We start from the raw sequence: 133,759 nt of genomic DNA on the forward strand, positions 1-133,759 counted from the left end.
AGTCCTTCAAGCAACAAAACCATCAATCCCAAGTGAGCAAACTCAGCATGCTACACACAAGTAAATAAACAAGACCACCTCAATCATTGTGGTCGAATCCAACCAAAGCAAAGCCAAATACTTTGCCCTTCTTGGTCACTCACCACCACCCTTTTGCATGTTTAAAGGAGAAGGATTCTCATCTTTAGAAAGAAAAAAAAAAAGACAACAAAAAAGTTGAAAGAGTTTATAAAGAGATGGAGATTGAGTCAGTGAAGTGCGAGTGTTGTGGATTGAAGGAGGATTGCACCCAAGACTACATCAGCGAAGTGAAGTCCAAGTTTGATGGGAAATGGTTGTGTGGGTTGTGCTCAGAAGCAGTGAGAGATGAAGTGAGCCATGGAGGAAAAAAGGCATCAGCTATGGATGAAGCTGTGAAGGCTCACATGTCATTTTGCCGTAAGTTCAAATCAAACCCTGCAGTTAGAGTTGCAGAAGGGATGAGGCAGATGCTACGGAGAAGGTCTGACTTGTCATCTTCTCCATCTTCATCAAAGAAGTACACAAGGTCAAGCAGCACTTCTCAAGTGGGAGATTCTTCAAGTTTCCATTTGTAGTAATGAGAGAAACAGAGGATGGGAACCGGGCAGAGGCAGAGGAGACTCTGCTTTGGTTGGAATAAAAAGTTGATAGGTTTAGTTTTTTTTTCTTCTTCTTGTCATGTACAGGAAGTGCCATTTCAGTCTTTTCTTCTGTTTTATTTTTTATTTTTTCAAGTAATCTCTAGTTTGGTATCTCTAATCCTCTTTGTCGTCTCTTTGTTTACTTTCTTGGCTAACTAGAGACCTAGTTTTCAAGAAGAAAAAAATGAAAAGATGATCTCAATCAACTTTGTCTCCTTCAAAACTTTGAGAGTATTTCGACTCATTTCTGCTCAAAATGGACAGGACAAAAACCGTTAATAATGTTTCTGAGTAGAATGAGTATCTCCTTTCCTTTCATTTGTATTGAAATGGTATTTTGGGTATTAACGAACTTATTTGTTTGTTTAACACAAGTACTTTTAGAACTTTGAGTGGTAAGATAAAGTGGAAGGTTGGATTTTTCTTGGAACATTATTTTAACTTTTGCATATATAATCATGTAATAAATTATGTAATCATCAATCAATTAAGTTTTTTTTTTTTGCAATTTAAATATGAAGACCTAATAACAAATTTTGTATTTTTTTACATTTTGATTTTTAATTTAATATTTTATTAAAAGATCACTTTATCTCTAATCTTCCTAATTTAATTTCCTAAAAATGAATGTCTTCCTACACTTTCATCTTCCCCACGCAACAACCACAACCAAGCTTTTCTGATGACTCAATTGGGAGGATCAGGTCAAAGTCAACCATGCGGAGGAGGAGTTAACAAAGTTATTGTTTTTCTTACCATTCTCCCTCCAGAAAGTGGAGGAGAATTACTTGTGAATGAACAAGTAAACAATAGCAGCAGCAACGCGATTCGAAACCTGAAGAAAAGGTCTTGCTTCTAGGCATGCACTCACCATTATTTTCACTACCAACACCACAAATTTCCAAGCTATGGTTTAGGAATTCCCTTGACATCCCAATACCGAGGACGCATTCATATTTAGGAAATTAAGAGTTGAATTAGAAAGATTTAGTATAAAGTGATTTTTTTAATAAAATATTAAATTAAAAAGAAAAATATAAAATTTATTATTAAATCCTCATATTTTAATTAAAAAAAACATAAATTTGATTGACGAATGTAATTATATAATTCAAATAATATTACATAATTAAACTATGCAATATACATACTTACTGATGTAACTTATTTTAAAGTCGCATCATAGCAATGAATTTTTTTCTTAAGCCTCCTATCTTCTTCTAACATTAGTTTTTGCACTTCTAATGTGTATCTTTTGTGTGAACTCTGATGTTTTGGAATTATTTTAAATTTTAGCTAAATTAAAGTTGAGCTGGATGGAGCATTCAAGGATTAAATTTCATGAGAACATGAATAAGAGAAACTAAAATGAAAATAAAATGATTTTCTATAGCAATTATTAATTAAAAAGAAGTAGAAGGAAAAATATTTCTATAAACTTAACATCTCCATATTTTTTTCACACATTTTTGTTAGAAAGAATAATAACAATACACAAATAAATGTATATAATATATACATTGATTAATACTTTTTATTTTTATCACATTATATCACTTATAAATACATAGACATAGACATGTGTATATAATATATATATATATATATATATATATATATATATATATATATATAAAATTAACACACTTTTATCTCTTTTATCTGGATGTCTAATAACACATTAATTTCCATGCATCATTTTTTCCTCAAACTTAACATCTTCGTATATTTTTGCGCACATTTTTCTTGTTAGAAGATACTACTACATACGAAGCTAACGTACTTTGCAAGACAAGCGATATGGTGCATTGCCCGGAAGTAAATTGTTAGGTTTAAGTCGCAGTTTCTTAGCACTGCATCCCCCTCCCTAAGCCTAGATATTCGTCACACTTGACGTAGTCTTAAACGGTTTATAATACCCTAACCCCAAGGAAAAACTAAAATAGAATCAACAAACATATTCACGAAGCAACATTGATTGTCAACTTCCCTCAATTTCCAAATATAAAATTAGAATTTGTCACTATCGTAATATGGAGGGATCGTGCCATCGTGAGATGATCGTAGCCGTAAAAATTGTTTTAATAAAGAAAAACACAACTGCAGGAGATCTTGTGCAATAGTGGATAATGATTTCATCACACATTAGCAGCTGATGATAGTTTTAAACTTTATCTTTTTCATTTTTCAACTTTGTTACGTGGTTGATGATAGTAGTTTTCTTGAGGTTGAGGTAATCAAGCTATAAAAGTTTCGTTAAATGAAGGACCATCGAGTGGTTAAGACTCTCACACTTGGTTGTTGTTAAATATGATGTATGAATATGTTCATTAAGGCACTTGATTACAATTATAACAACTGAGATACGTATCACTTGATTACAATTATAACAACTGAGATACGTATCACTTGATTACAATTATAACAACTGAGATACGTATGCTGAATTATGAAATCATCATTAACTTGTTGCCAGTTTGGCAGTGCCAAGTTGAATCTTGGCTGTCACTAGCGTACAGCACAGCCTTTGGAATACGATCCTTCAATCTTTCATGCAACAAAGAAATTATTGATTTTTCCATTTTTCCGTAAGAAACACGAGTTATAATGTCAACCACAACTCTTACTATACCCGTTCTTTTGAGGAAATCCAAACATTAATTTATGGTAACAGAACAAGCATGCTACCGCAAATGGGATTCCCTTTTAGCATGGCTATCTCTTTTCTTTGAAAATTATTTATCTAATCATCATTTAGAAGTGACGAAATTTTCTCAATTCTTTTTTAAAAGATAAACAATAAAATATAATAATTCAACCTTTTTTTGAAGTTTCACACAGTAAAAATAGGGATAGGATAAAAAAAAAAGCATGTTAAATGGTAGCTATTATCTAAATTAGTTTTGAAGTTATTCAACTATAGCAACAAAAAATAATTAAATTTACAGACAAAAAATAATTAAATAGCTATTATCTAAATTATATTCCAAGTGGTCTCATCTTTTATTTCTTTTTCTTTTTTACCCTTGAGTGGTTTAGTCGACTTATTCTATAAAAAAAAAACAGAATTACAATCTATCATTCAATAGAAAATTAATAATTAAATTTTATTAAAACATACACATATTTAATAATTATATTTATACATTTCTTACTTTAAAAGGGTAAATAATTTTTATTTATTTATTTATTTATATCATAATCAATTGTTATATTGGTTGTCATAACTTGCTAAGTCCTTCCAGTAATGAGAGTTTTAGATAGTTTGTATAAGATTCTAAGTTTAAACCTTATTGCAGTCATTATACAGACAAAAATAGATATTGGTTGTCACACTAGCTATGAGATTTATTTTTAGGTTCCGCTGTAAGATTTATAAGGAGGAGGAGAAACCCACTTGCTTATATACGATAAATTTAAAATATCAGAGTTTTATTTACTTAAATAGATAATTAAAAAAGAAATCAATTATTTAATCCTTTTAAAATATAGGAGGCGCGCAATAAATTAAAATTGTCTGAAACTTCACAAAATCTTCGCATTTAGAATACAAAAGAAAGAACAAAGAGAGGAAGTAATATAAAAGGATGGATCTATACAAATTCGCTATTATGTGTGTGTGCGTGTTAGGAAAGAATCCGAGAATTTGGCATGTCCCAGTGGAAGACAATAGTTGAGAAGGTAGAACAACGATTGCATTAGCCTTGTCACCAAGAACGGTTAACTTTTTGATAAGTGTATGAATTTGTCAAAGTAATATTTAAATGATAAGATTAAGTATCGAGTTTACAATAACTTTGATTGTATCCAGAGTTTATATATACTGAGTTTTAAACAAATAAATAATGAATAAACTAAAATATTTTTTAAAGTGATAGTGTTGAAATATAAACTTCAACCATAACAAACAACCCATGGAAAAATGAAGCAAGATACAAGAGACAAGAAAACAAACACTTGAAGGTGGAAAATGATAATTGGTGTAGATATTTGGAGAAATATTGAGTGTTTGATCTACCAAAATTACTCTTAATGCAATGTTAAAGATTTTTCCCGTTTAAAGTAATTCTAACTGTTACTTTTATCAACTACACTATTCTAACCATGATTTGTCATGTGAAAGAACCTAAATTACCTAATTTCACTCTTAATTCCTTAAGAGCTAAACTAAGTAACTTGCTTAAGATTAACGATGCATAAATAAGGCTAAATAATACCATTCTCTCTCTAGACATGGATTATCTAGAAACTTCTTCAAGTTTTTAGGGTAAAAACATTTTCCAATGATTAAAACCTTATAGCATACATGTGAATGGTAATCAAATCATAAACAAGACAATACACTTAGAAAGAAAACAATAATATTAAATAGATAATAAAGATCATTACATCAAAGAGTGTTTGATATTCATATCCCAAAAATGAGTAATTAAGCCTCTCATAGTCATGAGAAGTTCAAAAATAAAAGATGAAACAAGAAAAATTGAAGAAGAGGAGCTCCCAAAGTGAATGTTTTTGCTTCAAAGCATGCCATAAACGAACTCCCTCCAAAATGCACAATACCTCTTTTTATATCCTTCAAAACGTTGCACTGTTATGCTTTTTGAGAAATCACTATGTGATAAGTCTGGATATGTGTGTTGAGCACACATGTATAGTATAGTTGGCTTAAGTGACCACGCGCAAAGCCTCTAAATGCATGATTAACGCACATGTATGATACAACGTTGAGCGTGCATTGGAGCATTGAGCGTGCTACTCCAATTTTTCATACATCTTTCATTATTCTGTTGATGTATCAAAAACATTCTACAAAATAGAACAAAACACTATAAAATAACTAACTTTAACATTCTTAAGATAAAAATTCAAAAGAATCTAAATTTCTATCTTTTTAAGTCAAAAGAAGTGTCAAAAGAGAAAAAATTATATCATTGTCATGTAATTTAAGTGTACAAACTAAATATGTATAACAATTATAAAAAAACCCTTTAGAACTCATTCATTGGAAGAGTGAGCATTTTCCATTGCGGTTTCTTACTTTCCTTGCTTTGGCCCTACATTCATATAAAGCATTATTCTTTCGGATAAAAACAAAAACAAGTGTACAAATAAAAAAAATCAACTTAAAAAAAAATGTAAAATATCACTAAATTAAAAGAATATCCTATCAAGGCCAACGTCTCCTATCATAACATTTTTTTTCAGCATGCATATATATATAAATATATTTAGATATTTATTAGCATATTTACCAACTTAGATTTATTAAAATTTAAACTAAATAATTAACAACATATTAAAAATTCAAAATATGAATTTAATATCCGTATAAGATACAAAATATTAATTTAGTATATATATATATATATATATATATATATATATATATATAGAATTCTAAAACTAATTAGAATTTAAAAGGCTAATATATATAAAGTATGTACATTCAAATAAATAATTTAAAGAGTGCGACTAGATACATACATTAATTAATTAATTAATTTTGAATTTAATATTGAACCTACATCACATATAAATAAGTGTTTTAATTTTTACATAAGAAAATAATTTATTTAATAATTAAATTATATAATTTAATTTAATCAAATAAATATTTTATTGAAATATTATTATATTTTTTTCTAGCACCAACAATATAATTAATATAAATAAAGAGTATTATTTTTCATAAATGTGAAAAATATATCATAATAAAAATAATATTCTATTGCTATATGTCAAGATCAAATAATGTGATTAAGTATCTTAATTAGTCTTGTGACGATCTAAAAAGAATCTTTATCTTAAATTAGGAAACTTTTTGAAATAAAGAGATACCCAATTATTTTAAATTAAATATTTCGTATAAAAAAAACTTAAATCCACACATCTTTTTAAACCTGAAGACTAAAAAGAAGAAGAATATTATTCTTAGAGTTTCACTCACTCATCAAACATTTGATAAGAGATTAATTTTGACGTGAATATATGTAAAGTCTTCATGTAATAAAAAAATTATTATTTTAGCAACGCACATCCAAGTATATAATTTTAACTTATTATTATTTATTACTACTGTAGTATAATTTAAATTCAAAAATTGATCTTTGTTGCAAGTGTTAAAGAACTCTCTTAGAACTACTATCAGCATAAACACATGTATACAAAATCAATAACTTCTATCATGGCTCTCAAATTTCACAATTATGTCCCATTGATGAATAAAGTTCATATCTATGATAAATGTTTTCAATTGAATTTTTCCCAAGTCCATCGCCCACCCTAAGGAGGAGGTAGAGAACATGCAAAAATATTGTTTTCTTTTTCTTTTTCATTATGATGCACACAACAAACAAGTGCATTCACCTGAGCCACATGAAGATACAGATGCACTCCAGAATGAGAAGCTTTCAAACCCAAGAAAAGTAACTTCCAATTTAAGTTTATTGCTAACAACATATGCTATGATATCACGATTTTAATGTTTATGATTTAATATCACAACTATAATTTTTTGAAAGAAACATATTTAAAAAAATGAATAAAATTTAGGATAATAAATATATAATCTGCATATTAAAAAATTATAATCCAAAATATAAATAAAGTTTACATGTTTCCTAGGATAAATTTATTTAATAGAGAATAAACAAGAATTTAAATAAGTAGGTATTCTTTATAAATAAGGACAAATAAACTTATTTGATAGAGAATAAATAAGAATTTAACATAAATAGATAGATATTATTTATAAGTAAAGATACACATATTGCCCGAAATAGGATACAAATATTTTGTTTGAAATAAATTTTTTAATAAAGAGTAATTGAAAATATTTATATATGTTTTTAAATATTCATATATATATATATATATATATATATATATATATATATATATATATTTCCAAAATAGGGAGCACATATTCAAATTAAGAAGAAATTAAATCTTAAGCATTTATTTTAATCTATGAATTATTTAAGTCTCTCATCTCTTACAATATTCATCTCCTCCCAACAAAATCAATATTTTTACTATAATTTTTAGGAATTGGTTTAACCTCAAAACTAATGGCTATAAAAACTAGTTTTAAAATTTTAATAATAAATATACAATTTATATTATATTTTAAAAAAAATGACCACATTCATCTTATAAATTCAGTCTTAAAAAATTATTTTATATTTATTTTTTAATTTTTTTATCTTCACCTTCTGATTCATTAAAAGAAGGAAGACTCTAACTAATCGAATGATAAAAAAAATTATTTTTGCCAAGATCCCAACAATTAAATTTATGCCAAATCAGTTGGTTATTTAATTTTTGAAGTTTGAAAACACCTTAACGACTAAAATAAAAATAAAATCCTAAAGTATCGGGGCCATGTATGTCATTTCAGTACTACAAAACCGAGTCCGTGTAGAAAACATGACCGTTGGGATTCAAATTCAAAGGTTGTGCTAAACCGGCTACTAGAAGAGAAAAATCAAAACCAAAAAAGCAAAACTAAAATCTGGGAAGCGAGAAGGAAGAAGCCATGAGAACCGTTTTTCTGCAATCGAAGTCAAAATCCAGCACACCATCATCGGATGAAGATAACAACAGCTGCTACTTCCCCGGTTGCAAGAAAGATGCAAATTGCAACTGCGAAATGTGTTTGGCCAGCATCAATGCCACCCTCGATCTCATGCCCAACAGCGTCCACAAAAGCACCCTCACCAAGCTCTCTGCTTCCAAACCCAACGTTGAGCGCACCCCAATTTCTTTTGATGCTTCTATTCTGTCCACACCCAGATCCAGTGAGTTTCAGCTATCTTCATCCACTCCTCTCTCCAACTCAAGAGCCAGATCAGACTTGAGCCAGAAAATGGAGAAGCACAAGAAGGGACAACAAGCCTCTGGTTTCAGTTTCTTGAGGTTGATGCTCTTTTTTGGATTCTTCTTGTCTGCGGACCTTGTTTTTCCCTTGGTGGTTTCTGGGGTTCTTCAGCCTGCTTTGTCACCGGATGCGGTAAAAAGGGTCGGTGAGAAATGTAGCCTTGTGCGTGATTTGAATGGAAAGTTGAGGCTTTTGCAGAAAGAGTTGGCAACTGTTGTCGGGGAAGTTTCAAATTGCAGCTTCACTGATACCTTGTGGGAAATCAGCCAGGTATTGTATTACTCTTTAAGAAAAGTTAGTTTCTTTATGCATGCTTTTATTGATACTTGGGCAAAATGTACTTCAGCTTGGTTAAAATTGGTTTTAATCTCTGTACTATAGAATGGTGGTGGTTTTAGTCATCATATTTCTAAAATGTGGTGAGTTTCATTCTTGACCTAACACTTCATTTTGACTTTACTAGGGACTAAATCTATCACATTTCATAAAATCTATGGACTAAAACTATTTTTGTCTAAATTTTAAGGGACTTAAAATAGATTTTACCTTTGATTTTTTCAACAGTCAATAAGAATGTGGTGCTGACAAAAAACAGCCAAAATTTTGTATAGGATGGTTTGCTATTGAATTCAAGGTGCACACTGTACAAATCAGCAATAGAAGAGGTAACAATCTGGGGATGGCCTTTGCAAACAGCAGGATTGCTCACAAATGGGTTCTCTTCTCGAACATTCACTCTCTTATCAGGAAGAGTCACTCAGGTGAATTCTCTTCAATGTCTTGTTTTTTTCCTCAGTCATCGATTGTTGTTGTTGTTGACTAACTCTTAGTCATTGTCTATCTGTTTATAAAGTGGAATGGTGGACAAGTTGGCTATTTGATTCGGAGGGCTAATGCTTCATGGGTGCAACCAAAATGGGGTGCTTCCGCAGTGCAATTAGACCCCAACACTTGGGTTCTTGAATATCAGAGGAGTTATATTTTTGATGGTACGAGGTTGTATTCTGCAGCATTGGAGTTCCTCAAATATAGGATTTCAAGAATTGTTGCCAGGCTGAAGAAAGATTTCTGGCTGTTTGTCGCATTTGAAGATAAACAGTACAATGGATTCACAGTAAACAATGGACCTCAAATCCCAACTTGAACGAATGGTAGATTTTGGAGTTAATCTTGCTCAATCAGCATATTCCTGCCCTCATCTCTTGTGAGGAGCTCCATTTTCTTTTGTTTAGGTTCTCTAGTTGGATTTATCCTTTAATTTTGGATATTTATTTGTATAGGATTTGACTATCCGAATTTGACCTGCCATGCTATAATACATTTGAATATACAAGTAAATGTGATTGACTTTTCCATTATGAAACAAATAGAAAGGTTGGACCTTTGAGAACAAGCAACAAGAAACATCAAAGTTGTTTCTTGGTGCACCTCCTTAAGATTTTAGTCGTTGAATATGTTAGATAATAAATTAATGACAGGACTTGATGAAGTTAATGTTTGACTTGTATTATAACTCCACCTTTCCAGCGCTGATCTTGTTTAAAAGTTTTCATTTTGTTTCCCTTTTTATGCTCTACTGTAAATGGCATATTTAATCTACTGAAATGTAGTGCCTAGCATTTCTCTTCCGCTTAAGTCTTAATATCTTTTCTACAACAAAACTTGGTGGAACCAGAAAATTTGTGAACACTATTTCGAAGAGCAAAAGCATTTGATCGTACTGGACCAATATATCAAATTTTGTCTTGGTATCAAAACCTGTTTTTATCTGCATATATTTGATTCCATTTAGCTGAGACAAGCACACCAAGGCACCAACATGAGCCAAGCATAAATGACACTCAGCATTCTGCTCTTATTAGGCATCACTATTTCGTGCAGTTACTTTTCATTGAACTTCTTAAACTGTTTGGTCGCTTATAAAGCGAGTTTCTTAAACCATTCCTAGTTTAGCATACCCTGTAAGCATTGCACTGGATGAACTTTTTTAATGGTCCACAATTAAGCATTCACTACAATTAGCATACACGTTAACTAGAGCACTCAGAAAATTACCACAGGCAGAAAGTACATCACAAACTAATACTCCTGTATCGCTAATTACAACTTGATAATTACAGATCAAGGTAGAAGAAACACCAAAATACCAAAGCTAAATTTTGCATAAATAGTAGATAAATTTAAATAGATTTTCAAATTTCCTATATATAAATAATTATCAAACTATCAACATATTTTATTTATTGCCAAATAAAACAACTCTGCTACTAGTATCAGGTCAATATTTTTTTTTATTTACATATAAAAAATATTGATATATTTAGTAATTTATAAACTTTATAATACTCTTAGTTATAAATATGTGTATATAAAATGTAGGTGCAAAACTAATTTACGCTAAAATAATATGTATAGGATCTTTAATAAATATGTTAATTTTTTCTTTGCTTTCTAATCATTTACTATTTTGTTTTTGCTCCTGATAAAATAAAAATATCATTTTTTATCTTTAGTCCTTAATAAATTAACAAATTTTTTATTTTATCTCTGATAGTCCATTTGGAAAAGGCTACTAACAAATTAAAAAAATTATAAGGAAACAAATACAATTTTTTTAAAATTTATTATGGACTAAAAAAAGTGTTAAAATTTTTTAAAAATTATTTATTACAAACTCAATGTAAAAACAATTATCAAGAAAACAAATAATATAAGTATTTATTAGGGATAAAAATATACTTTACTCATTAATAAATATCGTGAGCATTTAAATAAATTTGTTAAGCTAATATAAAACATTAGCAATGTATAGTACTTTAGAGCATCAAAGATCTTGTGCTCAAGATTTGGTCTTGTAGAGATCTTACAATAAAGGTAGCGCATATATCTTCCTGATGAAGAATGGATTCTTGTATAAGAATGAGAACCCTGAAGATCTCTGCACAATGTTAAAAAAAATAAACAATTATAAATAAAACCAACAATGAACCCGTAGGAAAAAAAACAATAAAAAAAAATAAAAAAAACAAGAATGAAAATACAAAAACAAAAGAAGAAGTAAAGAAAACACCTTCCTTACTTGGACGTTGGGCGTCGCGGTGGCAAAAGGAGAAAGAAGGGGGAGGGAGAGGGAGAAAGTGGAACATGGGAAGGAGACAGTGGAGTGTGGGAGATGAAGAGACAGGGAGGAGGAGGAGGAAGTGAAAAAAAAAAAAATAAGTAGGGAGGGAGGAGGAAAAAGTGAAAAAAGATCTAAGTAGGGAAAGGAGATACTAGAGCATGACAAATACAATAAATACCTGATCAAAATACTAAAATTTTAATCTTTTTAAATTTTTTTTATCAAAATATCTTATTTAATTGAAAAGTAATTAAAATACTTAAAAAAATTAAATTATCCTATTAAATTTCTCCATCCACACATACTCTTACTTTTAAAGTAAACATGAGGGAAATGCTGAATGAAGTGACTATGGTAAACGGAGTCTATTTATAAGCTTATCATTTAGATTAAGATAAACTTACGCTTATCGCCTTAACCCATTTAAACATCTACCTCAAATAAAAGAGGATTCAGAAGCACGGCCAGCAGTTATTTATTGCAAATGCGTGAATCAAGTGTTTTACCTATAGACAAGGAAATCAAGGCTAATAGATGAGGCGTATTTCTTGTAACATCAACGAGTAGTCCGCTCCAAAAATGTAGCTTTTTTTTGTTCTACCCACTTCCCCTACATGTTTTTTAGCTTTCATTCCTCCATAAAGCCCATTTCTCTTTACTACTTTCACTGCATATTCGTTTTTGTGAATTTAGTGTCAATGAGTGCCCATGCTCTTGTTGTATCAAAATTTTTATATATACCCCTTATGATTGCTAACATAGTTTTTCATATTGTGACCGGCATTTCATGATTATGACTTCCAAGAGCACGAATAAGTCGTTTCTTGACTCGGTTTCAGTTGGTGTTTATAACTTTGACATAAACTCTTTTACACTTTGGGCGAATGTTGAGTTATTTTTTTCCCGTCTTTCAATTGTAGTGTTGGTACTCTTAAAATGATTTGAAAGGGTACTGGAAAAAAAGATCTTAGTATTCCTTTAAAATGCTGCTGTTTAGAAACATATATGGAAAGTTCGTTGAAACTATTTTTGGGCGTGCTTACCTGCATTGTCACCAAATATCCGTCTTTTTTCTTAGAAAAGGTTGACTACTCAAGAAAAAAATACTCTTCTATTTTGCGTATTTAAGTTGCCAAGTAATTTGCCAAGCCAGACCTTTCTCTTCCCTAAGAGGCACATGGAGTGTTGCCAAAAATTCTGTTCCACACCATGGTGCATCACAACTTGGACTCCAAGCCATCTGTAACATAGTTTCCAGTGCTTATCAGAAACCCAGCAAGTAAAGAAAAAGATGCTGGGCTGATTCGTCCACCAGTCCACATAGTGGGCAACTATAATCATTAGGGCCATCAAGGCACATCCTTAGATTCATGTGTGCATTCAAATTGTACTTGCATTAGGGCCATCAAAAGAACTACCCTCAGATTTGTTGTATTTGTCATCGTTAAAGACTCAAGCACAGGTTGCATTTAGAATCACTAAGGCACAATGCATTTCGTCCCAGTTTAAAAATATGACAGACCTTCAAGGCACATGCGTAGATTCATGTTTCCATTCACATTGTAATAAATTTTGGCATAATCAAGGCTTGAACCAACCATCCTCATTCAACACAATGAATCAAAAACTGCATTTAGGATCATAAAGGGCCGAACATCCCATCAGGATTATAAAACTGCAATTGAATTCAGGGTCATCAAGGCTTCATCCTGCTTTAAAATTATTGCCATTAAGTTGTCATCGAGGGTCATTCCCGCTTTAAAATTATGAATAAAAAAAAATCATATTGTAGTTGCCATCAGGCTAGGGTCACCGAGGATCGGTCTGAATCCATAACGAATTTAAGATTACGCAATAAAGAATTCATATTATAGAGGCCGGGCTTTTTTTTTTTTTTTTTTTTTTCCAAAACAGTGTCATTTAAGTTTTTCTTTTTACTGAATGAATTTCATTTTAGTTGCAATATTTTTTATTTTTTTTTTGCATTTGGCATATATGTATTATATATGTGTATGTTTACTTATTTTGATTTGCCAAATATTTTTGCCTCATACTTCTTTATTTACCAAGTTATTCAACAAATAAATTTATTTAAAATAAATATATTACTATGAATAGATTGTTTGACAACTTACTCAACTATTAAAATCTATTAAATTATTTAATTTAAAAAATTAAAATAAAATATGTATAATAATATTTAAGTATTACTTATCTGTTTTATTCTATTTCACGATAAAATATTTTATTCTCTTACGAAGCCGACGGCTACATTGGCCAACCTAATATCAAATTAGTACCAATAGATTAATTGATTTTAATAGAAATTATTTTAATATTTGATGGTTAATTAAATTAGAGAATTTAATATGATCAAATGATTAATTGATTTCAAAAGGTAGAATATTATTATATTTTTGCTAACACTCAAAGTATAAATAATATGAAAGATTTGATGAAAGAAGAAACAAACATGTATGATTTTGTATTTAGAATTTGGGTTGAAAAGACGATTAGATACAAGTTTGAATTGACAATTGTTATTTTAATTTTAATTGTTAAATGGTTAGCAATAAAAGGTAACAAGAAATTGTTAATTGTTAAAAAGAATACTATCAATAATGATTTGATGAATCGGTCTCAATCTCACTTCTTTATTCTTATTTTTTCATCAAAGCTATTGACGAATAGAGGTTACTCTCGGTGGCGTGAATACACGTAGAGTCTGAAAAAAATTTCTTGCTTCTAAGAGTTCATAATCACGTACACTTTTTATATGTCAACTGTTCATCATCACTTTTTATATGCCAATTCCTTTAAAATGTTGCAATGCCCCATCATCATTCCAGGCGACTATGAATTTGATATTCCAACCTTACTTGTGGCACTTCATCATCGTCTTCTTCGACGATATCCTCATTTACAGCGCCTCCATGGATGAACACTTGCAACATCTGGAAACCGCCTTCCAGGTATTATTGGCCCATCAATTTGCTTTAAAGCTCTCTAAGTGTTTCTTTGCGCAGTAGCAGGTGGAATACTGAGGCCATTTGGTCTCCACTAAGGGTGTCGAACCATTAGCAGAGAAGGTGGAAGTCGTGCGTCAATGGCCACCTCCACGCACGACCAAGACCTTACATAGCTTCCTTGGGCTCGCCGAATTCTATAGACGCTTCATTAAGGGGTACGCCACCATTGCTGCCCCCCTCGTGAAGGCCACCACTATAGACCCGTTCCAATGGATTGATGAAACACAAGTTGCCTTTGATCAATTGAAGCTTGCTCTGTCCTCGGCCCCTGTCTTGGCTCTTCCAGACTTTTAGAGCCATTCACAATTGAGATGGACGCGTCTGGAGTAGGCATGGGTGTCGTGCTCTCGCAGAAGGGTCACCCAATTGCGTATTTCAGCAAGCCTTTTAGTCCCAAGCTACTCAGATCATCAACTTACGTCAGAGAATTGTTTGCTATCACGGCGGCCATTAGGCGGTGGAGACAATATTTACTGGGCCACCGTTTTATCATCATTACTGATCATCGAAGCTTGAAGGAGCTCCTGACTCAAGTGGTGCAGACACCAGAACAGCATATGTATCTCGTGAGGTTGATGGGGTATGATTATGAGATACACTATCGCTCCGGTGCCGCCAATCAGGCAACAGATTCCCTCTCCCGCATTCCAAAATTTGAATCTTCTATCGCTCTGATGCTTTCAGTACCCAGCCTTTCCTTCATGGACGAGCTTCGCACTCAGCTCCACCGACACCCTGATTACATTCGCCGCCACCGTGACATTGTCAACAACCCCGCCAACCACCCAGGGTTCTTCGTTGTCAACAACCTCATTCTCTACCGCCACCGCATATGGCTGCCCCGCGATGTCCCAATCATTTCTACCCTCCTAACTGAATATCATACTACTCCCACTGGGGGTCACTCTGGCGTAGCAAAGACAATTGCTCGAGTTTCTGAAAATTTTTATTGGCTCGGCCTTCGTGATGATGTGGTCACCTTCGTGTCCAATTGTTTTGATTGTCAATCCACCAAATACGAAGCGAAGAAGTTTGCAGGTCTCCTATGTCCACTTCCAGTTCCCCATCGTCCCTGGGAGGACCTATCCTTGGATTTTATCCTTGGGTTGCCTGAGTATAAAGGCCACACGGTTATACTGGTCGTCGTTGACTGATTTTCTATAGGAGTCCATCTGGGCATGCTTCCCATTACGCATACGGCCTTCATGGTGGCCACCTTGTTCTTAGAAATGGTCGTCAAGATTCATGGAGTTCCCCAGAGCTTGGTCTCCGACAGGGACCCCTTATTCCTCAGCAAGTTCTGGCAGGAGCTCTTCCGGCGTAGTGGCACTCACCTTCGCATGAGCTCTGCCTATCACCCCCAGAGTGATGGGCAGACTGAGGTCATCAATCACGTCATTGAGCAATACTTGTGCTCGTTCGTTCACCGTCATCCTCGAGCTTGGGGCAAACTTCTTCCTTGGGCTGAATGGTCTCATAACACCTCTTGGAACTCTGCTACCGGCGCCACTCCTTACGAAATCACATTTGGTCGCAAGCCATTTAATTTCCCGGATTATCTTGCTGGCACTTCTAGTAATGACGCCATTGACACCATGTTCAATGAACGCGAGGAAACCTTTCTGATGATTCGCAAGAAGTTGCTCAAGGCCCAGGAAACTATGAAGAGAAAAGCTGATGCCCACCGACGGGAAGTAACCTTCTTACCGGGACAATGGGTTCTGCTCCGACTTCGCCCTCATCATCAGGTCTCTGCCCGAGAACATCCTCATATTTTTGGGAAATTAGCAAAGCGCTTCTATGGACCATTTCAGTTCACGGAAGCCATTGGTAAGGTCGCTTATCGGTTGCAATTGCCTCCCGGAGCCAAAATACACCCTATCTTCCACTGCTCGATGCTGAAACCATTTAATGGTGATCCTGGTGGCCCTGACATACCTCCTCTGCCCTCTCACTTCTACAATGACCAACCTATCATTCAACCCGCGACAATTTTGGATTCCTGACAAACATTTGCTGCCACCTGGGAGGTTCTCGTCCAATGGCAGGGGCTTTCTCCTGATGAAACCTCTTGGGAGGACTGGTCAACCTTGCGCCAAGACTATCACCTTGAGGACAGGGTGCTTTCCCAAGGGCCCAAGGGTGATACAGGGAAGAAGATAACAGAGACAAGTAGCAACACAGGGCAACCTATAATAGAGGCAAGCAATGAACACGAGGAGGTGCAACAAGCAAAGTAGTCCAAAGAGCAAAAGCCCAAAAGGAAAGTAGCAAAGCCAGCATACCTTAGAGATTATGTCTGAAGGAGTGGGATAAGCCCATAGGATGTTCGTTAGAGCCATTCATGCACGTGGGAGACAATGTTAACAAACTTTATCCTGAATATTCCAAAGGGATAGCAATTCTATTAGCTGAATTAGTATAAATAAGTGTAATTGAATATACAAAAACATGAATGAAATGATCTTTTTCTTATCTTAATTCTTCTCTCGGAGGTCCTGGTCCTCGAAACCAGAACTTCTTCTTCTTGCTTGTATCAACTATATAGTGACAATGGTAGCAACTAGCAAGTTCATTAAACTTAGACCTTTCCTTCAAAAACAAGGAATTCCATACACTCCCCAACATAATGGCCTTTCCCGAACACAAGCATCGCCACCTTGTTGAAACCGCACGTACCCTCTTTCATCATGTATCACTACCGATAACCTTTTGGTCATATGCCTTGTAAATTGCTGCTTACTTAATAAATCATATGCCCACACCGGTCCTCAAAATGAAGTCACCCTTTGAAATTCTATTTACTCAAAATTACGTGTTTTTTTTTTTCTTTGTTTTCATAGCTTGCCCCGTATAACACAAATAAACTTTTGTTCAAATCTCAACCTTGTGTCTTTATTAGATATATAGCCGCACACATAGTGCCTATTTTTGTTTCCATCCACCCTCTCAAAAGATTTACACGTCCCGTCATGTTTATTTTGTGGAAACCATCTTTCCGTATTCCACCGAAACCACCGCTTCAAATTCTGTCACCCCAAACTCTCGTGCAACAGTTTCCGTAACCAACCCCCTCAATATTCGGCAATCACCCTCAATTATCCATAACCATGCGGATCAATAATTTCTTCCATTTTCTATATAATGGACAGGTCTGAGACTTCAGTTTTCTAATGATTCTGGTACTTATTTATGATGAATATTACTCTTGTACATTGAATTTCAAGTCGCAGTCACTTTATATCTTTTGTGTATAAGTAAATTAAATATTGCTCGTGAATCGACCAAGGCACCGAGCTACATGTTTTCTAGAGTTCTGTCTTTATATTCTTATTTAGTATCCTCTCTAATTAATGCGTGTTGTGTTCTAACATTTTGTAGTATGAGTCCCTCTTATGCTATTCAATAGATATCAAAGCTGATTTCTTTTAGCTTATGGAAGATAATCATTATTGCTGACAAAATAGTGTGTATTTAGATTAAAGTTGGGAGAACTTAAAAGTATTTTTACTCTCAAAGCAACACTTTTTTTCTTCTTCAATTAGTGCATTAAAATTCATTATAGTGTATTGGAATTTGCAAAAGTAATTTTCAAACATTAATCCAAACATATCAGTTGGTTGAAAATTGTTTTTTTTTTAAAGAAGGAAAAAAAAACAATTTTTGTTTTTGTTACTCTCTCAATATATAATCGCAATTTCTTTATGGAAGCAAGTTGGGAATTCAGTAAAGTATTTTGAATCAACCTTTCAGCTGGTAAAATAAATCATCCATTGATTTTATGTATTGTGGAGAGAGGGTGTACATCCATTGATTCTTGTGAAGTTCACATTCTAACACTGGAAGGGAGGAGATTACAGGAAGAGTTAGCAAATAAGTGCAATAAGCTCCAATTAGTATCCCTCGTTGGTCTGATATTTAATGAATTTTTGTTGTTTGTGCAATAAGCTCCGGTTAGCATCCCTCAATAGGCACTTAAGGTAAACCAAATGCTTTATTTATTTATTTATCTATCTTTCCGTCATTTGTTAGTTTTCATTAGTGGGTGAGTGGGAGAGATTCTAATCTACGATCTCTTCTTTCCCTTCTTTCTTCAATTACCAAACTAACCTTGTAACTTCTTAAACCAAATGCTTTCTGTTGGGAGGGATATCTGGCACACAAGTCAGCCCAGGTTTTCTGTCTAAACGGAAGTAGCACCAATTATGTATGAAAAATAGTTGCTTGTTTAAGTGAGTGTGACCCTGTTGCAATTAATATCAACAAATGAAAGTTAGTAATCTATAACTTAAGGTTTCTTTAAACATTTCTATGATTTTTTTTTAATTTTATAATGCTAAAGATAAATTACTCATACATATTCCTTGTAAAACACTCATAAAGCCAATGAGGATTAGATAAATCAAAGGTGTACGTGTGAGAGGAAGAAGGAGCAGAAGACGCAAGGAAAGGAGTGGAAGAGGATATGCAGTAGTAAGAACTTAGAAAAGAGGATAAAAGCAAGCATTAGAGAGGTCGTTTAGGAAGGCAATACTAATGAGGTAGTGCGTGGTGAATATGAGAGTAGGGGAGAGGCATAAAAGGTGGGTAAGGAAAATAGTGAAGAAAAAGATGAGGCAACAAGAAAAAAGAAAAAAAAAACAGAGAGGAAGAAAATGTTAGCCAATTTAGCATTTAATAATTGTGTTAAAATCATTCACTTTCGAAAGAATAAGACTCAAACTAAATAAAAATATTTAAAGACTAGAACTAAATTTCAATATATTTACGGCAATAAGAAAACATAGGTAGAAAATAAGATAATACTAAAGGACCAAATGCTTAAATAAAGAGTTTTATTGTTCGTATTAATTCTACTCAACTTGAACAAATTGCTTATACAAGATACATTTCATTATGTTAAAAAAAAGACATACGGATTAAGATACATATGACAACAATGAATTAAATTATTGTTAGTTACTTCAATGTTGATGATGATCTTATTTAATTTGATTAAGATTATTTTTATTAGAATATATTTGTGATCTATTAAAACAAATATATGTTCTTACCATGTTCACTAGTTAAGTAGTTCAATTTTCATCTTCTTCTAGTGTTGGTATGATCTCTTATCTTTCTTTTTTATGCAAGGTAACAATACCTACAAAAACGACTTTGACGATCAAATTAACTAAGTTCGAGGTACTCGTGTGTTTGAGGATGAGTAAAATGTATCTTTCGTCTAAAATTCTCTTGTGTATGTATATGTATCAAGTGAAAAGAAAGATACATTTCATTAACTACTTTATCCTAGTTCGCGTGTGTTTTCGTCATGTAGATAGTGTCTAGATGTGTCTGACTATGAGACACGTGAATATAGGATATGTCCAACTAGGTATTGAGCTTATGGTTTATTGAGTATACATCAAATTTATTATTTTTAAGATACAAAAGTAGTCCTCCAAACTCTATAATTAATATGAACTAGAGAAATTAATATATCTATTAAATATACACCAAACTTATGACCTATAGGATGCAGTATATATTATTACGGCAGATATCATCGTTGAGCATAATGCCTTCATGTTTAGTTAAGCATTTTTTTCCAAGAATAAAAGTAAAATGTATTTTAGTAGTTATCATCTCATATTGCATTCATTAACTTGAGTTCAATACCTTGGCTTTAATTAATTGTTGTGAAGTTTTCGATCCTCTTCTTGCTGCTCGTGGGAAGGAGTCCAAAGTCGATCAGATCGAAGCTCTCCATGTCCCAAGGTTGGCTTGTACAATGATCCCATAGTGTTAACTAAAATGTGGTGCTAACTTCATTGTGATAGATTAAACAAAATACATTTTTATGCATTTACGCAACAATTTAAACTTTTGCAATATAACGTGATATTATAAACTTTTTACATGATATTTTTATAAAAAAAACTATATTATTTATATCATTTTTTTATCACTCGTTATTTCTGTAACTTTTTTTTCTTTATACATGCAGCTAAAACTTCTTAATGAAAGTGAAAAAAATATTTTTAAAAGTCAATTTTCATTTCTTTTTTCTTCTATACGCCATTATCTATATATTTTTTTTATCCCTCCTGCTATTGCTAAAGACTAAACATACATACCGTAAAGAAAAGAAAAATGGGTTCCTCTTGTTCCTACCCAACAGGCATTGCGGCCCCTGTAATGGATTCTCTACATAGATTTCAGTGTGAGAAGGCTAGCTAGTCCACCGAGTTTCTCCAGCAATGATGGCAATGCATTGAACTGATGCAAGAATACTGGCAATGACGACTATGTGGAATTGACGTCAAAAGTTCAGTTCATTGAGACGTTTGATGTTACATTACATTACGTGCTCAACTTTTGTAATGAGAAGAATTGATTCCAATGCCCTAGATCATGTGTTGTCAAATGGACTTCTCAGTTACGCGAGTAGGTCCCATTAACTCTATGTATAAAATGAGATGCGTCAATAATTAATTTCCTTTTTCTTTTTCTTTTTATTTGAGATCACTTTGCTTAATCAGAAACCTAATTTAATCTAAACTCTTCAATCTAATTCCACTAATAGTATATATAATTAAACTCATTAATAAAATATACTTAATGTTGTTTACCTAATGAACTCATTCACATAATAATCTTTATTTAATTGCGGGTATTTTGACAGACTTTTTTTATATATCAAAATTTAATGAATGATAAAAAAAATTTAAGAAAAGTTTTTTTAATTGAAAAGTATATAATTAAATGATGTCAATTAAATTTTTTAATTAGGGTGGATTAATTTTTTATGGACATTAATTATTAACTAGTATCTTTAAGAGATTAATTAAAAATAATAAATAATTCTTTATCAAAAATAACAATGTAATTTCAGGTTGGCAACATTTTTTTATAAAAAAAATATTTTTAATTTCTTAAGAAGAGTTATTTTTATAAAATCAAATGATAATTCACAAAGAGTCGAAAACAAGAAGAAGAAAAAAAGATGAAGGATTAAAAGATGCAATAACAAAAACTTTGTTCGGAGTTTTCTTAGAATTATACAAGCTTTGAAATGAGAATCAAATCATCACCATATGGAGAAGATTTGAGAACCGGTCTCCGTTCAAGATCAATAATTTCTTGGAAATTTTGAGAACATCCTCTTTTTCTTCTCATTATGACTTTATATTACCTTTTAACGATCACCCCCACTATAACCCACGTTCCCTTATATATTCACACAACTATACAAGTCTATAAGATTATGACCCACGTGGTCTTATATTCACCCAAAACCCCTATCTTGTAATAATAATTTAATTGCTTAATTTTTAATTTAAATTTTACTAACTTTTTAGTGGTGTAAATTTTAAGCACTAATGTCATTCCAATAATTTTAAGTAGTGAATTTCCAAATGATTACGTTCACTTTTTTCGGAAATGACACGTGTCTACAATCATTTTAAAATTAAAGAAAGATGAATCACGAATTGACAAAAGAAAATATCAAACAAAACTAATGATCTTTTATCCTTTGTACTTTTTATAAAGAAATATTGCACAGTTATGCTTACATTGCATAATGGATAGCTTTTGTCCATCTCTCAAAGACTATGAAAATACCCATCCACGTATCATGAACATACTAAAAATGTCTTCTTTACTCTCTTTTTTTCTAGGAAGGTTCGTGGCAACTTCATTCATTCTTTATCTTTACACATGACACAAGAAACAAAAAATCTAAATACTTTATCCCCCTAATTTTCTGAAAGTGAAGAAAGAAAATTCAACAATAACATATTTTATGTATTGAAAAGGACTGGAAAATAAATTTTAACTCTGAAAGAAAGAAACGAGGAAGGTAATTAAGTGATACACGCTAAGTGATTAATGTATTAAAGTTAATATTTAAATATTATCTGATTTGATTTTTTTTTAAAAAAAATTAATCATATTTTATTTATTTTTTAATCGAACTCTAGATTAATTAGAGTTTATTTTCATGATAAACAGAAAGATTAAGAAAAAAAAATTAGGAAATAAAATAGTGAGAAATATGGTAAATAATCAATTAATTATATTATTATAAAAATTATCATGTAAGTATATCATATGATTTAATACATCTATTTTTTGGTTAAATTTTTTAAAATAATTTTGTTTTATTTTTTGATTTATAAAATACAGCAGAAGCTAATCAAGGTGTTGCTCCAGCCTCCGTAAGCCATCTGCTCTTAGTTGAAGCCTTCCGCACTATGTTTTTGCGTGATTAGTTTTCCCTTCTGTTTTGTTTTTTTTATCTTATGTAACAAAAAGAAAATACTAAAGCAAGAAAATGTTCTATAAAATGGTAAAAAAATGCCTTTATTAAAAAAATTTCCCGGTAATAATGTTCTATAAAAGGTTGGCTTTTTGTAAGTAGCGATTGAACATCTCAATGAGTAAGAGGGAATGCTCCTTCATGGAAACACTCAAATGCCCAAGTCAAGAGATAGTTTAACAAAATAACAATAAATAATTTTTTAAGTTCATATCAATGGTGGTGAATTTTAAGTTTTTTTCAATCACAATTTCATAAACTAGTGGGATCAAATATATTTTAATAACAAAATAACATAATATTAAAAGAAATAATTTTGTAATCACTTATACATATACATAATTCATAATGAATATTGAAAACAATATAATATGTCAATCAAAATATGTAACTTATCCTAAAAAAATGTAATTTTATTTACAATATTATAGAATATATTTAATTTTTTATGACAGAAATAACTAATTAATCAAAATCAATAAAAAATTAAATCATTTAATTTTAATTAATATTTTTTTCGTTCTTATATAGGAAACAAATATATAATTCATTAAAACTAATAAAATTAATTTATTTTAATTAATATTGTCATAGGTTTAAATTATATTCCAAAAATACTAATAAATTATTTGGTTTAGGTAATGATTATATATAATAACACTGCTCATAATCCAAGAAATAAGTTTTTAATAAATTAGTATGAGTTAGTTAATAGTTCAATAGATGTATTCACTTCATGTGAAATGAATGATATTTTATTAATAGACTTTACAATAACTTCAAATGATATTTTATTAATAGACTTTACAATAACTTAGGGATATAAAAAAGTTAACAATTAATACATTTATTTCTTTTTCTTTTGAGAAAAAAATTTAGATAAATTAGACTTGGGACTCACAATGACTTATATAAACGAACATAAACAATAAACAATAATATCATAAAATTTATTTTTATTGCAAAAGTATCAATAAAATTAAATAATTTAAGTAACAACGTATTTAATGACATTAACTTAATTATTTCTAATTCCAATCAACAAATTTTCTCACCAGTGTCTCTCATAAAAAAAAAATTGATCTAATATCTAGTCATTCAAAATAGATTTCACAATAAAATTATATAAATATAGTATTTTTTATATATATAGACCCCATTTAACGCAATTACATACTATTAAGTAGTAATACATCTTAAAATAAATCAATATTTCTTATAATCAAAATTAAAAATACTCCTAGTTTTTTTTGGGTACAAGATACTCCTAGTTTATAACACTCCACCATTTATTTGGACAAAAAACTCCCCATTTATTAAATCATAACAATTGAACAATTTGAGATTTTGCACCCACAGCATCTTGAATTTCAGAACAGTATTGCATTATTGTGTTGTGGGCATGTGTGTATGAGGAGCTCTAGAATTTTCAGTGTTGTTCCAATAGTTTCTTTTTGTTTTTGGCAAGGAGTTTTGTTTCTTAGCTCCTTTTTAATGTTAATAATTGAGGGGAGACAAATTTAGTAAATTAAAAGAAGCACAAGGGCAACACAGTAACATCAAATCCAAAGCATCCTCTCTTCTTTTATCCGCTCACACATTTCAATTCATCAATCAATTTGCAGCATCCTAATCTCGCTCAGATTTTCTCCAGAAAAGGGAAAATAAATAAAAAAGAGAATAATAATAATATCTTTTGTAATTCGCAAAACGTGATCGACGCTGGCGCAAATTGAAATTAGGAATTAGGGTTAGGGTTTTCATTATCTTCGCCCGGAAAAGAAAGGGGGGAAGAAGAAAGAACCGTTCCTTTATGATCGAAAAGGTGCCTTTGGTCATCATCGCGGTGTTAATCTTGGTGGTGCAATCCTCTGCAGCGTTCCACGGTATAAACAGAATCATGAAGGTCCACCCTGTTCCTCGAAAACGCAACATCTCAATCCAATTTGGCGGCGACGGGGGCAACCCGATGTCGGAGGCTCAGGCGCTGTTGGGGATCGCCGGGAAGAAGCTCCGGCGACTACCGCACGTGTTCAGCTGCGTGCTGGAGCTGCCCTTCCGCTCCGACGCCGACGTTGCGGTGGAGGAAGCCCCCGACTGCTTCCGCTTTGTGGCGGAGACCGATGGAATCGGCGACGTGAGGGCGCACACGGTGGAAATCCACCCTGGCGTGACGAAGATCGTGGTGAGGGACGGCGGCTCGGTGGAGCTCTCGCTCGACCAGCTGGAGCTCGATATGTGGAGGTTCCGGTTGCCGGAATCGACTCGGCCGGAGCTCGCCAGCGCGGTGTTCGTCGACGGCGAGCTCATCGTCACGGTGCCGAAGGGGCACGAAGAGGAGAATGATGGGGATGGTGATAGAGGTATGGGTGGAGGTAGACTTGTGCTTGTACAGTAGTGATGAATGAATGAATGAGTGGGTGAGGTAATGAATGATTCTTTTGTTAACGCCTTGTGGCCTTTCCAAACGTGGCCTTGTTAGTATGTCGGTTAGATTTCAGGTTGTTGTTGGAACTAGTTTCTCTGTGAATTTTATTGTTGCTATTGTTCAGTCAGGAACAAAAATGTTTTATCTGGATTCTGGAGAATGGTTTATTCATCATGGCAATGGCAATGGCAATTATCCAAAATAGGTGTAACTGAGGCGTGTTTCGATTTTCATTTCTTCTCATTTTGTGTGTTTGCTCTTTTTTATTACACAACGTAGGTAACTCTGGATATGAAATTGATAAACATGTGGCAGTTGTGTGCCTTGTTGGCTTAAGGTGGCACATATCTTAGGGAGGAATCTTTTGTCTTGGGTCTGAAAGATTGTCTTGATGTTATATTAGTTTGGATTGTGGATGATTAGTGACATCAATTTAGTCCTAAAAGATGGAATGATATTAGTTCACACAATAAGAGAAAAAAATGACATCAATTAAGTCTCTTGATCACGTGGCTACTAAGGATGATTTTGGGGTTACTTTATTTGATTATGGGATCACATTATATCTCTCAAGGATCAAAGTAATGTCAACCCAGTCTTTTAGGAACTAAAATTAATGTTTACTCAGAACGTTGAAAATTGATATTTGAAGGGGGTAACCGTCTAACCGAGGCATTTAAAGTGTGACCTTTAAATGGGGGAAGAAATACAGAAAGAAGAGGAGGGAGGAATGGAGGAGGATATTCTGATATTTTTCTTCCTTCCAAATTGTTTGCTAAATCAACATATTCCTTTCAAATCTGTACTCTAAATTGTTTATTATCTTGAAAAGTATGTGGACCTACTCAAAGGGATCGGACTTTGCAAATTTGAGATTATCTGGGGGTGGGGGGCTCAAAGAAAAGCTTGGCTGATGTAACAAGTGATTGAGAGAAACAAAGGGAGATTTTTAAGTAGGAGGAAGGGAGTTTAGGGAATTTTTACACAAGAAAAAAGATTCCAGAAGAGAAGAGGCTAGCTGAAGTTGACAGAAAGCTAAAAGAGAGAGGGATAGAGAGAAAATCCTGGAATCCTTGTAGCTGGTATTCATTGACATTTGACACTGGTAGAAGGTTTTGTTAGGTAAAATTTCTATTTCATTTTTGTAAGAGAACTGAGCAGTTGGGATAATGTATTCATTGTTCAACTTCTACTTGCTACTTTTATGATTTTCCATGATTAGTTTATTTTTATTTTGGTCCTTTGAATTGGAAGTGGTTATTGAGGTTGTTTAATGGAGTTATATGCCTCTTTATTTACTTCATCTTCTTTTCATTGCACATGATGAGCCTTGTGATAAAATGCTTGAAATCCAAAGTTTCATATTTTCCTGTGACGGGATTGTAGGATGTTTGACAGGACTTTTCTTTTCTCATTTGTTCTCATGGAAGGATTGTAATGTATAGTGGTTTTATGAATCGTAATCATTTGATGAAAGACTTGGGTGGGGGGTATTTGCTCGGTGACGTCTCTTTTTTGCTGATGTTGCTCCTAAATATTCTTCTAATGACCTGTTTGGTTTTTCACTTGATCTGCTAAAATGATTTGCACTCTGTTGTTAAAAAGGAATGAACTTCTAATTCTTGATTTTATGTTATCTTGGTTGATAATGGTTGCCTGGTTGATACGAAGTATGGGCACTTTTAAATGGTAACTGTTCCTTGTTGGACACTTCCTAAGTTTAAATACTTTTGGTTAATTTTTATAATTTTTTACTTATTCTTTTTAATTTTCATATCAATATTGATTGGAATATCACAATCATTTGATAAATTTAGAATTTTAATATTTTTATAAGGACTTATACTCATTTTTAAAACATGAACTTTGTCTTGTAATTTAAATTTTTTATGTTACGTGAATGTTAAATTAATTGTATATGTTGTATCATAGCCGTGTTGTGTCCTATGATTGGTGTTGTGTTGTACTTGTGTTACGTGTGGTAACCATGCTTCCTTATATGGTTGTCTTTGTTCTGGCTTGTCCTATGTAAATTTCAAAGGATAATCATGTCTTTGGGGTTTATATCCAGACTGTGTGACTTGTTTTATTTAAAATTCAGTAATGGCATGTTACTTGGGAATAGTTGCAGATTTGTATAATACACAGGTTATTAGGACATAGGTGCGATTTTCTGCAAGTCGAGGGGTTGGGTTCAAATATGTTACTTTGGATACTGATAGTTGTGCAGTTTACCTATGTGAGGTGACAAAGATAACTTTTTGTTAATATATCTAAGATAGTTTATTGGCATTTGAACAAAGCAATCCAAGTCCCTATTAACTTGCATTTGAATCCCATCTCTTCTGCTAAAGTATATTATTTTATTCGCCCACTTTGTACTATTGAAACTACGTGAGAATCATGTTCTCTACTTACGTCTCGCCTTTTCCTATTTATCTCATTTTCTGGTTACTGGTAGATAGATGTTCTCGCCTTCTCGGTTGATTTTATTTTTTAAAAATAAAAAAAACTTCCCATCCAAGTTCTCGTCCCTTATATAGTGAGCTTGGCCGAATACTCCCTTTTATACTTTAATATGTAATTTAGGTATCTCATGCTGCAATACCAACATTCTGTTCCATGGTTAAGTACTTAAATACTCCACTGAGGTACCCCATATTATCCAAATACATATCATAGCACTGCTCCATGGTGGAAAGCCCTTGTGCTGATTGGTAAGCGTCCAAACACTAGGAGGATCCTCCTTTAAAAGTTAGCTGTTATAAAGGAAAACCAAGCTCTTAAATACTCTATCAAACATCTCATAACGTGAGACTTAGGAAATCCATAATATCCAAGTCCCTATCAGTATCTCACATTCTCACTTCAATTATTAATGACTATGAAATTAATATTTTTCTTAGAATATTTGTATTAGCATTTTCTTAACATATAAATAACTTGAATCATGGTAAAAGATATTCCAACTCTTTTAATAATTTTTTATCCTTTAGAGGGCGAGATTATTAACCAAGCTCATGTCTTCAATGCTGAAATACACTTACTGAAAATAAAGAATGATTTATTATTATTATTATTATTGAAGCTACTGGATGTGCGGGATGCGGTTGAAAACAAGAACTTTTATATCCATTCATACCAAAATGGTGGACAAAAGGAAAAGCCTAAAAGTAATTGGACTGATGATGATAAGAAAAGGCCCAATACAAATTGTAAGCTATAAAAACATTATAACTTTATGCATTAATTTTTTAGAATTTCAAATTATTAGACTGCTAAAAAAGAAGGATGCTTCACAAGTCGCCCATGAGAGTGCTAGTGAAGTCAAAAGAGCTAGATTGAATAATCTTATGATTACGAACTCTTTTATGAAATCTAATGGGAGTAAACGAGATATGCAAAAACACTTTACTCACATAATTAATCATCTTGCTTCATCGAGAAAGAACCTTACTAATGAGAAAATTATTTACAAAGTTTTAAGATGTCACCTTTGGTGATTGCAGTTGCAGAATTGGTAGCCTTAGGTGACTGCGGTTGGCAGAATCAAAGAATCTCACCACAATTACCTTGGCCACATCTTATTTGGAAAGCTTTGGAGTAAATGCGTTGCTTGGTTGGACATGGATATGGACTCCTTAGATGATTTAGGAGCTGAAGAAGAAATAAATCTGTCTAATGGATAATCCTGAGGAAAATGAGAGGCAAGTAGTTCAGAACTCGACCTTTTACCCTCATATAATGAATTACAATGGCATTAAAGAACTTCATAGTGAGTCCTTAAGATTAACAAAATTTGTTTCTTCTCAAGAAGAAACCATTTATGTTTTAGAAAATCAAATTTCAAAATTTCTGGAAGAAATAGAAAAAATTAAAAATCATCAGTGCTTATCCTTGAATGTTCTTCATGTAGTATCTGCTTACAAAAAAAGTGCTTGCAAAGATTTAGCAAGGAAATTGATGATTCAAAAACGACCTTGCTAAGTTTATAATGAGAAGGAACAATCTAAATACTCTCCTAAGTAAAATAATAATAATAATAATAAAGATGCATGTTTGACAAAGTAAGGTTGGGTTGCGATCCTGATAAATAAGAAAAATCTTATAAAAAACTAATTTGTTCCACTAGCTAGCATTTCTAGTAGTTCGTTTATAATGGTAGAAAAAAATTCATATCTCTCACTAGGTGTCTAATGACATATAGGATTTGCATGAACACTTTTCCAAGGATAAAAAACCTTGAGAATCGTAAGAAAATTTGAATTTTTAAGGGATTGATGTAAGGACCAATTAAGTAAGAAGAGTAATATATAATTGGAGGGAATATATTTAAAATTTCTAATTCATGTTTAACTTTTTTTTCTTAATTTTTTTATTTATTAAAAGAAATCAACTTTTGACTAATTTAAAGTTCGATTAATCAAACTCAAATAATACTTAAAGATTTAACTTTAAGTTGAATATACCTAATCATTTAGTTAATTTATTCTTAATTTGAAAAGAAGTCACACGAATCAGAATATATAATTGTCATTAATAATATGTAAAGAGTGCATTTATTTTTCTAAAACCAAATACTAGTACATTACTTTGCAAAAAGACGCAAGATGGTAGTGAAATGAGCATGACACGTCCCAATGCTACCACTGATCTTGTTGCCAAGTGTAACAAGAATACAAAGCCAAAACACTGAAGATATCGACACCTTTCAAAACGCAATTCAGCAACAGAATACGAAGATGAGTCAGGAGCAGCTAAGGCGTCCCCATTGAGTATGGCGAGTGCTGAGGTGAGTAACAAGCCGGATGTCACTGCCACTCCCGATGGCGTAGCCGCTTCTGTGGCGGCAGCTGCTAGGCTCAACGAAAATGTTAAGTAACATGTGATGTACTATATATGCTCATAAATTAGTGATACTTGTCTTTTTGTTTTGTGTTTCTTGTGTCAGGAGTATATGTAAGGAGTGTTGTAGTCTATTGGGTTCAAGTGGTTCAGGATCATACGTTTCTTTATGGAATATTTGTGAGATATATTACTTGGTCTGGTTTTAACTTTTAAGGTCTCTAAGATGATGTATAATATGTTATGGATTTATGTGGTTATCAGTTAATTTTGTGTTCCGATCATGAATAATTTATTCTTTGCATTCTTTCGAGATCCCAAAATGCATGCTTGTGTTGTGCTGAGAATTTATTCCTTTAATCACAATATTTTATTCTTTGAAAAAGAGAAATTATTTTTGTACGTTCAATCTTTTTTAAACACTTAACTAGCATTTTATTGTGTTTCTTTAGACATCACAATGGAGTCAAAGTTTATTTTTCTTGATTCAGCAAAGAGATTAGTATATGTAACATTGAGGGTAATGGAAGTTCATTTAGCCGTTTGAAATAAATTCGTGATAGTAACTTTCATTTGGCCATTTGAAATACGTGATAGTAATTAACTTTATTTTTGTGATACAAGATCCATGAAAAAATACAAGTAATTAAGAATAAAAATTTATTAAGAAATACAAGTAATTAAGAATAAAAGTTTATTAATTCTGTTAGTACGTACTAAAATAAATTTTAATTTTAGTCATTTCCTATATATATACAATGAGAAAAGGTGTTACACGATGTATTAATATAATGAGAAGTTAAGCTTATAATTTAGCTCGTAAAGATTTTTACATTTTTTATTGGAGTAGTGTATGATTTATAATATACACTTTATAATATAAAATAATCTACATGTAATGTAGGTTTTATGAAGTTATGGTGAGATCTTGAAAGCACTCGTTAATACGGAGCATATACATGGTCTAGTTGTGCACAATGATTATAACGAGGACTCGGGAAGGTGTAGAGTAAACTACATTACATGTACCAAGTATCTTAAAATAAAAATTTAGGAAACTTTTTTGAGATAAAAGGAAAATTGTCATAATCATTCAAAACTGGTGATAATATATTTGTATTTAACAAATATATTGTTGTATTTGAGAATTCAAAAACTTAACTACAAACCAAAATTAAAAATATATATGAAATATAAACTAAATTTAAATAATAAAAATATAAATATTTTCAAGTACCAAACTTTTATTTAAATATACTATTTACGTATTTTAGTAATGTTATTTTATTTCACATAATGAAGTTTTAAAAAATTAAAAGTAGTTAAGATTTTTATTTTTAAAGTAAATCATATAAAAAAATTAAGACCTCGCAATAAATAATTATAATTTAAAATAAATTTAAATATATTTTTAATTCTTCTAATTAAGTCTGTCTTTTTTATTCTATCGATTCTTGAAATATTATTTTAGTCTCTTACATTTAAAAGTTATTACAAATTACACATGAAAATCATCAAAAATCAATTATCATAGACTAAATATAATATTTTATAAATTTTAAGAACTAAAAATATAAATTTAAGTTGAGGGATAAAAAAGACACCTTTAAATTTGAGTAACTATAAATATAATTAAGCCTTTAAAATAAACTAAAACTTGGGAGCATTATTTAATGGAAAAATCGGTGAAGTTGTAAAATTGGAAAACCTTGAAAAATAAAAATAAAAAGGCATTTACGGCCGCGGCGAGATTCAATAATAGAATCGCGTAAATAAACTCCGCGTGAACTATAAAAGAAGTTCTCCCTACTAAATCATTTAATCTTTGGTAAAAAAAATCATTTAAAATCTACTTTTTTATTTTTTTATTCAATGAAAATCGGTTACTTGTTTTTTTTTAAAAAGTATTTGATCCAACTTCCCCTTTTAAGGAAAAAAAAAGTTGGATAAACACACTTTTAATTTGTTTATGTGTAGTTATAGTTATTTAAAAAAATATGTAAAATTAAGTGATCAATTAGAACCGTACAAGAGCTCAAAAATCGTTTAATTTAAACCTGCATACTTTACTTTCTTTCACTCTTGTTTTGGTAGACTGTGCCAAAATGATATAAGTGAATGTAATATATATATATATATATATATATATATATATATATATATATATATATATATATATATATATATATATATAATGTAAGAATTTCATTGCCCTAATCAATTTAAAACCGATTGTAAGACCTTTCGTCTAGCTTGTATAAATCTAAATGCAAACATACATGCATTGGTTAGAAAGTATTTTGCGCTTAATTTAATATATTTTGGTGATACATATGATTCTGATGTGAACCTCAGTGCAGAACCGAAAATGTTGGAATATGCTACAGTAAAGGAAAATGGGACAGCAATTTGGTTTCTTCTTATAATTTCTATGAAGGTATAGAAATATCTCGAATACCCAAATTATATTGCAATTGCCACCATCCACCGCCAATTATATACGAGACAAAAATTTGTGATTTTATATTTTTAATTAATAAATATATATTTATTAATAGTTTTATATAAAATAATTTACGTTTTTTCCCAAGATCAGTGGATCTTAACGGAAGATAATTCTCTTGGAATCGAATAGGAAAACTAATTTACGTTTAATATATTAATTTGAAAACAAGTCACACAATTAAAAAAAAAAATTGGCATCGTAATAATATGTTCATACTGCATCTACTTTTCTAAAATAAAATGCAAAAAGAAGCAAAAGAAGCTAGATGGTTTTCAAATGAGCATGACACGTTCCCATTCTACCACTGATATTGTTGCCAAGTGTAACGTTTGGCCACGTATTCTCTCTTCCCACCTCCATTACAAGTTATTTATACCAGCTTTTCAGCAAGCTACACCCAACTTCAATACAAAACCAAAACAGTAAAGCTAACTTCAACACCTTTAATTTTCTAAAAGTAATTCAGCGGCTGAATACCAAGCGGAGAAGATGAGTCAGGAGCAGCCACGGCGTCCCAAAGGCCAAAACCCCATCAAATACGGCGACGTTTTTGTCGTCTCCGGCGACCTTGCACAGAAGCCCGTCGCACCGGAAGATGCTGCCATGATGCAAAGCGCGGAAGCTCGAGTGCTCGGACAAACCCAACCCGGCGGAGCAGCTTCCGTCATGCAATCTGCCGCCACCAGGAATGAACAGGCTGGCCTTGTCGGTCACCGGGACGTCACCGACGTTACCGGCGACCGTGGCGTCACAGTCACAGAAACTAAAGTCCCTGGAAGACGCATTATAACCGAGGCTGTTGGTGGCCAGGTTCTTTTTTTTTTCTTTTATAATTTTGTAAGATGATTGATTACTTCACTTCTTTAAAACATTAAGACTCAGTTTTACGTGACTTTTTTTTTCACTTCCATATTATTCGACTCTTTCATTTCTACCTGTAGGCTTTTACTCCAATAGATATATTTTATAAAATAATAAAAAGTTATATGAAGATAAATTCTAAAAGGGTTTATGATTGAATCAAATTGTGTTTAAGTAATGTTAGACCTTGTTTTATATTTGAAGGTTGTGGAGCAGTATGTGGAGGCAACTCCGGTTGAGGCAGGGCGAAGCAGTGCAATTAAGGAGAATGCCATAACAATAGGAGAGGCATTGGAGGCGACGGCACAGACTGTGGGTCAGAAAGCGGTGGATCAGAGTGACGCCTCCGCGATTCAGGCGGCGGAGGTGAGAGCAACGGGAAGTAACGTTATAACGCCGGGTGGACTTGCGGCTATGGCTCAATCAGCTGCTGCTTATAATGCTGACTGCAAGCTTGACCAGGACAAGGTCAAGCTCGCCGACGTTTTGGCCGGAGCCACCGCCAAGTTGCCCGCGGACAAGGCCGCCACACTGCAAGATGCTGAAGGTGTAGCGTGTGCTGAGGTGAGGAACAACCCTGATGCCACCGCCACTCCCGGTGGCGTAGCCGCTTCTGTTGCGGCTGCTGCTAGGCTCAATGAAAATGTTAAGTAACGAGTCATGTTATGTGTCTTGATAATCATACTTTTGTTTCATGATGTGTGGTGTTGATGTGTTATAGTCTATAGTGTATTAATAAGTGTAAGTGGTGCAACATCTTGTTTTTCTTTCTTGTACTCTTTGTGAGTTATATTAATTACTGGTTTTAAGGACTCTACTTAAGGTGATGTATGTATACTATGCGCTATATGCATTTCTGTGGTTATCAGTTAATAATATGTGCTCCAATCTTGTAATTTCTTGTTTGCAACCATTCTAGATCCCAAAATGCTTGTCAAGAGGATTTATTACGTACCCTTTTCCTTTAGTCATAATATTTTTAGAAAACTGTATTTGTAGTTGTATGTATTGTTTGGGGATAATATATACTGCAATTGTTATAGGATAGCCAAAAAAACAGCATTCTATAAGATATTATAGTTGTGTTTGTTTATGATAGGATAGAGATTGTAAAAATTCTTAAGGGGTTTCCTAGACTATCAATGATAGGAAACAACAGGATCTTGAAACCTATGGTTCTCACAAACAATCAATAAACAACAATAGATAATGATGTGTACCTTTCTCCATAGGAAGACTTGTACCTTTCTCCATAGGAACTTCTCTCCAGTGCACTTTGATTTCCTTGAAAGAGGAGAGAAATAAGATTTCACTTCCTTTGGCCTTTCTTTTCTGCCTCTCTCCGTTAGTGATGGCTATCAGTGAGAGAGAACACTTTTCTGGTCAGGAAGGGGACCTTATTTCACGTTAGTGGGTATTAAGCCCCTTTTATAACCACTACTCCCATCAAGTAGCAGTCAACCCTAGAAACTTCTCCTATTAAGCCCAATTACAATTTAGTCCTTAATCGTTAATTATTTACTTATTAGTCCCTACATAAGTCACATGCCTCTCACATGAGACATAAATTCTAACATTCTCCCACTTGGCTCATGTGACATTAATAAACATTATGGACTAAATAAATAAATAGATTAACTAACATAATGCGCATTAAAATTGACTAAATTGTTCTATACATTGGGTACATCATAATTTCATGATTAAGAATAGGAACCAATTTGAGTCATGGCGGTTGTACATCATCTAATCGACATAGTCCCTTCCATGTACTACAAATTAGTCTTCTCCTTAATGTGACCATTAGTTAGGAGTACATAATTGGTCCAACATAATGTCTTCATTCAAGACAAAACCTGTTAACATTACTCTAACACAAACATGCATGCAAACATAGGGAACAGGTAATCAGAAACATATCATAATTGAGCTCAGAGTGTCAGCAAAATTACATAAGGTAAATTACACTTAATGATCATCAATAACAATAATGCCCATACTTTTAACATGTTCTATAATGTCTTGGGCAATAATCCCTTATTCAAAGGGTCAACTATCATAAGGTTTGTGCTAATATGTTCTATTGACACTCTTTGTTTCTGAATTTCTTCCTTCACGACAAAGTACTTCAATTTTATATGCTTAGCACCCTTAGAGTACTTGTCGTTCTTACAAAAAATATTGCTGCGAAGTTATCACAATACATTTTCAGCGGCCTAGCAATACTGTCGATAATTCCAAGCCCTGAAATAAAGTTCCTCAGCCAATTAGCCTGAATTATAGCCTCAAAACATACTACAAATTCAGCTCTCAGATGCAACAACAACTGATGCATACAAAATTACTTTCATTTGTTTTCGTTCCATATCATTTCTAGGACATTGTGCGAGACTAACTCTGTCTCATTTCTAAATTAGAATAGGTGATGTTAAACACCTTTCCATCTTAAATCTCTCTAGCACTTTATCGATATATATACTTTCTGAGATAAGCCTAACAATTCTTGTGATCTATTATGGAATATTTCTATCCCTATCACATAACTTACCTCACCCATATCTTTCACTTCAAAGTTTCTAGAGAGAAATTTCTTAGTCTCATGAAGAAGATCAAGATCGTTTGCCGCAAGCAAGATATCATCAATATACAAAATTAAAAAATAACCTTACTCCCACTGACCTTCAGATACATACACTGATAAACAATATTTTCCTTAAATCTAAAGGAAATAATGGTATCATCAAACCTCAAATACCATTGGCGGGAAACTTGCTTTAAGACTGTATATTGATTTCTTTAGTATGCACACCATATGTTCATTTCCTTTAACTGAGAACCCCATTGGTTGGTCCATACAAACATTCTCCTCTAAATCTCCATTCAGAAAGGCGGTTTTTCACATCTATTTGATGTAGCTCCAAGTCATAATGGGCTACTAATGCCATGATAATCCTAAAAGAATCCTTTCGACAGTAAAATGTCTCTTTATAATCAATGTCATCTTTCTGAGTAAATTCCTTAGCAGCAAGTCTAGCCTTGTAACGTTCAAGGTTGTCATGAGAGTCACGTTTAGTCTTGAAGACCCACTTACAACCAACTCTCTTACAATCCTTTGGTAATTCTACAAGGTCCTAAACACCATTATGTTCCATGGAATTTATCTCTTCTTTCATGACATTTAACCACTTCTCAGAATTATCACAACTTATAGCTTGTGAAAACAAAACTGGATCATTATCATTAATGCTTAAGTTTGTTTCTGTTTCATGTAGGTATACCACATAATCATTCGAAATAGCTGGTCTCCTTTCTCTTTGAGATCTCTTTAATGCTACTTCTTGTGGTTCTTCCATAATAGGTTCATTATGCATCATGGGTTCATTATTGTGTTGCTCCTCTTCATTAATTTTGTAGCAATAACTGAAGGAGCAATCACCTTACTGTTAGAGGCATAAGCTAAAAGGACTTACACTCTAACTTCTTTAATTTCCATTTCTCGTGGAACTGTACTCCCACTGATTTCATCATTTCCAATGAACCTTGCATTTTCAGTTTTGACAATTCTCATACTATGATTAGAACAATAAAACATATACCCTTTTAACTTTTCTGGATAACCAATGAAATATCCACTGATTGTTCTTGCATCCAATTTTCTTTCTTGCGGATTATAAATCCTTATTTCTGCCTGACAACCCCAAACATGCAGGTGCCTTATACTAGGTATCCTATTTGTCCACAGTTCAAAAGGTGTCTTTGGAACTACCTTACTAGGAACCATGTTCAACAACTACATGGCAGTTTTCAAGGTATACATCCACAAGGATACAGATAAAGTCTAATTGATTAACATACACCTAACCATATCCATTAAAGTTCTATTCCGCCTTTCTGATACACCATTTTGTTGTGGTGTACCGGGAATTGTGTATTGCACACAAATGCACGTTTCTGAACAAGCTTAGCAAATGGACCTGGGTGTTGCCCAGTTTCATCATATCTTCCGTAATACTCATCACCTTTATCATATCTAATAATTTTCACATTTATGTCTAATTGCCCTTTTACTTCATTGTAGTAAATTTCTAAGGCATCCATTGCCTAAGAAATCTCGGGCAGTAAGTAGACATAACTGTAACGTGAATAATCATAAAAAATGGTGATAAAGTATCATTCCTTTCCGAAAGAATTAACATCAAAAGGTCCACAAATATCAGTATGCACAATTTCAAGAAGCTGAGTGCTTCTTGTAGCTTATTTCTTTGTATGTTTTGTTTGTTTTCCTTTAATACAACCCACACAAATATTTAGATCCGTAAAATCTAGATAAGGAAGAATTTCATTTTTTATTAATCTTTCCATCCTTTCTCTAGAAATGTGACCTAAACGTTTATGCCACAAGAAAGCAGATCGTTCATTCACTAAACTATGTTTAGTGCCAACATTATGATGCAGAGTTAAAACAATTTCAGCATACAAACTGTTTATTTCCAATTTATATAAATCATCACAAGAATACCAGTACCAATGAAATGATTATGCTTAAATAAATTGAAACATTCATTACCAAATTAAAAGAGTATTCAGTAACATCAAGTTTAGATAATGAAACTAAATTACTAGATAAACTAGGTACATAAAGAGTTTCCAGTAAATCTAAATGATGTTCAGTGTCGAGTTTTACGCAATAAGTCTCGACTGCTTACACTAGAGTTTCACTCTATTTCCCATGAAAATGAACTTCTCATTTGAGCTTATGGTTTGGATTGTAAGGAATCTCTGCATAATGTTAGAAACATGAGTCATACATCCAGAATTAATCCATCATGTATCATGGAAAACTTTAGTTAAGTTTGATTCAAAACATACACGAGCATTAAGCTCACTTTTCTTTTTGAACCAAGACTTGCACTTTAGGTAATCCTTTTGGAAATGTTCGGATTTCCTACAAAATTAACAATTATTTCCCTTTGATACCTTCCTTTGGATTTGCAAAGAGTCGTCATTGTTCTTTAATGACCCTTTGCCTTTATCATGCTTCTTCATAAATTTCTTTTCAAGCTCCTTGATTTCCTTGGTGGCTTACATAATGAACTGAGTGACTTCCTTGATTCTTAAGCCTTATTTTTTTTCCTGAACTAACATACTGTGCAATCCATGCACATTCCATTTATCTTTCATGGTATTATAGTTCATTTAGAACGGGCCAAACTCAGACGGTAATGAGTTTAGAACAAACTGAACAAGAAAGTTCTCATTCACAGCCATTATATTCCCAAGGTCTTAAGTCTTGCTGCAATGTTTGTCATCTCAATGACATGTTCATACATAGTACGTGAACCATCAAACTTCATGGTGGTCAATGTACTCATTAATGTCCCAGCAACAGACTTATCAGCTGTTTGAGAGCACTCTCCCACTAATCACATAAACTTTTTAGCACTTTCGATTTTAGGGAGAGTTGTCTTAATACTGTTTGCAACAGTCATTCTCATCAACATTAGGCTGAGTCTGTTAGATCTTTCCCAAGTTTTATAATGGACTTTCTCTTCATTGCTACTAGCATCATTAAAAGTAACAAACTTCTCTTCCAACATAGCAAGATCATGATCCAAAACACTAAGGTGAAATTGGACTTGCTCATTTCAGTCAGAGAAGTTAAGCCCATTAAAATTGGCTCAGATGATACATAAGAATCCAATGAATTCAAAACATGTATTACATAATAAAGTTCACATAAGTGTTTTGAGACATAAAATACATGTCATACATATGATTCATTCAGATAACGGTTAATGTATATTGATGTTCTCCTTTGGGTGATACACCAATACACAACATACAAACATAATGATGCTAATAAAATTTTAACATTATTTGACAATTAAATATGCACCAATTAGTAATATCTATTTCCTTTGGGCATATAAATAAAACTAATGATACACACAAATTGCCTACAATTATATTCATTAATTATAAGAACAACTAATCAACCTTTGGGCGATCCATAAATGCCTTATAACAATGAATTTTAATTATCCATAAATCCCAATTATGTATGAACCCTAATTATGAAATTTAGGGATAATTTAATTTCTCTCAATTATGTATGAACCCTAATTATGAAATTTAGGGATAATTTAATTTCTTCCAATTATGCATAAATCCTAATTATGAAATTTAGGAATTTTATTTTCCGCTGCATGTATTGTTTTATTGGCAATATTTTGTTATTGTTGAATACCAATTTTTGGAGAAAGATTATTTGAAAACTTATGATTATCGGAGAGAAAGCTACACGACATGTATATATTAAATTTGGAGAAAGTTTTTACTTCTAATGGTGAAAGAAAGGAAGCGTGCCATTAACGTAAATATTCAATTCCAATTTTGAAAAGTTGCGCAGGTACGTTTATTGTAGGGAAGAATATGAAATTTTGAAAATTGTTATTTGCAACCTTATGTTTGCTATTTCCAATCCCACTTGATCCTTTTTTTTTTTTTTGAAAAAAAAAATTATTGTTGAAGGTGATTAAAGGATTGAAAGTTTATATTCTGTAATTAAATTAATGTGAATGTTTTGCAATTATTGGTAGCAGTAAATATATGTATATGCTACATATTTGCTTGAACGTGTTTGAATGCAAAAACACAAATAAATGCAAATATTATTTTATGGCCTGGAATGAAATTAATAGAATGGCTATGAATTGTTAATAGCAATAAGTATGTGCAAACCATACATATTTGGTTGGAATTAAATCATTCTTGGAGAATCATAAATTTCATAACACATGCTCTGATACCACATGTAAAAATTCTTAAGGGGTTTCCTAGACTATCAATGATAGGAAACAACAGGATCTTGAAACCTATGGTTCTCACAAACAATCAATAAACAACAATAGATAATGATGTGTACCTTTCTCCATAGGAAGACTTGTACCTTTCTCCATAGGAACTTCTCTCCAGTGCACTTTGATTTCCTTGAAAGAGGAGAGAAATAAGATTTCACTTCCTTTGGCCTTTCTTTTCTGCCTCTCTCCGTTAGTGATGGCTATCAGTGAGAGAGAACACTTTTCTGGTCAGGAAGGGGACCTTATTTCACGTTAGTGGGTATTAAGCCCCTTTTATAACCACTACTCCCATCAAGTAGCAGTCAACCCTAGAAACTTCTCCTATTAAGCCCAATTACAATTTAGTCCTTAATCGTTAATTATTTACTTATTAGTCCCTACATAAGTCACATGCCTCTCACATGAGACATAAATTCTAACAAGAGATATCTCAGTAATCATTCATTTTACTAAAACGAAACAACAATTGGATTGTTACGTTTTTTTAATTCTGGAAATAACAATATTGGTATGATTATTTATATAATTAAAGAAAAAACAAACTTTGGTACAATGGACCTAGCTGTCGGAGGGGAGTGGGCCTCGAAGTGAAACAAAATCTGATTGGCCTGCTCATTCTATATCTCCGGTGAGTCCGGTCAATATTATCATGGCTTTGTTCTGACCTTTACCAGATTAAAGCGCTGATAACTACCAAGCAAACTACTTTCCACAGTACCTCGTCCGTTTGCACTTTGCAGTCAGTAGGGAATTGTACTCTCATTTTAACGATAAATCTCTTCATAACAATCCAAGAATCACTAACATGAACATCAATTATTTTTAAAGTTTAATGGCTCAAATTCATTATTAGGAAAAATCTAAGTCTTACTTTGGCCACAAATAGTATAAGTGCAATACAAACCTTACAAGTCAATCTCGATTTTATAAGTTTGAATTAAGTTCAAACCAAACCTATATTCTAAAATTCATTGCATACAATCTGTTGGTGTAAATTTCTGGGCAGGGTTAGATCGAGAAAATATTGAGAAGCCTATGTGCACTATATTGGTGATGAAATCATTGTCACATCCAGCGGTTAAGAACACATATGCCCCCCAAAAATAAGAATTGAAACTGACAAATTAAATAGAAATGAGGCCACAAAAATCACAGCATATTGCGGACCCTCTCTTTATAAGTTGGTAGCATATATAGCAAGAAACGGGAAATGAGAAGGACAAAGAAGATGATGCATTCACGTGATTCCATTAGAGGAGGAAGGAAGGAGAGTCATACTCACATGGGACAGCTAGCTGCAGATGACAGAGAGTCTCATTAACAAGTTTTAAGTGTGGGGGGCAACTTTGTCGCCCAGAATCCCACTCTCTCTTTGCATGCCATGCATATATAATAATACTATATGATAAAATTGTATTTATAATTTTTTTCTCTCTATCACAAAGAGAGATAGAGAAAAACATATAAGATAATTGACATAATAAAGAAAAATAAAAAATATTATTATAAAAAAATGTTATAAAAAGATGTTGAATGAATAATATTTAATGAAGATAAGAGGTAAAAAAAATAGTAAATTCACAAAAACGAGAGGTCAAATAGAAGCCTGCATGGTTGGTCAATGAAGCCCACTAAAATTGTCTGGTCATGGGACAGGCTCACACCATTCAATCAAATAGGAAATAATGCAGGGGTCGACTCTTGGTGGAGTTTGAGTACTATGTACAATGTTCTAATCTTGCTGTGCCATTGCAAAAATAAAAAATAAAAAATTAGGGAATGACTATTCCTTCTAGGTTCAAATATAAACCAAAAAAAAAAAAGTTATGTTGTATGACAACAATGAATTAATAACCCTTCCTTAAAACTCATAAATAAATAATTTTTTAAAAGCTTAATAAACAAGAGGATAAGACAATGATTATTCACACATTAAATTAAAGGTAATTGTTGTAGAATAAACGGAAGATGTTAGATTTTTTTTAAGGTAGTTGTAAAATGTTCATGATACTTTCCTTTTTGTGTAAGTGACTCCTCATTGCACATCTAGGTTCGGGACTTCTCTTTAGAAAAATTCTATATGTTTTTTCTTAATAAAATATAGCGGTGACTCTCATTATTTATTCAGTTTGTGTTTCGATTCATCATGTCGTTTGCATTTCACTCCAATTTTGATCTTCCTTCTTCTTTTCAACTATCTAGCTAGATTCAACACGAGCATTACAAAACCAACAATTTAAGCTACCAAATTCCTTGAATACAGAGACATATTAGAGAATTTTAAAAACACCTACCACTTAATTGAAAAATTATATCTTTGCATACATCAACGATCACAGATTTTCTTACTTTTTTAGAATTTAATCAATTCTGAAAGTGCGGACTTGCTCTTCCAGTAAATATCGTCCCCTCACCCCCTTTTTTTGGCTTGTGAATTTATACTTTATATCCCTTAAGAGCTGACTATTTCCCATGTATAATGATATAATATCCACAACAACAAAAAATGATATAATGGCATCCGTACATTAAATATAAATTATACTTATATACAATCTGAACTTGTAAGTTGTAATATTCTTCTTTAATTAAAAAAATACAATAGTCTTTATAATATGCAATCATGTATTTCTTTATAATTTAATAGTATTTACTTTGTACTATTCAGATAAAATTATTTTTAATAAAATTACTTTGGAAATAATAATATCAAACATAAATAAAAAAAATCAATCCAAATAAACTTGTGAGAAAAAAATATATTTTTAAAAAAAATGTTCAAGCCAATCCTGGAACAAGAATTGGTCTGACTCCTCTATTGGGACCACCCATGTGTACGAGTCCTGTGTAGGGATTCCCCCATGTATGAAAGAACAATCATATACTAGTTTTACAATTTGTTTTATAATTTTATGTTAATCTAATTCCTATATTAAAATGTGTATTAAAAAATTATCTAAAATAGCATCAGGCTGTGATTTAACGCTCATGGTGAATGCACTTTACCTTGATCGAAGGGACATGAGGTTTACGAAGACATTTTGTTGTTGGCACTGAAATGAAGTTATGAATTGCTCCCTACCCTTAAAAGACTATTGGAAAACCCGTGAACTCCAAAAGCTGTGAAAATTAACGTTAGACCTCTTATTTCCCACACAAACCTCTTCTAACTTTAACTCGTGTCTTGTCCTCAATCTATCACATACAATGATAGCTCTTTACTATCAACATCAAGCGACTACTAATATTTATATATAAATTAATTACAAAAATGTTAAGAGGTAAAATACTAGTTTTTTTTCCTACGAGTTAAAATACTAGCATAAAAAAATAGAAGCACTACTATTAACACATTTTTAGCATATTTCTTTAAATATATCATTTATTATTAATTAATTTTTTAAAAATTAAACTATAAAATCATAAATGAGACTATTAATTATGAATTGAGACTCACAGAACATTATAATTTTTTTATAAATTTTAACTAATAATAGAGAATGTATTAAAAATTATGTTCCTAACATTTTTCATTCATCAAAATAATAAATTGAAAATTAGAGATTCTAACAAAGAATGATCTATATCAAAATCATGATATATGTTACAGATTGAAGTAGTGTTAGGGGTGAGCATGACCTAACTTGGTTTGCTAGCTCAGCTCCGTCCAAAGTTGATTTGGACAAATTCACGTTTTGAAAATAGACCTAATACATTTTTTAGGATGGCTCAGGTTGTGCTTTGAGTAGTCCCAATCTTGTTTGGTGTCTAAAATTCTCTAAAAAAAATATAAGTTCTTTGAATAATTATGTATTAATAATAAAAGTTTTTTATTTAATAATATTAATATTTTGTATAACATAAACATGAAATTTTTTATTTTAAAATATCTATTAGAAAATATATCTTAATTTAAGATTTATGCTTCTTTCTTCTAAAACTCAACTATGCATAATGTTAAGATAGTATTTTGCGGTAAAAAAATCGAGTTAATCCAATTTTATCTCGATACTTTAACATATTTTGAGTATTGATGGAATTGGGATTAGATTTAAATGAAGATCGGAATTTTGAATTTGATAAAAACTAGAGTAAATTTATCCTAACTGTCTTTTGCTCGCTCTAAATAGTAGTATTAAAGGAATAATGGTGTTTACGACCTATCCTATATCTCAATTATCAAACTCAATCCTAAGTATTATTTAAATCCATATTATCCTGTCTGAAAAAAAAAATGTCTTACTAATGTTCCAAATCATGTCCCAATAGTCTGGGTCAACTCTCGGTCAAATATATATATATATATATATATATATTTATAAAAAAGAATATAGTATTTATTTTTTCTTTTAATATATTTATATTCATTAACTCATTGCTAGCAGCAGCTTGGTGGTAAACTGATGCCTTTGGGGTCTCCTTTGTTAGACCTTAGTCTTCTGTTTAATGTTTCTCATTGATATATATATTCACTTAGTCATTGCTTGGTGGTAATATTTATGTCATTGTCACATTGAATTAAATTAAGTTAGTTATTTACCTATCTGACTAACTGATATCTATCCCATAGACTCAAGTTTAGTTCATTTACTCCCGCGAAGAGATAAAGAGATAAAAAAAAAAGTATAATATACATAATGACGTAATGTAATAAGAGTTTATTAAGCTTTATGCCGTAAAAGAAATTTACACTGTGAATTAATAATAAATCGTATTGATATAATTTTTTAGATAATTATTATTAAAGTTAAAAATTTACAATGAGATCGGTGTATTTTTTTAGATGACATGTATTTTTTATAAAAGATTTAAATTTGAAAATTTAATTTAATTAAAATAATTTTATGTTAATTAATTTACATGTTTGCTTGTGATATAAAAATGTTGATAAATGTAATGAAAAAATAAATTCTCTCTCATTCTGCAAAGAAAACAAGTGAGCTATAAAAAAAAATATTATGAGCACGTAACATTATTTTTCTCATGTAATGAAAAAATAAAAAAGTTGATAAATATTTAGTTATGTACACTGTAGCATGTGGCCATACATGATTACTCATTCCAAAGAGCCACCAAACACAATTGTAGTAGTTTATATAAGGCACACAGAAACAAAGTCTCTCTCATTGTTTTGTCTCTCCCTTTGATTTTTCATTGTGCAAAGATGCCCAGCCTTTTCTCCAAACACCTCCACCTCTGTTTCTTGAAGCTCAAATACCCCACCATTCTCTGCCAACCTCACCACAGCGATCACACCCCACCACCCTCTTCTTCCGACAACTCCACAATCTTCCCCTTCACCGACACCACCACCACCACCTCCTCCGGCTCCTCCACTGAGCCAGACTTCGCCTCCATCTTCGCCTCGCAGCGCTTCTTCTTCTCCTCCCCGGGCACCTCCAACTCCATCGTCGAGTCCCCCGACACGCGCACCTTCATGATCCCCACCGGTGGCGGCGTCAGAGTCCCCAAGTACTCCCTCAACCCCTACGTTGATTTCCTCCGCTCAATGCAGGAAATGATCCGTTCTCGCCAAGTCTTGGACATCACTAAAGACTCCGAATATCTCCACGAACTTCTCCTTTGCTACCTCGCTCTCAACCCTACACACACTCACAAGTTCATCCTTCGCGCATTCACCGACCTCGTCCTCCAACTATTGTCCTCCGCCCCGTGTCTGACGCACAACCACAACCACCACCGACGCCACCGTAGTCTCTCCGGAAGGTTGCTGTAAAAAACAACAACATTAACTTATTAACACGAGGTTCGTTTCAAGTCATTTTATTTTCTTACGAGATAAAAGAAGATATCTGTGGTACCAACATGGTGTTATTACATATCACAGATAATCTTGTTTCTTAAGCATATCATCAGATTCAATTATTAGTCTGTATGTATGAAAAAAAATCTGTTGAAAGAGATCAATCCCTTAAATGAATCTAAAAGTTTGTCATTGGCTCTCCACTAAGTGATACGTGATTCAAAAAAATATATTTGGGGTTGTATGATCCGCTTTGTTGGGATTATTTTTGTAACTTTGGTAATAGTGGGAGCAGGGTGGCGTTTGTATTTTGATGATCAAAAAGACAAAGTTAGCGAAACCAAGGAGGGATGAATGCCGTTTCATTATAATATAGAGTACCCGTAATAGTGCTGCTGCTTTTTGTTCCTACTTTGTCATGTAAAATAACTAAAATACAACTACTCTCTCTGGGTTCTCTTTATCTAATTTTTTTTTTAAAGAAAAAAAAAGCTTGCTGTAATTTGTTGGAATTATTGTGTGACGTCGGTGATGGGGATAGTGGGAGACAAGCAGGGTTCGTTTATTGTCCTTGTGTTTGTTGTTGCTGTTGCTGTGTGTGTGGTCCTTAATGGTATAATTAAGTAGCTGTGGTAGGAGAGGGATGTTCTGCACACAAACTCACGAGCACCTTGGTTTTCTTGTGATGTAGTAAGGTACAATGGTGGGGTGGCCTTTAATTTGTCTCTCCAGAAATATTCATTTCATAATTAACTCAATAAATTAAAAAAGAAATACTGCTCTCTACAGCAAAGTGAACTGAAATGAGTTTGGATAGTTTGGACATTGAGCTTAAGGCTATAAGATCTCATTTTAGTTTGTAGAGACAATGATAGACCTCAAATTTTAAGTGGGGATTGATCGTTGATAAAAGGAAATTGGGACCATATAAGGATGAAAAGGAATATTGGGATTAATTATGTTGGGAGGTGCAGTTGATGTTGCAGGTGGCAGGACTTCCTTTTCCCCCTTCATTTCAGCTTTTTTTACCCCATGAAAATAATGCACCTATCAAAAGCAGAAACAAGTACAAAAACCAATCAAGGACGAGGGAGAGAGTAAACCTGACAAGTGACAACAAAAAAAACATGGCTAGATAAGGTTCTTTCGCATTTTGCCAATAATCATGAAGCTATCTTGATAAAATTGCTTAGCGAATAACAGCCAAAAGAAACAAACAGTTTAGTGAATTTAATGTACCAAACTCACAGGTGTCGTCTGCTGTGCATTTTCATTCCACTTATCCAGCTTTCAATGTCTCTATTACATACACACTACAATGTTGAGTTCCTGAGTTTCCCTTGTTGGTAGAAAACGTGGGTTCGACTCCGTCAACAATATATCACCTATCATTTTTCTTTCTTTCTCTTTTTTCATTATCTCATTAGGTATCAATTAACATTTGGTTGTTTAAATATATTTAAATTTTTTATGCGAGACCATAATTAAACCACCAAAATTACCACTAAGTGAATGAGTCAGTAAGTTAAAAAAATTAGATCAAAATGTAAGTCATTTTGAATTGTTTTATATTTGTTTAGTGTTCAACATACCTTCATTTAGTGTGTTGTTCTCGAATAAAAAAATTATCACCTTTAATAACATCAAATTTTTGTTCTCTAATAACATCAAACCGTCGATAAAAGTAATTTATAACTATTATAACATTTGCAAGTTATTATTTAGTAATGATCCATTACTAGATTTGATTATTTAAATACTGTGAAATTTATAATTTATTATTTTACTTTATTATATTATTAAAATGTTTAATTGATATGTTATTTATAGATATTTTATTATTATTTTTATATAAAATGGACTCAAGTCTACGTTCAATTCACTAGTAGAGTTTATGAAACTCTCATGAATTTATTTAAACTCTTAAATTTGATAAACTTATAGGAGACATATGTTAAATAGTAGAAAAACTGTCATTAACAAAATAGATGAATTTAAAAATTGCAAATGCTAAACAGTTGTATCTTAAAATACTGCATAAAAGAATAAAGTGAAAAAAAATATATTAAAAGAACGATTTTACTACTAATTATTATCTTAAAGGCAATGATTAAAAAATAATATACTAAACCCTATTTACTTACGCATCTTATTTTTATTTAAGATATTTATGTCATTTTATATACATATATGTTTTCTTTTCTTATTTTTTTCTTGTCAAACAGTATAAAAATCATCTTTTTCTACTCTCTTTTTTCTTTCCTTTCCTTCATTTTTTTTCAAAGCAATCACACCCTTAAAGTGAATTTCCCTTCTTCAGAAAAATTCCAAAATTAAAAATAATTTGTGCCTAAATATTCTTGAGTGAAGTGTTATATAACAATTATGACATCTAGCATTCGTTAAGTTATTTTGCTACTGTACATCACTTTTTTGGTTATTATGTGCCATGCTTAAAATTAAAGAATAAACTTCAGAGCACTTAAAAGAGTTCGAGAATGATGACTTATTATTTTGTTTATTTCTGTCATTTTGCTTTTGCCAATTAGATTCATTTTAAAGGTACTAACTAGCATTCTCAAAAAAAAAAAAAAAACACAGTACTAACTAGCAAATACTCCACAAGGTCTAGAAAATGGTAAAAATGAAGCGTGTTGAAAGGTAGCTTCAAATTAAAACGAAAATCCACAAGGTCCAGTGGTGGCTATTGTCAGGTTCAAATCCCCAGTTGATCTAGAAAATGTTTAGCCGGAGTCTAGAGTTAGCGTTGAAGAACTCAAAATTCGCATTTGGGCATAAAAAAAACGTTTAGATGGCATTAGAATAGAGACATTTGTGTTTACTCCGCTTAATAATTTACTATTTGTTTAATGCCCCCCTGCAGGGGAAACTTGGGGACAAACAAAGAGAATCCAAAGACAGAGCTTCAACAAGATGCTCTTATCGTTTTATAATTAATTAAGTAATTTTAATTATTACGGATTAAAAGTAGTTGGTTTAGGTAAGTTTATATACCGGACTATTTGTCTTTAAGTACATGCACTATTATTATATGCCATGTTCATTTGCACAAGAAGTTTATATGCCATTTATTAAGTTAGAGTGGGGGTAGAGAGGAGTTTATAGCCCTACGTGGTAATGATCGCCAGTGATTTAATTAATATTAGAAACAGTTGTAGTTAAACAATATACTACAAACTAATGATATGGAGTGCTCTAGAAAAGCCTAAACATGTAAGATTCTTGTGCTTAATTATGTTTCAACACATAAAATAAGAACAGGAGCAGGGTATCATATACATGTTTTCTGTTTTGTTAGGAAGTAATAAATGCATTATATTGAATATTTTAAATTACTTTTAAAAATATAATGAATCCTTTTACATTTTAATATAACAAATATTTTCTTTTTCAATAAAAACTTTACATATTTTAATCATGGGCATGCGCGGCAGTGCATAATACAAAATATTAATTTTAAAAGAAAATCTATAACAGTAAAATGACAATGATCCATACATGTGGTTTAATTAAATATTGAATAATCAAGATCGTTTCTTTCTTTTCAATTAGATGAATGGAAATGAAAGAATATATGTTCTTTTTTTATTAAGTATTTATTTATGATGGAAATTTGATTAAGTAATCAAAATATAATTTGTTATTGTTTTCACACTTAATTCTTATCCATCACAAATAACTTATTTTATTATATAATCATATTGCATTGTTATAAAAAATAATTATTTTGATAATTATAACTTATAGCATAAATGATTTTCAATAATCAATAGATTAATATGTTATAGATTGAAAATACGTTTTTTTTTATCAATATGACTAAAGTAGTTTTTTTATTAGGTTTGTAGTTTTTCAATAATAAAGATTCTTTTTGAAAAAAATAATATAATCAAATTCAATTAGAAAGTAAAATTATAATATAAATAGATGAAAAGATTTGTAAAGTAAAATATTTTGCAAGTAAATCAAATGCAAATGCAAATAAAGATAGAATGACAGGAAAGTGAAGCTATATCGAAATGTAAATTGAATTGAAATACAAGATAACATAAAAAGTAAAGAACAAGTAAATAAGTATGAATTTAGAGAAAAAAAAATGAAAATTGAAAGAAATATAGAGTTTGGAGAAGAAATGTAGAAGAAGAGAATTACAAGAAATATAAATTGATCAAAGAAAATAAATGATAGAAATTGTAGATTGCATAAGAATATGAGTTCAAACATACACTTTTATCTTGATAATCGGTAGTTATTTTTTTTATACAACGTGTTGGTATAAAGATTTTTGTGTGATTTTTGTAACTAAGGAAAAATTATCACCATTATGCTTATTTATAGTTTAATTTGACTTAATGATCAATTTATAAAATTCATATAATTGTACAACTTATTCAAACTAACTATTTATAACATTCATGTATGTATCTTTTCACTTTCTATCAAAAAATTGTTTTGATAATTATTTTTGTGTACTTGATTGAAATAACATATTTTCGATGATCTTTTCTGTATTTTTTTTAAAGAGCTTATAACTTCAATAACTTATCTTCAAAAATAATTTTAATCTTCTAAGTCTTACTTTCTTGATTTATCATCAAACCAAATCAATTTATATTATTTTCGATTATCATTCAAATATAACCTCAATATCATGCTCTCTTTCATTCCATTTGATCCTAATACTTATAAACTTTACTTATACCTTCAACACTACTAAAAGCCTACAATATATATCGTTTTTTTTTTGTACAAATATTATATATCTCTTTCTCTGGTAAAGAAAGAGAATGAACATTTCATTTAATTTCTATCCATAAATGATTTTTTTAAGATTACATATACGTCAATACGTGTATTATTCCTTTAACGTACAAATGTTTCTTTGTTAACCTTATAAGAAAATAAAAAAATCTACTATTGGTTTCAGGATTCATGATTGAGAAGTTGGATTTAATGAAATGTTTATCTTCTGTTCCATACCATCAATTATGAAACAGAGGTAATCAATCTCATGGGGTAGTTTAGATACAAGCTGATAGCACCCTAAGCAACATATCTTATTGAAAGTGACTTTAGATTTAATTAGATCCTCTATTGACCAAAGATGAAACCAGCACATCAATGGTTCAATCATAAAAATGTCGTAAGCATGTTCTATTATTATCTTGTTTAAAAAAGAAAGAAAGAAATTAATGTTATTTGTAAAACAACTTATATATATAATACTCTAAATTTTTTAATTAAGAGAGAAAGAGAGTAAATAAAAGAAATAGAAAATTGAGTAAATACTATATACAAAAAGTTTTATTGTATAAGTTATTCTATAAAATAAAAGTAACACAACTAAAAAAAAAAAGCACCTAAATTTAAGTCTGGACAGGATTTGACACCGCGACCCCTCCTATAATTGAAAATAATGTGAATGTAGAGGACAAGTTAGAAATAGAGTCCAATTGAGGGTAATCAGGCTAGATTGGCTCATCTGAATCCATTGCCATCAAATATTCTGCAGATAAGAAATGTCTGAAGTGGATCCTTTCACCTACTCTGTTCAAACTTCAAAGCCTCATTTCGTAAACACAAGATATGAATATTAGAGTAAGTAAAAAGATAGCCAGTTGGAAAGACAAAACGACAAATCTCGAATTATGGAATTATAAACTTATATAAAATAATATCTTTATATATATATATGGATCTTAAAATTATTCGGTAATACAAATATTTTTTATTCATAATTATATGATGAGTTATATTAACAAGTATTTTTAAACATTTGTTAAAAATGGAATATAAATATGTTTAATTACTATTCTAATATTAATATATTAATGATTTAAAATTATTTTTCATAAATTCTCAACTAAATGCACTAAAAGTAGTTGTTAACATTGATAATAGATGCATTATAAGTTATACATATATGGAACTCGCTTTTTGGTTTGGCCTCTTGTGTTATGGTCGCCAAGACTTATTACTTAGAAAAATTCTAAAGGTCAATTCCATTGTGAGATGAATTGGGATGGAGAGAAGAGATGGATAGCAAGAGAAAAAAAAAGTATAAAGAAAAATAATAAGTTATATAATGAGAAAAGAAGAGATAAATATTTTTTTATAGAAATAGGATGTAAAAAAAGAGAGTATATATAATAATAATAATGATAATAATAATAATAATAATAATAATAATAATAATAATAATAATACTAATAATAATCCTATTATTTTCTTAATTAATTCATTTTCTCACAACCACAATTTATAGGTTCTCATGGGTTGAATTGGTTTAGATTTAAGATCAATAAGTATATCTCTATTTTTTATTACCAAATACCATTTTTATACAAATACCTGTATAAAATCCTAATTTTACACCCCATATGTACTTTTTCTTTAAACCCTTAATTATGCACCTTCCACATCTTCATTATTTTCTAAGTCATATTTTTGCAACTCATCTTCATCATTCTTTAAATTTTATGTTGATTTTCATCTAAAACATATTTTTTTAAAGATGATTTCCATCTTATTGTTTTTGTAAAGCATAGTTCTGAAAATTTCTTCTTGGAAAAGACAATTATTCTTCTTAAATGTAATTACTATGTTGTCTAAGTCAATATTTATTAAAGTGTACCAAATATTCAAGTAGTAAAGATTTGGAAGTTCAAGTATTGAATTTCACAGGAACTTTGTTTTGTATTTGTGTTAGATAATTTTTAATTTATAAGAGGAAAAATAAGATGAGGCATAAAAGATGAATGTAAAAGAACATTATTAAATAATAGATATTAATAGAAAACAAAAGAAAATAATAAGAAATTCAATGAGATGAGAATGTTAGGATCTAATATGCCTTATTTTGCCTAAGATGTATTAATTGAGATTTTTCTCTATCAATTAGGTGAATTTTTTCTATCCACATCTATTAGAATATTTGTCCTTGATGTCTCACAATGATAAATCTATCTTACCTATTTATATCTCAAATGTCTTTGTAAAGATTCAATAGATAAAATGCATGAAGTTCTACTTCTGGATGCTTGCTTTGATACATGGGCATAATGCAATCACTCTATATCTAACAATGATTTTATATTAAGATACTTATTCCTTTTAGTTCTATTAGAAATTATCCTTTGTTAAGTGAGTAATTCTTAAAACTAATGCATGCAAAACCTTCCTTGTATTTCTATTAAGAATTATCCTTTGTTGAGCACCTAAACCCCAAAGATGATACAAGGATGGATGATACATGAAATTAAAAGCAGGAAAGGATAATAGGAAAGAAAACACTTGTTTGCATTGATAGATATAAAGTATACAATACATCTTTTAGTCTCTCATAGTCATAAGAGACCATACACTTAAAAAAGGGTTTAGAAATTGATGGAAGAGAAGGGATGGAAAAAGGGGACAGAAAGTGAAGAAAGAGAAGAAATAATTCCCTAAGAAAGAGTTTTGAGGTTTTAAGTGTGTATTAGAGTGTTCTTTGAAACTCGATGTATATTTTCTCCCTGACTTGACTCTTTTTGTATAGTTGTTGGAGTGAACTTGAGCTTACGTACTTGCGCTTAGCGCGCCTCTTCCTCGCTTAGCGCCAGTGCTTATTTTTGTACTGAACGTGTTATGTACGCTGATCGCGTCTTGGACGAGATCTTTTTTCAAATATTTGTTATTTTTGTATCTTTTTGACTTTTAATCCTTCCTTTTCATATTTACAAGCCAAAAATAAAAAATGTCAATTCTTAATAATTAAGCATGAAAAACTACTAAATAATCATTTTAAAGATATTTTTATTATAATATATATTTAAATTAAAATAAAACGCAAAAGATATGATTTTCTTCCTTTATTATTTAAAAAAGAGATTGACACACTTCTTGTCTTGTCTCTTGATTGGGTGATGGAGGAGGAATGCATGAAGGAGTGCATACGTGGCAGAGAAAGGGTGGTGTGTCGTGGACGAGTAAATAAGGTTTTTTGAAAGAAACCTTTAAGAAGAATAGTTTAAAATTAGAAGGATATCTAAGAGAAAAAAAAATATTTTGAAAAACAAGGGAAAGATGATATATTTAAGAATGAAGGAAGGTGTAATTAACATTTGTCAAAGATAAATCCGAAAACCAATTTGGTTGAAATTTAATTTGTGTTGCTTTTTTGCTTTCCGATATTTTATAAACTAAACTAACCCAATCTAGTTTAGTTAATTAATTTGATTAAATTATCAAACTCATCGGTAAATCCAATCTGGTAAACCCCGTATGCCAGCGCATCAAACAAAGCTACGTTATTTACGTCATTTTCTGACACTCGTGAAACAGGATATATTGGAAGTGGTAAAAGTGCTTTTGTCTTCTTCCATGTTTTGTAACCTCGGGAATGGGTACTCTCTCCACGTCCGTTTGAATAGCATTTTCTTCTTTTGTAAGGGCTACATAGACTTGTAGGCATTGTTCTTGTTTGCATACATAAGGACAACGTCAATTGCATGCTTGATGCTTCTATATATCCATATGCTTTGTATACAGGGTGATTATATTTATAACCTATTTTGTGTTTTTCTTCTTCTTTAAAACAGATCCACCTCTTCTGTCTTTTATAGTTTTATGTCCTCTCATGTTTCTTTTATGTATAGTAGTAAAAAAAAAAAACACATGCATTATCGGTGTGGATGTGTCTCTGCATTTTTATTGTACTATTATATTTTTATTATGTTAAATTTGAAATATTATAAATTTATCCTACTATATATAGATGTGTGTTAATTTTAGTTTAATATTTTTTTAATACATGTCTGTCTATAATATATGCATTTCAATTAAATTTTTGACATATATGTCTTAGTTTTAGTTTATCTATTTAATATTTAATTTATCTTTTTCCTCAAAATGTGTATGTTTATTTTTATTTTTTATTTTTTGGGTCTCTAATATTGATGGTAATCTATTTTCTTTTATGAATATATATCAATTCATAGTTTTTCGTAATTGCTTATTTGACATTTTGTCCTATTTTTTTCTTATTGAATGAGAGAAATTAATTTATAATGTGTCACTTCTTATTTCATCCACTCAGGTTTCTAATGTGATGATTCCACCTATATCTGAGCTGACGTCTATGGAAATAGGATCACAGTTTCCTCTCAGTTGTATATGCCCAGTAACATATCTGAGGTGCAGTCTTCATCTGCTGTTTTGGGTTTCTGTACAAGTCAAGGGATGGAGACAGAAAACAGTTTATTGAAATCATGATCTGAATGTTATGGGAAACGATGGAGGCAATCAACATGTTACCTAGTCCACATAAGTCATTGTTAATAAGAAGCTGAAATCTAAAACGATAAAGGTAGGAAGAGGGGAATAGGAAAGTTATAGACTAGCAAGAAAAAAAATGAGAGAACAATCAATCAATTGTTAGAAGTAAAAATTAACAATTATAGTTATATATAGATTTTGTATTATTTGACAATTTGTAAAGAGAAAAGACCACTCATAGATAGAAAGAAAAGGCAAGGCAGAGGATAAACAACCAGAAAAAGGAATGAAGAGATAAGGCAGTTACTCTATAGAAAATGAGATAAAAACTGATTAGGGTTACTCATTTGGTGGCCTTGTACATATGCAGCTCCTCTTCAAATAAATTTTAAAAACAAAATGTGTTATCCAAGGATAAAATAGGAAAAAAAATCACCAAAATGGTATATTTCCTTTATGTATAGTTATAGATTACTTGTGTTATTCTTCGGTGATTTTTAATTTTAGTTTTGATAAGCAAAATAATTTTATTAAAACAAATTGTCCTGCAAATTAATAGTCTACTCAACTTAAAACTAATCAATAAGATAACTAGAAAAATGAACCACTGAGAGGCATGTAATATTTGTTATTGGAGTTCATTGCCACGTGTGCGGGTTTGACGTGAAAAACTATTGGTTAGGGTATCTCTTGTTAATAATAAGAAATTAATCTCTTTGGAAAAAAAATTGTTAAAGTAGATATATAATTTTTATTAACAAAACATTTTTTATGTATATAATTAAGAATAAAACAAAGACAAGACAACCAATTATGCAAAAACGCACACGCATTCTAGCTTGTTCATAAGACATACTTTATTCGCTTCTTTTTATCAAGATTAATGAAATTAGTTAATATAATTAATAATATCAAAAAATTAAATTTATATATTTTTATAAATTATTTTTGATATTAATGAGACATACTTTTATTCTTTTTTAAAAATATTTTTATCAATTTTAATTCTTTTAATGTCTCTCGTCATTAATATGTTTATTGCATTAACTTTTATTGACTATGATGTGAATGATAGGTGGATATGCACATGTGGGTGATGTTGACATGGCTTTGAGTCTCTTTCAGGAGATGGCATTGGGCAGCTGTGGTATAGCACGAGTTATGTGACACTAGTTTCGGTATTGTCAGCGTGTAGTAGGGGAGGGGAAGTGGAGAGAGGCTTGCGGATATTTGAATCCATGAGAGGGAGATATGGAATTGAACCGGGTGCTGAGCATAATGCGTGGGTTGTGGACCTTCTTGGGAGATCTGGTTTGGTAGATCGTGCATATGAATTTATTAAAAGAATGCCAATTCTTCCGACTATATCTGTATGGGGAGCTCTACTCGGGGCTCCTAAGATGCATGGGAAAGCAAAGTTGGGAAAATTTGCAGCTGAAAAGAGCTTGATCCTGATGACTCTGGGAATCATGTAGTGTTTTCTAACATGCTTGCATCTGCTGGCAGGTAATAATTCAAAACATTGCTAACAAGTTTTCCTTCTTTAACAGCCTTGACTAGTTAGTTGAATTGTTCATTTTATTTGGTAGCATAACCTGTCACATCCAAATTAGAGTCAAAGATTTTTTTTCCTTTTCATTTGCTGCATTGAGCGGGTTAAGGCTTTTGTTATTGTTGTTTCATTTTTCTGCAGTTGCTTTAACATATTTAGCCAAAACTAAATCTGTCTCTTCCTTTTGACTCAACATTGTTTATGGCTCTCTTGCTCATGCTTGTAATTGCTAAATGCAGATGGGAAGAAGCCACTATTGTCAGGAAAGAAATGAGAGATATCGGTATTAAAAAAAATGTGGGATATAGTTGGGTTGCTGTAAAGAATAGAGTCCATGTTTTCCAAGCAAAGGATAGTTCTCATGAAAAGAACTCTGATATTAAGGCAATGCTAGCTAAGCTGAAAGGGGAGACGAAAAAAGCTGGGTATGTTCATGATACCAATCTATCGCTCTTTGATTTAGAAGAAGAAAAAGAAAAGGCTTCAGAAGTGTGGTACCACAGTGAGAAGATTGCTCTTACTTTTGGCCTCATAGCTCTACCTCATGGATTTCCCATACGTATCACAAAAAATCTTAGGATCTGTGTAGATTGTCATGGTGCCATTAAGTTCAACTAAAAAATTGTTGGAAGGGAAATTATTGTGAGATAATAATCGTTTTCATCGCTTTAAGGATGACTGATTGATAACCGTGAAATGAGTTAATTTGATAGTCAATTTTGACTAATAAGTGAGTATAATTTCTTTATTTTATTATTGTTTTTAAGGAAACAATAAAGAAATTAATAATTTTTTATTAGCAGAATTTAAAAGAAAAAGATTTCTAGTGTTTTAGAAAAAAAATTGATATAAAAATGGGAAGAAAAGACATTGAAGAAAAATTGGAAGAATTGGACAGCTCGCTTAGCCCGCACTCTAGGCTTAGCATGCATTGCAAGCTTAGTATGCAGAAAGTTCAAAGTGAAGCCCCGAAAGCTCGCGCTAAACTCGAATTCAGCGTAAAAATTAAGTGACCTGGAGTCTACATAAGGAGGAGGAAGTAAAAAAGAAAAAACACATCGAGTATTAGAGCTATCCAAAGCCTGATTCTATCCCTTAGGGGAAACTCTCTTTCTTAGTCATTACTCGTTTTTTTGTTATTAGTCATCTAACCCCTTTTTCTATTAGTCTCTGAAGTGTAGAACCTCTCTTGAAATTGTCTCTTTTCTATTCTTCATCTCTATTGTGTGGTTTGATCATTCATGCATCTGTTTTTTTAGTGATTATACATTAGGAAATGATAATGTCTAAAGAACTGAAAAAAAACATCTCAACATTACATTATTAGAGATAGAGTTTTGTAAAGAGATTTGGAAAATAATATATAAATTAGACTCTTCATCACAAGAGATCAGGATTGAACATAAAAGTAGATATGAGTGAAAATTGAGAAAATAATTAATATAGAAAAACATTAATATTGCATCCAGGTTAGTTAGACATGTTAGGCCTCAACATAATTATATTCTGAAATCATCTTTTGTTCTCTTTTTGTATATTTTATTATTCTTGTCTTTTTAAATTTAATTTCTTTCTTTATTTTTTTTTCTATTCTACTCCTTCTTCTATTGCTTATAAATTGAGAGTATTTACCAAACTCAAGTATAAATAAAGTCTTTGTAAATTCGACACTCAATTTTTTGTTTTAATCTTTATTATTTGTGATAAAATTAGTATACTCTTGATAAAAATTATTGGCAATAGTTCCATACTTTCATTATTTTAACTGTTTCATATGCCTCGGTATGTTGTTGTAAGCAATGGGGGTGTAAGCAACACATCAGGTTTACGTTCTCTATACCCATGTTGGAGGTGTATACCGATCAATTGTTACTTCCACGGTGCATCTGTCATTGCCTAATAATTGTGCAGGGGTTTGGGGGCTAATGTACCATTCCGCATAGGTATGAAGGAGTGCAGGGGGGGATTATCATTTATGTATGTGACGGGCTGATTTGGTTTTGGTATGTGTAGTTATGTTGGTGGTATTAATGGTATCTTATGCCTGGATTGGATGGGGGATTACATTTTTTTGGGTGGTCGAGGCAGGTAAACAGTCACAAAATTTTATCTGATTATTTTCAATGATGCTATAGAATACAGTGACTCAGTTTATACCTTACTGTGGTTAGGGTCATGCCGTGCGGTGGTGTTCCACTTCTGATGATGTTACAACTTATTCTCATACAAGGATGGGAAATGTGTGGAAGCTGGAAAGTGTTTTATGGGGGATATTGCAGCTGCCATGGTGATTGTGCAGAGCCGTATGAAGGTCAATTTAAAGCTGGTGTGGATAATGAAAATCTATGGACTATGGAGTTTGGTCTTCAGACAAACGTACGCCAGTGCATCACACACGCAAGGTATCTTCATTGGACACATGTATACAAAATAATATATGCTTCCGGAGGCGGCAGCAAAGATAGGGCTGTGGAGTGGTGGTATTTCATGATGTGGGAGTTTGGACCATTTCATGATGCTTGTCAAACAGAACAATCTGATTTTGGGAGGCAGAGCATTGTGATTGAGGTTTACATATTTAACTAGTTAAATATTGAAACAATTTTAGTTTCAGAAAGAATTATATAATTAAAATTCTTAAGAATTATATATAATTTAAATTTGTAATAAATCAATATTTTTAAACATATAAATTGTATTTTAAATTTATATGAATAATTTATATTGCAATATAAGATTTTTTAAACTACTAAGGATTTATTTAAAATTTAATTAACAAATAAAGCTAACATTGATAGATCGAAAAAGATAAAAAATTAAGAAAAATAATTTAAAAAGCACTCATTAATTTTTTATTTTTTTCTTCTTCTAAAAATACTTATGTTGAAAAATAATTCTTAAGAGTCCGTTTGATAATGATATGATAGTATAGCAGAATTACTCTCTTATTTTAATTCGTTATTGGTTGTGCCAAATAAAATATAATAATGCTTATTTTACAGTGTTTGTCTAGTGTAATGTTTATCATAAACAAAAACTGACTTAAAAGATAGTACGATAGGATAAGCTCTCTCCTGTCCTTAGTCCTTTTTTATCTTTTTCTCTCTCCTGTCTATCGAGTGTAATTTATATAAATCTTTTCTTAGTAATAATATATAAATTACATTAGATAGATAAGATGAAATATATATATATATATATATATAGTATTATAAAAAATAGTCAATACCATAATTTGTAAATTAAAATATAATGTACAGCAATATATATTATATTTTAATTGTACAAATTATTCATTTGATATATTATGAATATATCTCCCTAATTTGTTGCTTGGAATTAAGAATATAAGATCTCTTTTCTTGAGATTTCTTTTACGAAAATATGTAAAAATAAAAAAATATTTATGTAAAAAAATGTAGTATGAAAACTATTTTTATGACATTGGTGATTTTGCTTTTCTAACATAGGTTGAAGTTGTAGTTAAAAATAGTGAAAGAAATGAAGTTTTTATCTCCCATCCTTCCTAACAAACTAATCTTCCATAAAATATTTTCTCTTTATCTGACTTTCTTTTCCATTATTTATTATTTTCTTATTATGACCTAAATAAAAACAAACAATTTTGAAATTAAAAGGACTATCACTCTTCTGCATCGGTTACAATTTTATCCGATGTAGTCGCTCTTGCATCGGTTGAGGAGATAACAGATAGAGACTGGGAGTTTGTTAAAAACAAAAAAATAGAGACTAGGTGCGGTTCAATTAGTGTGATTTCGTCGTAAAAGGGTTCGTGCGTTCTTCCTCCAAAGCCTTTCATGGAGTTCACGGCACTCTCTAACGCTTCCCAACTTGGGAGCATCAACCCCCGCAGAACCAACCTTCAAAGTTTAACACAAACCCTCTTGCTTTTTCTTATGTTTCTTTCCCTTCTTCCTCTCGCAGAGGTTGCTCTTGCAAAGCCATTCTCAACACCCACACACCCACCTCTAGCCTTTGGACGTCCTTCCGCTGATTTTGAGCTCTCTGTTTTGACGGCTCTGTCCCCATTGGATGGTCGTTATTGGAGCAAAGTTAAGGAACTGACTCCTTTTCTGAGTGAATATGGCTTAATATACTTTCGGGTTCTTGTTGAGGTACCCTTTTGCTGATTCCCCTCTTTTTTAAGACCCTTTTGATTGAAGAACCCTTTTTTGTTTTCTGTGTTGAACTTTCTCTTTTGGGTAGTATTGCTCTCTAATGATATATATATGTGTATGCTTCCTGTTAGATTAAATGCTTGCTGCAGCTATCTCGGATTCCTGAAATTGTTGAGGTTCCCAGTTTCAGTGACGGTGCTAAATCTTTTTTTGCAAGGCCTGATTGATGACTTTAGTGTTGATGATGCCTTGGAGGTTAAAAACATTGAGAGGGTCACAAATGATGATGTGAAAGCAGTGGAGTACTTCTTGAAACAAAAGTGTCAATCCAATGCAGAAGTGGTTAAGGTTGGGATTCACTTTTATGTGTTTCTTTGTGCTATGCGGTTGTACACTGTTTTCTGTTTTAATCATGAGTTCTGATGGATTGTGTTATTCTAAAACCTTTTCGTAGGTGCTTGAGTTTTTCCACTTTGCTTGCACATCTGAGGATATAAATAATCTTGCACATGCCTTGATGCTGAAGGAAACAATGAATTCTGTCATGTTTCCTCTCATGGATCAAATAATCAAAGCTTTGTGTGACATGGCTAAAGATAATGCTCTTGTCCCAATGCTTTCTCACACTCATGGACAGGAATGTTCATTTGTGCATTTGTTGAAAATTTAAAAATCAATGTATTATTGCGGGCTGTAAAATTAGGCTATGGCAAATGCTTTAACTTTGTAGTGACAAACAATTGGTTTTTAGGCTTTTGAACTCCTGTTATATGAAAGGTCGTAGATAGTGATACTACTTAGTTCCTTTTTAAACACTATTGCAATTCATTAGCATTATTGTTCTTTCACTTCATTAGTTGTTATTCTTCTTTGTTAAACAGTCTTGATTGAACTTTGTAATTTTCCTGCACTATTCACCAGCCAGCTTCATCAACTACCCTGGGAAAAGAAATGGCGATATTTGCTGCAAGATTAAGCAGAGAAAGGAAGGAACTGTCTCAGGTCGAGATATTGGGGAAATTTGCTGGTGCAGTTGGAAATTACAATGCACATGTTGCATATCCTGAAGTTAACTGGCCTCACATTGCAGAACAGTTTCTACAATCTCTTGGATTAATTTTTAATCCTTATGTTGCCCAGGTATGCTTTTACCTTTTTATTTTTTTTATTGTTTTTTTTGTTTTCTTCAAGTTTATGCAATTTAATTTTTTAAAATGAATATTGAGGTTTTTAGCAACCATATAAAATTTTTAGACTTCTGCTATCTCTATTGGTGTGTACATATACATTGTTTTAGAACATTTCATCAATTGTTAATGAAGCTCAGGCTAGTTTTTTTTTTTTTTTTTAAGTTCAGTCCTTATATTTGATAGTTATATCTTGAGTACTAAAAAAATCAAAGCTAAGTTAGAGCTATCATTTCATGATCATCTGATGCCAACTTGAGTTGGTAACTTAATGTATCCTGCTGATTATATAACTCCACTTGGTTAACAGATTGAAACTCATGACTACATGGCAAAGCTTTTTCATTTGCTCATCCAGTTCAATAATATATCTTTGGGTTACTTTAAGCAGGTGAGCTTTCTGATGTAGTAGCAAAAACCTGAGTATAATGCTATACTTTGAGAGTGACAAATGACAATAATCTTTTCATTTACAAAACTTTTTATGCCAACCACCAAGGCTGGGGAGATTGGGTCATCAACTATGCCTCACAAAGTGAATCCTATTGATTTTGAGAACAGCGAACGTAATCTAGGTGTAGCTAATGGAGGACTGTCTCATCTAAGCATGAAGTTGCCGATTTCATGTTGGCAGGGAAGGCCTCCTTGAGTTTGATTTTTATTTTGTTTTATTATGGTCATTTTGGTATTTCTATTATTCTAAACTATGATGCCAAGAGGATTTTACTAATATATCTTTTGAAAATTGGTTTAGGTAATTTTCTGTACACACTGCAAATAATATGCTATGGAAAGAGTTACCCAAGCTATTGTAATCTATAGTACAATTTAGCATTTTAGCAAGCTAGTTATTTGTATCATAAGATGAATCCCAAATGATTTTAAATCTTAAAATACATTAATGAATCAATAAATGTATGATTTCATATTGTCAATACAAATCACATGATTTAACCATTCATTATTTTTCGCTTTTCTTTCACCAATTCTCAAGAAAGCAATTGAAAAGTCATATAAACTAAAATTGTTAAATGAAAATGAATTGCAGGAACACTACTGAACTTATCTTATTTGATTATTTCATTACTCTATTTGGCACTCACTCATTCAGTGCATGCATTCTATTTGGCTGTTTCATTGCTTTGTTTCCATTCTTCCAAATTAGAGGTGTGACAAACAAATTTATAATTGTAATTTTGCTGTATGAGACTTATGGTTAAGTTGCTTTATCTATTTCAAGTTTAAAGTTATTACATTGAATTGAATACTATACATTTATATGATATATTTCAAGTTATTTTTCATTGTCTTTGAATCTTATGATTCTAGATTCAAAAATTAGCTTGACAATTCATGGTTTGAATCTTGATTTGATAACCTCGTAATCTATTGACCTATTAGCATAATTCAGTGACAGTTATAGTCTAATCGTTATTAGCTCTAGGAAATCATTGTTGTTTTTCTATATTCATTTTTCTTTTCTGCAGAGGGACTTGACAGATTCAACTGTCTTAAGGAACATGGGTGTAGGTATAGGGCATTCTCTTCTTGCCTATAAAAGCACACTTCAAGGAATGGGGAAGCTTCAGGTATTCAGTGCAACATGGGCTTCAGGTATTAATGGTATCTTATGCCAGGATGGGGGCATTGCATTTCTTTTGGTGGTTGAGGCAGGGAAACAGTCACAAAATTTTATCTGATTATTATCAATGATGCTATAAAATTCAGTGACACAGTTTATACCTTACTGTGGTGACATTCCATTTTAGTGGTCTAAAGATAATAGAGCAGATACTAGTCCTTATTGATAAAAACAGTAGAACTGATCCTAGGCCTTACTGATAAAGCAGTAGTTTATGCTGTTGAGATTGGAGCATTTTTTTTTCCCCATGAAAGTACAAACCACCAATTATTCATTAAAATAAAAAGGGATACGAACCAGGTCATGCACATGTCATTACTTGTTCAATTACGTTCATGCACATTTTCGTATTGAAGCATACAACAAAACCTGATCTTACTATTTTTTATTATATTGATTCTATTTTTGTCTTCTCAAAGAGATTGGAAAGGAAGCATCCTAATCTCATAAGTCGGCAACATTCACTAAGAAGTAGACTGTTCCATCTGTTAAGCTGCCGAACCCACGTTGATTATTGAAACGTTTGACCAAATAACAAGAGTCTGGTCAATCATTAAACAAAGTTAATTTAAAATGGAATGAAAAGCTCAATACTTAGTTAATTAACACTTAATAACCAACGGGCTCAGTCTTCCTGGGAAGGACAGAATAAGTTTTAGTAATATATACAAAAAATATTAAAATAAACTGGTGTCATTTTTTTAATAATTTAAAGAAAAACAATAATTAGAAGTACAAATTATATTAAAAATGAAATTAATCAGACATTTGCCCCCCTTTTTATGTTGATAATCTTTTTTTATTTTTACAAAAATTGGTATTGTCAGTTGTGTTATTGAATTTTACTTTTATTTTATTTATAATAGTAATAATAACTTTATGTATTAGGTAGATAAAATTATATAATTATTTAATTACTTTCATTGCTCATATTAGTTTTAGATATACTTATTTCATTTTATGTTGACTTTGAATATACGTTAAATTAGTTTATGTTTTTATATTAATTATAGTGATATAATTATTACATGTGCTGTATATAATTTTTGCAATTATATGTTAATTACTTTCAATTACTTCCATTATTTTCAAATATGTTTTCTAGTTTATATATTGGTTTTTAAAATGATTTTTATTATTACATTTTAAATTACTTTTATTTTGATGTATAAATCATTTTAATTCATGTGTTAATTTTTTTTTTTTCTGAAAAGAATAATTTTCAGCTCACTACCACAGCTCTCCAACAGCTCAAGAAGCAGAGGCAATGCCCCTCCACACAGCAATTGCTTGGGTCTCTGATTCGAAGCTCGACAACATTATCTTCGAATCTGACTGCAAGCATGTCGTCATTGACTCTTTGTTCTCTCAAAAAGTTTTGAACAAGTATGGTAGTATTCTTAGGAGCTGCAAAAGAAATCTTAGTGTATTTCAAAACTTTTCTCTTAAGTTTATTAATCGTCAAGTCAATCTTGTTGCTCATTGCCTAACAAGAGTGTCAAGATGCTATGTAGACATGTTTTTAACTTTGTCCCTTCTTGTATTGATTCAGTTATTATAAATAAAATGAGATAAGATATTTCCATTAAAAAAAAAGTACTTTTTTTTTTGTTCCGTCGTCCCTGCACCTGGCAGAGAATATTGAACAAAACGGTGGTTCAACCTGAAATTAGTTATCAGACTAGGTTACTGTTCTTGCACAATCATTAAAAAAAACCTTGTTTTTTAAAACATAAATAACATTAGACCGGGTTTGGACCATAGACGGACTTACTTGATGCAGTGCTATTTTTTTTAATATATATAGTTAATTCTAAGTTAATATATTTTAAGCATATTTTGGCCTAAAAACAACTTAATAAGTAACATAGTTAATTCAAAATTAATATATTTTTGAAAAATAAATTAATGACTTTTTTTTGTAAAAAAATATTGTTAATGTAAATATTAACTTTTTTTATCATAGAATCATAAAGGTTCTTAATACTTAATAGCATGTGCAATCTTGGGTCTTTAAAGAAAATTAATTTATCTTTTATATTTTCTACTATATGTTCTAAAACCACTTTAAAAAACACATAATTATAATTATTTTGTATGAATTTTAATACTTATCAATTGAACTTTAATTTATATAGTTCTCCCGAATCATTTAAACTTGTTCCGTCCCTGGTCTTAATAACCAGAAATATATTCTGAACTCATCATCAAAGTACATCATATTTAACTTTTAAAACTCATCCAAAAAACTCAAGTTTGGTTCAGGCCATTGCACCTCTAGAGGGACGGCATGTCTACCTACGTGTGGATGTGGCCATATCTGTTAGGTAGACGCGGTGCAAGGGTGTGTTTGGCACATAAAAACATCATTGCATGCACAAGACCAAGTCCAGTCACGCATGTCAACGCTCAACAAAATGATATGATTTATCTCTGTTTCTCTGTAACGCGGGATAAAGTGGTTTTTTGCTTTTGGTATTTGTAAGTTCAGGTTCTTATTTGTTACTGTTAGTGTTGAGCTGCCTGTTTAGTCTGTCATTATTCATATATATGTTGCACTCTTGTGGTGTTCTTTTTAGCATGTTTTTGTAAATGTTGAGACATGATTATGAATTATTAAAAAAATATGATGAGACCTCTTCCTAGTAATTAATTTAAGACAAATACTAATCAATGTTCATCAAACACTGATTAAAATAATTTTATTGAAATACGTAAAATTATATTATGTATGATTTTTTTAATACTCTTTTATGATTTCTATAATAAATACTTTTTATTTTATTTTTTAATCAAACCAGTGATCTTAAGACATGATTAATGAAACTCTTAGTTTAATTAAACGGAGTCTTCCTCTGATTAATGAGAAGCGACTTCAAGGTCACGTTACATATATAATTAGCAGATAGTTGAGATTCACCGAGTAACACACAATTATTGAAATTAATTTTCTTTTAAGCGAACCAATGTTGGACCTGGACCAAACCAAGGTTTTGGGGGGGATGGGATTAAACCTACCTTACTTTTCACCAAAAAACCTATCTTACTCAATAAGGCCATCGAGCGTTTCTTAATTCTTATGGGTAGTAGGTAGATTTTGGAAAATAAAAAGTAGGGAGAGGTATCCGTTCTTTCTATAAGCATCGCTTTCACGTCACAATAATAGATTTTATAAAAAAAAAAATATTTCACACTTTTTTTTTATAAAAAAATAGAAAATGATAAGGAACTGTTGCTAGATTAAAGTTGCTTTAGTTATAGTTTACACATTTTAAATTCTACTTTGAAGTGTGCAAATTGAACTTCATTCAAAATTATAGTATTTGAGATTTTTTTTGGTAATGAGAAAATTATTATTGATTACGTTTATATATAACTTAACATGATTTTAGAACTTAAATCATATTTGAAGTGGAAAAATACCATCCTTTGTAATTAAGCCATGATGTACAAACTATATTCCAAAGATATTGCTGTTGCATAACAGGATAACTCTAGAAAAACCCAAGCAAACATGTGAGTTTTTCAAATAGAATACTAAGTTTATATAGTAAGAAAATTTAAGGAATGAGTGGAAAAAAATTGTAGCTAGCTGTACTAAAATTCGGTTACGACCCACGAGAATCAGGATGAATTTTTTTGACTTAAATATATTCTTGGTCATGTTAATATATTTTTTTTAATTTTTGATCTTTTGTAAATTTATTTTCTTACACGTATATTCAACAAAACTTAATTAACACCGAATAACATTTTTTTTTGGTCGGCAAAACCAAATAACATATGGTTACATTTTTATTCTTGAGCTTTGCCGATTCGAAGCGGATTCCGTTTGAATTGGGATCGAAATCTATGGGAAGAATGAGTCTACATTCTTTTCCTCTGTTCAGAATGCAATATAGCCTGATTTGAACCTACTTATAACGTTTACTTTGTAACAAGTGGGATTATTTTAAAATTTAAAATCAACTTATGTTTAGGAGTCATGTATAAATTGAGTTCCCAGGTAACGGAAAAGCATCACCCAACATTCTTTCTTGCCTTTCAGTTCCATTTCTTGCCATATAATTTGTCATCACATTCATCCTATAGACAATAATGGACATTGCAAGTTGTGCACTGCTCATTGTCTTGACATGTGCCATAGTTCATGCTCTTCTTGGTTCATTCCTTGCAATGGCCACAAAAGCAAACCATAAGCTGCCACCGGGACCATCCCGTGTTCCCATCATAGGTAACCTCCTTGAATTGGGTGAAAAGCCTCACAAGTCATTGGCAAAGCTTGCTAAGATACATGGCCCAATAATGAGCCTAAAGCTTGGACAAATAACCACTGTTGTTGTGTCTTCAGCACAAATGGCCAAAGAGGTGCTTCTAACCAATGACCAATTCTTGTCAAACCGAACCATTCCCCAATCCGTGTCAGTTCTAAACCATGAACAATACAGCCTTGCCTTCATGCCCATTTCACCTCTTTGGAGGGAACTCAGAAAAATATGCAACACTCAGTTATTTGCCCACAAGTCTCTTGATGCTAGCCAAGATGTTAGGCGTAAGATAGTGCAGCAACTAGTCTCCGATATCCATCAAAGCAGCCAGATAGGTGAAGCAGTGGATATTGGAACAGCAGCATTCAAGACTACCATAAATCTTTTATCAAACACTATCTTCTCTATGGATTTGATTCACTCTACAGGTAAAGCAGAAGAGTTCAAGGACTTGGTGACCAATATCACAAAGCTGGTTGGAACACCAAACTTGGCAGATTTTTTTCCAGTGTTGAAGATGGTTGATCCACAGAGCATCAAAAGACGACAGAGTAAGAACTCGAAGAAGGTGTTGGACATGTTTAACCACTTGGTTAGCCAAAGGTTGAAGCAGAGGGAGGATGGGAAAGTTCACAATGACATGTTAGATGCCATGCTCAACATTTCAAATGATAACAAGTACATGGACAAGAATATGATTGAACATCTCTCACATGTAATTAATCTCTTCTCCTATCCTACGTATATATTGTCATTTATTTTAAATTATGTTATTTTATGAATCACTATCTAACTTGGTAATTGAAATTTATGGTTGAATTGAATAGGATATATTTGTTGCGGGAACAGATACAACAGCATCCACCCTTGAATGGGCAATGACTGAGTTAGTCCGCAATCCAGATGTAATGTCAAAAGCTAAACAAGAGCTTGAACAAATGACTAGTAAGGGTAATCCTATTGAGGAAGCAGATATTGCTAAACTTCCATACTTGCAAGCAATAGTAAAAGAGACATTAAGGTTGCACCCACCAGTTCCATTTTTACTACCACGAAAAGCTGGTAAGGATGTGGACATAGGTGGCTACACCATCCCAAAAGATGCAAAAGTGCTGGTTAATATGTGGACTATTTGCAGGGACCCCACATTATGGGACAATCCAACTATGTTTTCTCCAGACAGGTTCCTAGGATCTGATATTGATGTCAAAGGACGGAACTTTGAGCTTGCTCCATATGGTGCTGGGCGCAGAATATGCCCTGGCTTGCTATTGGCCAATAGGATGTTACTGTTGATGTTGGGTTCGCTTATCAACTCCTTTGATTGGAAGCTTGAACAAGGTATAGAAACACAAGATATCGACATGGATGATAAATTTGGAATTACCTTACAAAAAGCTCAACCCCTTCGAATTGTTCCTCTCAAAATAAACAACTAAAGAGGGCATGATCTCTGTGTAATGTATGCTATCCGATTCATTTGCCTTCCAGACTCAAGTTATTTCATTTCTAAATGTAACAACAAATTGAGTAAAAATTACATGATTTTTTATAATTATTTTTTAATTTACATAAGCATGTGCATAATGAAGTAGGATAGTTATGCTGAAATATCACTTATACTCTTTAATTTGGTGACCTCATATCACTTATACTCTAATTACGTGATTCACATACTTTTAACTAGCCAAGGTGACAAAGTCATTGTTTCCTTTATCTAGATAAAATTTTGTGTATTTGGAAAATTACATATTTAGGATGTAATAAAACATCTTTTTAGCGGCATCTAATTAACAGAAACAATAATAAAGTTATAAAAAAGAAAATAACCAACAAAACAATAAAAGTTAGTTATCTAATGTCAAGAACTAAAATATCATAACATATAGAATTTTTATTTATTCGTGGGAGTCAAATACAACAGAAACAGGGCCATACATTATCATTCTAGTGATCAGGATCTACGTATTCATCTTTATTTTTGAGACTTTATTTTTTATGTTTGATTAAGTTGAGGCAATTTTTTAATAAATAATTAAGGGTGTTAAATTAATAGATAATAGAAAAATATACACATTTGTATTGCATACTATAATTATATTTAAATGAATTGATTATTATAATAATTAACGCGCACATATATCGGGTTAGCTCTATAGAATGATCATTGATTTTGCATGTAGAAATTTTGTTAATTTTAATTAAAAAATAGCTAAATCAGTGAACACCTACTAAAAAATTAAAAATATTATTTTTATTGAAATACATAAAATTAAGAGATCTATGACTTTTTTTTAGCTCTCTTATGATTTTTGTGACATTTTTTTTTAATTCTGCAAGACCCTTAAAAAATAAACCTCACTACTATTCATCAGAGCTTGATATCAAACATAAAATTCTTATTAAATACTACAAAATGATATTTTAAATATAATTTTATTAAATAAGACAAATTAGTTATATTTGAAACCAAAATATATTTGGGATCATAGGAAGTATTTCTTTTTCATTATTAACGCAGCAAATTGAGTAATATTATTATTTTTATAATTTACACATAAGCATGTGCAAAATGTGTTGTTTATATTTTATAATATTTATACATAAGTCATGAATCAAGCAATGATTAGTCCATAGTTACTGTGTAAATGAAAAAATATAATTAATTAGGAAGTTATGTAATATATTTTATAATTTAAAATATTAATTATATTTCTGAATAATTCTGTTACAATCTTAAACATTATATAAAATAGAACATAAGGAGTACATTCAACCAATAAAATGAATAACTTATTGTACCGTATAGCCATGAACTTGGTATGCACTTGGTTCATGCTAGCCCTCAATGTAGCACATTATTTTTCGTAAAATAAATTAAAAAAATATTTTATTTAAAAATAAATAAAGTTTTAAAAAATAATGATATTTTTTAATTAAATAAATAAAGAGAAATAATTTTATTAATTAAAATAATAATTTTAAGGTAAATAAAAATAAATATATGTTTTTGAAAAATAGAAAATGATATTTTATTTATTCATTTGAAAGGGAGTAAAATAAAGTTCCTTCTTATAAGATAATAAAATAAAATAAAAAGAGCAAATAATAGGTTGAGAGTATCCTAATTATAAATAAAGACATATTAAGTCAGTTTTTACATGTACCATACATTCGAAATACGTTTTCTCTTCCCTCTCTCCCAAAACCCTCTCTTCTCACCGCATATACTCAGATCCGTCCCAATAAAACTATAATTTTAGACTCGTTAATCGTTGGATTGTCGTGAAATTTGAACACCAGGTTAGAAACTCATTTTCGCATATTTCCACCGTTAGAATTTGAGAAATAAGGTTTGTAGTGAGAGAAATATCCCTCACATGTAGCTCTCTTTTCCTACATACACCCAAACCTGTCCTAATGAAACTACGATCTCCTACTCGTTAATTGTTGGATCATCGTAAATTTTGAAAAACAGGTTTGGAGCTAATTTTAGCACATCCCCACCGTTGGTATTTGCCAAATAATGTCTGTGGAGGGAGAAATGTCCCTCGCACGTAGACAATGAAATTGAGGCTTCAATCCATTCTCTCTAACATTTGGAAACTCTAGTAGAGCAATCAGAGCAAAACTTGAGGAATCTTAAGAAACCGCTAGAGACGCCACTATCGTTGTCAGACTACACCCGTGAGCCCGCTTAGAGGTAAGGGATTAGTTTATCACAATTGGGGTTAAAATGAACATGTGTAGGGATCCTTAGAGGATCAAATTGAGATTTATTTTGGGATGTTACTATATTGTAATTTTGCCTTTATGAATCATGAGATTATTATGTTTGACGGGCCAATTGATGTACTGATGCGAATTGGTTGAAAAAATTGAGTGCTTTTAGTGTTTTTGACATATGATTTTGATTCATTTGATTTTGATATGATTATGTGAAATTGTTTGAGGTGTTTAATCATATGAATATAACATATTAATATTATTACTGTGTGACATGTATATGATGAATGAGGCGTGATAATGTGTTGTCTTGGGATTGTGGAAGTGTGATGAACTGTGTGTATCTACATGTTGTCCTGTTTCTTTTTATTGGTTAGGAATGTGATAACTCACTCCCTGTGTGCTGTTTGTGTTTAGATCCTGTGATGATCTTGAACCTTGTGTTCATGGAAGCAGATGGTTAGGTGGATGATTATGGAGAACTTCATGCTAGAGGACGTTGGAACACAATGCTCTGATAAGATGTGATATTAGGGCATAAGTTTCTGTATTAATTGCATGAAGTTTTGTATCATTTTGTTTCACATGTTGAGTTTTTAGTTTATTCTTTGGAGTTTTGGACAGTCTTGTTTTGAGCCGAGATAATTTTATTATTTATTTGGATATGTTCTATTATGATAAAGTGAATATGAGTTTTTTACCCCTTTAAAATATTTTTATTTAAATGTGTTTTAAAACTTTTAATTAATTCTGCATTTTTATTTCTTTTATTATTAGTACATATATGTGTAAAATAGAAGGTGTCACACTCAACTCTCCACAATCACACATAATACTTCGTCTACATAACTCAAAAAACATAACTTCCTTAAGATCAAACATGTATATATAGACCTAAGAGAAAGATCATCAGATATATTTTTCACCATTTCACATATAGATACTTAAACATCCCAGACTCTATTGACTTGATCATTAGAGTTCTTTTTGCAGGTAATACATCTCACTCCAAAATAGGAGATTTGAGATCCAGCTAGGACGAGAGAAAAGGACGAAAGACAAATAACTTGTCAGGAACTTAGTCGGAATATTTGACGCCTACCGTGGAACTTGAACCCATGATGACAGGGTTAATATTCTACCACTGAGATGAGTGTGCCTTACAAGATTAAAAGTGTAGTTGATATCATAATAAATTGAGTGACGCGCGCATGCATATATATATATATATATATATATATATATATATATATATATATTCCACATCCATTTTTATGTGTTTCTCATTTTATCTTTATTTCTCACCAATTTTATGTGGATATGAAACAAACTATTTTTGTCTTCAAAATTGTTAGGACGATGACCAATTCAACGGAGATAAGCAGTACAAACACAAACCCTCCCGTCAATTTGACATCAGTGCAAGGAAATGGAAGCGATGTTTCTCTCCATCCGGTCATACAATATCTTATGCCATAAACTACGTATCTTATATCGAGTTTAATCAATATGTAAAATAATTTTATATTTTTATTTATAAATTATTGTGTGTATGACTTTTAAAATAATGTTAAATTAATAAATTTATTATAAATGATTATTTACGATTGAATGACCAAAAATTATTTTATACATGATCTTTTTTCTTAATCTAATACTCGATATATATGTCAGTTTATTAGTTATCGAAGCATCAATTTGCAAGTTAATCTAATTAATAGCTTATAGCTTTCCAAAAATATATATGAACGATGCTTGACTTTTTTTAGAATATGAGTGTGGAAATATATTGGAAATTATCGTGGGATGGATATTTGAACATTAATTATAGGCAGAACGAGACGATGCAAGGATTATGTCAATCCACGGTGGGAGGCACGGTTCCAGCTCCATTCTCGCGAAAGTTTTAACTATTAAGAAGCCATCTGGCATGGAAAAGCTCAAACCAGAAATTCAACATTAAACGGACTCATCAGTATATATGAAATAGACCTGGTCTTACTCTTTTACGTTGGTCCTCCACTATGTGAGGTGGAGAAACTGTGTCGTTCATACGTAGCAGAATTTTGGCATTCTCTTAGGTTGTAGTATTCAATATATAATAGTAAGTGAAGTCAAATAAAATAAATGGAGTGCAATAGAATAAACTCAGGTTATTACTTAGATGTTTTTACAATAAAACATAAAATAATTTATATGAAATGAAATAAAATTTGTTTCGTTTAATTTCATTTGTATTTTTTAAACAATAAAAAAAACTTGGTTTTCAAAGCTTAAACTTACAAATTCAATGCATTTAACCTGTAAATTGAATTAACTTTGAAGGTTTCATTTCAAACACCCAAAAAAGCCAACACTAGTTTGGAAAAGCCCACCCAGGCTTCAGCACACCCACTACCTATAGGAATGAGGACCAACCATTCGGCATTAATTTTGAAGATTCTAATTTTCCAAACATTTTTTTAAGGTAATTTTTCAAACACTTAATTAATACTTTTTATTTATTTTTATCTTTCTTTTTCTATCATATCACTATCACTTATTATATTTTTTTTTCTTAAATATATTTTTTATTCCTAATAAATATCTACTTTTTGCATTTAATTTCTAATAAATTTTTATTTTACATTGAGTCTCTAATAAAATAATAATTTTATTTAGTCCTTGACACTTATTTTTAGTCCCTAATAAATTAGCAAATTTTATATTTATTTTTTTATAAATTTTTTATGTTTGTTATTAGTTGGGACAAACAAAATTCATTAATTTATTAAGAAATAAATACAAAATTCGTTAATTTATCAAGAATTAAAACAAAATATCAATCACAAAAAATAAAAATATTAGTTTATTAAGGATTCAATGTAAAACACAAATTTATTATAAAACAACCAAAAAATCAAATATTCATTAAAAATCAAAACATATTTAAGTTTTTTTTTAGCTCTTTTTCACTAAATATCAAATAACATTTTTAGTATCCAAAAATCATTATTGTTTTGCATTACTGACATATTTTGGATTAGCTCACAAACTATGGGCAGAATGAGTCTACCACTCTACGTAGAAGGTCAACTTTAGATCAGATGTTCACGATAATCTGAACTTGTCATATACGTAGTGTATGACTATGACTTTTTGACGTTGATAATAAAAAGTAGCATAAGAAACTAGACCCTGAGAATGTAAAATGTATATATACTAATCTAAATATGCAAATCAATTTAAATGACATATTTAGATCAAATAACGGAAATTAAAAATATTACGAACGTACCTTCAACCATTACAAATTGAACAGGAAGTGGCGCACACACGAACCTGAAAGACAATTTTGTTCTTCCAGACCCTTACTTACTCTGAATAGATGATGTATTTTTTCTGAATAGAGAAGTGAGTTTGGTGATACAAAAATGAGAGCACCCCATACTATTTATAGAATACGTGAGATAAGAAGTTATCAGATAAAAGATGGGTACGTGATTTGTTACTGAAGGTGATTGTTTGCAAAAATATGGGTAAAAAATGGGTCAAATCCAAAAATAATTAAATTTTCCAAAATAATAAAATATTAAAGAACATGCAACTTGAATGCAACGTGGGCTTCCAACAATATGGTGTTTGACAAATCATGTATAAATTGAGTTCGCTAGCAAATGGAGCGATGCATCCACCAAACCAATATTTCCTCTCTTTTTCCCTCGAAATTGGTTAGCAATTCACTTGCATCGCACTAATCCTACAGACAATAATGGACATTGCAAGTTGTGCACTGCTCATTGTCTTGACATGTGCCATAGTTCATGCTCTTCTTGGTTCATTCCTTGCAATGGCCACAAAAGCAAACCATAAGCTGCCACCGGGACCATCCCGTGTTCCCATCATAGGTAACCTCCTTGAATTGGGTGAAAAGCCTCACAAGTCATTGGCAAAGCTTGCTAAGATACATGGCCCAATAATGAGCCTAAAGCTTGGACAAATAACCACTGTTGTTGTGTCTTCAGCACAAATGGCCAAAGAGGTGCTTCTAACCAATGACCAATTCTTGTCAAACCGAACCATTCCCCAATCCGTGTCAGTTCTAAACCATGAACAATACAGCCTTGCCTTCATGCCCATTTCACCTCTTTGGAGGGAACTCAGAAAAATATGCAACACTCAGTTATTTGCCCACAAGTCTCTTGATGCTAGCCAAGATGTTAGGCGTAAGATAGTGCAGCAACTAGTCTCCGATATCCATCAAAGCAGCCAGATAGGTGAAGCAGTGGATATTGGAACAGCAGCATTCAAGACTACCATAAATCTTTTATCAAACACTATCTTCTCTATGGATTTGATTCACTCTACAGGTAAAGCAGAAGAGTTCAAGGACTTGGTGACCAATATCACAAAGCTGGTTGGAACACCAAACTTGGCAGATTTTTTTCAAGTGTTAAAGTTGGTTGATCCACAGGGCGTCAAAAGGCGGCAGAGTAAGAATGTAAAGAAGGTGTTAGACATGTTTGACGACTTGGTTAGCCAACGGTTGAAGCAGAGGGAGGAAGGGAAAGTCCACAATGACATGTTAGATGCCATGCTCAACATTTCGAAAGATAACAAGTACATGGACAAGAATATGATTGAACATCTCTCACATGTAATTAATCTCCTCCCTCCTCCTAGCTATTTTCATTTTAAATTATGTTATTTATGAATGACTATAATGGACTTATAGTAACTGAAATTTATGGTTGAATTGAATAGGATATATTTGTTGCGGGAACAGATACAACAGCATCCACCCTTGAATGGGCAATGACTGAATTAGTCCGCAACCCAGATGTAATGTCAAAAGCAAAGCAAGAGCTTGAGCAAATGATTAGTAAAGGTAATAATCCTATAGAGGAAGCAGATATTGGGAAACTCCCATACTTGCAAGCAATAATAAAAGAGACATTACGATTGCACCCGCCAGTTCCATTTTTACTGCCACGAAAAGCTGATAAGGATGTGGATATAGGTGGCTACGCCATCCCAAAAGATGCACAAGTCTTGGTTAATACGTGGACTATTTGCAGGGACCCTACATTATGGGAAAATCCAAGTGTATTTTCACCAGACAGGTTTCTAGGATCTGACATTGATGTCAAGGGACGGAATTTTGAGCTTGCACCATTTGGTGCTGGGCGCAGAATATGCCCTGGCATGCTACTGGCCAATAGGATGTTGCTGTTAATGTTGGGTTCCCTTATCAACTCCTTTGATTGGAAGCTTGAACATGGCATAGAAGCACAAGATATGGACATAGATGATAAATTTGGAATTACCTTGCAAAAAGCACAGCCCCTTCGAATTCTTCCTGTTCCTGTCAAAATAAACAACTAGAGAGTTGTTCATCTCTATGTTTCCATCAGGAGTTATTAAAAGAAAGTGAATTCCTTCAAGGTAGAAATGTCTAAGACAGACATTACCTATCAAAACATTACTCAATTTTCTCTTTTTTCAGCACCTCTTTTTCTTTCTTTGGGTTCAAGCACGTATCATTGTTCTAGCAAAAGTTACATTAATCCCGAAAAAGAATTTCACCATCCACATTACAAGTTTGTCATCCTATAAGCCGTTAATATTAGGTCCAAATAGAGTCTAATGAGTCATTTGCTGGAAAGGGTGATAACTGATAACAGTAACATACTAAAATTTAATTTGTTGAATGGTTATTTTCACTGCTATTCTTCTAGATGTTGAATACATTAATTCTTCAAGATGAGGATAGATTCGAAAAGAAAAGGATAACATCATATTCCATTAATAAAGTGGCCTTCTAAATTATTTCAGAAGTATGTTGCATAATGACAAATTTTCCTTTCTTTTCTTTTGAAGTAATGTTTATTTAAGAATCACAATCTGTATCACAAGGATCACTGGTTTCGCCAGTTAAAATCCACCACTTGAAATCAGGATTCAAAAGTCAGGCTTTCAGCTTCCCGTCTGACTGACTCAAACAGCACAGAGGATAGGTATCTCTCACCAAAGCTTGGGAAAATAACCTGTACCATATCAAAACATAACTGTCAACTAAGTGACCCATAATCTCAGTTGGCATCAATCAAAACCAAACCAAACCAAACAAGAGAACAAATTAACAAAAACATGGGAATATTGTTGCAAGTTCTCAACGGACATTTCTATACACTTTTACCAAAATTTGTAGGAAAACAATCAACTTACAACAATAAGCTTTCCAGCATTTTCTGGTCTTTTTGCTATCTTAATGGCAGCTGCAGCTGCAGCTCCAGATGATATTCCAACCTACAATAATATGTAAAGTATAGGTTCCTTATTCATTTTCCAAATTCAAATATGAATCCTGAAGGAAACTCAGTAGATATCTAGCTATAGGAGGAATAGCCTCAATAATGGCTGTTTCTAGAGATTTAGAACTTACAAATAGGCCTTCTTGAAGTGCAAGAAGCTTTGCAGTTTCTATTGCTTCATCACTTGATATCTACCAAATCACACATCCATTGTTTAACAAATCTTAAACTGTTACAAATGTCCAAACAAAAACCGCAAAATAATGACAAAATCATATCTTTCTAATAATTATATTCACACAGAAAGGTGTCCATTTTTACACCATGGTGCAGAAATTAGAACTTAATCCTCAAGACATCCAAGATTCCCTTCTACCCAAAACAATATTAAGTCTGACATGATGTAAAGGCACCATTCCAAAAGTTCATTATTGGCTATTTGCAGTTTCCCCACAAACTGAAACTTTGCCCCAAAGCCCACACATCTCAGGACTTCACAGGGAAGTAGAGAACCATATTACTTAATGTAGAAAAAGTGCATAGCAGAAACTAACTGAACAACAAACAAAGAATGTAAACCTAAATTGGAAATGCTTAATTAGTAGCAAAAATCTCAAGTCAAAGTAGACACAACACATCAATATCACCAAATTGATATAAAAACAAGAAACTACGGTATCAAACCCTATATATATTAATTGAAAGTATAAGAATTTCAAGTAATTTATCAATTATTAGATGCAATAACCATATACACAGGTGTTATCACATTGTTTCTAAAACTGCATATTGCATTTCCAAACAATTTTAGAATAAAGTTATAATATTTCATTTTGTATATTTCTGTCAAGTCTTAAAAAGTATGACGACTATTCAAAAACCATTAAAAGCTTACTTGAACTACTTCATCTACAAGGCTAACTTCCAATACTCCAGGGACAAAACCAGCACCAATCCCTTGAATCTTGTGTGGACCTAGATGTTCACAACTTTAAGTATTTATTATAAAGAAAAACCATTCAACTTGAAGTAACTACTGGAGGGAAGACAAACAGGAAAACATATAAGAGCAGACATAATTTAAAGTAATATTTTTTAGAGAACAAAAAAATTAAATCTCATTAAGGAAAGCATGTGATAATCCAAGTGCTGAAGAATGGAAAAACATATTTAAGGAAGATTGTTTTATTTAGGCATTATTTTGTTATTCTTAGAAATTTTAGAATTTCCTCCTATATAAGAGTTTTTTTCATTATTATTAGAGATTTTACTTTTGATGTTCTATGCTCATACGAAAATATTATCATGTTAAGATTTTCTGTTTTGATTTAATTAGTATTTCATATTATATGAAATTAAATCTAAATTAGGATTTTTTATTTAATTATGATTTGTGTATGAATTTGATTATCTTGGGGTTACAAGTACGCTTTAGACGCCTTATGTTTTTCACAACTTTGGCATAATTGTAACAGTAAGATTTCCTTTTCATCATATAGCATCTGAGTTAATAGTCAGAGAGTACTCTGCCCCCAAAAGAGTACTCTAGGCTTTTCTATATCACCAAAAGTCCTTCTGGCCTGCTCAAGTGACCATAAAAAGGTGAAAATTTGTGGGATCATACAATCAATGCTCTACTAAATAAATAAAACCACTAGCAATCACCTTTTAATAATATGAGCAAGCAGATCAAGACAAAAATGTCATTCCTGAATACACTTTAACATGGAAAAGTAAGGCAATCACCTAATAATGAATAAATAGAAAAGTAAATAAAAAATCTAATAGCCATGCAACATTTTCATGGTTCATGTGAGAAAGTATCAAAATGAGTGTATAAGTTTTCACAATGGATCAAAGCATGTGTTATATAACTCACCAGGTTTTCCTCCAGAGAGTACTGGACTTTCAACTGGTTCCACACCATAGAGCTGAATAAAAATAAAACTAATAAAAACAATGAGAAGGGGGAATCACTACAGCTGTAAACCAGAACCAAAATATATCTTTCCATTCTCAGGAAAGATTACATGCACATATTCCCCTTAATTTATATTTAAACATATATACAAATTTAAACACTAACCTTTATATTAGGATTCTTCTCTTTAAGAAATTTCCCTGCACCCGTTATGGTACCACCAGTGCCTATACCACTAACAAGTGCATCAACTTTCCCTCTTGTGCCTTCCCATATCTCTGGACCAGTGGTTTCATAATGTACCTACAAATACAACAATAACAAAATGTGTCACCCAAGTTGTCAAGCATCCACTATTGCAGTTACACAACAAATTTGTATATTACCTTAGGATTGGCAGGGTTTTCAAATTGCTGAAGTATGTAGGCGTTGGGAGTCTTATCTAATATCTCTTCTGCTTTTTGAACTGCCCCTTTCATTCCCTTTGCAGGATCTGTCAGAACCAACTCAGCTCCAAAAGACAGAAGAATGGTTCTTCTTTCAAGACTCATTGAAGCAGGCATTGTAATTATAAGCTTGTAGCCCTTGGCTGCTGCCAGGAATGCTAATCCAATACCAGTATTACCACTTGTTGGCTCAATGAGGATACTCTTCAGTAAAATAAGATAATCCACATGCAACAAAAACAATACTTGAAAACTCAGGGTTATCCCAAATTAATACCAACAATTTTTTTTTCACACATCCACTTCCTAGTATTTCTCCACAAAAGTTGTAGCAGAAACTAACTTAACAGTGCATCATTCACCTGGTATTTAAATAACTGCTATGAAATTTAGTAAAGTTGAATATGAGAAAACTGCACATTTTATTTCAATTAGGGCCACATGCTTACATCTACCATTCATGTGATGGCTTTCATACACAAGCGACATAACTATCATAAAATTACAGAATGCACTCAAAAATAGATTTCTCTTCAAAATAATAGAGGTAGTGATCCTGCATGTATGGAATATCTTTCTTCTCGTTCTATTAGCCAAGGTACAATTAGACTGCTCAATTACTCACGATAAGTTATTTGTGACAATTTTATAAATCATAATTAAACACCTGGCAATAAAAAGCAGCTTCACTTTGCTCCTAATCTGGATAATATCTTTACTAATTTGTTAGAAGCTTCACTATTGATGCCCAATCCCAGGCGATTTCTTTGTACTAACCTGTCCAGGTGTGATAAGTCCCTTCTTCTCTGCATCAGCAATCATACTATAGGCAATCCTACATATATAATGTATATCATAGGAACAAATCACAAAGTAATTCCAAGACATGTAAAAGCAAGAACCAAACTCAAATGATAGTAGCAAGGATGAAAGAAACCAAAATCATTACCTGTCTTTTACACTAGAGCATGGCTCCATCAATTCCAGTTTGGCAGCAACCCGGGCAACAGAACCGTCTGCGATTTTATTCAGATATACTATTGGGGTTTTGCCAATCAGCTACATAAAATAAACAATAGGCATCAGTATGTATTCTAGTTAGAAACACTGAAATAGGGGAACAGCACAATTTTAAAAACTCAGAAAATGTAATCAAAGTGCAGAAACTCACTTCTGTAACATCTTTGGCTATTCCAGACTTTTCAACTGCCATGATATCAGCTCCTACAATGCTGGAAAACAACGAAAAATATTAGCATCCAAATGTACCTTAAATCCACAAAGCTACCAATTTTATTTATTCTATTCTATCAATGGAATTTGAGCTATTTCTAAAATATGAAATCCACCAAGTTTCTGTCTTTCTTTGGCAATTAGCCTTAAAAATTCAAACCACTTCAAAATTCAATCAGGGTCAACAAGAACAACTGCTATATCCTTTTTTTTTGTTGTTGAAAATAACTGCTATATATGTCCTAATACTCAATGACACCACCTTCCTCGGGAACCATACGACTGGAAAGATTACAAAAATTAAAAAGTTTAAACCACAGTATTGAGAAAGTACAATTCCTTGATGCACGTTTCACTAACAAAAATGGACGTAACTAGTGTTGATAAATTAGAATTCTTCTGTGGCGATGTGAATGTGATGAAGAGAAACCCTAGTATAGATGCCTAATTAGAAATTAAGCCTAACTGATGGGAAAAAATTGGAGAGAAAGAAGAGTCAGTCACCTTTGGAAATGGTGTGATTTAACAAAAAATCTGTCTATATTTAATACTGTAGATACTAGTATTATTATTTTTCTTGCTTTGGAAATTTTGCTAAATCAGTTGGTGCCAGTGGATCGACAAATTTTGAACATAGCCAACTTCTCGTCCTGATAAGTTTGAAGTTTCAGAAGATGACACCGTTATTTCTTAAGCATATCATAGTCAAACATAGGTGGCTGTGATGCATGCAAAAATAGATTGTAGCTTTGGAATGGATAGAAAGAACATTTTCAAAATTGATTTTTTAATTTATTTTTGAACGATGATTTTAAACAATATTTGACACACTGAGTTTAGAACCAAAAAGAAGGAGAATACATTAATGTATTTGGACGCCATTGACTGTATCTTTCTTCAATACATTAACTCTCTTTCTATTAACTTTTTTTATCCTTTTGTACAACAAAACGTATCATACAGCGAACACGTCATGATATGCTAACGTGGCCGATACTCGGATAGAGCCATAAACATAAGATATCGACCATCACCCAAGATGATTCATTCCAAATTTTTTCCCATATTGTTATAATAATAATAATAATAATAATATACTATTAATTCTTTCTTATCAGTAATTAGTTTTCAAACAAAAATATATTTAATGGTTATTATTTTAGTCTTAAATATTTTATAAATATATAAATACTATAATAATAATATTGAATATTATATTATTACTTATTCTTAACTTTTATTTTTAAAAAAAAATAGTTACTTTAAAATATGTATTTATTAAAAATATTTTATGAAAAAAAGGAAATAATTTTGTATACTTAATTAAATTTAAATTAATAATTAAAATAAAATTAATAGATAATCTATATGATAAATATATTTATAGGATTGATAATTGCGAAATATAAACTAATTTGATAGTCAATTTGGATTAATAAGTGAGTGTAATTTTTTTACTTTTTATTATTTTTAATGAAATAAAGAAGAAATTAACATCTTTACTATTTTTTATTAGCAAAATTCAAAAGAAGAAGATTTCAAGTGCTTTAGATGAAAGATTGATGCAAAAACAGAAAGAAAAAGTCTTGAAGAAAAATTGGAAGAATTGGAAAGTCCACTTAGCGTGCAAGACAGGCCCAGTGTGCAATACACGCTTAGCGTGAAAAAGACTCACGAAGAAACCCAAAGGCACGCTTAGTGCGTAAGCTTACGCTAAGCCCGAAGTCAGCGTGAAAATTAAACTACCTAATGCCTATATAAGGAGGAGGAAGCAGAAGAAAAACACACAGTCTCACAACCCACACACGGGATCTATCCAGGGGAAACTCTCTCTCTTTAGCAATTCCTCTTTTTCTTGTTATTAGTCATCTATCACATTCTTCCATTAACCCCCTGACGTGTAAAGAAAAGGCTAAACCCCTTTTGTTGGGAGCCTAGAGGCTAAACCCCTTTTATTGGGAGCCTGGAGGCTAAACTGTTGTAGAGCTTTAACTGCATTAAAAATAAGTGAAAAAGTAGCAATGTACCTCTAATTTATGATTTCTTTTGTGAGATTTGTAAATATTTTATTCTTGTATGAACTTATACATTAGAAACTCCATTTTTGTTGACTAATGTTGAATTTAACTTGGTTTTTAGGCTAAAGAAGGGAAGATGTTAAAATGTTGCTGAAGGGCTTGCTCAACGAGCCAGATTAGCTAAGCGAGGCTCACCCGCTTAGCGAGGCTCCCAAACTCGCTAAGCGAACACAAAATCCTAGAGAATGTTGAGCCAGAGAGCAGCACGCTTAGCGTGCAGCTAGCCCGCCCAGCGAGGACGTTGTCTCTTCTCACGCTTAGTGTAACACCCTCTACCCTTCACATATATACTGACAAAGGAATAAAAATCCAAACATTAATTAATAGTATTTTTTTTACATTTGTAAATACAAGTCTTTCAAGGGATAAAAGGCTTACATTCACTTTCTTCTACATCATATTCAAACTTGTCCAAATAAATAATAAAGTTATCTCGGTTTAAGCAAGACCGTCTAAGACTTCATACAATTAATATAAAACCCTATACCCCAATGTCACATTTTATCAAAACGTTGTGTCTCGACGTCCTTCAGTATAAGGTTCCTTAAATCAATTGACCTAGTCGTCTGCTCCCCCGAACACAAAGTTCAAGATCATCACAGGATCCAAATACAAACAACACACGGGGAGTGAGTTATCACATTCCTAACTAATAGAGAAACAAGACAACTAGATATACATATCATATAAACCAAATAAAATTTACTTACACGTAATTCACATAATTCCACCACTTTGTCATTCAAAGTTCACTTTTCATCCATCAATCACACTTTTCAATCATCAATCACATTACACAAAAATCACATGCTCTGATCAAGACATAATAACACATTAATTTCATAATAAACAATTAGCAAGCGCATGAGAGAGTTATGCTAAGACTCAAGCCTATATGCAATGTGGTACCATGTCAATGAAAAATCACCCTGGGGCGCTTAGGAGTACATAACGAAACACACCACACAATGGGTTTGTCAGGTCACTCTCACTAAGTAAGATCATAGGGAGACCAGTCAGGGTCACGATGTTTTACGAGAATGCTCCAATCATATGGGATCAACATAGGATTAAAGGAGCACTCAAACCCAGTGACCCCCAAGGCGTACACTCCGAAGAGTCCGTTAGGGTCTCTCCCTCCTGATTCAGGTCCAACCCCTAAAATCATTTTAGCACACAGACACTGCTCGTGAATTATACAATACCCACGACCTCACACTCGTGTTTTAAACACGTACAACATATTGCGCTACAATTTAACACTGGTTCCTAAATAGGAAACCTACATTTTCTCTTTAACACTAGTTCCTAAACAGGAAACCTACACTTTCTCTTTAACACTGCACATTTACACTTTTCTCAAGATAACACTGGTCGGGTTATTGTACAATTCACAGCTTACAACACAATTAATGTCACATCAAGAGTTAATCACACACTTATTTACAACCAAAACTCATTCACAATTTCACATCTCATAATGTTACAATCCACCATCACATGTTTTCACGTATCTCACAATCCACCATCACATGTTTTCACGTATCTCACAATTCAACACCTGCTCTACTTTACACTTTTACTCAATCTCAATAACAATATTATAATCTCAAGGCAACATATTATTCCACAATTCATCACATATTTCATATATAAGCACTGTTTACGAATTATACAATACCCCCGACCTCACACTCGTGTTTCAAACACATTTAACACATTGTGCTACAATTTAACATTGGTTCCTGAATAGGAAACTTACACTTTCTCTTTAACACTGCACATAAACACTGGTCGGGTTAATGTATAATTCATAGCTCACGATATAATTAATGTAACATCAAGTGTTAACACATCCACTTATTCACAATCGAATATCATGTTCACACTTTAGCATCTCATAACATCACATCAACCATCTCATAACATTCCCAATGATATTCATAAGGTACAACATACACATGTTCATGAAACTTAACCATAATATTCTCAAACTCCAACACTTAATAATTTTTGGAATCATACTATAACACTCTACAATATTATTTACATCAACTATTAATATAAATAGCTACCTCTATATCTATAAACTAGCATACATCATATTGAATCACAAATTTCAAAGTAAGCTTTCAATGCACAATTTCTAAATAATTATATGAACACTTTGGTCAGTTTCAATTATGATATTAATTTTTTAAATTATATATAAAAACCTAAACAACAAGAAAAAGAGAAAATAAAAAATCAATATATTTCTCTAAATTTCTTCTTACTTTATTTCATCAATTCATATTAATTAGAAAAAGTACTCGATTTATAGGGTTCACGCTCAACACAATAGCATATCAATTTCACAAAAATTGGTCTGTCAAACATATATAATTCATTGTAATAATTATAAGGATAAAATGAAAATTGCAAAAACATCCCAAAACTCATTCCAATTGATATCTCTAAGGATTTCTACACATGTTCTCACTAATTCTCAATTATAAATAACTCATCCCTTACCTCTAAGCGGACTCACGTGTCTTCCGACAGCGATAACAACATCTCTAGCGGTCTCCTGAGATTCCTTCCTTCAGTTATTCCTTCGACTGCTCCGATAGAATTCCCAAACGTCAGAGAGACGGAGAATAGATTGAAACCTCCACTTGTACTGTTTTCATGCGATTCATTTTTCTCCCTCCAGAAATATTATCTCGAAAATCCCAACGGTAGAAGTGTGAGCAATTGAATTTCGAACAACATATCCAAATTTCATGAAAATCCAACGGTTAAAGAAACCGGGATTGTAGTTTAGCCGAGACAGTTTTGGGTTTCTGCGGAAAAATAAAAGGCTATAATGCGAATGGTTTTCCTCTAAGCTCAGACATAATATCATAATCCCCAACGGTGAGAATGCTCAGAATTGGGCTGCAAACGTGGTGCTCAAATTTAAAGACGATCCAACGGTGAACGATTCTGAGATTGTTGCTTTTCTAAGACAGGTTTGGTGGGATGCGGAAAAAAGAAAGAGTTTTAAGAGGAGAAGGGGAAAAACGAAAATGAGGCCAAAAAGAGACACCTGACTTAACATAACTATTTATACCTAGGGTACTCAGCCTATTATTTGCTATATATTTATTTATTTTATAAAACAAACTCTATTTTATTTTCTATCAAACAAATAAATGAAATACCCTTTTTATTTTCTCTCAAATCATTATTTTAATTAATAATTATATCTCCTTATTTATTTATTTATAAAATCTCATCATTTTTCTAAAACTTTATTTATTTATAAATAACAATCATTTTTAATCTAGATTACAAAAATTGGGATGTTACACTTAGCGCGTTCAGGCCCGCTTAGCACACAGCCACTTACTCTCGCTCAACGAGACATGCTTGCTTAGCGCGCCTTTGTATGCTGAGAAACCCAAGAGCCTTTAAAATATTGAGATAAAGGGAAATGAAGGAACACTACATGAGACAGAAGGAAGACGACACTAAGGCTGAAGAGAAGACATTTTCTTCATACTTTCACCATTTTCTTTCATTCAATCACCATTTCCTCTTTTTATTAAGCCCTCCTTGCTAATGGAGGGCTCGAAACTTCATTACTATGGAGTTTTTCTACTGAACACTCTTAATGCAAAACTTCTAACTATCTATTTAATATTATTTCTAGTATTCTCTGCTTCTATCTGTGTTTATTTTATGTACTTGTGGCTTGATCATCCATGTGTATACTTGGTTAGGTTTTGAGTGTTGGAAAATGCTTAGAATCCTTAGAATTTGGTAGAGCAGCTAGAGGTCTGTATATCTAGGAATAGAATACACTAATCTAGTATATTTTGCATCTCGTGCGGACTACAACTCCTTTAGAATGAGTTTGTTGAGGAATGAAGAATAAAAACTAAGAAAGTTAGGCTCTTTTATGTGAGGAATCATGATCTGAGTAAATCAACGGTGTAAGAACGCTAGAGTAATGTTAAATAGAGAAAAACCTATTAGTACGGCAAGAGAAAGTTCAGTAGAATACTCCCCGATGCTTTTATTTTGATAACTATTCTGTTCTACAACTTTGTGTTCACTTTATCATTTGTTTGAGTTTAGCAGAATTTATTAAAGACAATCGAACCATGAATGAGTTTCTCTATTTTTATTACCAAAGCGGAAAATGTTTACTACTAAATATACGACATATAAGTAAAACAAATTCTCTGTGGACACGATACTCGAACTTACTGTTTTAATTACTACTTGTGCAAATTGGTATACCTTCCAATAGTTTAGCACTTTTCTGCTATTATGGTATGATCACCATATACTGTTTAAAGGGTAATGCATTGAAAAATGGTTATTTTCTAAAGAACTGGGGAATGATATCTTAATAAATTCATTGCTAGAAATAGATTGACATTTATTTTGCCCACGAATTTTTGCATCTCTTATCTTAATGTAGTTTTTTATTTTATCTCTGCAAAGAAATTTGGGGGAAAAAGGATAAATAAACTAGGTCCTTCATGCGGGAAACCAAAAATAGGGTAATTCAGTAGATGCGGGTGAAAACAAGGATTTCATAAAAGAGAGAAAATCAATTACATTATATTATAAGTAGTTTGACATATTAGGCCCCAACACCATTGCATTCTAATTCTATCTTCATCTTATCTTTTATTTTTCTTATCTTCTACTTTTCTTATCTTATCTTTCTTTATCTTATATTTTCTTTTATCTTTATCATCTTTTAATTTAAATATTTTATCTTCTATTTTTATTTTAAATCTTTATCTTATCTTCTATCTTTCTTTATCTATTACTTTATTTCCTTATCTCTTGCTTTTAAGTTGGGTTTGAAAGTACAAAAAAGTCTATGTGAATTCAACACTCGGACTTCCGAGTACTTTACTACTTGTCATAAAATTGGTGCACTTCTCAATCGGTTAACAGGTTTTTGACGTTGTTGCATGGAGAACATGATAAATTTTTAAGTGTCATTCTTTCCCTGATCACCAGCACTTCCCTTGCAACAATATGGAAGGTGTTTTCGGGATACATGAGTTTCATGGAATCTTTAGCTGAAAGGCGAAAATGCAAGAATGATATGTTTTATGTGACCTTCATGCCACCTTGAAGGCATTGGATCTGTCAAGCTAATGACGTTAAAGAAGCGCTTACTAGGAGGCAACCCAGGATTTCTTACCCTATCTCTCTTTTGTTAGTTGCATTATGTGTTTTTGTTTTTTTAGGATAGTTGTGTTATTTCTTTTCTTTATTTTGATTTCTTGCAATTTAATTTCAGCAATACTAATAACAGCACATACTCAATTGCGATAAGTTGCTACAGTACCAGTGTAATTCAATTTAGTTTTAAAAAAAAGAGAAAATAAAATAAAAAGGTATGCTTCAAATAAATAAAAAACTGATAGGAACTATGTAAAATAAAAATGTGTTGTTAAGAATGGAAGACATGAAAGTTGGGACTGTGAAATATAAAGTCATGGATTATCAGAAAAATATGAGGTAGGTGCTCTCTTAGAACCTAACTTTGAATCCAAAGAAAAACCATGAGTTCCTTCTTAGCCCAACCACGTTACAAGCCTAAAAATCCCTTAGTGATCCACAGTGTGTGTATGATTACATTAACTAAGATGAAGTGTAAAATTGGGAACATTATTTTTAGTTGTTGAATTAAAAACACTCTTAGCCGAGACACTTGTGTGCTGAGAGAAACACTAGCCTTGTGAGGAATGAAGTGTGGTAAGTATGCCTTGATGAAGTCTTTACTTGCTAACATTTTTCATCTCCATGTGTATTCCTTCATGCTTCCATCACAAGATTAAGACAAATGCAAGCTCAGGATCAGTCAGTGAAAGGTTTGAAAAGGTTTCGCAGTTATCTCATGTGTTGATACATTCAGAACTTGTCTTTTGCTTGAAGACAAACAAATGTTTTAATTTGGGGGAGTTTGATAACTGCGAAATATAAGCAAATTTGATAGTAAATTTGGATTAATAAGTGAGTGTAATTTCTTTACTTTTTTTATTATTTTTAATAAAATAATGAAGAAATTAACATCTTTGCTATTTTTTATTAGCAAAATTCAAAAAAAGAAGATTTCAAGTGCTTTAGAGGAAAAATTGATGCAAAAATTGGAAGAAAAAACCTTGAAGAAAAAAATGGAAGAATTGGAAAGCCCGCTTAGTGTGCAAGACAAGCCCAGAGCGCATTCTCACTTAGTGTGCAACACACACTTAGCACGAAAAAGGCCCACGAAGAAGCCCAAAGGCACGCTTAGCGCGTAAGCTCACGCTAAGCCCGAAGTCAGCATGAAAATTAAGCTATCTAGTCCCTATACAAGGAGGAGGAAGCAAAAAACCACACAGTCTCACAACCCACACACGGGGTCTATCCCTTAGGGGAAACCCTCTTTCTTTAGCCATTCCCCTTTTTCTTGTAATTAGTCATCCATCACCTTCTTCCATTAACCCCTCGACGTGTAAAGTCTCTCATGGCTATGAGAGGCTGAACCCCTTTTGTTGGGAGCATGGAGGCCAAATTGTTGTAATGTAATTCTTTCTTATTATCTATTTAATGCAATTTTATTTCTATTATTCTTCTCTGTACTTTTCTTTTATTATGGTCTGATCACCCATATACTGTTTAGAGGATAATGCATTGAAAAATGGTTATTTTGTAAAGAACTGGGGAAGGGTTTCTTAATAAATTCATTGCTAGAAATAGATTGACATTTATTTTTCCCACAAGTTTTTGCATCTCTTATCTTAATGCGGTTTGTTATCTTATCTCTGCAAAGAAATTTGGGGAAAAAGGATAAATAAACTACGCCCTTCATGCGGGAAACCAACGATAGAATAATTCAGTAGATGCGGGTGAAAACAAGGATTTCATAAAAGAGAAAATCAATTACATTATATTATAAGTAGTTTTGACATATTAAGCCCCAACACCATTGCATTCTGATTCCATCTTCATCTGATCTGTTATTTTTTTTATCTTCTACTTTTCTTATCTTATCTTTCTTTATCTTCTATTTTCTTTTATCTTTATCATCTTTTAATTTAAACATTTTATCTTTTATTTTTATCTTTAAATATTTTATTTTTCTTTTAAATTTTTATCTTATCTCCTATCTTTCTTTATTTATTATTTTATTTCCTTATCTTTTGCTTTTAAATTGGGTTTGAATTAATCTAAGTACAAAAAAGTCCCTTTGGATTCGACACTCGGACTTCCGAGTACTTTACTACTTGTCATAAAATTGGTGCACTTGCCAATCAGTTAACAAGTTTTTAGGGTCTAACATGTTGATTAAGCAAAATTTTAATTACATAATTTGTTTATTTTTTTATCACCTCAATAATATATCCACGTATTCTTAATCTTAAATTTTTAGAGAAATTTATCACTTAATTTAAAATATCTTGCTTAATTTAATGTCTTGAGAATATATGTTAATTCATGTTATAAATGAAACCACATTTCCATTGTTAAATGATCACCTTGCAATGCTCAATTGATCTTAAGTCCTCTCATTGACTCTACATGAATTCCACATGGTCGCTGGGCTTTACATGATAGAATTATCTAGACTTAAGATCTTTTTAGTCAGGAAGACTTGAAAACAGAGTTAATTGCTTTTCTGGTAGACCATAACACTTTCTGGTATATCTAATTTAATGTACTTATTAGATATATAGATTACTAATGTTATTAGCATTAGTTAGTTTAATTAGTTACAAGTTATTTATTTTTTTAACCAATTATATAATAATTTATTAGTATTAGTTATATAAGGTTTAATATATTCATGTAAAAACTGATTTGTTCATTTGAGCATTGTCCAAAATAATGTTCAATTTCTCTTTTCTCTCTTTTCCATCTTTAAACCATGAATTCTAACATGGTATTAGAGCAATATCATTTCCTCTCTGCTGCCACTATTGATCAACCTCTCCGTTCACTGTTGCTATAGTCCTCTGTCACGAGTCACCGATTCCGGCCAACACTTACCTCCGTTCAATCCTTATTCATCTTCTCCTCATATTTTCCTTTTCAATTTTCAATTACATTTTCCTAAAATTTCTCCAAAACACAAAATCCTAACATTTTCCCATTCCTCTGATTTTTAGTCAATCTGAGTTGCGATTCGTGAAACCTCCACCACTAATCAATTCCTCTGTGTCCGTAACAAAACCCCTAAACATTTGCCATCGCCACCACGTCAGCGATTTCAAGCCACCATGCTTCGTCGCACCAGCGATCTCCAGCAATCATGCTCCGTTGCGACAACGATTTTCAACCATCGTTTTACATCCGCAACAAAACCCCTTTGGCTTTTTGGTCTCCACTGTCGTGAGGCGATTTTCGACAGTCGTGTGCTGCCTTCCTCCACCTTAGTGGCGATTTCCGACGATGATACATATGGAACTATTATCTCAGGCTTGATGTTGGATTAGATGCCCTTGAATTTGGTAGGTCTTGAGGTTCTCTCCATGTTTAGCATTTCCCAGTTTTGCCTACAAGGTGTTTGACTAAATGCTTCTAAAGATTTTGAAAATATATTGGCTACTGTTTGAAGTCTTACACTATTTCAGAAAGGTTCACACCAATTGTTTGACGATTTATCTTTTCATTGTTTCATTGATATTTGGCATGCTTTGGCTTATTGTTTTCAGCCTTTTAGGCTTGTTTTGATGATTGTAGCTTCTGCCATGTGTGGTGGTTAAGCACTATTCCTTTGTTTGCTCCTGTCCGTGGTGGTTAAGTATTATTTTAGCTTCTGCCATAGATGGTTAAGTCTTGGTTGCTTCTGTCTTGAGTGGTTAAACATTCTTTAACTTTTGCTCTTAATGGTTAAAATTTAATGATTTAAGCTTCTGCCAAATGGTCTTATTGTTGCCTTTGTTTGGTGGTTAAGCTTTGATTTGCTTATTTTGACCTTTGATGCTTGCTTTGAACTCTTGGAAGAAGATTAAGAAGGTCAGTGTTGGTCAAAGACTTTTAGGAACTATGTATCATGATCACACCTATATTTTGATTTGTCTTTATATTTTTATTTTGGCTTGTATTTCTCGTATATTTAGATATAATCCAATTTTCAGACTTTATTTCTTTTTCCTTTACTTAGTTTCATTGTATTTTAATATATATTCTTTCTGTATTGTCTATTTCAAGCTGGAGTGTTGTAAACACCTTCCAACTTGTGGGAGATTATTGGAGATATAAATTACTAGTTTTTCTTTTCTCTCTTTTCCATCTCTAAACCATGAATTCTAAGATGTCATAATTAATTCAGATAATTTAGCTTGAGCGTGTAAATTACTTTAGCATATATATGAGTACGTGCCAACCATGCATATATATGAAGACAGTTGAACAGTTGAAGGCTACAAAACACAAGCATCATATGCTGGATTTATTTATTCGTAGTAGATAGAAGATAGGTGGAGCTCAAGTTTTTATAGTTACATGGGCAGATACATTCCACGCTCACGATGAGCTCTTACAGCATACATTTACGTAGTTATTCAGTAGAGAGCACCTAAGATTGAAGGAAAAGGACCCTTTCTTCCCTTACTCCCCTCCTCCTTCTGCTGAGGCTGAGCATCAACAAAGTAGGATTCCCTCTGCTTCTTTAATAGCCTCTCAACATCTTGTGCAGACCCAGGGAACGCAAGCTCCTGCACTTGTCTTTCTATCTGCCTTACCACATTGTCTTTCTCGCCTTCAAATTTTCAATCAGGCACCAAAGAATTGGAAATAAATAACCAAATCAGCTAATGTTTCACATGCAAAAAAAGTAGTAACAGTGTATGTATAGTACCTGCAAGGAAGTTCCTCTGGTTGTTCTCAGCATTGATACCAAAAGCAAGGAAATTGAGGTTTGAGGTAGCGTTGACGACAAATGGATAAGCTGCTGGAATTACAAATACATCGTCTTCAGACAATTCAGCTCTGTACCTTTGCACTTCCAAAGGTTCCTCTTCCTGTTTCTGCTTCTGTTGTTGTTCTTTAATGCCAACAAGTTCAATGTTTGCATCTCCTTCATTAATCACTAGTATCACTATGGCCTTTGAATTGAAGTGTGGTAGAAGAAGGGCTCCCTATATTTGTGAACAAAAGAAGAAATCATTATTTGTTGATAGAACTGAATAATTAGGTTCGCTAACTAAGGAGAGAGTGAATAGAACTGAATTGTCCAGTTCATGAGTTTGAGTATATGGTTTTTCTTAATTTAATGCTTACTTCGTTGATATCCACAGAACTGAGGAAGATATCCAAGTCCCGAAGCTGTGGGTTTTTCTCAGGGGTGATCTCAAAGAACTTTCCAAAGTTGTTGGAATAGATGGGGTTGCGGCTTCTCAAGTTGAATGGTTCATCTTCGGAGGAAATGGTTTTCCTTGAACTAGATTTGGCACGTCTGCTCAGTTGCCGAATTTGTTCCTTTGAGAGTTCCACGATCACTCCCTCTTGCTGCCTCTGCTCCTCTTCCTCTCCAAACAAAACCCTGTTTATCTCCTCGAATTCGCTCTATCATTTTAATATTTAATTAGTGTGACATGAATTTAGACTAATCTCTAAATGGGAATGCAAATAGTTAGATAGAGTACTGTTGGTTGCTTATTACATGGAAGGAGGTCTCTAGAATATTATGGCTGAAGCCTTGCAAGTAGGACTGTTGGGCTTGAGTGCTAGATAAGAAGAAATCCTACAGAGAGAGAAAGGACAAATTAAAATTGATGGTCATCACGTACATTTTGGAAATAAATAAATAAATAATTAGAAGAAGAAGAATGGAAGAATGTGTTATATATAAAGAGAGAAAGAGAAGTGCATACATCATATCTGCCAGGTTTGTTGACGGGTATGGCAAGTTTGATTATTTTGAGATTCTGGTGGTCGTGAGGGTTAACCAAATAGTAAGTGGTTCCAGCTGGGATTCTCTGGGCATCGCCAGGGTGAAGGTTGTAGGAGTCTCTGTCGTCGTTGTTCACCAAGGTAAGTATGGCTCTCCCTGTATATATGTAATTCATTACCATGCATCAAATGAATACAATTAAGCAAGTGATAGATGATGTTTAATAATAAGGTCTTGTTAACAGTAACTTAGTGCATTGGTTAAGAAACTTATAATAGAAAATATATATTGCGAAGATCATATAAGGACATAAAAACAGTCACGGCTAGTATAAATTTATGCGTTTCAATAAAAATAATTATTTTTTGGGTTTCTTAATCAATGTCCTAAAAACACTACTGATCAACATTTGAGTAAATACAAACCGCTAAGGACAAAGAGGAGGAAATCGGCGTCAGCATGGTGGGGGAGAAGGATTGTGTTGGGTTTTGACTGAAACTGGACAATCCGGTAGTCTCGAAGGTTCTCAAGTTGTGGGGAGCGTTTGTTGAATCTCTGGAGGAGACGAATGCGACCGTTTTGGTTCTCAAAGAGAGTTTGGAAGCTGTTAGAGCTTCTCAAGTAGAAAGGGTTATTCTCATCCTCTCTCACCTTTAATGAGACACAAACTGATGCCAGGAAAACAGTTCCCAGCAACACCAACAAAGGAAACCGCACTCTCATCATAGTATATATATTATTGGACGATGAAACATGGAGTGAGATTAGGGCTATTTATAGTTATGCAAGAGAAGCTAGCTCTTGTTAACATGTATGCATGCACATTTGGCCACGGGAGGGCTTGCTGCTTGACGTCTGTTGGTGTGCGTGGCATGGACGAGCCCATCTTGATCATCCACTTATGTGTGCTGTGCTTGCATTTCGTCTCAATTTTATGAACTTGGACGTTGTTTTGGAAAGGATACTCTATGTTTTGTCTTTACATCGGTCTCTGTTCTTTGGTTTGCGCGTATATGCATGATCCTAGAAATAAAAATATAGCGTTATGCATGCTACTCCAGAGTACCAACAGATAACAAAATACACAACCAGATAACTATGGCGGATGGTTGATAAGTAATGGATGCCCATCAAATTAACAAGAACACATGGAGTGGACATCTGATACATGTGTATCAAATTAATGATGTAAGACTAATGATTCATTATTAAAGAATAATTATCATTGGACAACTCCTAATATACATGCAAATAAAATAAAAGGAGAAAAAAAATTCTAAACATAATATAAAAACCTTAGTTAATTATTAAAAACTAAATATTGAGTTGAAACAAAATAAGCAAATTGAAATCTGATTGATTTGTACCTTGTTTTGTTTTCTTTTGTATAACTGAGGAAAGGACATATTGAGTTGTTTGAACTTAGTTTAAATATACAATTATATAATAGGTTGCTTTTAAATTGTTTTCTTAATTTTCTTTTTACTATGTACAACATTTAAGTATTGATCTACAGGAAAGAAATTAAGTATTGAGGGTAAAGGTTTTGGATTCGGATTTTGTTATCAAATGAGATGGTTTCGTAAAATTATATATTAAATTAAGTGATTTCAAAAATGTATTGTCATTTGATTTTAACTTCTGACATCCATGATAAAGTATAAAGTTATTTTTGTGCACCAATAATAATTACCGTTGATATTAAGAGCAAAATCATCCTAATTTGATAAAAAAAAGTCTTCAAATCGGTGTAGTCATTTATGGTGGTAGATCATTAACAATATTGATTCTAATACCAATAAAAATAAAGAAATATAAACTACTAAGAAAGCACACAATTAAACCAAAAACAATAAACCCAGAAAATGTAACAAGAAAGAAAATGCAAAATCAAAAAACAAGAACGTAAAATGAGAATATAATGCAATTACTGGTTCAATCAATATGGCCGACATCAACTCCACTATGAAACTAAGAACTCCCTTGGTTCTGCCCCTTGAATTCAAGAACAACTTTCCACAAGAACCCAAGCCTCATGCTCTGTTTCTCTTTCTTTCTTATGGACCCAATGTTTCCTCATGTTTTTCACAAATCTTAGTACCTCTCACACTTCTGATTACCGATAATTACACTTACACAAAGATTTCTTGACCTTTATTTATAGATCCCAAAGTCACAAAGACTTAACATCATAAACCTAACAAAAAATGTTCAATAGTTTAATGTATATTAGATTAATGAAACAAACTGTTTCATCTGATTGAACATAAGACTTTCCTCAATCTAATTACAACATACAATCCTCATCAGACCGAACCATCGGACTGAACAACAAATTTTGAGTCACATGCAATAAATAACATTTTCAATCGGGTTACAATCGGGTTATTATGCGCAAATCTATCTCTTTTAGGTGTATCAGTGTGTATTGTTTTATCCACCAAACATAGCAAGAAGCTCTCTTAACTTGCTCGGGGTTGTGTTTCAAATGTAAGGGAATTTGTCAATGCAACCTCGGATGTTTAATGTTTTGAATATAATGCGCCATTCTTCAATTTCTTCACTCCTCACTCACCCGCCATTCTCACTAGGGCAAGTTCTCTCTCTTTCTTTTTTCCTTTTTCTGCCTGAATTCTTGACCTCTCTCTAATTGCTTTTCTTTTTTAAACTAACCTAATGTTCAATTTGGTTGTGCATTGTGCTTCTCAGGTTTTGCATCTCAGGGCCTGCAAGAGTTTTCAGATATTCAAGAACGCACTCTCCGCCCCACTCCACTCGTTAACGCTGTCGTTTATACCAAAGAGAGGTATTCTTTTTCCTTCTTTTACTTTTTTAATGTTTTCTTTCATTGTTTGCTTCAGCTTTTGCTTTTTATTATAATTGTTTGTTAAGGATTGATTTTCAGTGAGTAGAATACTATTTGGCTGGAGTAGGGCGAGGAAAATTAATGTTGTTTGGGTTAAGCACTTTTAAGAATAAGACGATGATGATGATTGAGAATAAGGATGTATTTGGATAAGATTTTTTAAAACACTTTCAACAAAAGAAAATAAAAAAAGTAATTTGAATTTTTTCATAAGTTAAAGTGATCTCTTCATTAGCTCATTATTAGTTATTTTGTAAAAACTCTCATATATAACTTTTTAAAAAATGAAAAGGACATTTACAAATTGATTAATGATTAATTAATGGTTGACTCATTTTAATTTATGGAGAAACTTATTTTATATTTTTTTTTCTTATTTCGTTCTTCTAGAGTTGATTCCGGATAAATTTGCCCAAACAGTCCTAATACAAGAGTCCTATAAGCACTGAGGAACTTGCCTAATATTAGAGATTCTGACAAAAAGGCGTGGTCTCTAATGAGTTTCATTTCTTTCTTTGAATCTGATTACTTTGTCATGGCTAGTCCATGTGACTAATAAATGATATGAAATGAATTTGGTGAGCTGCTTCCAGTTAAATTAGCCAACTAAATAATTTTAATAACTAAATCACCAATCACAATAGAATAAGAAGGATTATTGGTACAGAGAAGCAGCCATGTCTCTGTTCCTCTGTAATATGCATTGCTATATTTTTGTAGCAGAGCAAGGAAGCAACATGACTGAGTTTGTTTTGTAGTACTGCAGAAGTGTGTAATTTAATTGAATGTAACTTATATTTAAGTACACTGAAATATCACACTCAATGATTTGAAGAACCGATGCTGATAATGGAAAAATAAAATCAGAAACTTACATGTAACATCAAAATGATATATTCTTACCTTGACTTATTAATTTCAAATTAAAGGGGCAATAAGAAAATAGTCTACTACTAAAAAACAGATGGAGGGAGTACTTGAAATGCCATGCTTTAAAAGTTTGGCTTATCGATAGAACTTGTAAAACCATATGATTTATGATAGAGAGCTCTTCAGAAAACTAGTGCTATTTTTCAAAGTTAAAGATGGAAATAAAGCATATACATTGCAGTAAAAGGTAAAAGAATAGTTGCAATTAAAAGCTAGCAAGTTTGAAATTGATTAAAATCTTTAGAGTGATGCCCAACTATGGGAGAAAGGCTATATAAAGTGTTGTTCGAGCATAACATTTATGAGATTAATAAAGATACAAAAAATATAGAAGTGATTAAAGTTTAAATGAAAGGCATGCCTTAGATTTGATGAGGGAGAAACAAACTAAAAATGGAAACGACAAAAAGGAAGGATTAGAATCCAAAATAGACCATAAATGCGCGTGTTTTTGAAGAAACTTGATATTAAGGAGAAGAATGAAGATGCAGATTAAAAACCACCTGACATATGTTTCTACCATGGGCCCCAGGAGGTACAAAGCTGACAAAAAAAAAAGGGTAAATGCAATGGAAGAGAAAAGCTCAAGTCGAATGTATAAGTGGTCTCACCTAATAAAGATATTGATAAAAGAAAATTATAAGTAGAATAAAAGAAGAAAACAAACATTTTAAAAGAAGAAAGTCAGATTTCAAACAAAATTTCCAATTGAATGTTAAAAAATAATACGAGTTATAGTTATTTAGACTTAACATCTTTTCAGTCTCGAAGACTTGAAAACAAAGTCAATAGCTTTTCTGGTAGACCGTAACACTTTGTCGAAGATGTATCTAATTTTATGTCTTTTTTCATTTAATACACGTCATAATTCAGATAATTTAGCTTCAAAGTAAAATACTTTATATTGGTACGTGCCAACCATATAAAATTAGACAGTCGAAGGACACAAAACACAAGGTGGAGCTGAAGTCATTATAGTTACATGGCCGATACATACCACGCTCACTCTGAGCTCTTACATCATACATTTTAGTGCATAGTTATTCAGTAGAATGCACCCAAAATTGAAGACAGAGAACCCTTTCTCCCTTCCTCCTTCTATTGAGGCTGTGCATCCACACAGTATGATTCCCTTTGGTTCTTTATTAGCTTCTCAACAACTTGAGCAGACCCAGGGAACGCAAGCTCCTGCACTTGTCTCTGTCTCTGTATCTGGCTTATCACATTGTCTTTCGAACCTTTAAATTTTCAATCACAAGAGGATTGGAAATAACACAATCAGCTACAATTCACATGCCATAAAAGAAAAACGTAACAACAGTATATTCAATTTGATTTTGATGTATAATATATTTACCTGCAAGGAAGTTCCTCTGGTTGTTCTCAGCATTAATACCAAAAGCAAGGAAATTGAGATTTGAGGTAGCATTGACGACAAATGGATAAGCTGCTGGGATTACAAATATACCGTCTTCAGACAATTCAGCTCTGTACCTTCGCAATTCCAAAGGTTGTTCTTCCTATTGCTGCTTCTTTCTGCTCGTGTTCCTGAAGGCATGTTAACATTGACAAGTGTATCAATTTGTCAAAGTAGTAAAGTAAAACGGAAGTCCGAATGTCAAATTCATATAGACTTTATTTGTATTTAGACTGGTGCAAACTCAATTTTTAAGCGATTAGAAGGATTAGAAGGGATAAGGAATTGTAAGTGAGAAATTAAAGGGGAAAGTAAAAGGCAAAAAGACAAGAAAAAGAAACAATACTTTAAATGCGAAGGACGAATTCAGAATGCAAATATGTTGGAACCTAACATACCAAAACTACTAGTAATACAATGTTAATAATTTTTCTCTACTTAATGTTATCCTAGTTTTTTATCTGCATCTACTATGGTACTATGTCTTTAGTTCCTAGTATGAATAGTCAAATTTATTTATTTTCTCTCTCAAATTCTTTTGCAAAGATGAAATAGTAAATTGCATTAAGACTAAAGATTCATAAAATAGGCTAAACAACATCAATCTATTCCTAACATGATTTCATTTAGATGTCCTTTCCTAGTTCTCTAGAAAATAGCCATTTTCCACAATCAATAACAATAAGACACATAAAAGAACAATAAAAACTCGAATTGCATTAAATACACAGTAAGGAAGAATTATATTACAAGAGTTTAGTCTACTAGGCTCCCAACAATGAGGTTTAGCCTCTCATAGTCATGAGAGGTTTTACGCTTTAGGGTTGATGGCGATAGAAGAAGAAGAGAGATGTATAGAAGAGGAGAAGGGGATAATGGATATAAAAAAAAAATTTCTCTTATTTGAGATACTCAGACATATGATGTATTCATTAGAGAGCTCTGAGTTTCGGTGTGTCTTATTCCTTTGCTTTCTACTCCTTTTATAAGTCTAAGGTAACTTAAAATTTACGCGACCTCGCGATAAGCAGGTCTTCTAGGCTTAACGAGTATGGTGGTGATCACGCGTTTAGCGCGAGATTCATTCTAATCGTGTCTTTGGGCTTCTTCGTGGGCTTTCTTCGCGCTAAATTTGGGATGACTGTTAGGCGAGGTGACGCGCTGAGCCTATCTTGTGCGCTAAGCTAGCTATTCTAATCTTCAAGTTTTTCCATTAATTTTCCTTCAAAGCACTTGTAATTTTCTTCTTTTGAATCCTACTGGTAAAAATTTAACATGATATTAAATTCCTCATTATTTCATTAAAAACAACAGTAAAGTAAAGGAATTTTAATCATTCTTAGTCAAAATTGACTATTAATTAAACCCAAATTTTGAAGTTACCAAGGCCCACAAGTTTAATGTTTGCTTCTCCTTCATTAATAATGAGCATCACTATGGCCTTTGAATTGAAGTGTGGTAGAAGAAGAGCTCCCTAAATCTGTGAACAAAAAAAGTAAATCATTATTTAAAAGTCTCAATAATTAGGTTCTCTAACTAAGAGGAAAGTGTATTGAACTCAATTGTCCACTTCAATTTGGGTATTTCTTTTTGCTTACTTCATTGATATCCACAAAACTGAGGAAGGTATCCAACTCCCGAAGCTGTGGGTTTTTTTCCTAGGGTGATCTCATGGAACTTGCCAAACTTGTTGGAATGGATAGGTTTGCGGCTTCTCAAGTTGAATGGTTCGTCTTCGGAGGAAATGGTTTTCCTTGAACTTGATTTGGCATGTCTGCCAAGTTCTTGGATCTATTTGACAGTTTCACAATCACTCTTTCTTGTAGCCTTTGCTCGCCTTGTTGTTGCCCTTCCTCTCTTTGATGAATTGACAAGTGTACCAATTCATCCCAAGTAGTAAAGTTAAAACGAAAGTCTGAGTATTGTATCCACATGGACTTTGTTTGTACTTAGGTAGATGAATATTTTATTAGTAAAAGAAATTAAAGAAAATTGATTTGAAAATGTTACGAGAAAAAAAAAACAATAATGTAAATTAATTAATTAAAGACAGAAAAGATGAGAAAATATAATATTATTGTAAAAGGAAATTCAGAAGATGAGAATGTTGGAAACTTAACCTACCAGAACTACTCTTGATGTAATGCTAATAATTTTACTCTATTTATAATTATTTCAATTTACACTTGCATCTATTAGTATACTCTAACTTTGGTCCCCCGCATGAAAGAGTCTAATTTATCTATTTTCTCTCCCAAATTCCTTTGCGAAGCTAAAATAGTAAATTACATTAAAAATAGAGATGTATAACAGGCTAAACAAATATCAAACTATCCCTAGTGATGACTTTATTTAGATATCATTTTCCAGTTCTATTAGAAAATAATGTTTCCCAATGTTACTCTTAAAACTTACCATGCAAATGAATGATCAAGTCACAAGCAATAATATAAAACAAAGGAAAAGATAATGCAAATGTAATATTCATAAATAGATAGGAAGATAAATTACATCAAGAATAGTTGACTGTCAAGTTTCCAACAAAGGGAATTTAGCCTTTCATTGTCATGGAGGCTTTACAATTGCAAAAGAAGAATATTTAGTAAAGGGGGAAAAGATAAGAAAGGCTTTACATCAAGAGTAGTTAGTTGCCAAGTTCCCAATGCTTGTCTCTCCTTCTTCTAGCATTTGTCTTCCATAAGGAAATGTATTTTGTTGGAATTTCTGTGTGTCTTTTTCTTCTTCTTTTTTCTTCTTTTATAGGTGCACAAATTAGCGGGTTTCTGAATTAATTTGTTTTTCTTAATTAGTTTTCTTTCCTTAACGAGCCTCATTTCCTTAATTAGTCTTCTTTCCTTAATTAGTTTTATTTTTCTTCTTCTTTTCTTTATTAGCCATGTTTTCCTCAATTAACTTGTCTTCCTTAATTAGCTTTCTTTCCTTAATTAGCTTTATTTTCCTCACTAAGCATCATAAATTCATAACTTTTAATATTCTTTGTACAAAAACTTAAATAATATTAATTTAACAACTATTTGTTCAAAAAGAAAAAATTAGGAAAGAAAAATTACAAATTTCGATATAATTTAATCCCAAAATATACTCATAATTAGAACCTTGTTTATCTCCTCGAATTCAATCTATAAAATTAAGCAAATATAACGATATTTTTTAGTTAGTGTGACGTTTAGCCAAACCACTAAATGGAAATGTAAATTAGATGATGTGTTGCTAGCTTACCTTGAAGGAGGCTTATAGAATATTCTCGTTAAACCCTTACAAGTAGGATCGTTGGTCTTGAGTGCTAGACAAGAAGAAACTCTACAAAGAAAAGACAAATTCACAATTGAAAACAAATTTGAAAAATAATTAATTAATTAGGAATTAGAAAAGGCGGTACCTCAAATCTTCCAGGTTTGTTAACGAGTATGACGAGTGTTACTACTCTGAGTGTTTCATTGTCATGGGGGTTAACCAAATAGTAAGTGGTTCCAGCAGGGATTCTCAGGGCATCACCAGGCTGAAGGTTGTAGGAGTCTTTAGCGTTGTTTTTAAAAACAAATTATTAATAAGTAAGGCTCTCCCTGTAATCAAAAAACAAATTATTCATTACCGTTGTTATTTATACAAGAAGAATTGAAACAGTTATGATGATGTTCAATTAGTAGTAATTACCATAAATGACAATGAGGAGGAATTTAGAGTCAGTATGGTGGGGGAGAAATAGGGCGTTGGCATTGAACTTGAACTCCAAAACACAGTAGTCTAGAAGATTCTGAAGTTGTAGAGAACGTTGGTTGAACCTCTGGAGTAGACGAATGTGACCATATTGGTTCTTGAAGAGAGTGTGGAAGCTGTTAAAGCTGAAGTGATAAGGGTTGTTTTGTTTTTGTGACTCTGACTCATCCAAACCTTCACATTCTTCAGGGTTTCCATGAGGTCATTTGTGCTCTTCCTCATGCTCATGCTTTTTTTTATGAGGACGTGGAAATGGACGAGGTTGCTCACGCTTGTCTTGTTCTTTTTTCGCCTTTTCACCCTCCTGGCGTCCCTTTTCTTTCCGTTCCCTCTCCTTGTGTGGTTACTGATTTTCTCTTTCTTCTTGTTGCTCCTCATGCTCAGGAACAAGCCTGCAACGAATCTTACATTGTTGTAGCTTGTATGGATCCTGCCCGCTCTTGCAACTCTGTAGGCATCGCTGCTTCTGTGTAATGCCAAATGAGACAGAAATTGATGCCAAGAAAACAATTTCCAACAATACCAATGTTGATGATTGACAAGTGCACCAAATTATTTCAGGTAATAAAATTAAAACGGAAGTTCGAGTGTCGAATTCATAGGAATTTTGTTTGTATTTAAATATGTGAATATATAATTTTTTTTCAAGCAATAAATACATTGGTTTAAAAGGTTGTGAAGAAAACAGTACAATAAATTGACATAAAGTAAATTAAAATTAACAAGAAAGAAAACACAAACATAAAAGTAATGTTGCAAACTTAACCTATCAGAGCTATCTTGAGAAAACATGAGAAAAATCCTATTAATTATTTAAAAACAGAAAACATGAGAAAAATCCTATTAATTATTTTTCTCTATTAGTGATTAGTCCAATTTACACCTGCATCTACTTATATACTCTAACCAAGATCCCTCAAGTGAAAGAGCTTAACTTATCTACTCTCCTAAATCCCCTTAAGAGATAAAATATTTAAATTGCATTAAGAATAGAGATGTATAACAGACTAAATAAAATCAACCAATCCCTAGTGATGAAGTTATTTAGATACCATTTCCCAGTTCTCTTAGAAAATAATGTTTCCCAACACTATCCCTAAAACTTACCATGCAAATGGGTAATCAAACCATAAACAATAAAATTAAGCACACAAAAAAATAATGCAAAAGTAATATTCATAATAGATAGGAAGAGAAATTACATCAAGACCAGTTGGATGCTAAGCTCCCAACAAAGGAGTTTAACCTCTCATTGTCATAGGAGACTTTACAATTGCAAGCTCGCCCAGCGAGTCGTTTGTCTCTTCTCGCGCTCAACGTGCCCAGCTCGCTAAGCCAAAATTCGCTTACTCTCGCTTAGTGAGCCAATCTCGATAAGCGAGCCTTCAGAATCTGAAACGTCAAGGGGTCTTTAAAACACTGAAGTTGGCGGAAACTAAAGGGAGGAGTCGAAAAACAGAACCAAGGGAGAAGCTAGAGCTAGCGATAGAAACGAAGCCACCAAGAGAGTCTAGGTTAGAGGAGTGAGATTAGGGTTGTAGATGTTGAAGGAGACATCCTCAACCATTCTTAGCCATTTTCTTCCCTCAAAATCTATCCTTTGTATTGAAAGCTCATTACTTGTAATAGAAGGCTAAATTTCTTGGTTGGGGAGTTCTACTGAATCTTTGATGTAATATTCTTTCACTATCTATTTAATGTTGTTTTTATGTGTTCATTACTTCTATCCATGCTTATTTTTACATGCTTTTGGCTTGATCACCCATTTGTATGTATAGTTAGAATTTTTAGCATTCGGAAGTGCTTTAAAGCCTTAGAACTTGATAGAGTAAACTAGAAAACTGTATGTCTAGGAATGAAGTGCAGCGATCTAGTCCATATTATGTTGTAGACTTAATGCAACTTTTTTAGGCTGAGTTTGTTGAGGGATCAAGGATGAGATTTAAATAGAGTTAGGTTCATTCACTCGAGGGATCTTGGTTTGGGTAATTTTTCAGCATAAGAACACTAAGATAACATTAAATAGAGAAAAATATATAACAACATCAAGGTAGATTCAGTAGAACGACCCAACGCTTTTTCACTTGACTGTTTTTACTTCTCAAACTGTAGATATTTAGTTTATAGTTACCTAGATTTTCACACAAAATCCCAACTTGATATTTACTTCGCTTTTGGTTGTGTATAAATGTTTGCTCACTGAACATACATTTTATGAGTGAAACAAGTTCCATGTGGATACAATACTCGGTTCTTACCGTTTTATATTACTTGCACGACTCGGTGCACTTGCCAAATAACATCGCAGAAAGACCACGCAAGCACAACCACGATGGTGGAATGGTTGTGGTAGATTGGTGGTGGTGGAGGAGACATCATTGATAATGTCGGTGGTGTTAATGGCAATGGTGGTGACAGTGACAGTGGTGAGTGATGGTGGTAGTGGTGTTGTTGGTGGCAACAAGTGGTGGTGGTGGTGGTTGCATCAATGTTGGTGGTGGTTGTGGTGGCGGTGACGATGACAAAGGTGATATTATTGGTAGTGGTGGTGACAATGATGATGAAAATAACATTGTTGGTGGTAGCAATGTCGTTGGTGATGTGAGATGACAACAATGATGACAATGACAGTGTGATGGTAGTTACAACGACGTTGGTGGAGATTGTGATGTTATTTGTAGCGGTGACATTGATGATGGTGGTGATGAAGTCGATTGCGATAGTGGTGATGGTCACAACCAATTATGGCCGTGACAATAATAGTGTTGGTAGTGACAATGGTGACAATGATGATGGTGATGACAATGATGGATATAGTAATGATAGTAATAACAGAAAATATCAAATGTGAGATATGTGTGTTTTTAAACTAAAAATCAAATTCAAAAAATCTTTTTTCTTGATTTTTAAAATAACTGTAAAAATATTTTAAAAATCAATTCAACCCCATTTTTATCAAATACCTTTTATTTTAAAAATTATATTTAAATCAAAAATAAAAAACTTATGATCACTCCAACCTAATTTTAGATTTTCTTTCTTTTGACTCATGTCTTCTTAGGTCTTATCAACACAATTGAATAGTCTTTTGATTTAAGTTTTCCTTTTCTTTTTCAAATCTTTCCTTGATCTTCATCGCTTAATTAAAAGAAAGTAATTATTTTTTAGAGCTATTCATCAAAATTATAAAAAAAACATTTGTAATTAATTACTTAGTTAGTTACCAAACCCATGCTTATATAAAATGCATTAAATGATGAGATAAAAAAAATGCACGTGAAGCTCAATTGATGTCATTCACGCAGCTGTCTTTTCAATTTTTTTGGCCACATATTATTCGGGTTCTGTGACCTTTTCAAAATGACTGCTATTACCTCCTGACCTTGCTATTACATCTTGACCATCACTAGGCATTTAAAAGTATTAGTCATAGTCACATATTACTACAAAGCGAGATTGATCTCTCTAATCTAATGGGTGGGAAAACACTTATAATATATGATTCAAGAAAAGAAAGTAAATAAAACAATTTTATTATATAAAGACTATTAGGATAAAAAAAACCTTAAAAGTGCTTGGATTTGGACCAGACTTGAATTTTAATTTAATGATATTATAATATGTGAATATATTTTTGAGACAATTGTAAATTTCAGATAAAAAAATAATGTAATTAAAATTGTAATAACTATATCGTATACTTAATTAATTATTAAATGTGACAAAAAAGATATACATCAAAACTTAATGTTTCATGACTTTTTTTTTAATGTGTGTCCTAAATAGAAATTAAAAATAAAAATTATTATATCCAAATGAAAAAAACATTTAATACGTATTATTTAAGAAATAACAATATATTTATATTTTAATATGTATTCACATGTAAATTTAAAAACAAAAACAAAATTTCTCTTTTATTGATTAATTAAAATAATTTTATAACTACATTTATTTTCTATTATTATCAATTTTCTTCTGTTTTTTTATTTGGCATATATACCTAGACAAGTCAAAAAATGACTATTCTTTAATAATCAATCATTATTCTTACATATTGTTCGAACTACGAGTTATGAAGTGTCAATTGCACCTTAGTGTTTTGATAGGCCTCCATTTGCCGCTCATTAATTAATTTGATAACAGCCGTACCGATCAATTACTTATGCTTCTTCCATCGTAATTATATGCATGTCGGTTCTTTTAATCTTGGTACTCTCGAATGCCACCACAACACTGACTAGTCTCTTGGATCATGAGAAAAAGCCAAAGAACAAAAAAGACAACATAAAGAGTATCCTTTGCAAAAAAATGTCTAAGTTCATAAAATACAAACAAAAACGCAATCACACACAGTGGACCCCAAAAGCCATGCACAACAACACGTACTCACCAAGGTGCAATCGTGCTGCCCAAAAACATTCACCAACTCAATCCATGATGAGCCCACACATTTGTTGTTTGTAACCAAATCTCAAACGCGGTGTTCTCTTTGGAAAGCAACCATATCAGCATATCACACTATCTAGTCTCTTGGATCATGCATGCGCAACCAAAAGACAACACATAAAGTATCCTTTCGAAAGCAATGTCCAAGTCCATCAAATAAAATTGAGACAAAATGCAACCTCACCCCACTTCACTATCCATGGCTGATCAAGATCGCCGCGTCCATGTAGGTCTAAATGCCATGCACATCAACACGTACTCAACATGCAGCCCAAATTGCTCACCATCGCTCAACACATTTCTTGTTAATTTCTAAGTACACTGCCTATGCGACTCTAACTCGATCACAACCATCTTCCGTCACATCAATTTTGTTCAATTCAACACCCGTCAACTTGCATGCCACCCCATGCATGCAAGTTAACAAGAGCTATATCTCTTCTATGACTATAAATACCCGCAATCTCGGTCCAGGTTTTCATCATCGAGAACTAGTTCAATATCCTAGTATACCTTAATAAATAATTTAAGATACTATGATGAGAGCACGGTTCCCATTACTGTTGCTGGGACTTGTTTTCCTGGCTTCAGTTTCTGTCTCATTTGGCATTGCTTACTGGGAAAAAGAGAACCCCAAACACAACAAGTGTCTCCAGAGTTGCAATAGCGAGAGAGACTCGTACAGGAACCAAGCATGCCACGCTCGTTGCAACCTCCTTAAGGTGGAGAAAGAAGAATGTGAAGAAGGTGAAATTCCACGACCACGACCACGACCACAACACCCGGAGAGGGAACCTCAGCAACCCGGTGAGAAGGAGGAAGACGAAGATGAGCAACCACGTCCAATCCCATTCCCACGCCCACAACCTCGTCAAGAAGAAGAGCACGAGCAGAGAGAGGAACAGGAATGGCCTCGCAAGGAGGAAAAACGCGGAGAAAAGGGAAGTGAAGAGGAAGATGAGGATGAGGATGAGGAACAAGATGAACGTCAATTCCCATTCCCACGCCCACCTCATCAGAAGGAAGAGCGAAAGCAAGAGGAAGATGAGGATGAGGAGCAGCAGCAAGAGAGCGAAGAAAGTGAAGATTCTGAGTTACGAAGACATAAGAATAAGAACCCTTTTCTCTTCGGCTCTAACAGGTTCGAAACTCTCTTCAAAAACCAATATGGTCGCATTCGCGTCCTCCAGAGGTTCAACCAACGCTCCCCACAACTTCAGAATCTCCGAGACTACCGCATTTTGGAGTTCAACTCCAAACCCAACACCCTCCTTCTCCCCAACCATGCTGACGCTGATTACCTCATCGTTATCCTTAACGGTGAGTATTATTTACTTAATAAACATCATCACTTGCTTCTGCTTCTTGTAAAATTATGATGATGAATTTGTTCTGTTAATTACAGGGACTGCCATTCTTTCCTTGGTGAACAACGACGACAGAGACTCCTACAGACTTCAATCTGGTGATGCCCTGAGAGTCCCCTCAGGAACCACATACTATGTGGTCAACCCTGACAACAACGAAAATCTCAGATTAATAACACTCGCCATACCCGTTAACAAGCCTGGTAGATTTGAGGTACTGCCCTTTCTTTATAAATAATTAATTATTCTTCTAATTTGTTTCCAAATTTGAAGATCAATCTTCCTTTTTTTCCCCTGTAGAGTTTCTTCCTATCTAGCACTGAAGCTCAACAATCCTACTTGCAAGGATTCAGCAGGAACATTTTAGAGGCCTCCTACGATGTAAGAAACCAACACACCATCTAATTTTCATTACCATTTAGTAGTTTATCCAACTGTCACACTACACTGGCTAATTAAATATTATCGTTATCCTTATATATTTGTTTCCGTGCTTGATTTTACAGACCAAATTCGAGGAGATAAACAAGGTTCTGTTTAGTAGAGAGGAAGGGCAGCAGCAAGGGGAGCAGAGGCTGCAAGAGAGCGTGATTGTGGAAATCTCGAAGGAACAGATTCGGGCACTGAGCAAACGTGCCAAATCTAGTTCAAGGAAAACCATTTCTTCTGAAGATAAACCTTTTAACTTGAGAAGCCGCGACCCCATCTACTCCAACAAGCTTGGCAAGTTCTTTGAGATCACCCCAGAGAAAAACCCCCAGCTTCGGGACTTGGATATCTTCCTCAGTATTGTGGATATGAACGAGGTAAGCAGAAAAACCATGTAGACAAACTGAACAGGACAATTGAGTTCTACTATTCACTCTCTTCTTAGTTAGAGAAGCCTATTATTGAGACTTTAAATAATGATTTACTTTTTTCTTTGTTCACAAATATAGGGAGCTCTTCTTCTACCACACTTCAATTCAAAGGCGATAGTGATACTGGTAATTAATGAAGGAGATGCAAACATTGAACTTGTTGGCCTAAAAGAACAACAACAGGAGCAGCAACAGGAAGAGCAACCTTTGGAAGTGCGGAAATATAGAGCCGAATTGTCTGAACAAGATATATTTGTAATCCCAGCAGGTTATCCAGTTGTGGTCAACGCTACCTCAAATCTGAATTTCTTTGCTATTGGTATTAATGCCGAGAACAACCAGAGGAACTTCCTCGCAGGTATATAATTTATATATCACAATCAAATAGAATATTGTTGTTACTTTTTTGTTTTATTGCATGTGAAACATAGCCGCCTGAGTTATTTCAAACCTAAACTTGGTGATTGAAAACTTGAAGGTTCGCAAGACAATGTGATAAGCCAGATACCTAGTCAAGTGCAGGAGCTTGCATTCCCTGGGTCTGCACAAGCTGTTGAGAAGCTATTAAAGAACCAAAGAGAATCCTACTTTGTGGATGCTCAGCCTAAGAAGAAAGAGGAGGGGAATAAGGGAAGAAAGGGTCCTTTGTCTTCAATTTTGAGGGCTTTTTACTGAATAAGTATGTACTAAAATGTATGCTGTAATAGCTCATAGTGAGCGAGGAAAGTATCGGGCTATGTAACTATGACTAGAGCTTCAACTATGAATAAATAAATCGACAGCATATGATGCTTTTGTTTTGTGTCCTTCAACTGTCTGCTTAGCTAATTTGATATGGTTGGCACCTATAATTATAAATACGCAGAAGTAATTTACTCTGAAGCTAAATTATCCGGATTATGATGATTGTATTATCTAAAAAATGACATTAAATCAGATATATATATATATATATATATATATATATATATATCTTCGACAAAGTGTCTAGGACTACTTGAAAAGAAATTTATCTTGTTATTGAGTCTTTCAAATTGATAAGATCTGAAGTCTAAATAATTTTAAGAAGTATCATGTAAAATTTGAGTTTAATTGATAGTTAATTTTGGTTAAGAATAATTAGAATTTCTTCACCTTAACATTGTTTTTAATGAAATAATAAAGAATTCAATATCATTGTAAGGTTACATCTCCCGTGTCTTCGAAATTCAAACACTTTTACCAAGACACTTGTCATTTGTAAGGTTATATCCCCCGTGTCCTCGAATTTCTAAGGTAAAATTCTTTGGATCATAACACTGCAGTTTCCTTCCACCATTATGTTCTCATCGTTGATATATTTTCCTTTCTTTGCGAGGAAGTCCTTTAGAAATTTGGTATACAAAGGCATCTGCTGTAAGGCCTCTCTAAAGGGAATGGTGATCCCCAACTTATTGAAAATGTCAAGAAACCGAACAAAATATCGTTTCTTGTCTTTCTTTGATGGCACCAAGGGATATGAGATGTCCTTCATTGGGACTGAGGGTATCTCTTTTCTAGTCTTCATGGCCAACTGACTTTTGGTCTTAATAGGCAAGATTCATCACCTCTCTCCTTACTCTTATTTTTCTCTTATTAACCCTCTTCTCTCTTTTTATTCTCTCCTTCCTCATTACTCACATACTCCAATACTCCCTCAGATCTCTTTTCTCTCTCAGTATCTTCAATCCTCTGGCTCCTAATGAAAATTACATTGCACTCCTCCTTAGGATTATTCTCTATGTTGGCCACAAAATTGTCTGTGGACGTTTCAAGAGAATACAATTCCTTACGGAAGGCAAAGGCTAGAAGAATGAGAAGTAAGCATTGAGAGTCATTCCTTCCCTTCATTTCCTTTCTTATCTTTTCCCCCTTTATTAAATATTCTCATCTTGCAATTGTAAAGTCTTCATGACAATGAGAGGATAAACCCCATTTGTTGAAAACTTGGCAGTCAACTATTCTTGATGTAATTTCTCTTCCTATCTATTTATAAATATTACATTTGCATTATCTTTTCTTGTGCTTAATATCATTGCTTGTGGCTTAATCACCCATTTGCATGTTAAGTTTTAAGGGTAGCGTTGGAAAACATTTTTTTTAATAGAACTAAGAAATGGTATCTAAATAAAGTCATCACTAAGGATATGTTGATTTTTGTTTAGTCTGCCATACATCTCTATTCTTATTGTAATTTATTATTTTAGCTCTGTATAGGAATTTGGGAGAGAAAATAGATAAATTAGGCTCTTTCATGCAGAGGACCAAAGTTAAATTATATTAATAGATGTAGATGTAAATTTGAATAATGATAAATAGAGAAAAATCATTAACATTTCATCAAAAAGTAGCTCTGTAGGCTAAGTTTCCAACATTTTCATCTTCTGAATTTACTTCTACAATATTATTGGGTTCTCTAATCTTTCTGTCTTTTAATTTAAATTCTTGTTTAATTTCTTCTCTTGTTTGATTTAATTTAATGTCAATTTAAATTACTATTTTTCTCATAACCTTCTCAAATAAATTTTCTTTAACTTCTTTTACTAATCAAATATTCATCTACCTAAGTACAAACATGTTAACTCATTGACAAATGCTTCAAATTGTCACAAGTAATAAAGTAAAATGAAAGTCAGAGTGTCGAGTGCATATGAACTTTGTTTGTACTTGGGTTGGTGCAAACTCAATTTTCAAGCAATAGAAGAGATAAGGAATGAAAAATTGTAAAATTCAAATAAAGTAAAAGATAAGAATGATAAAAAAAATTTAAAATAAAATATTAGGAGATAAGATAAAAATCTAAAGAGATGAGAGATTTAAAGATAAAAAAGTAGAAGATAAAATAGATACGAGATTTTAATGTAAAAGATAAGAAAAGTAATAGATAAAGATAATGATAAAAAAATGAATTCAGAATATGTTGGGGCCTATCATGCTAAAACTACTTGTGATGCAATGTTAATGATCTTCTCTATCTAACGTTATCTTAGTTTCCACCCACATCTATTATGATACTCTATCTTTAGTTTCCCGCATGAAGAGTCTAATTTGTCTATTTTTTACTCCAAATTTCTTTGTAAAGAAAAAAACAATAAATTACATTAAGATTAAGGATGCATAGAATAGACTAAAAAATATAAATCTATTTTTAGCAATGATTTCATTTAGATGCCCTTTTCCAATTCTTAGAAAATAATCATTTTTTAATGCATTACCCCCTAAACAATATATGAGCATGGGTGATTAGACCATAATCAATAAAACACATAAAAGAGCAATAAAAACGAGATTGCATTAGATAGATAATAGGACATAACTGGCTCCCTACAATGGAGTTTAGCCTTTCATTTCCGTGAGAGACTTTACACTTTAAGGACTAATATGGATAGAAGAAGGGAATGGATGGATAAAGGAAGAGAAGGAGATAATGGACATAGATAGAAGGTTTCCCCTAGTTGAGATCAGCAGGTATTCATTAGAGAGCTCTGAATCTTGGGGTGTGTTTCTCCTTTGCTTCTTACTCTTTTCATAGGCCTAGGATAACTTAAAAATTCACGCAACCTCGTGCTAAATGGGCCTTTTGGGCTTAGCCAGTATGGCTAAAGGAAGAGAAGGGAATAGATGGATAAAGAGAAGGGGATAATGGACATAGATAGAAGGTTTCTCCTTGTTGAGATCAGTAGGTATTCATTAGAGAGCTCTGAATCTCGGGGTGTGTTTCTCCTTTGCTTCTTACTCTTTTTATAGGTCTAGGGTAGCTTAAAATTCACGCAACCTCGTGTTAAATGGGTCTTTTGGGCTTAACGAGTATGGCGATGATCACGTGTTTAGCGTGAGATTCATGCTAAGTGTGCCTTTGTACTTTCACATCAATCTTCTTCGTGTCAAGCGTGAGCTGACCATTAAGCAAGGAGATGCATTGATTATGTCTTGTGCGCTAAGCAAACTGTTTTAATTTTCAACTTTTTGCATCAATTTTCTTCCAAATCACTTGAAATTTTCTTCTTTTAAATCCTACTGGTAAAAAATTACAATGATATTGAATTCTTTATTATTTCATTAAAAACAATGTTAAGGTGAAGAAATTCTAATTATTCTTAACCAAAATTAACTATCAATTAAACTCAAATTTTACATGATACTTCTTAAAATTATTTAGACTTCAGATCTTATCAATTTGAAAGACTCAATAACAAGATAAATTTCTTTTCAAGTAGTCCTAGACACTTTGTCGAAGATATATATATATATATATATATATATATCTGATTTAATGTCATTTTTTAGATAATACAATCATCATAATCCGGATAATTTAGCTTCAGAGTAAATTACTTCTGCGTATTTATAATTATAGGTGCCAACCATATCAAATTAGCTAAGCAGACAGTTGAAGGACACAAAACAAAAGCATCATATGCTGTCGATTTATTTATTCATAGTTGAAGCTCTAGTCATAGTTACATAGCCCGATACTTTCCTCGCTCACTATGAGCTATTACAGCATACATTTTAGTACATACTTATTCAGTAAAAAGCCCTCAAAATTGAAGACAAAGGACCCTTTCTTCCCTTATTCCCCTCCTCTTTCTTCTTAGGCTGAGCATCCACAAAGTAGGATTCTCTTTGGTTCTTTAATAGCTTCTCAACAGCTTGTGCAGACCCAGGGAATGCAAGCTCCTGCACTTGACTAGGTATCTGGCTTATCACATTGTCTTGCGAACCTTCAAGTTTTCAATCACCAAGTTTAGGTTTGAAATAACTCAGGCGGCTATGTTTCACATGCAATAAAACAAAAAAGTAACAACAATATTCTATTTGATTGTGATATATAAATTATATACCTGCGAGGAAGTTCCTCTGGTTGTTCTCGGCATTAATACCAATAGCAAAGAAATTCAGATTTGAGGTAGCGTTGACCACAACTGGATAACCTGCTGGGATTACAAATATATCTTGTTCAGACAATTCGGCTCTATATTTCCGCACTTCCAAAGGTTGCTCTTCCTGTTGCTGCTCCTGTTGTTGTTCTTTTAGGCCAACAAGTTCAATGTTTGCATCTCCTTCATTAATTACCAGTATCACTATCGCCTTTGAATTGAAGTGTGGTAGAAGAAGAGCTCCCTATATTTGTGAACAAAGAAAAAAGTAAATCATTATTTAAAGTCTCAATAATAGGCTTCTCTAACTAAGAAGAGAGTGAATAGTAGAACTCAATTGTCCTGTTCAGTTTGTCTACATGGTTTTTCTGCTTACCTCGTTCATATCCACAATACTGAGGAAGATATCCAAGTCCCGAAGCTGGGGGTTTTTCTCTGGGGTGATCTCAAAGAACTTGCCAAGCTTGTTGGAGTAGATGGGGTCGCGGCTTCTCAAGTTAAAAGGTTTATCTTCAGAAGAAATGGTTTTCCTTGAACTAGATTTGGCACGTTTGCTCAGTGCCCGAATCTGTTCCTTCGAGATTTCCACAATCACGCTCTCTTGCAGCCTCTGCTCCCCTTGCTGCTGCCCTTCCTCTCTACTAAACAGAACCTTGTTTATCTCCTCGAATTTGGTCTGTAAAATCAAGCACGGAAACAAATATATAAGGATAACGATAATATTTAATTAGCCAGTGTAGTGTGACAGTTGGATAAACTACTAAATGGTAATGAAAATTAGATGGTGTGTTGGTTTCTTACATCGTAGGAGGCCTCTAAAATGTTCCTGCTGAATCCTTGCAAGTAGGATTGTTGAGCTTCAGTGCTAGATAGGAAGAAACTCTACAGGGGAAAAAAAGGAAGATTGATCTTCAAATTTGGAAACAAATTAGAAGAATAATTAATTATTTATAAAGAAAGGGCAGTACCTCAAATCTACCAGGCTTGTTAACGGGTATGGCGAGTGTTATTAATCTGAGATTTTCGTTGTTGTCAGGGTTGACCACATAGTATGTGGTTCCTGAGGGGACTCTCAGGGCATCACCAGATTGAAGTCTGTAGGAGTCTCTGTCGTCGTTGTTCACCAAGGAAAGAATGGCAGTCCCTGTAATTAACAGAACAAATTCATCATCATAATTTTACAAGAAGCAGAAGCAAGTGATGATGTTTATTAAGTAAATAATACTCACCGTTAAGGATAACGATGAGGTAATCAGCGTCAGCATGGTTGGGGAGAAGGAGGGTGTTGGGTTTGGAGTTGAACTCCAAAATGCGGTAGTCTCGGAGATTCTGAAGTTGTGGGGAGCGTTGGTTGAACCTCTGGAGGACGCGAATGCGACCATATTGGTTTTTGAAGAGAGTTTCGAACCTGTTAGAGCCGAAGAGAAAAGGGTTCTTATTCTTATGTCTTCGTAACTCAGAATCTTCACTTTCTTCGCTCTCTTGCTGCTGCTCCTCATCCTCATCTTCCTCTTGCTTTCGCTCTTCCTTCTGATGAGGTGGGCGTGGGAATGGGAATTGACGTTCATCTTGTTCCTCATCCTCATCCTCATCTTCCTCTTCACTTCCCTTTTCTCCGCGTTTTTCCTCCTTGCGAGGCCATTCCTGTTCCTCTCTCTGCTCGTGCTCTTCTTCTTGACGAGGTTGTGGGCGTGGGAATGGGATTGGACGTGGTTGCTCATCTTCGTCTTCCTCCTTCTCACCGGGTTGCTGAGGTTCCCTCTCCGGGTGTTGTGGTCGTGGTCGTGGTCGTGGAATTTCACCTTCTTCACATTCTTCTTTCTCCACCTTAAGGAGGTTGCAACGAGCGTGGCATGCTTGGTTCCTGTACGAGTCTCTCTCGCTATTGCAACTCTGGAGACACTTGTTGTGTTTGGGGTTCTCTTTTTCCCAGTAAGCAATGCCAAATGAGACAGAAACTGAAGCCAGGAAAACAAGTCCCAGCAACAGTAATGGGAACCGTGCTCTCATCATAGTATCTTAAATTATTTATTAAGGTATACTAGGATATTGAACTAGTTCTCGATGATGAAAACCTGGACCGAGATTGCGGGTATTTATAGTCATAGAAGAGATATAGCTCTTGTTAACTTGCATGCATGGGGTGGCATGCAAGTTGACGGGTGTTGAATTGAACAAAATTGATGTGACGGAAGATGGTTGTGATCGAGTTAGAGTCGCATAGGCAGTGTACTTAGAAATTAACAAGAAATGTGTTGAGCGATGGTGAGCAATTTGGGCTGCATGTTGAGTACGTGTTGATGTGCATGGCATTTAGACCTACATGGACGCGGCGATCTTGATCAGCCATGGATAGTGAAGTGGGGTGAGGTTGCATTTTGTCTCAATTTTATTTGATGGACTTGGACATTGCTTTCGAAAGGATACTTTATGTGTTGTCTTTTGGTTGCGCATGCATGATCCAAGAGACTAGATAGTGTGATATGCTGATATGGTTGCTTTCCAAAGAGAACACCGCGTTTGAGATTTGGTTACAAACAACAAATGTGTGGGCTCATCATGGATTGAGTTGGTGAATGTTTTTGGGCAGCACGATTGCACCTTGGTGAGTACGTGTTGTTGTGCATGGCTTTTGGGGTCCACTGTGTGTGATTGCGTTTTTGTTTGTATTTTATGAACTTAGACATTTTTTTGCAAAGGATACTCTTTATGTTGTCTTTTTTGTTCTTTGGCTTTTTCTCATGATCCAAGAGACTAGTCAGTGTTGTGGTGGCATTCGAGAGTACCAAGATTAAAAGAACCGACATGCATATAATTACGATGGAAGAAGCATAAGTAATTGATCGGTACGGCTGTTATCAAATTAATTAATGAGCGGCAAATGGAGGCCTATCAAAACACTAAGGTGCAATTGACACTTCATAACTCGTAGTTCGAACAATATGTAAGAATAATGATTGATTATTAAAGAATAGTCATTTTTTGACTTGTCTAGGTATATATGCCAAATAAAAAAACAGAAGAAAATTGATAATAATAGAAAATAAATGTAGTTATAAAATTATTTTAATTAATCAATAAAAGAGAAATTTTGTTTTTGTTTTTAAATTTACATGTGAATACATATTAAAATATAAATATATTGTTATTTCTTAAATAATACGTATTAAATGTTTTTTTCATTTGGATATAATAATTTTTATTTTTAATTTCTATTTAGGACACACATTAAAAAAAAAGTCATGAAACATTAAGTTTTGATGTATATCTTTTTTGTCACATTTAATAATTAATTAAGTATACGATATAGTTATTACAATTTTAATTACATTATTTTTTTATCTGAAATTTACAATTGTCTCAAAAATATATTCACATATTATAATATCATTAAATTAAAATTCAAGTCTGGTCCAAATCCAAGCACTTTTAAGGTTTTTTTTATCCTAATAGTCTTTATATAATAAAATTGTTTTATTTACTTTCTTTTCTTGAATCATATATTATAAGTGTTTTCCCACCCATTAGATTAGAGAGATCAATCTCGCTTTGTAGTAATATGTGACTATGACTAATACTTTTAAATGCCTAGTGATGGTCAAGATGTAATAGCAAGGTCAGGAGGTAATAGCAGTCATTTTGAAAAGGTCACAGAACCCGAATAATATGTGGCCAAAAAAATTGAAAAGACAGCTGCGTGAATGACATCAATTGAGCTTCACGTGCATTTTTTTTATCTCATCATTTAATGCATTTTATATAAGCATGGGTTTGGTAACTAACTAAGTAATTAATTACAAATGTTTTTTTTTTAATTTTGATTAATAGCTCTAAAAAATAATTACTTTCTTTTAATTAAGCGATGAAGATCAAGGAAAGATTTGAAAAAGAAAAGGAAAACTTAAATCAAAAGACTATTCAATTGTGTTGATAAGACCTAAGAAGACATGAGTCAAAAGAAAGAAAATCTAAAGTTAGGTTGGAGTGATCATAAGTTTTTTATTTTTGATTTAAATATAATTTTTAAAATAAAAGGTATTTGATAAAAATGGGGTTGAATTGATTTTTAAAATATTTTTTACAATTATTTTAAAAATCAAGAAAAAAGATTTTTTGAACTTGATTTTTAGTTTAAAAACACACATATCTCACATTTGATATTTTCTGTTATCATCATCATTACCATCTCCATCATTGTCATTACCATCTCCATCATTGTCATCACCATCATCATTGTCACCATTGTCACTACCAACACCATTATTGTCACGGTCATAATTAGTTGTTACCACTACCACTATCGCAATCGACTTCATCACCACCACCATCAATGTCACCGCCACAAATAACATCACAATCTCCACCAACGTCGTTGCAACCACCATCATACTATCATCATTGTCACTCTCACCATAGTTGCCATCTGACATCACCAACGACATTACTACCACCACCATCATCATCAATGTTGTCCTCATCGTCATTATCACCACCACTATCAACAATATCACCTTCTTCATCGTCATTGTCACCACAACCACCACCAACATTGTTGCAACCACCATCACCACCACTTGTTGCCACGATCAACACCACTACCACCACCATTCATCATTGTCACTGCTACCATCATCGCCACTAACACCATTGGCATTGCTATCGTGCGTTGCCGTCACCACCACCTCTATCATCATCACCACTTGTTGTCACTACCACCATCATATTATCATTGTTATCGCCATCGGCATCGCCACCACCACCAATGTCACCTCCACTACCACTATCGTTATCACCATTGGTATTTCTATCATCATTGCTACTACTAATGATAGAGGAAAGGAATAACTCCTAATGTTTGCTTCTTCTTTCTTCTAGCATTTGCCTTCTATAAGAAATTTTATTCTCTTGGATTTTCTATGTGTGTTTTTCCTTCTTCTCTCTCCTTCTTTTATAGGTGTAGATCGGCTTAGTTTTTACGCAACCTTCGCACTGAGCACGCTTGTTGTGCTTAGCGAGTATGGCGGTCATCCTTGCGCTAAGCACAACTCTTTCCTAAATCAGTCTGCTTGCCTCGATTAGCCTTCACTTTCCAGAATTATCTTCCTGACGCTAAGCGTGTTGTTCCCGCTAAGTTTGTGCCTCACATTGAGCGTTAATAACTGCGAAATTTAGGTTAAATTGAAAGTCAATTTTGGCTAAGAATGATTAGAATTTCTTTACTTTACTATGAAAATTTCAAGTGCTTTGGAGGAAAATTGATGCAAAAACTTAAAGAAAAATTTAAGATTGGGATAGCTCACTTAACGCACGAGACAGACCCTGTGCATCTCCTTGCTTAACGACTAGCTCAAGCTAAGCGCGTGATCGTCGTCATGCTCACTAAGCCCAGACATTGTTGCGCTCAGCGCGTGATGACACCGTCATTCCCGCTAAGCCCATAAGTGACACTCAGAGCGAGGTCGCGTGAATTTTAAGCTACCTTAGGCCTATAAAAGGAGTAGAAAATAGAAGGGAAAGACACACGGAGTCTCAGAGCTCTTTATTGAATATATCCAAAGCCTGAGCATCTCTCATAAGGGAAACCCTCATTCTCTGGTCATTCTTCCCTTCTTTTCTTTTATTCATCCCTTTCATTCTTCTATCTACATCAGCCCCTAAAGTGTAAAGCCTCTCATGACAATGAAAGGCTAAACTCCCATTGTTGGGAGTCTGACAGGCTAACTCTTGTAATATAATTCTTTCCTATTATCTATTTAATGTAATCTAATTTTTATTGCTCTTTTCTGTGCTTTATTGTATAGTGATTATGGTCTGATCACTCATGTTCATGTATTGTTTAGGAGGTAATGCATTGAAAAATGATTATTTTTTAAGAATTGGGAAAGAGCATCTAAATGAAATCATTGCTAAGAATAGAGTGATATTTGTTTAGTCTATTTTATGCCTCTTTAATCTTAATACAATTTATTGTTTTTATCTTTGTAAAGAAATTTGAGAGAGAAAAATAGATAAATTAGGCTCTTCATGCTGGAAATTAAAGATAAAATATCATAGTAGATGTAGGTGAAAACTAGGATAACATTAGATAGAGAAAAATTATTAACATTGCATCATAAGTAGTTTTGGTATGTTAGGCTCCAACGCAATTGCATTTTGAATTCATGTTTTGCATTCAAATTAGTGTTATTTTTTCTTGTTTTCTTATCTTTTACTTGCGTCCTTGAATTTCACACTCACAATTTTGTATCTCTTCTATTTCTTTCAATTGTTTAAAAATTGGGTTTGCAACAATTTAAGTACAAACAAGCGCCTAGACCGGCTAAACGTGCTTCTTCATATTTCCAATTTGTTCTTTTGAACTTTACTTTACTCACTTAAGTATCATAAATTTATCAATTTTTAATATTTTCTGTACAAAAATTTAAATAGTGTTAAAATAATAATTATTTACACAAAAGAAAGAAATAGAAGAGAAAAATAATAAATTTTTATATTATTTAATCCAAAAATATACCTATAAATAACCATTATGAATAAGCAAGACTTCCTTATGGTGCCACAAATCAGACTTGTTTATTAGTTTCACTTTTTTCCACTTAAAACATATTTAATATATATATATATATATATATATATATATATATATATATATATATATATATATATAGTTTGATATAAAGCTATACTAGATCATCAAATTTGTAACATACAAGAAATTAAAGACAAGATAACCTAACCTGATTCAAATTTACACTGACCCAACAAATCCAGACGGAACCAGATCGGGTGACCCAATTTACCAATTGTACTTCGGATTTAGATGTTAATGTCACAATTTTTTATTCAAAATAAAAGATGAGAAAGATATTCAGTGTAGTGAATTCACACGCACATTAAAGAAAGATCAAATTAAACGTTTAGTTTCTTTGTTGATGGATTGGATGCCAACTGTACGTTGTTTAGCTATCAATGCAATTATTGCTATGTTAACTAGCCGGTCCACTACGAGACAGTAGGGTGAATAGCTCTTATTGTGAGGTTTGTATCACCCAACATGCATGGTCCATCCATTTCCCTTTTTTAGATAACTTGGCAAAATCTCAAAAGAATAATGTTTTTTACATCTCCTCGCAACACTTTATTAATTTAGATTCCGTACAAATTCCGGGCAAAGTGGTTAGCGGTCCCAGTATATAAGTAAACTCTTGCAGGGTTTAGTTGGCGCGCTTCTTCTTCTTAAAAAAGAAATGCATATAGAGAAGTAATTGTTGAATTTATGATCAATTGAATTTAATTATGATTATTGTGTTTTTTTTTATAAAGATAATATGAATATTGTATTTAATAACTCAAAGTCGTCAAACTATTAAAATCACTGTTGGCATGAGTAACAAATTCTCATTTCTAATTAATTTTGAAATCTGACAACCAAACATGAAAACAATCCAGATTGTATTCAGAGAGCAACTACAGTTTGCAAACAAGTATATAGAATATAGAATGCTTTGTTTATACTTTAAGATATAACATAAAATTTGAGTTATTAGCGGTGTGTTAAAATCAGAATAGTCATTGAACTCATTATAGTACTAATTTAAAATTTAATGATTCAATTATGGTTAATAATAACAACAATAACTAAATAAAAGTAAGACACAAAATAATATCAAAGAAACGTACAGACCAAAAAAATCAAAGAAACGTAATGCTATAACTTTATAATACTAAAAAAATAAAAGTAAAACATATTTTTATAAGGTTTTAACATTAAATGTACATACAAATTGAAATAAAATATATCATAATAAGTTTCAATAACACATAACAACATTTATTGATTAACAATAACACGTTAACATCTAAAATAAAAATTATGATAAATACTTTAGATTATTTTAAAAAATAAAAATAATGTTATACTAATTTTTTTGTATTGACTTGCTATGAAAAAATTATATTTATCAGTTTTGACCCATTTTTCTCTAGGTCATTTCTGTTATTTACTCAAATCTAACAGTTGACAGGTTCAGCTAATTAGTTTGATTTGGTTTTGAAAGTTCTAAACATTAGCGATAACATGAAATTAGAAGTGAAAATATGCCAGGCTACTCCGTAGGATCTTCGTTAAGCTTAGACTTTTTAATTTATTAAATAAACTAGACTGAGACTTTTTAAAAGGCCTATTTGATTAAAAAAAATTAAATTTTAGATCATTTAAAAATCTTTTTTTTAAGGAAAGCATCTCATATTATTTCAACTTTAAGAACATACTTAATATGTACATTGTGGAACTGAATTAAAAACTTGTGAACTAGCAAACAATCTAGATGTCTTAACTAGTGTATAGTGACTCACTTAGCCATGTCTATGGACAAACTTAACACTAAAGTTTTGAATAAATTAAATGTTCAATCTACGTACAATTTTTCAGCAAAGCCCCAAATTCATTATTCTTGAAGCTGAACGAGTTGAAGTTTTCTACCACCAATTTGAACCAGATTCACTATTCAATAAGTCTTTTAAACTTAACAGTCTGGTCAATTTATAATTAAGTAAATATAAATAATAATCTTTTGTTAATATTATTATTATATTAACTTTCTATAATATGTTAATTATATGTTAATTTATCTTTTTAAATATTAAGCATTTGAGCTAAATATAGAATCAAGCCTATAATCCTATTGAAAGAAAATTTTTTATATGCCCTATCTAGAGGCGTTAATGCAAAATAAACTTCTAATATCATGAATGCCATATTAGACATTAAATTTAAGCTTATATCACATAAATAAATTAAGGTTGATTCTTATCAGATTTAATCAACATATTTTCTCTCATATTCCATGGCTTGAATAGTAGTGGTTTTAGTTTTCATAATTTATATTCCCTTTGGTTGTTTTCATAATTTATATTCCTATTACTCCAACTTACAGGATTTACACCTTCAATGTAACGACCAAGAAAGAACTCGGCTAAGAAAATGGCATTCATAACCAATAAGAATAAAACAATAGATATATTAATGATGAGAGAATTAATTAAAATATTTTAAAAAATAATAAAATTATATCTCATTAATGTTATAGATAATTTTTAAAAAAACATAAATTTAGGATAAATTTAATATTATTAACTAAATTAACCAAATTTTTTTATTTGTCTCGTTGAATTTGGATCTTATAAAAAGAACTGGAGTACTTTTACATAGGATTTTTTCCAATGGCCTATTAATCGGTTAATTTATTTAGATATAATTATACATATCTAAAAGCTTTAATATAAAACTAAGTAGGTTAATAAGCTAAGTCAAGTTTTCAAAAAGCTCAAATCACGCTTAATTAAAAGTCTTTGACAAGTATTAGGCTAACTTGAATGTTGATTTTACTAAATAAATCAAACTCTTTTTTTAAAAAAATAAACTTCAATTAAATAATTGAGAATATTAAAAAAAAACTTTATTCGACCCAATCTATTTGCACTCTTACTTTTGCAATTACCACCTAGACATGTTTAGACAAATTAACTTGGAGAGGCCGGTCAAACTAATTTAACTTGGAGACTCGTTGTTGAATTAGAGATCTGTGATTTGGCAGCTCATATTAGTCCAAATGAATTGGTGTTCGGCAGGTTGGATGAATGGGTGTGTTGTAATTTTTTGGAATTTTTAAAGATATATAGTACGAATCTTACAAACTTTTAAGTGTAAAATTTACATGTTATACATTTTTTATTTTTTTAAAATTTATTTCAATTTGTACAATGTAATCTTGAAATGACCTAATGCTTTAAGTGAGTATTAATCATCGATTCGAAAATGATAATATTAGCTAGATAAACTATTTGTAATTTTTCATGGCCACAACGAGATAAGATGTGGGTTTCATGTCCCATTCATGCTAAAAATTCAATGTTCTTTTTATTACAAATGAACAATACAATTATCAATTTAACAAATAAAAATACTTTCTTAAAAACATAACTTAATTTTAAATAGTTTTATTGTAAAATATTCAGAATAACTCAATTTCTCAATCTCAACGAATATTTGTTTCTTACTATGCATCTAGTTGTATATTAGAAGCTAATGAGTTGACGCAGTGATGCAAGATATTGTTGCATTCACATTTAAGAAAATAATCTATTTAATGAAACAATGTGTGTCTCATTCTCTCCGTATATAATTTTTCTTAAATTAAGAGCAGTCATATATTGCAAACAAAATTAATCTCTAATTATGTGAGTCGTTGGAGGATACCGTGGATGGTCTCTATAAAAAAAAATCTAGTTATATATTAGATTGCACTCATTTAAGAGATTCCACCCTTAGTAGTTTGTTAAGATTTTATTTGCTTACCTTTATTGATTTTAAATATTTTTATTTAGAATTTTTATATTCACACACACGCACACTTTAAGAGTGTTTATGACACATTTTGTCTCACTAATCCAGTCTAAATCAAAGTTAATTTTGATGTATTTGAGTTTTAGAAATTAAATGTAATATATTTTAAAAATGATCGAGTTCCAGTTATTATACCTTTGCGTTATCTAACTTTGGTTTTAATTTTTCTGTATTCTTTTATAAAACATAATTTTAATTATAAAATTTCTTAATTTGATGAATACTATTTTATATAGCACAACGTTATACTTATATTGATGTTACTCGTTTTGAAATATGTCATAAATTATACTACCTTAATTGTAATTTTACAATTTAGCAATATATAACGTGGATATTGTGTGTCAACAAATTAAATTGACATAGTCCTTCGTGCTCTCATGTTCATCCAACTAAAACATGTAAACTCTTGAATAAATATAATGCTTATCATAGACTTTGCCAATGAGTCAACAACCATACAGCAATTTCACATGCACTTATGTTTGGCTCCAAAACACCCATTGGCAATGCCTTGTTAAGGCAAAACCTCGTATCATGCATAAAATATCTAGTAGTCCAGCTGATACGCTACAACGTAATTTTATTGTAGTTAAAAAAAACAATTTCTATTCTTAATTTGACAAACAAGGTTGCATATCAGTAGTACTGGCTTATATTTTGTGGTAAAATATCTAATTTGCATATTATATTTTACTTGTATCATTCAGTTTTCCGTATTAAAATTAAAATATTGTACAAGATTTCTAGACCGTTAAAAAGTCTAGCGAATGAAATCAATTTTTGACGAATTAATTAAAGAGACAGATAAAAATGTAATATGCATGTAAATAACTAAATGTTTTATTTAAGCACCTACGTATTCATATACTAAATACTATAACGTACATATATGTATCCCAGGGAAGCTGAAATCGCTGTCAGAGATGAATGAGCTTTTTTCGGGATTGAAATGAAGTTATGTGGGCGCATTCAAAAAGAACACCAAATTTTTTAGTCAATTTATACTACTTTCAGCTTTTCAGAAAATGAAAAATGTAATTTTAATTTTTCCTGACGAGTTTGTATATTTGCGGTTTAGTTTTTACAGAACAAACAGCTGAGAAGCTATTACAACCTCTCACCAACCTTTTCTTTTACACTTCCTGTACGGCTGCAACTTCAAAAGTTGGTTACCTTTCGGATAAAACCCATCTAAACTAGATCCACAAAGTACTTAATTTTTGTATAACATTCTTCTAGCAGTTGATGGCCTTGGATATGCTATTGGAATATGGCACAAAACAAAAAATTATTTTGTGTCCTTTTGATCGATGTGCTGTCGTGATACTTGAGCCGGATTTTCTCTTTCTGCCCTAACCCAGATTGGTAATAATGTAGTTGTATTCACAAAATAAATGAAATTATGATCAAAGTACTTTATTGGCCTAAACTAAATCTCCCTTTCTGCTGTCCTCACTTTCCTCAACAACACACACTTCTCTCTCTCTTACTTTAAAAAACAAAATAATAATAATAATAATAATAAATAATAAGTCTTTAATGGTCATGATAGTAGTAGTACTTATAATTAGTACATAGCAGCTAGTCTCCTTTCAAAGATAGAGATGGGGAATACCGGGAAATGATTATATAAGTGTAGTAGAACTGTACTTGGACCGTTAAGTAGGAGCAGAGAAGCTACCTCTGTGTTATAATTGTGATCTTTTTACTCACTGAACAATAGCTAGGGTTTTCACCCCACTGAAATTGGTTTCAATCTGCAGATGTCCTCTTCCACATATGACTCCTCTAACCTTTTCCCTAACTTCCCTTCGTCTTCTTACCCTATCCTTCCTTTTCTCATTGATCCTGAAAATGATTTTGCAAGCCACACCCTTCTTGATGACCACCCTCTTGTTGTTCCCGCCGGCCTCAGACATGATCCTCCATTACTCCCTGAAGAAACCGTTGCCAATTTTGCAGTTGTAGCTGACTGCACTGCCGCCATGCTTGAACACGATGCAGCAAACACTAACTATGGTTCCCACTATGGTAGCAGCGTTTCCAATTTTCTCACCCAGAAACCTGCTGCAGCCACAGCCAAAAAAGACAGGCACAGTAAGATTCACACATCTCAGGGTTTGAGGGACCGGAGGGTGAGATTATCAAGCGAAATAGCCCGCAAGTTCTTTGATCTTCAGGACATGTTAGAGTTTGACAAACCAAGTAACACCTTCGATTGGCTCTTCACAAAGTCTGAGAATGCAATCAAAGAACTAGCCCGAAGTAAGCATACCGGCAGTGTTAGTCGGGGTGACATTAAGTATTCCCGCTACCCGTCTGTGGATTCAAACAACAACAACAAATCATTGGTGGATGGTGGTGATGCTTCCCGAGGGAGGAAGTTGAAATGGGCACAGAGGGATGATGTTTGTGTTCAGAACAAAAAAGAGTCAAGGGAAAGGGCAAGGGCAAGGGCAAGAGAAAGGACTTGTTACAAGATGTGTAGCTGTAGTAGAAGGGTGCAGCAGAAGGACTCTGATGAAAGGTTCCCTGCAACTACAAACACTCAAATGCTACACCAATTGAGGTCTTCCATTCAGCCTGAACTTGAAGATCAACCTCGTGCAAGATGGGTTCAGCCTTATTATAATAACCCTTATTTCATTGATAATGAAGCACCAAGAAATGGCTTTAACGTCATCGAAGAATCTATTATGATAAAAAGGAACATGAAGCCTTCATCTCACCAAAACCTTGTGATCCCTAGGGATGCAAGTTTCAACAACAATGAGTTCCCCCTATTACCCTATTCCAGTACTACTCCAAACTGGGATAGTACTAATGGGGCCGTTAACTTTGGTGGAATAAGCACGATGAATCTATCTACATGTTTCATGAACCCGTGGTAAGTTTTAAATTTTTATTTCTTCTTAATTTTAATAACTGCTTCAGGTTTTTTCAACTTGTGTTGATGTTTTAGTGATTTCTGCGTCCAGATTTGGAGAGCTTCATTCAAAATCTTTGGAAAATTCTTGGGGCGAGTGCATCAATCAGAGTCGACACTAAAATGTTCTAGTTTTCGGTAAAATCTGATCAGAATCAAATCCTCGAGTGTGCTTTGCCTTGTAATCAACATCATCTCACAGTTCTGTGTTTCTTCTCTCTATCAGCAACTTTTTCTGCCCTATATTCCCATTTTACAATGTTTGTACTGATAATCAGCCAATGGCATGTCAAAGTTCGCATAAAGGTTTCCTGCGTCCTGCGTGTATTATATCTGTCCAATATTTAAAGTTTGATTTAACATGTATTATCAAAAGTCATGAAGTAACTCGCTAGCAGCTTTATTCACGCTTTTATTTTTTTTATTGATGTAATTGGGTAGTCTTCAGTGGTGATCAGGATAGGGGTTTACAAGGATCAGGATAAAACTAAAAAAATTCAGCTTGTCTGCAGTTAACCTTGTTTTTATTTTTTGGTGCTAAAACTGCAGTTAACCTTGTAGATGTTGGGGATTTTTTTATTGATGTACTTTTGGTGATCAGGATAAGGGTTTAGAAGGATCAGGATAAAACTAAAAAATTTCAGCTTTTGTCTGCTGTTAACCTTGTTTTTTATTTTTTGGTGCTAAAACTGCAGTTAATCTTTTAGATGTTGGGGATCTTGCTAATTTACATTCTCTGCGAAAATCATAAATTGTTAGAAAAAGAGATGAAGAGACAAGAGATTATAGAAAAGATTTTCTTTTATTTGACACACTATACTACATAGTTTGATATTCTATTTACAATAGAACAACCTGTAGACATTACATAACTATTCAATTAAGACACTAAATTGACACAATGTCATAACCCTTTCAATACATAGTAGTTACAAAAAAATAATATTCCTTAATTTCTATTAACTCACACTCATTCACCTACTAATAATAACTCACAATTCTTTATTTTTTAATTACTATTATTATTTCTAACATAAATATGTTAATTTTATAACCACAGAACATACAATGAATTAACTATTGATTTCTTGTTTTGGTAATTTGGTATATATAGTTATTGAAAATTTTAACCCTTATATCTTAAGGCAATATTATGGGTAACAAAATGTTAATTATGTTCCAATGTTAGCATGCCAAGCATTGATTTGAAATTTTAGCTTTCTGATACTTATGAATGATAACTGTATCCATATTATTTCCTTGCCAAGTTTATTCAATTCAAAGGGATGGATCTTTTTATCTCTTTTCAGAGGTCATAGATAGATGGCTACAATCCATTGGATCACCAAGATGTTTTGATACCGCATTCCAGATTTTGGTAACTATATTTGCAAGTTTCTGAGCAGAGAACAAAATGGATGTTTAGAACTTATGAATTCATGCACTCAAATTGTTATTGCTATATATACAATCTATATTACAACTGATGTTCACTTCGACTCTATAGAGTTCCTGTTTTCCTTTTCATTTTTATGCCTCCACTTTATATTAGGTTTATTGTACAAGATATGGAAACATGCATGGATCAGCAGGTTACTGATGTTCTGACTGGAGCATGACTGTTTAATATATTTGCCAACACAATTTCTGAGAAATCTGATGGTGTAATGATTGATGACCTAATGATCTTTTACAGTTTTTTAAGCTTTTGATACCCTGTGCAATTATTATTTTGATGTATCAAAGAGTTGCTACCACAACTTGAACTTATGACATCTATCAAAATTCCATACCCATCACAATCACTTGAACGATGCACCCAGGTGGATGGAAATCCAGTGTAATTATAATTCTATGCCTTCCTACAAACTGGTATTATTTATACATGCTCAATATTGTTACAAGAGATACATTTATCTTTCCTTCTTGTGTTTAATTTGAACCTTGTCACTATTCTACAGCTTTAATTGTGGCAGCTTACAAACAAACCAAGCTTTCCAGTGGTTGAGTTAACAAGTCACTTATAAATTGATTCTATATAATGTCTTCTTGAACCTAAAGCTCAATGAGCTGGTTTTAGGGAAAAAGAAACAGATTTGATGATGTACATAATCATAAGCAAGCATACTGAATGTTGGATTGTATATGTTTAATTTGCGCTCCTTCATTTTGAAGATATACCAATTAGGAATTTTCCATATTTTGATGTCATCTCCAATGTAAGGCACGACAATATCAGAGGCCCTAATTATGAAAATGAAAGTAATTCAAGGGTTACACCAATATATAAATTACAACTGACCCATTAATTTTTCTTAGATTCGATGCTTTAGTACTGGCTTGTCTTGTTAGGTGCATGTTTTCTCTTGTTCTGCTAATGTAGGGATTCTTGCTGTCTTGGTCATCCTGCAAGCAGTAGACTCAGTTTTCACTTTTCACATCCCATCTTTTTCTGTGCATTTCCCATACGAAATTAATTTAGCTCCTTTAAACAAGAAGATATACAAAAATAATACGTAATGATATTCAATCTTGATTTGAATTAAATTAATGACAAATATATCCTTACTTTCTCACTATATATTTCCTCAGTTTAAACGAATTAAATCCTATTCTAAGTATACATACTTCTAAATTCTAAACCCTATAAATTAACTGTCAAAATTTTCAGTTTAACTTAAAAACCACTAACGAATAAGGTTGAATTAAATGACAAAGAAAAGAATAAATAAGGTTGAAATAAAAGTGTTTGCTTTGATTCCTACAATCATTTACTACTATACATACGTACTGCATACACTCTCTGTGAATCGTCACAAGTTGTCTTATGAGTTAAGACTTGAACTGACTTTTCTCTCTTAAACTTTATATACCAAAAATAAAATATAAAAACTTTAAAACTCTTGTTATCGCTTCAAAGATTAAAATCACAACTAAGTTAGGGGTTTTAAGTCCCAACATTTAATAATAAAAGAGATGCAACGGTAATGATTTCTGAATACTGACGCCTAGTTTGTGTACGTTAACTTGGCGTTGACGGAGGGCTACAAGCATTTCTCAATACCAATACCTCGTTTCGGCATTTTATAACAAAACATTGGTTAAATCTAAGATAGTGTGATATGTTTGAGTAGAATTTAGAAGGAAAGGACAATAAAAGACAAATTGTTCTATTTTTATAATGTCTTGAATATTTATTCATTTTTAAATAAAAATTGGGATATTAAATTTATTCTAGTTTTTTTATTTTTTTTACTTAATAAATTATTAAAGTAGTGAATATTTATTAGAAATAAAATTTGTCTTTCCATCCTTTTTTATTTTTCCAAAGTCCAAATCCGAGACATTCTCTACGGTCCAATACTTCTTGTTTGATGGGTTTTGTTTTCCATGGGTACAAATGTTTAGTGGAATTTATCATAGTTTGAAAAGAAATACATATTTATTAAAAAGAAGAGGTTGTACTGATTGAATTCTACATTATTTTATAAAGAAAAATAAAAATAATGGGATGACATTAAAAAGCCAGAACTTATTACAAGTATCAATAAAGGTTTATTGTGATATCAGTAGTCATTGAATTGACGTTTAACTACAAAGGCCATGCGTTATATTAATATTAATGATGAACTAGTGTGATATCAGCAGTAATTAGTTCTATCATATTTTACTTTTAAAGTTCTGTATTGATTAAATCTTACTAAAATATCATGTGTTCAGGGCTAAAATAATAAAATACACAGAATAATAATAATAATATCACTGAACTATTACATTTTCTTTTCAATATTACATTTAGTTATATTATATGGTAATGAATATATTAGACTCTAAAGAGATAACATGAGAGAAAAATGAAAATAACAAAAATGAAAATGTTAAAATGGATTTGTAGTCAAATAAGAAAGTATAGAATACCAAATGAATATATATGATAAGAGATTGGTGTAAAGCCACTGAAAAATTAAAGGATAGCATTTAATCGGTTAAGGTTATATGGGCATGAACATAAAAAGGTCACAAGAGATGTCAGTTAAATTAAAATACTATATTGCATAATTTTTAGTCCTTGTGAGAAGGGGAAGAAGCAAATAAAAAAACATTGTTAGAAAAAATCATCAAGGGAGATCTTGGACCTAATAATATTCCTCAAAATTTAGCTTTAACTAATCTAAATGACTTCTTGTGTTTTGACCTAAAAAAATGTTGATAAGGCTTTATTGTTGTTTCATGTTTAATAAAGGTATTGTTCGATTTGGTTCTAGATGACCCATCATGATTTTGTTCTTAAAAATTGTGTCAATGGACTTATTAAAGATAATATTAATAAACTACTATTGACCTCAACTTTTAAGTAGTGTGATAATATTGACATATCCAAACAAGTCTCTTAGTCAAAACTAAGGAACAAGAATAGTCTAAGCCTTCCTTCTAGCACCAAAGATTCAACTTTAAGTTCATTAACATTCTTAAATTCACTACATCTAAGCACTAAAAAAAACACCTCCTCAAATACGATGACCTAATAATGTCATTGTACTAGAGATCAAACAACATCAAATTTACATTTGTATTACTTATAAATTCAAAATTTTAATTTTCATTAACATTTTATTAATAAAAACATTTTAATGGCATTTTGTTATAGAAAAACTCCAATTGTAAATGTCTAATTCATTCTTAATAATTTTAAATTCCAAGTTTTTATTTAGGAGAAAGAATGTATTAATATTTTACTAACTATTCAAAATTTATAAATTTAACTAACGTTACTCTTAGTTTATTATTATTATTATTATTATTAGATGCATATATGATATCAAATTAATCAAATAAAATTTTCAGTACAAGAATTGTGTCTAATCATGGTGAGCTGTACTAAATAATTCAAGTGGCAGTGGTTGAATTCTATTTCTAGTGCACACCTAGTTGCATATTCCCCCTACTTTTGAAAACTGATCAGTTTTCATACTTAATTTTTGCGATCCTTCGTATGTATATTT

At 32.3% G+C, this 133,759-nt stretch overlaps 12 protein-coding genes and 2 pseudogenes across 15 annotated transcripts in view; 10 read left to right on the forward strand and 4 right to left on the reverse strand.

The window, feature by feature from the left end:
- Nucleotides 1–885, forward strand: part of LOC114402478 — a 1,052-nt gene extending 167 nt beyond the window's left edge. Inside the window, exon 1 of the mRNA XM_028365059.1 lies at nt 1–885. This exon is cut by the window's left edge and continues 167 nt beyond it. Within this exon, the coding sequence (XP_028220860.1) occupies nt 237–596 (360 nt within the window). The 5' untranslated portion in view covers nt 1–236 and the 3' untranslated portion in view covers nt 597–885.
- Nucleotides 886–8,089: 7,204 nt separating this feature from the next.
- On the forward strand, nt 8,090–10,038 carry LOC114402715. Its single transcript, XM_028365374.1, has 3 exons — nt 8,090–8,814; nt 9,156–9,305; nt 9,398–10,038. Exons 1-3 carry the CDS (start codon nt 8,203–8,205, stop codon nt 9,686–9,688), a joined length of 1,053 nt encoding a protein of 350 aa, XP_028221175.1. The 5' UTR covers nt 8,090–8,202; the 3' UTR covers nt 9,689–10,038.
- Nucleotides 10,039–24,547: 14,509 nt separating this feature from the next.
- On the forward strand, nt 24,548–26,642 carry LOC114403606. The gene has a single exon (XM_028366643.1). The coding sequence runs from the start codon at nt 24,813–24,815 to the stop codon at nt 25,395–25,397; it is 585 nt and encodes a 194-aa protein (XP_028222444.1). The 5' UTR covers nt 24,548–24,812; the 3' UTR covers nt 25,398–26,642.
- A 6,525-nt stretch (nt 26,643–33,167) lies between these two features.
- On the forward strand, nt 33,168–34,535 carry LOC114403604 (late embryogenesis abundant protein D-34-like). The gene is made up of 2 exons (XM_028366642.1): nt 33,168–33,588; nt 33,844–34,535. Exons 1-2 carry the CDS (start codon nt 33,268–33,270, stop codon nt 34,291–34,293), a joined length of 771 nt encoding a protein of 256 aa, XP_028222443.1. The 5' UTR covers nt 33,168–33,267; the 3' UTR covers nt 34,294–34,535.
- An 11,074-nt stretch (nt 34,536–45,609) lies between these two features.
- On the forward strand, nt 45,610–46,670 carry LOC114402632 (transcription repressor OFP12-like). Its single transcript, XM_028365280.1, has one exon. It carries the CDS (start codon nt 45,664–45,666, stop codon nt 46,234–46,236), a length of 573 nt encoding a protein of 190 aa, XP_028221081.1. The 5' UTR covers nt 45,610–45,663; the 3' UTR covers nt 46,237–46,670.
- A 14,136-nt stretch (nt 46,671–60,806) lies between these two features.
- LOC114402238 lies at nt 60,807–64,369 on the forward strand (annotated as a pseudogene).
- Nucleotides 64,370–68,103: 3,734 nt separating this feature from the next.
- LOC114401457 (geraniol 8-hydroxylase-like) lies at nt 68,104–69,882 on the forward strand. Its single transcript, XM_028363973.1, has 2 exons — nt 68,104–69,042; nt 69,155–69,882. The coding sequence occupies exons 1-2, from the start codon at nt 68,158–68,160 to the stop codon at nt 69,764–69,766; spliced, it is 1,497 nt and encodes a 498-aa protein (XP_028219774.1). The 5' UTR covers nt 68,104–68,157; the 3' UTR covers nt 69,767–69,882.
- Nucleotides 69,883–75,691: 5,809 nt separating this feature from the next.
- Nucleotides 75,692–77,624, forward strand: LOC114402532 (geraniol 8-hydroxylase-like). The gene is made up of 2 exons (XM_028365141.1): nt 75,692–76,689; nt 76,797–77,624. Exons 1-2 carry the CDS (start codon nt 75,805–75,807, stop codon nt 77,415–77,417), a joined length of 1,506 nt encoding a protein of 501 aa, XP_028220942.1. The 5' UTR covers nt 75,692–75,804; the 3' UTR covers nt 77,418–77,624.
- Nucleotides 77,625–77,802: 178 nt separating this feature from the next.
- On the reverse strand, nt 77,803–82,707 carry LOC114402533 (cysteine synthase-like). Of its 4 annotated transcripts, none has more exons than XM_028365142.1 (11): nt 82,451–82,702; nt 81,885–81,945; nt 81,663–81,772; nt 81,491–81,548; nt 80,654–80,917; nt 80,433–80,570; nt 80,226–80,277; nt 79,242–79,321; nt 78,478–78,537; nt 78,261–78,341; nt 77,803–78,079 (listed from the first exon to the last, which is right to left on the reverse strand). In XM_028365142.1, the coding sequence occupies exons 2-11, from the start codon at nt 81,924–81,926 to the stop codon at nt 77,987–77,989; spliced, it is 978 nt and encodes a 325-aa protein (XP_028220943.1). In that variant the 5' UTR covers nt 81,927–81,945; nt 82,451–82,702; the 3' UTR covers nt 77,803–77,986. The 4 variants fall into 4 exon arrangements, with proteins under 4 accessions (XP_028220943.1, XP_028220945.1, XP_028220944.1 ...); XM_028365144.1 differs by lacking the exon at nt 82,451–82,702 and adding an exon at nt 82,322–82,414; XM_028365143.1 differs by lacking the exon at nt 82,451–82,702 and adding an exon at nt 82,281–82,407.
- A 10,716-nt stretch (nt 82,708–93,423) lies between these two features.
- Nucleotides 93,424–95,650, reverse strand: LOC114403790 (beta-conglycinin beta subunit 1). The gene is made up of 6 exons (XM_028366949.1): nt 95,323–95,650; nt 94,878–95,053; nt 94,667–94,747; nt 94,285–94,569; nt 93,863–94,142; nt 93,424–93,763 (listed from the first exon to the last, which is right to left on the reverse strand). Exons 1-6 carry the CDS (start codon nt 95,621–95,623, stop codon nt 93,567–93,569), a joined length of 1,320 nt encoding a protein of 439 aa, XP_028222750.1. The 5' UTR covers nt 95,624–95,650; the 3' UTR covers nt 93,424–93,566.
- Nucleotides 95,651–99,576: 3,926 nt separating this feature from the next.
- On the reverse strand, nt 99,577–104,047 carry LOC114402126 (annotated as a pseudogene).
- Nucleotides 104,048–108,767: 4,720 nt separating this feature from the next.
- On the forward strand, nt 108,768–111,334 carry LOC114403788 (beta-conglycinin alpha subunit 1-like). The gene is given in 8 exon segments (XM_028366947.1): nt 108,768–109,617; nt 109,703–109,878; nt 109,965–110,045; nt 110,171–110,438; nt 110,441–110,470; nt 110,603–110,652; nt 110,654–110,882; nt 111,003–111,334. Coding segments are annotated over 8 exon segments (1,815 nt in total). The 5' UTR covers nt 108,768–108,833; the 3' UTR covers nt 111,200–111,334.
- A 3,600-nt stretch (nt 111,335–114,934) lies between these two features.
- On the reverse strand, nt 114,935–117,496 carry LOC114403789 (beta-conglycinin alpha subunit 1-like). The gene is given in 8 exon segments (XM_028366948.1): nt 114,935–115,266; nt 115,387–115,615; nt 115,617–115,666; nt 115,799–115,828; nt 115,831–116,098; nt 116,224–116,304; nt 116,391–116,566; nt 116,652–117,496. Coding segments are annotated over 8 exon segments (1,815 nt in total). The 5' UTR covers nt 117,436–117,496; the 3' UTR covers nt 114,935–115,069.
- Nucleotides 117,497–126,719: 9,223 nt separating this feature from the next.
- Nucleotides 126,720–130,375, forward strand: LOC114402127 (transcription factor DICHOTOMA-like). The gene is made up of 3 exons (XM_028364651.1): nt 126,720–126,746; nt 127,558–128,717; nt 130,309–130,375. The coding sequence occupies exons 1-3, from the start codon at nt 126,720–126,722 to the stop codon at nt 130,373–130,375; spliced, it is 1,254 nt and encodes a 417-aa protein (XP_028220452.1).
- Nucleotides 130,376–133,759: the final 3,384 nt, after the last annotated feature.

Source organism: Glycine soja, chromosome 20, assembly GCF_004193775.1.
Source record: "Glycine soja cultivar W05 chromosome 20, ASM419377v2, whole genome shotgun sequence".
NCBI lineage: Eukaryota > Viridiplantae > Streptophyta > Magnoliopsida > Fabales > Fabaceae > Glycine > Glycine soja.

What these genes read in the sequence shown, in the direction of transcription:
- LOC114402715 (XM_028365374.1), top strand. Translation starts at nt 8,203, where the DNA reads ATGAGAACCGTTTTTCTGCAATCGAAGTCAAAATCCAGCACACCATCA. An exon ending in CCTTGTGGGAAATCAGCCAG is followed by an intron (nt 8,815 to 9,155) that starts GTATTGTATTAC and finishes AATTTTGTATAG; the next exon opens with GATGGTTTGCTATTGAATTC. An exon ending in TATCAGGAAGAGTCACTCAG is followed by an intron (nt 9,306 to 9,397) that starts GTGAATTCTCTT and finishes CTGTTTATAAAG; the next exon opens with TGGAATGGTGGACAAGTTGG.
- LOC114402127 (XM_028364651.1), top strand. Translation starts at nt 126,720, where the DNA reads ATGTATCCCAGGGAAGCTGAAATCGCT. An exon ending in CCAGGGAAGCTGAAATCGCT is followed by an intron (nt 126,747 to 127,557) that starts GTCAGAGATGAA and finishes AACAATAGCTAG; the next exon opens with GGTTTTCACCCCACTGAAAT. An exon ending in ACATGTTTCATGAACCCGTG is followed by an intron (nt 128,718 to 130,308) that starts GTAAGTTTTAAA and finishes ACTTTATATTAG; the next exon opens with GTTTATTGTACAAGATATGG.
- LOC114402532 (XM_028365141.1), top strand. Translation starts at nt 75,805, where the DNA reads ATGGACATTGCAAGTTGTGCACTGCTCATTGTCTTGACATGTGCCATA. An exon ending in TGATTGAACATCTCTCACAT is followed by an intron (nt 76,690 to 76,796) that starts GTAATTAATCTC and finishes TGAATTGAATAG; the next exon opens with GATATATTTGTTGCGGGAAC.
- LOC114403606 (XM_028366643.1), top strand. Translation starts at nt 24,813, where the DNA reads ATGATCGAAAAGGTGCCTTTGGTCATCATCGCGGTGTTAATCTTGGTG.
- LOC114402533 (XM_028365142.1), bottom strand. Translation starts at nt 81,926, where the DNA reads ATGGCAGTTGAAAAGTCTGGAATAGCCAAAGATGTTACAGAA. An exon ending in GACTTATCACACCTGGACAG is followed by an intron (nt 80,918 to 81,490) that starts GTTAGTACAAAG and finishes ATTTTACTGAAG; the next exon opens with AGTATCCTCATTGAGCCAAC. An exon ending in CACTTCAAGAAGGCCTATTT is followed by an intron (nt 78,342 to 78,477) that starts GTAAGTTCTAAA and finishes ATATTATTGTAG; the next exon opens with GTTGGAATATCATCTGGAGC.
- LOC114403790 (XM_028366949.1), bottom strand. Translation starts at nt 95,623, where the DNA reads ATGATGAGAGTGCGGTTTCCTTTGTTGGTGTTGCTGGGAACTGTTTTC. An exon ending in GTTCTGTGGATATCAACGAA is followed by an intron (nt 94,143 to 94,284) that starts GTAAGCATTAAA and finishes TCACAAATATAG; the next exon opens with GGAGCCCTTCTTCTACCACA. An exon ending in CCAGAGGAACTTCCTTGCAG is followed by an intron (nt 93,764 to 93,862) that starts GTACTATACATA and finishes GAAAATTTGAAG; the next exon opens with GCGAGAAAGACAATGTGGTA.
- LOC114402632 (XM_028365280.1), top strand. Translation starts at nt 45,664, where the DNA reads ATGCCCAGCCTTTTCTCCAAACACCTCCACCTCTGTTTCTTGAAGCTC.
- LOC114401457 (XM_028363973.1), top strand. Translation starts at nt 68,158, where the DNA reads ATGGACATTGCAAGTTGTGCACTGCTCATTGTCTTGACATGTGCCATA. An exon ending in TGATTGAACATCTCTCACAT is followed by an intron (nt 69,043 to 69,154) that starts GTAATTAATCTC and finishes TGAATTGAATAG; the next exon opens with GATATATTTGTTGCGGGAAC.
- LOC114403604 (XM_028366642.1), top strand. Translation starts at nt 33,268, where the DNA reads ATGAGTCAGGAGCAGCCACGGCGTCCCAAAGGCCAAAACCCCATCAAA. An exon ending in CCGAGGCTGTTGGTGGCCAG is followed by an intron (nt 33,589 to 33,843) that starts GTTCTTTTTTTT and finishes TTATATTTGAAG; the next exon opens with GTTGTGGAGCAGTATGTGGA.